The sequence below is a fragment of the Cavia porcellus genome, unplaced genomic scaffold (genome assembly GCF_034190915.1).
Source record: "Cavia porcellus strain 051 isolate PalLab524CR breed Dunkin Hartley unplaced genomic scaffold, mCavPor4.1 scaffold_28, whole genome shotgun sequence".
NCBI classification, from domain to species: domain Eukaryota; kingdom Metazoa; phylum Chordata; class Mammalia; order Rodentia; family Caviidae; genus Cavia; species Cavia porcellus.
In genome coordinates this window covers 11,942,636-12,086,814 of record NW_026947511.1, presented here as the reverse complement: position 1 = coordinate 12,086,814, position 144,179 = coordinate 11,942,636, and the positions used below count along the sequence as shown (strand labels likewise).

The following is a 144,179-nucleotide window of genomic DNA, read 5'->3' as shown; positions in this document are numbered from 1 at the left end:
ATTTTAGATTAAAATCAAGTACTATACTCACCATTGTAAAATGTCATATGACTTTTCTATTATGAAAAACTATTGACCTATCTATACACTACTGCCTTTCTCTAAAAAATGATGTACATTGGGGCTGGAGATTTAGCTCAGCGGCATAAGTACCTGCCCTGAAAGCAGGCAGTCATGAGTTCGATCCCCAGTACCGATAAAAAAAATTAAATAAATAAATAAAAAATAAAAATTGATGTACATCACCCCCACCATGTTGTCTCCACTACTGCCTCAAATTTCCTACTCTTACCTTTTTTATGTTGAAAAAATATGATCCACTTTGTTGTCCAGATGTGTTTGTTCAGAAAGAGGGAAGTGCAAAGTTAAATCTGAAACAAATATTTCCCCTAGATGTTTATGGTCAGAATTGAAGATTTTTATCTCAATATAGGTGCTCTGTAGAATCAAAGAACATAACTCATGAGATGGTTGAGGATCCATATTGTATACAGTGGGCCAAGAACACTATAGGGAGCTGGTCAGTAAGAGAATCTATATAAATCCACAGAGAGACGCAGAGGTTATTGAGGTTGAGAATCCTGAGAGCCTGACTCTTTAGATGTGGTCACGCTACTGTCTTCTGAGTCCCCCCAATATTTGTACCTTTACTTAATTCAGCTAGAGCTAAGTTTTAACTATGTGCACCCTGCAAGGCTGATTGCATTACTCCATTACTTAGTACTCAATCTACCAGAAGCACACACCAAGTCCTCACCATGACACTGATCCCTGGGTTTATCTGCCAGTTACCTGAGAGCAAGTTGCTTATGTTGGAGCACTGCTCTTATGGAAGGTACAATGCTTTGTTCTTATGGATTGGACATTTACTTTGGCTTGGACTTCTTTACACAAAAGTTTTCCTCAAAAACTACCAGCCGTGACCTTACAGAATAACTTATCCATAACCATAGTTTTTTCCACAGCATTGCTTCTGATCAAAGAGACCATTTCACAGCAAATGATATATACCAAAAACCCATGCTCATGGAATTCTCTGGTCTTACCATTTCCCCAACATCCTAAGCAGTTGGTTTGACACAAAAGTGGAGACAATTTTTGAAGATTCAGTTGTGATGTCAATTAGCTGAAGTATTGATTAACTGCTCTAGACCCTCCAAGGTGGAGGCAAGGCTTCCCAAGAGACTGTACTTGCACTTAACCAGCATCTAATACATGGAACTCTTTTTCCTATAGCCAGAACTCATAGACTTAAGAATAAATGGGTAGGAATGGTACCATTCACTATTATCCTCACTGACACACTAACAAAAACTTTGTTTCTTATTTTTGCAACCTTGTATAATAGTCTTAGTTCCAGCACGAAGAATTCTTCTGGATATAATATATAATAATTATAATATATAATATATATAATATATTATAATATATAATAATTTCCTTGAAACATAGGACTTTTATCTTAACTTCAGTAGTAGGGCTTCTTTTGTCTTTCAATCAATAGACAAAAAAGGAGGCTAGTGAGTTTACTGATCCTACTTGTCAAGGGGAAATTGGGCTGTAACTGTACCAAAGGCAGGAAAACCTACATCTGGAATACAGAAGGTCCTTTATGGGGTCTCTTAACACTACCATAAATCGGGCACCAGGCTATGTGACTGGAGTCCCATGGTCTGGAAACCAGTGTGATCTTGCTTTAGGAACAGAAATATGTGGAAGGCTGCCATACTTCCCAGCTGTGCAGAGAAGGCTTGTAACTGCAGCATCCGTAAGGCAAGATAACCTCTGCTGAGAACAATCTAAAGAATTCATGCATGTTGATTTGGAGAAGGACTTGTTCTCCATTCTTTTGTCCCTCTTTTATTACCTTTGCTGTTCTAAAGAAAGTATACTACATCTTCCCGACGCGTGGCTTCTCCCTCTCTGCTTCCCTTGGCCACAGTAGATGGGTGTGCCTGCAGTCCCAGCTATGTGGGAGGCTGAGGCGGGAGGGTCATTTGAGTGCTGGGACCCTTGACACTGAGACTCTTTGGAACCTCTGGGCATGGCTCCACAGGATGTTAAACATCTTGCCCATTCCTGCTGACAGGTCAGTATTTCCATTTCAATATGCAGAGCTTGCAGTAGAACAGGCTGGCAGAAATAGGGCAGCAGAAGACAAGGAATTATGGTGGATGTACTGCTGGGAACAGGACCTTAGGCAGAACATGCACAGCAATTAATTTATTCTAATGAAGCATATGACCAGATAAATTTGATGATTAGACTGGCATGCACTATAATTCCTGAAGTTCAGTTCCTTTTACATTATATCTACTTTATACTACATTACATTACATTAGTTTACATTTTACAGACATCATAAAAGTCTTATGCTCAGTTCTTTGCAAGATTACAGGAGGCAGGATTAGGACAGATCCTTCCTTCACAAGCAGCTGAAAATCTGTTAGCTTTTGAGAATGCAAATAAAGATTGTAAACAGGCATTGGAGTAATCAGGTCCACAAAAAAATCTTGGAAACTATCTGAAAACTTGCAAAGATGTGGGAACTGAGTCTTACAAAAGCTCAATGTTAACCCAAGCTATGTTAAGTCTTACAGAGAAAGATCCCATAAATACTCTTAGAAGAAAAAGCTCATGAGTAGGTAACAGAAGGTATAGAGGTGACTGATCCAGAAGCTAAATGAAAAAAGATGACATAGAGTTGCCAAAATTCTTAAGGCAACATAAAATACACAAGAAAGTATTGATTATGAGTTAAAGGTATTTATTCTTTCTAATTCTTATTATAAGAGAGATCTCTGTTAATTAGCGCATAAAAGTTTTGTCTAGATATATTGAAGATTTATTATTGAAGCCTTAGCCACATACATCTGAGTTCATTATGGTTTTATAAGCAAATTGTTTAATGTGAGCTTTTCTACCTGTCAGATCCATCTGTAACTGGTTATTAATACAGCTGTTTTGTTGGAGCTCAACAATTTTTCCTTCTTTTTTTTCCTTTTTGAATTTTTAAAATACTTGTCTGTAACTTAAGTTGGCTTATAGATGTCATTAGAGTTAAGGACAAGCTTCCACCTAGGTTCCCAGCTGATCAAACTGATGTCAAGATTGGTTTTACAAATGTAGCGCATGTTTTTGTTTGTGTACAATAACTCAGAAATCTTTCATTGGTCAAGAATAACATATTAATTGTTATGATCTCATTCTCATAGGTAATCAAAACATTTGTTAAAATAATTAAATGGGCACTGCTTAGGCTTGAGGAAATTGCTGAATAGGACACCTCTTGGTGAATAAAAAGGAGCTGCCTTGAAGTATTCTCTTCTAGTCTTTGTTCACTAATGGGATACCAATAATTTCTACAGCCTCATAGGAGACACACCATAATGAACAATACCAACTATATTACTGTTTACACTGGTAATTGTCAAAAGGCTGAGTTTTCTATGGGTAAAACATAGGGTTTCACTAAAAGATGCTCTTGGTACAAAACTGAATTAAGAGACAAAGTTTCCATATAGCCGTGAAGTTTGGCAAATGGATGTTACTTCTCAATTTTGGGTGGTTACCACATGTCCGTGTCTCTATTGATACCTATTCTCACATGATTCATGCCACATGCCATGGGTTGAAAAGGTGAAAATGTTCAATAACAATGTTTATCTGCTTTTGTTGCTAGGAGAGTCCCCTGTACAATCAAGATTGACAATGGACCCTCACATATCAACAAGTCATTGTTCTTTTTTTTTTCAATTTTTGCATATTAAGTATCTTAAATGTATTCTATAAAACTCTCAAGGCCAACCACAGTGGAACATGCACACCTTTCCTTAAAAATACAATTACAGAAACAAAAAGGGAGAGTACTGTTACTCCCACAGAAACAATTAGATCTTGTTATCTTTGCCTTAAATTCTTTAAACCCACTTACAGAAAGTAAACATATTCCATCAGAACTAAATTGACAAAAGGACAAATGAACAAGCATGCCTAGGGTACAAGTTCTGTGGAAAGACATCCAAAATGGAAAATGAGATGGCCTAGTGCAGTTAATAACACAGGGGAGACGGTAAGTTTGTGTACTAAGCCAACTGCACACTGCAGTAGGTGCCATCCTGGAATGCGCAACCATGGAGAGAGGAAATCTCCAGTCCTATGGTAGAGCCTGCTCGCACCGAGCTCACCAGTGCAAGCTTTCTCACAGATGACCTTGGAGGAAACACCTCAGCCACTGATGACTACCCAAGTAGCAAATTCCATGATTTAGGGATAAGAAGACAATCCAAAATGCTAGAAAGCTGATGGTAAGACAAAGCCCACCATATATTCCAGAAAATGTGTTCATTGCCATGACGGCCATCAGTGCCTGCACTGTATATAAGCTGTTTCTGGGAAAGAATACTCGGAATATGTACCTAACCCCTCTTATTAATATCCCTTACATGGGCTGATTCCCCCTGCCCCCAGATTTATCATAATCAAGTAGATTGGGTTTCAGGACTCTGTGGCTCCTGAATTTGTAGATTCCAATATTACTCTAAATTATACATCAGACCTTTCGTAAGTGTTGATACTCTTATACATTGAACATAAATTCTGCAGTCTGCTTATGGCCTGCTTGCTTATTTGCAGCATGGTTGGCCCATTATAAACAACAATTAATATTTCTGGGAATGGGATCGGTTAACATCTCAGGGGTATGTACTGATCCTCCACACTTGATGTTCCTACATTGTGTACCATATACATCTTAGGGAGACACAAATTCTGTCACCCCAGCATAGACCTCCTGCATAGGAGATGGGGGCAAAAAATCTACATAAATCAATTTGTGTTCATAGATTGGGGCCTTTGTGGGAGATTCAAAAGAAAAGACAACAGTCACTCAGCCTGGTATATGGTCTGCTGGTATGGATACACATAGGTTATTATGCAAGAAACACCTCTGTTTTCTATACTGATGTTTAAGGGGCAATTAGCATGATTAGGGATCTGGCTTTAGCCCTTCCCCACCACCCATCCATGCCCATTACCACAGCCCATCTTTTCTTTTTGTACCCGGATTGAACTCATAACCTTGTGCTTGCCAGGCAGGCACTTGTGCTGCTAAGCTAAACCCCAGCAACCACTACCCATCATTAATGGAAAGCCTGGAAACCTTCAAAAACTTTTTGGAAATTATTTCTTCCCTATTATACAGGTCAACATGAAAAGGTCATTTAACCAAATTTACTGCAAATACCTGTAGTATTCAACTTTGAAAAGGTAAAACCACAGTTTCTCATGTGTATATATAATCCTCATGTTTCCTAATATAGGATTGCTGAATGGAATCTTACCTCATTTACATGTAAAAACTGTACATTGAGTCAATGTGCATCAGCTAACATTTTAGTAAATGAGGTTTTACTCGTCTTAGGGCAGATGCTTAGTAATATTCAGTAAACTTCATCATGGAGTGCATGAGCTATTAGCACTCTTACCTGAACTGGGTTGTGGTTTTGCATCCACTTTAATCAAAGGACTTGGTTACCAGGAGCTGATCACACCCCTGTACTTCTGGATGGAAAGGCAGGGAATAAAAAAGGACAAAAGACAATATTCAAGGTACAAGGGGACCAGTGAATACTACTGAACCATGGGCCAACACTCCTGCCATTCATTTGTAACAATCTCTAATTAGCCACCTTATACACAGAATAAAAAGAATATTCGGCTTAAGTATTGTTGGAATTATCTCTTTGGTATTGTTTATCTCAAGTGTTACCATGTTCTCTGTGACTCTAACTCTTTCTCTGCAAATTGCTCATTTTGTAAACAATTGAACAAAAAGAAAAGATAAAGCCTGGAATATACAGCACTCTACTGATGCAAAATTGCAGTTACAGATTAGTGTCTTAGAAATGAAATTACTGTTATGTGGATAGGAGATCAAAAGAGAGCCTGCGGCTAACAGCAAGGCCTTCAGCATCATTTTAACCACTCGGCATTATATAACTTCTCTTCCATATAACCAATCCACCCATCCTTGGAAACATAAAAAGAAATTATACAGGTTGTTATATGCAACATAACTTTAGATCTAGAAGTCTTACAAAAGGACGTATTGTTTATGTCTCCACAAACCCATAATTTTGATGAGCAAATTCAAGATTGAGACAAAGCTTGCTGATACTTTTGATCAGCTTAATCTGTAGAATTGCCTCAAGGCCCATTTTGGGTTCTGTAACAGACTGATTACATTAATATCTTTGTTTTTATTTGTGCTCCTAGTCTATTGTAGGGGATGCCAAACTTGACAACGCCTAGACGTTATACAACCTCATCAAGCTGTTTCAACTCTTAAAGTTACAGAAACAAAAAGGGAAACTGTTGGGGACCAAGCTACATGACTGAAGTCCCAAGATCTGGAGACTGGTGTGGCCTGGCTTTAGGAATAGAAAGGTATGCGGAAGGCTGCCTACTTCCTGGCTGTGCAGAAAAGGCTTTTAACTGCAGCATCCCTACGGCAACATAACCTCTGCTGAGAACAATCTGAAGAATGCAGGAATGCTGATTTGGAGAAGGACTTGTTCTCCATTCCTCTGCCCTCATTTTACTACAGGTGTTGTTCTAGTAAAAGTACACTATGCCTTCCCCAGGATCCTTGTTTGCTAATAAAAATGGACTGTCCTCAGAGATTGATGTGCCTTTCTGCTAGAGGCAAGTTCTTCCTGGCCCCTTTGTACCTTGAATATTGTCTTTGTCTTTTTTTATTCCCTGCCTTTTTACCCATAGGTACAAGGTTCTAATCCGCCCCTGCTAACCATGTCCTTTGATTAATGTGGATGCAAAACCACAACCCAGTTCAGGCCAGAGTGCTAATAGCCCATGCACTCAGTGATGAAGCTTTTATTGTTTTGATTTGACCCATCACAGCTGAAAGCAGAGTACAGTGACATAGTAAAAGAGGAGATAAAAATAATAGCTACAACCACAGGACCATTTGCCAAGATGAGGACTATAATTGTTATTTCTTTTTTTATGAATGTTTGTATCTACTTTTTATATATCTGTATATGTATGTAAAAAGCAAATTTTTTCTTTTATTCCTTGTCACCTAATGATATAGGGGAATGAAACGCCCAACCTACTATGTCCATGAGCTCCTGTTCTCTAAAATCGAAGAATGAATTTTAGACACAATAGAGGTGAAGAGTAAAATATATTTATTGAGAGAAAGAAAACTTCTGTCAGAGAGACCGAGTGGGGTCTCCCAAGACTGTCTTTTCCAGGAACTTTCTATAGAGTAAAACCATGGGTTCAAGGTGGGCGGGGCGGAGGGGGAATTGGGAACTCACAGTAAGGTGGGACATAACTATAGTTAGCCAATAAGATCAATAGTTCAGATGAAATTTAGTACATTAGGGACAAATGGGAAAGCAAGTTGCATAGGAAGTGGGCATTCTTGGAGCTGTGACCTTTCCCCTAGGTGGATGGGATAGTGACTCCAGGGTGAGAGGGAACTAATTAGAATAGGTCTTTAGTATGTAGATGCATTTGTTTGATCCTTGGTCTTGAGGCCTGGCCCACAGCAGGAGGTGTCTGTCTCCCTGATAGTTGCAAACTATCTGCACTTCTGCACTGGCTCCTTTGAGGACCTAGCCCTGTCTCACTGCCTCTAATATTTCTGACCAACTTAGCTGCCTGCAATACTAACATAACATGTATTCATGATAGTTCACTTTACATCACTGTGTTTGTTATAGTATAAGACTGAACACCTCCAAATTAAAAAAAAAAGCACTGTGTTATCTGAGGCATGAATCAATTACAACTCATATTAGAGGGGGGAATGCAAAATGGTACAGCCATTTGGAAAGAGTTCAGCAGTTATCTGTGCTCACCATACGGTATAGAGGTCTTATCCCGAAAAGCAAGAATGTAGGGCCAGGGATTTAGCTCAGTGGCATAGTGCCTGCCTGGCAAGCACAAGGTCCTGAGTGATTACTGGTTAAAAAAAAAAAAAAAAAAAAAAACCAAGAATGTTTTCATCAGAATATATAATAATTCATTAAAATAGAAAAATTTTACTTTTTTTATTTTAAAGATAGTAAAATCCAACAAAACAAGACAGAACAAAACCAATGGGATCTATGCAGCGAAACTGGTATAGAACTTCAGAGCAGGATACCTGGGAAACAGTAATAGCTACCATAGTATATCTTGTTATTGTCACAATAGTTGTCCATTCTTCAGCTATAGCAAAATCAAACCAAAAACAAAACAGTATAAAACCAATCAAAACAGAATACTGAATAAAGCAAAATAATCCAAACAATGTACACAATATTGAACTTCAAAGATAAGGTAGAAAGAAATCCCCCATATTTGCTATATTGCACACTGTCATTGTCCCAACAGATATTCAGACCTCTGGGCCCTGGGTCAGCATAATCAACCAAACAACACAAGCATTTAGTTGCTTTATGTACCTTAGTTACTATCAACTTTAGCTGTCCTCTGGTTGCTAAGGGTCAGAGGGCAGGCAGAATATATGGACAGTATTTGATTTTCAGCCCGGGAGTGTAAGCTTTTATTTTAACTAGTCATATTGTGGCCTTTATGCTTCTAAATCAACAGGCAATCCTGCTATTTATTCTAGAGAAATAAGAATGTCCACTCATTTAAAGCCCTATTGTTTATTGCATTCATAATCACTAACACCTGGAAACAAATGTCCTTCCGTGAGTGAACGGCTACATCATAAGTGCATAACATAAACTAGAATACTGCTCAGCAACAAAAAGGGATGTATTATTGATACCCTAAGCAACATGAGTATCATAGTATTATAATTATTTAAAAACACCAAAATAAAAGTTTATATGCAGCATTACTCTGTTGGGTCATAGTTGTAATATAGAAACGCACTCATGAGATGGTAAATTTATAGATATTTCTAGAGGACTCTGACCAAATTGCCATTCTGCCATCTCTGGTAAGTTCAGTTGACCCTGACAATGTCAGAGCATTTGCCTGTACCTTTGGTCTGCCCTGTGCTCATACAGTAAAAGCTTTCTTCCAAACATTCCTATATTATGGCAATGTCCTTAATCACTCTCATTTAGTCACAGCTCTCTCTCCCCCTTTTCTCTCTCTCTCTCTCTCTCTCTCTCTCTCTCAAACAATTCCTATATTATGGTAATTTCCTTAAGTATACTTATTCTTTAAGAGCCTCCTCCTCTGGTTCCTGGATGTTTCTATTGTTTCAAGCCTAGCCTGTTTGTCAATATATGATTCAATGTATGTAACCAATCCAGTAACGTTTGGTCACTTTCTTTGGACCTACCACTTCTAATTCTATATAGACTAAACTCCTTCCTGATTCAATAGTCTGCTGGTTGCTGCCGTCTTATCTCCTCAAGTGCAAAGAGTCTTCCTTTTGGTTTGGTTTGGCTTGGCTTGGCTTAGCTTGGGAAATTTCTCACAACAATTCCATTTATATTGCTGTACAGTAACAAAAAAGAGCTTTGTCATGTTTGCCAAGTTTTATGACCAAGTTACTTGTTAATTCCCTTTGCAAACTCAACTATTTTCTGCAACCAGATACCCTGGGGCACCTACCACATTGTTACAAAATAACTGTAACACCATCATAATGTTCTGTATGCGCCATCTTCCTGGGTGACCTGATTGATATGTTAACCATTGTTCTCCTCTGCAAAGAACAGATGTTATCTAAAAATTAAGTGCTGACATTACCTGACAAAGGACTGTAAATTCCTGGGAATCTTCACTGTCCTCAAGCAAAGGGAAACAAAGGATTTCCTCATTCCTGATCCACACCCATAAATCATTTACTTTGTAACTGTCCTTTCTATAAAAGTCTGTCAAAATTTTAAGCGAGTTACACAGCCTTGCAAACTCCAACTGCACTGTGTCGCTGGTGCCAGGATAAATAGAAAGCATTTCTTTTTCTTTAAAAAAAAAAACACATCTTGCTCCATTTTTTGAACAACATTTTGGGAGCTCATTTTGGGGGTATAACAATATGACTTTATGGAAAAGACAAAACACATAAATGGAGAATAGTTCAGTTATTGCCTGGGGTTATTATTACAGTTTAGATCTAAAATGTCCCTCAAAAGTTATATGCAGTCAGAGGTGGAGCTTTGGGGAGATGACTGGATCCCAGAGGATTAAATAATTCACCGATGAGTTCACAGCTGAGTGTGTTGATGAGATTTAATGTGAACAGATTTTTAAATTGTCTTTTAAAAGAATTTTAAACAAGGATACGAATTTAAGAAAGGGAAATTGTGAAGAGTGAATCAGATGCATAAAACCTCAGAGGCATGACACTTACTTGTAGGGGCTGCTGGCTTATCCAAATACAAAGTGTCTGCAGTCTTAACTAGGGTCATGCCAGTGAGTAGGAGAGAAGTAGGTAGACTTGAGCAAACACTATGTTTTAAAACTGGCAGCATTTGCGGAATAAGAGAAAATGCTTCTTTTTAGATTTTTTGGGGGGAGGGGCAGTTCTTTTTTTAACTTTAGCAAGGATTCAGCAGAACTCATTCACCAGAAAACCAGATACAAGTGGAAGAGCAATAGCTTAGTTTGAGATACAGTAAGTTTGGTGGTATAACTGTAAATCTGTAGGCAAATATTTACATGGTGTAATGGATGAGCTAAAATAATTGTGCTCTATCTAAGTAATGTTTTTTCATAGTGACATTATATGCTACAATTTTATAACAGGTATTTCCAGGAATCCAAAGCAGTTCATTAAAATGCAAAGTGTATCTTTTCAATTCATTGAAATACTCCTCCTGGAGATGTTTCTAGTTTGGTACCTGCAGCCTTTGCACATTAATTTGTTGTTTGTACAAAGGTGCATAGTTGATGACCAGAGTTTGAGTAACAAAGATAATTACTTAGCTCCCCAGTGTTGCTTGAATCTGTCTTTCATGACAGTTATCAGCTCAACTGAGAACAGGCTGTTCAGCCTCTAGGATAAAAATTAAAAAGCTGAATAGGACAGATGCTTTCAGAAGTACTTGAATGCCCATCTTCAGTAATAGGAACTAAGGCCGCCTTTAATTTTACATCTGAAGAATGATGAGGAAAAAATTACATCTGCCTCTTGTCACATAATATTTCTCAGTAGGCCTAATTATGTTTATGGTACTTAATTGTTAAAATGACTGGTTAGGTTTTTGTTCTCATTAGTGCTAGAAGAAAAGATATAATGCCTGACCTGGAGAAAAGAGTCATTTCTTTACCATCCCTCTTACAAAATGAAAATAAGCCAGTGAAGCACAGTGGTTCTCAAAGCCACAGAAGACAATGCTTGCTTCTCTGTTGTTCTGTGTCTCTTTGTTTCATATGGATAAATCTGGTTTTCCAGAACGTCATTTTCTTTAAGCAGTTTGTCTGTTATTTCTATTGACTTCTTCCCTGTCTCTGACACAATTCTTGACACACAGGCAAAATTTATAAGTACTAATCAACACTGATTTACAGTAATGAATCTTAAAATATCCTTGATTGTGCTTTACTTGAACCAATAGTTAGATGCTTCTCATTCTCCATCTTGTCTGCTCCTATCATGTACCTCCTTTCACCCTGACGCTCACACAAGTTTTTCTACTTTTGAGTCTCTTTTCTTACTCCTTCCGAGGTTCCTAAAGGCAGAGAGACTATTATTAATGTTAAGAAATGAGTTAAATTTCTTATGGCAACATATTTCAGGAACCGAGCTTGGCCTAATTGGGATTCTTAAACTGTCTGACTGTAAAGAACTGGTAATTTTACTGACTCCCAAGAAAGTCTTTTGTGAGGAAGTAAGGAAATGGAAGTGATGCCCAGAGGGGAAAAATTTGTGGGTATGTGAATTTATAACACAGCGGGAAGCCATTGACTCCCTACAGCACATTCTGAACTGGGTCTGAGTCCCAGGAACATGGAAAGTTATAATAGTGATGTTGTAAATTCATTGTACCTCAGCAGAGATTTTTTTTTCACCAATATAACCAATTTTGCATTTAATACCTTACCAGTTTCCAAGGTTATCATCTAAAGTTTCAGTATATGACTGCAGGGATTCCACCCTCATGATAAAATGAGACTGAATGAATAGTAGTTAACCAGGTAAAAGTTTGAGAGAGTAAAAAGAACAATTCAGGAAAAGCAGGCAGATTGATCAGCATGTAAGAAAGAGCTCAATGTTTGGAAAAATCTTCAATGTTTTGTGATTTTTGATGCTCAGTGTTATAAAATAGTGTATTAAAACTGAAGAACAGCCAGGTCTTGCTTGTTTTTACTAAATGCTGACTTTCCACAGTGAAAGCCAGGGATTGCCACCTGCAGCCCAATGGGTACGGCTGCCTACACAGATCAGGATAAGGGAGGTGGAGGGTTACATTTACATGCATCAGGAATGTCAAGATCACAGATCAAAGAGGAGAGTGATGGAACATCTGCTAGGTTTTAATATCTGCTGTGGCAGTCAGGAAACAGGAATGATTCTTCGCGCCTGAGAGAAGTGAGCTCAGACACTTATGTTGCACACTATCAAAGTGTGTTCATTAAATCTGACCTATTTTTCTAGATATTGAAAAAAAGCTTATTATATTCACAGCTGTGCTCTCCTGGTTCTCTCAAATCCTCTGGCAAGGCTTGACATATGCACTCATTTAGACATTAACATCAGTCCTTCTCCATTTTTTAACAGTTGAGTAGTACAGTAGCTGAAGCATTAGATCTCTAGTTCTTAATTCTCCATCTCAGAGTGACCTGCGGTTTAATGAGCCTCTGAAAAGTTGCTTTGAAGCTGAGCTGCCAATTAAGAAATCACATTATCGCCTTATAGAATAACCCCTTGTTCATTCTAACTCAAGTCCTATAGACCTAACCTCTCTTTTTTCATATTTCTTGAGTTCTCTTGAGAGCTAAAGTTAGAGGAAGATCACCTCTCAAATACACTCAATAAATTAGCCAAATTTAAACAGGGAAGAAATTTATATTATTTTTAAAATTTCCTTTTATTAGTATTATGTAATGGAGATTTTAGAAGTAGGGCAGACCATCAGTAAGCCTGACTTTAAGTCAGACAATCCAGGAAGCTACTTGAAGACTGGCATATTGAACCATAACAGAATTCCAGGAGAAAAGAAAAAATTGATTTAGGTTAGAAAGATATGACTATATAAATAAGAAGCCTTAATTTATTCTATAATATTACAGCGGTATATAGTTAGATCAATTAATTGACTATCCATAATAAACTCTTTAGCTACATTATAATTAAGCTTCTAAGATTTCATTATTTAATAAATGATTATGAATCTTTCAACATTATTGCAGACTTTCCTTTCCAACCATTTAATTATATTTATGGCTTACCACCAAGTTTCCTGGTTCTCTTAAATTTTTGTGCACAAAGTTGAATAGAGTATAACTCCATAACCGGCAAAATTTGACTTTTTGGTTTTTTAATTTTTTCTCAGCACTTTGGATACTCTTGTGTTGTTTAGCATGCTACAGCCCCTCACCTAGGAATTGCACCTTCATTTCATGCACTGTATTCTTTGATGCCTACTAGCATTCTTCCTAAGACTTGCCTGTATAGTAATAAGATTCCTGTCACAGCCCAAGTAGCATGATCTCACATGACAGTACCCCAACTAGGAGAAAAGGGGTGAGGATAAATTGGGCTTTTCCCCATTTTAAATTTATTTTTAATGTTTATTTTTTGGTGGTACAGGGCATTGAAATTTCATCCTTCCTACTGAGCTATATGCCAGCTCTTTTAAATTTTTATTTTCAGAGAGGATCTCATGAAAGCCACTAAATTTTCAAGAATGCTGGGATGATAGGCAGGAACCACCTGCCTATGTTGGACATCCTTTCAATTTTATCAAACAGAAAAAGCTCTCCAAAAGACCACCTGATGTCATTTCATTTGTTTTCATGGGTCAAATATAAGTCAAATGGCCATTACTAGGAGCAGAAAAGAATGGAGAAATGAATTTTCTGGCAAAAAATATACAGGATTGCCATCACTAAATAATCAACTCAATTATTCCTTTTTAACTAGATGCATAAATAATTTGAACAAAATAAATTTATTTTTATCAAGAAAAAAGCCAAAAATAGCTTTTGAGCGGGCATCAAGAATATCTGATGGGGCTAGGGACTAAGCTCAGTGGCTTAAGTGCCTGCCTAGCTAGCGCAGGGTCGTGAGTTCGATCCCGGGTATCAAAAAAGAATGTCTGACACAATTCAAATTGCAGAATATGTGAGTAAAGGATTTCCTTGATTTAGAAATTTGGAAGATAAGGAAGAATTGGAAGATGAGCCAGCTTGAGTGGAGCAAGAAAGGTGACTCCTATTTTGGATACAGCAACTTAGAAATCCCTATGGCAAATTGACCTGGATATGGCCAAGTAAATGGGAAAAACATGGGGCCAGATCTTAGGAGAAAGTCATATGCTGGAGAGACACTTGTGAGCCATCAGTGCATGTGATGGTGATTGAAGCTACGAGTTTGAATGTGACTAGTTACAGAAAGTATGAAGAGAGAGAAGGTGAAGGAATTTTTGTGAAATGCCAAAATTTAAGCACAGAAACAGAAATTCAGATCCTAGAACGTAGTTTTGAAGACTAAGAGAGCAAAGAGGAAAACCAGTTAAGAGTCAAGTCCTAAAAATCCATAAATAATGTCAAAAAAGTACTGCTAAGGACAATCAATGTTATGAAAAAGTTAAATAAGATATAGTAGAAAATATCAATGATACAACTTGACAGTTAGGATATCGTTGTTTGATAGCAGTATTTCCAGTAGAATGATTAATAAAGGACCAAGTTATAGCAGGCTAAAGAATACATGAAATTCAAAAAAATGAGAAGTACAACACACATAGACATATGGTGCAGTTATATACAGTTACAATTAAGGTTTGCAACATCTTTTGAAAGAATGAAAATGGAAAAATTAAGCACCATAATTTTTTCTATGTGTCCTTTTAAAATACCCTTTAATTTATCTGTGGTCTAATCTGTGTATAGTTAGACACACACACACACACACACACACATATATATACATATAAATATGTTAGGCATGAACTTTTCAATCATATATATATATGTATTTTCAATCATATATATATATATTTTCAATCATATATATATATTTTTTTCAATCATATATATATATATATATATATATATATATATATATATGTTTTAGGCCTGAGCATTTCTATCTAATAAATACTATAACTTGAAGTCTAACACTAATTTCAGCCCTTACTAGTTGTTTAAGTTCACCTTGCATGGTTTGTCAAAGGTTATACAACTAGTATGTAAAGCAATTCAATTTTAAACTCAGATATGACTCCAAAGCCCACATGCTTCACCACTGAGAATTTTGGTAAGCAAGTTGAAGTATGAGTCTTCTCCATCTTTTAACAAGGCCAGCATGACTTTGATTTTTTTGCATGTGTCTAAGTAACCTTCCTTCCATAAAGGCTGCAAGAGAAAATATTAAATACAGGTCCTTTGCTGAAGAATGCTGCCAAGAAATAGAATTAAAGGGGATAATTGCCATACTCTTAAGGACAAGAAGTCCATCCCTTCCTCACATCAAACCATTCTCTTTCTTGGAATTCTCAGCTGCTGATATCTGAGAAACAGATTAGCTCTTAAGTGGAGAAGCTCTCTAGTAAAGGGCTTTGTAAAAGAGGAATGTAATTAAGTGGTACCAATAATATAAATCAGTCATATACACACTTTACAGTTCATGCTACATTTATTATCGAGGGCTTCAAGATAGAAACATTTGTGATAATAAGCAGCATGTTAATTATGCTGCTTATTATCATCATTAGAGTGAAAACTTAGGAAATAAAAAGGTCTAAGCATTCATATAAAGTCAATCACTCATATTTCAAATTGCTTAGAAGCAGAAGGTAAACAAGTTTTTTTTTTTCATTAAATGGGGCAAATAATTTACTACAAAGAGTTTTGAAAGAAAAAGCATTGTTATCTAAAATCATGCGATTTTTAATGGATTTTCCATGGCCAAGGGCTTGTCTTTTTTTGTTTTACTTCCTCTCCTACATCCTAGTGAAGAAACAAATAATGACAGCAGCTAATGCCAGGTCCTTTGAGCTATTTCTCTATGACAAAGTAATTTAGCGAGGAGACAGGATACAGTCAACTTTTTCTAAGAAAATTGCTCATGTTTTCCTCTGATACAACCTTTCCATTCAGACGTTTCTATGACAGCTACTGTCTCTGAGGAATGACTGTACCAAGACTGACATTTTAGAACAAGATTTTCCTTATTACTTAATCACTGCAATTTGAAATAGAACCATCTACCTATTACTGGCTAACTTTAAATATCGCTCAAGTCTGAATGTCTGAAAGGATGTATTGTTTTATCCTGGCATATTAAATTTTACCTTCGTGCAGAAGCTCTGAGTCTGAATTTTTTATGCCACCAGTGAGATAAAATATTTTGTGGTTTTCTTCTCCACTCTGAGCATCTAAAATTTTAAAAATCTAGTTTTGTATTACATGATAAAAGAATAAGCATCTACAGTCTTTTGTAAATTGTTACATTTGGTAACCTGTTGTTCTAAATTCATAAATGCAATGACTCTTGAGGCTTACTGGGATGTTGTGGCAGGCAGTATGCCCAATTCATTTGGTTTTTAAGGACTTAAAGGAATACAAAAGAAAAGCACCCATTTTGTTACCAGTGACAGACTTTCTATCTATGGCATCTGTTTCTTTTTTGGGGGGGGTTTATTACTCCTTAGTTTTTATTACTTTTGGGGGGGGGAGAATAAAGTCAAATATGGCAAAACAAAGCTGTCAGTCAAAACCAAGGATAGACATAGCACATGATGTAAAACAGAGTACAAGGTTATCAACAATGGTTACCATAATGTCTCTTGTTTCCTTAAAAAGAATTGTCTATCTCATTAGGTATTATAAAGTTGAACAAAACAGTAGAGAACAAGACCAATAAAACTTAAGCATTGTAAACATTACAGGACTTCCAAAGGAGACAATAGTCAAACCAGAATGGGCATCTTAGTGAATCTTATTGCCTTCAAAGTAGTTGCCTATACCCTCGAACTTGATACTATCATACAGGATGGAACAGAGTCTAATCAGTCAAAACAAGATAGTGGGAGTGTTACAGGACTTCAAAACAAGTTAATAGGAAATCAAAAAAAGTTACTATTATATATCCTGCTAATTTTTTTTTAATTTTTCCCCTTAATTAAAAAAAACATAAAAAATAACTAAATAATTTTTTTAATGAATAAGGGAGAGATTGAGATAAAAGAGGACATAACAATATAACAATACAGGTCAAAGCATGACTGTTTCAGCAACCTAGTGCTTTACCACCAAATAACTCGACTTAATAGTAGTTACCATAGTGTCTATCTTTTTCCTTGAAATATTTGAATAAAACTTCATATGCTATAGCTTCAAATATTTCCATATCAAGAAGCCCAGAATAAAGCTTTTCCAATTAATAAGTGAAAACTTTATAAGGCTTCAAGGCCATATATGGGGAATCATGATTACCACATATTTTTATATAAAAATATGGAACGCTTCACGACTTTGCGTGTCATCCTTGCGCAGGGGCCATGCTAATCTTCTTTGTATCGTTCCAATTTTAGTATATGTGCTGCCGAAGCGAGCACGGCATCTGTTTCTTGAACTGATGTGTTATAACTAGGTTGCCCACTCCCGAGTCTCATATTGCTACAAAGTGAGCTGCTGATGGACCATAACAGGGTGAAAGCTACAGTCTCTTACAGTGCCCGTACTTCATGGGTTTGATTCTGTGTACATCTAGACGAAGCTTTTCTATCAGTTCTGAGTGGCACGTGTCCTCAGCAGTTCCCTTCTCTTTGAACTAGTGACTAGCAATACTCCGGAACTTTTGCTCATTTTATACATGGCGTGAATTTTACAGCTGCAGTCATAATGAGCTTTCCAGGCTACCTTTTTGATAATATAAAGTTGTCCCTAGAAAAATGTTCTTCAGTCCATTGTATTTCTTCTTCTAGGTCAGATCTTTCTTCTCAAAGGGAAGACATGTCCTTCTTTTTGGAAAGCTGGGTTGTGAAATACCTACAAAACAAAACAACACCCAAAAAACCCCTCTGTATTTGAGATTATTTCACTCAGAGGGAATTACTCCACACTGTCTAGCCTTACCATCATCACTATATATCTTTTACTATATATGTCTTTAAGAATGTCAAGAGACTAACTAGAATTTTAATGAGATACACGAAGAGATCAATGACGTATTTTTTATTTGTATCAAGAGCTCAAACTAGAAAAAAGTAACATGATCTAGTATAAATTTGGCAGACACTAGTTCTTTGCTATTAAAGAGGCAGTGAGACATGATGGTTAAAGTATGAATTCTAGGATCTAAGTTTTAATGCTGGGTCTCCTATTTAGCCACAAGGATTAGTGATAAATGGAGGAGACCATGACCTGCAAACAAAAGTCACAACCTTGCTATGTACACTGAAGCATATTAGTTCTCTTGCCAGTGGGCAAAGATACAAAGAAGCAAAGGTGAAAGGGATCTCAACAGGTATGGAACCATGGAGTAAAGGTGTTTGGACAATGGGGTTCAGGTTCAGAGAAAAGGCAAACATACACCTAAGTCTTCGGAAAGGGCAAACAATCTAGAGGGTGTTAAATAAGACCGTGACAGCAGTGATAATTTAAAAATGGTTTTAAAAGAGGATGAACTTCATGCATGAGAAAAGCATAATAACTAATATAGAGAGCACTTCTAATGTGCTGGAGATTAAATTCTTGTGTATATCATCTTGTTTAAGCTTCATGATCCTATGAGGTACCTACTGTTCTCATCTTTACAATACTAATAGTTGAGAGTGCTCCTGAGAGCCTAATTTTTTTGCTCAGGGGCAGGAAGTTTGTGAATGATGAGATCAGGATTCACACCCTGGAAGTCTGACCTCAGACCCTTCACTTTCATCCATAGCCATATGGGTGGCTCCATTTACCAAATCCTGGGACTGATGAGAAAGTTGTGCTCTAACCCTTGGGAAAGGACTTACTTTATTCAGTAAGGGGAGCCATGAGCTATCCAATATTTCTGCAGAAAGGAAGATACCAGGGTGTAGGATACACAGAATGTGATAAGATAAAGTTATTAATGTGTAGGAGCTCACAGTTTGCTTCCTCTCTAATCTCTGAGGAGAGCAAGAACAAGGATGCACGGATGCATTCTTACGAGATAAGCTATCAGAGTAGAGTACACTCCCTATAGGAAGTTTGTAAGACACAAGGAGAATGTGGGAGCTGCGAGCATTATAAAAGAGAGAACTTAGATTAAAGGTTACTTTGGAAGAGTTTACTGGAAATTATTGGAACCAGAGATGAAACAGTAAGCGCGAGTAACCACAAAGTTACAGTCTACACTGAGGCACTTGTGAGCGGCAGGGGCACTATTAATGATAATGATGAATCAACAAATAAAAAACCAGGGTATTTGTTCACCCTAGCTAAAGACTCTGGTAATCACTACTTGGGACTGCCACAGTTGAAATTAGGAGGGTGACTGTAATATGAGGACTCTAACTCTTTTGGGGAAGATATGAGGTATATTTTGGTCAAATGGAATTTGTAATTATTATGCATCACAAACATATGCTACTATTTTTTTTAAATAATGCAAAATAAATTTATAGAGCAAGACCCATTCTGGAGTTTAGACATGCCAGAGAATCCAAGAGGGTAGAAACTTTGATAAGATAGGATATGTACAAAGTGCTTGAGCTCATTAAAGAGATAAGATTAAAATTCCTGTTTGGGTCATGTTTCTTTAAATGCAAAACTACTCCCACAGCTGAACTAATGGGTAATGGTTTAAGAGTTTTGCTAGAGTTTGGACATGAAAGACTCTGCACAATACATGTGGACGTAATCAGAGTGAAGCTGGTAGAGGCTGAGTGGATGAAGTCCATCTGAAAATAAGCATGAGAAAATAAAAGTGCCTGGGAAGACCAGAACAAGAGAATACCGGCAGTTTAAGTTATAAGGGGCAAATGTAAGTTTCCCCTGTAATACTTGTTTTTGTGGGATATATACTACAATAAGAATGATGACCCTGATCACCAAGTAGCCTGTGTTTACAAGAACTTATAAACAGCCAGGTATTTTGGCTTCACAAAGAAGTTAAAAAATTCAGAGCCTGAAAGCTTGTTTAGAATTCAACATAACTTCAGATACCAGGTTATGTCCTTCTCCTGGATAGCAGGGGCTTGTTTCCCACTCTGCCATGATTGCATCTCAGCTCCACTCTGCATGAAAGTTACTGGCTTCTGCTTTTTCTGCTGAGGACTCCCTTCTCCTGCATTTTTGGCATTTAACATCTCCAAGACAGAGGATCCAAGTTGTTCATTCACGCACGGTGCAGTAGAGAGCTCCTGCTGGGAAGAGTATTTGTGTCAGAAAAACTCATATGCTTCTGACTAGCCTGAAGAATAGCTGTACTTAGATCAAATGTCTTCCCAGTGTTCAACAGCCATGATCAGGTTCGCCGAGTTACAAGCAGAACGTGGCTGCTGATGATGCCTAGCCGCTACACTCACCTAGATGTCCTTTACTGCTTCAGCTGCTCCTCACACACTGTCTCAGGCTCCTGCTCCTCTGCCCACGCACTTGGTATTGAGTTTCCTCATGGCCGAAGCTTAGAACTTATTCCTTTTCCCACTTTTTAATTTCTTCTTTACAATCTCCATCATGTCCACTCATGTTGTTCCTGGACCTGATTCCTCAAGACATGGACTAATAATTTCCAAATGTACATCTGCTACCATGATCTTTCCTTGTATTCCAGTTCTGATATCAGTTGCCAATTTGACATTTCCACTTTTATGTCTTAGAGGGATCTCAAAATGCAACATACTCTAGATGTAACCTACATTCTTCTGCCTGTCTTCCACAACGCACTTCCTTAATGAGTGACAGTACTGCCCATTTAGCAGCAAAAACTAAATTTATGAGCTATCCTTGACACATCCTCTGTCTCGGCCCTATTTTAAATCTATCTCCTTACTATGTTCATCTCACTGCTTCAACACATTTTAAAACTACTTCTTACACCCTGTAGTCATCACTCCAAGTTTATGCTACCATCACAACTCTTCAGGGTTCCGACAGCCCTAGCGCATTCCCATAATCCACTCCGGCCTCGGTTTAATCCATTTTGAACACCAGTTATATTGAGTGGTACAACAGTCAGCATTTATCATGTCAACTGCCACCCCCCTCCAGCCTTTCAGTGATTTCCTATTTTCCTTGGAACTGAGGACAGCATCTTTATGTGTCCAAGTGGGTCTAGTCTAGGTTTAGTCTACTTCACTGCATTGCTTTTACGTAATATTCCTTTGCTTCAGCCACACTGGTCTCTTTTGAATATGCTAGAATCCTTTATGCTACCACTTTTTTTAGTGAACCGATTCCTTGCATGGAAAGTTCATACTGCGTGTTCTTCTGCATAACTTCTAACCACTCTTCAGAACTTAGCTTCTGATCCTTGCCTATGTTTGCATACATTGCTATATACTTCTATAAGTTCATATTTGTGTCTTTAAAAAGAATACAGAATACCATGACTAGGATGGGCTTCATGCTTACCTGAACCTCCCCTCAGACTTTAATATTCACATAGTTATAGCCTTATCTACTTATTTGCCATCATAATCCCAGAGCCTGGAAAACCCTGAAGAATATGTTTTGAATGGATAAATGGATGAGCAAAATCACTAAAGGCCATTCCATCAGCACCAGACTTTAGGAATGATACAATTTCTCTTTGAAGGGCTTCAGGTCACTTGAGCCGGTATAACAAAATGCCATAGACTAAGTGGCTTTTAAACAACACTCATTTATCTTAGTACTGGAGGCAGGGAAATCCCAGATTAAAGTGTCAGCAGATATAATATCTGGCAAGGGCTTTCTTCCTGGAAATAAATGGCTGTCTTCTCATTGTGTCCTCAAGTAGAAAGGGCAAATGACTTTCTTGAGTTCTATTTTGTGTCACTTTTATCCCATTCATAATGAAAACATGCTCATGGACTAATCCTTTCCAAGGAATCCACCTCCAAAGAGCAGATTAAATTTCAGTGTATGAAAGAAGGGGGGGCACACAAATATTTAATCCATTAAAAATGATTTATCAGCATAATTTCAGTCAAGTATACTAAAAATAAGCAAAAAAAAAAAAAAAAAAAAAAAAAACCCTAAAGAAGGAAAACTGAGTTTTATAGATTATCCACTGTAACATTACTGTCATATCAACTAAGTTCAACTCCAGCATTCAAAAAAAAGTTACTAACCTGAAATGCAAGTTTAGAAAAAATCTGGAAGAGTGCAAAGCAAATGAAAAAGAATTTTTTAATGAGATCCTTTGGCCTGAAGGAAAGTGTCAGATTATGCCTTTCAGAGCTTCTGTGTAGAGAAGACAGTGGCAGAGAAGAGATTTCTAACACTCTCAATCTTAGTTGCAAGTTAGAAACGTGATGTTTATATTGTAAATAACTCATTCCAATACCATATACACTAAGTAGATTCTACTGTGAAAAATTAAGTGAATTTATGAAGAATATAGTCACATCATAATGGAAATTAACATGTTATAACTACACAACTTTTAATTTTGTATGTGGGATATGTTGCAACTGTTATAATATTTCTTATAGTTACCTTCTCCGTAAAGGACAAATACATCCCTTACTCAGATACCAAATTCCTTTATGGTCTTGATGTGATATATAAATATAATACCTGAAACATAAAGGAAAAGATTAATAGATTTGGTGGTATAAAAATGTCAAACTTCTACAAATCTCACGCAAGATAAATAAAAGTTGGATTAGCAATTTTTAAAAAGTAAACTGATTAAAAATTTGCAACACTTAGGCATAAAAGTCTAATATCTTGAATACAACAGGACACCTTAAGAATCTATTGAAAAATACAAATATCCCAAAGGAGTAGTCAGCAAAGCATGCTAGCTTATGATTTAAAAAATGAAATATGAATGGTGAAAGAAATGGTGCCACCTAGTGTTAAGAACTTGGATCTCTTAAGAAAGTCATAGTTCAAAGATTATTAAGTATTCCAATTCACAATTCTATAAGCAATTTGAGCAAAACAAATACTCCTTTTAAAAGAGACAAATTTGCTGTGACTATGTATGTAGGTCAAAGCTCGAGTTACAAATTCTAACAGCAACTATATTCAGTGGTGGTACAAAATTGAAGGAATTGAGAAATAATACCCAAGAGTCAAGGTGGGCAAAATAGTATTTTGCACTGGTAAGGGAGAAGGATGAATCTCTGGTTATACCCTCATCATACAGCACACAGAATCTTCTACCATTACTGCCACAGCTACTATCATTTACCAAAGTTCATAGTCAACCAGTCCTTTAAAGGATTACAAAAACAAAAATTCTATTTGAAGTCCTTGGAGACTTATCTTTGGACTAAGGATAAAAAAACCAAAAAATATGAACAGTAGATTTCTTTCTTTCTCTCTTATCTAACCCTATCACTACTCAAGAAAAGTTGATGTTCTGTTGATAGTTTGGTTCCAGGCTCATCTAAGAATAAATCAGTATAACTAAAGCAGACTCACATATCATTCAGGCAAAAATATCTATTGAGTGCCTGAGTACCTTTAAGCCAAGATGTTAAGATGCTTGGAAATTAATAGTCCAAAGAGAGAGTTTCTGTTATCACAGACTTATAAAGACTTGTGAAGTCATACAATTTTCTGAACTAAAGACACTTTTCTAATCTGAAATCTTGTATCAAGTTCCTGGGAAATTTTCCTACACAATGAGTGATAATTTGATTTCTAAGAGCTCATCCTACAGAAATAACACAAGTCAGGCACAGTGGTGCACACCTGTGATGCTAACACCCTGGGCAGCCAAGGGCAGCAGTGACTTAGGGAATCCCTGTTTTAAAATTAAAAAATGAGCTGTGCGTGTAGTTCAGTGTGAAGGTCCTACATGAAATTTTCCATTATCTCTCCTCCCCTTAAAGAAATAATGCAACAATCTAATCTCAGCAATATACAATAGCAGCAAATTAGAAACACTCTAAGTGATCAAAAGTATCAAAAGTAGAGGCTAAGAAATTAAGAAGCATTTATCCAACAGAAGACTGTACAGTCATATAATATGATATATCAAGGAATTTTTAGTAGACTTTGTAAATAGCCATAATCACAAATGAAAAGAGAAGGAAACAATATACAAAAGACCAGAAGCTTTTCTACAAATGAGATGATCATAAATGACTCAACCTGTCAGGGTTTCTGTAATTGTTGATAGCATATCAAACTAAAATCACTCAGAATGAGACTCTAAAATGACATGCATTTGAAGAATACAAATACTCTATATTTAAACCTGTCTTTAAATATTGGGGCAATTGTAGTTGCCAGAACTTCCAAATTCAGTTTTCTGAATATTTTAATTTATTGGGTGACTAGGCAAGGGTTGCTCCCTCTTCTATAAAAATGGACCATTATTTCAGGAGTTTTGTGATGTTTTCAGCCTTATTAGCCCATTGTATTGCTTCTTCTATGTGATGTGGATTAGAGTTATCTGTATACTTGCCAAAAATGAGAGGCAGGGCTTAGGCACATGGGCAAAAGGTGGCTTTATCTCAAGGGTCAGAGACTCCAGTATCCACAAAGAGCTCTGATTCCGGCTTCTCTCTCTTCTTGACAAGCACTTGTATTAACCGTCAGTGAGGGTTCTAATCATCTTTGCAAAGAGGAAAGGTTGAGTTAAATGAACACCAAGGTTCACTCCAGTTGTGAACTTGTATGTTTTACACGGTGTTGTTTACTTGGGCTCACATCGATAAGCTATCACAGAGTTTCTCAAGGATCTATTGTAAACGTGAAGCCACTCAGCCTTATAGAATCTCTCTTTCAAAGAGCTTGGAGTATTTTCCATATCATTCGTCACACAGTAGGTAAAAATTGACAAACATCTTACAAACTGGTAAAGGATAGTATAAATCCACTACTTTAGCTAGTATTGTTTCCTTAGTAAGGGATAAAATATAGTCAAACGCAAAAGAAGTTTCAGCCACACACCAGTAAACTCTAATCCTTCAGACACTAAAGCAGATTTGGAATGATTCTAACATGATTCAAATATTGTCAGTTCCTTTTGTGTAGCTATAGCCTACTAAGCAAAAATGGTTCTAATGAACAAAGAACATTCTTTACAATTCTATGCGACAGTATAATATACCTTGCAATTTAGCTGCTCAATCATACTGAAGTTTTAACTTTGATCTAATGTGGTCATTTTTTATACTTTTTAAGAGCTCAGTTTTTTTCTTTTCCTCTCCAAGTATATTTCTAAGTTTACTTTCTAGTGCTTTATACTTACAAAGGCCAAGAGTGGAAAAACCTAAATAAAAATGAAAGCTCAGAAAAAAAAACAATTAAATATATTTACAAAAGCCAATTCAACATAAATAATACTTATAGGGGATTAACTAATGGTTAACTTGTAACATTCAGCTGAACTGAATTAGCGTGGTGCTGGGCATGGAAGGCCCAGCTGAGGATTATTGCCAACAGCATACAAGGAGAAATGGAGGGGAAGATGGTGCACTGTCGACTCTCCTGGAGAAGCTTATTACTCTGGCTTTCCTGATACAAACTCAGCTGTTCTTATCATCTGAGGATCTTGGGTCCCTTACTGTTATTGAGGATGGCTGTGGTTCTTTTCAGGGGCACTCTGGTCCTTGATGTCGCTTCCTGGCTCCAATGCAGATCCCTCAGCCAGTGGCACAGATCTTTCATCCCACTGGTGCAGACTTTCTAGAATCCACCACTGACCTTTGGGCCTTCCTTCACAGATCCTTGATACAGACTTGCATAAGACAGTGTTGTGGTCTCTAGGCCTCCAACTGGACTTGTGAGGACATTGCCATGAGATCCAGGCTCTAGTGTATATTCCATGCTCTTGCATTTGACTGTTTGAATACTATAAAATAACCCTATAAATTATGTGTTCTGTATTAAGTCTTTTCCTTTGTAAATCCTGACTACAACAATGCTAATCATCACTTTTCTAGTTTTAGATGTTCTTGCGCCAAAGTCAGTTGAATCCATTCAGATTACTATAGGTAAAGGTAACATAGGTGAAAAACAGGCTGAGTCCTAAAAAAGAGCATTTCATTTCTTTCTTCTTGCACAGTGAACTTATTATATCTCAAGCAAGAAGCTGTGATTTGAGACTTGGGTGTAAGGCAAAACAATTTTCTTAGATTTTTTTTCAATTTTGTCTAGGTGGTAGTTCAATTCTTACTGCTTTTGTTAGGTCATGGAGAAGGGCTGTTCTCTCTGTGTAAAGAATCTTGAATTTAATGTTCAGAAAGCAGTGACCTTTACAGACTTCAAAAAGTGAGTATATATTGGATAGAATGAAAATGTCAGTTTTCAAAAAGTTCAAATGATGTTGAAATCTAAGAAATGCTTTAAACCACAAAGAGGGGATGACAGAGCATTCTGAATATTAAAATCTAAACTTCTACATCCTTTCCCTAATTGGGATTTTAATGTTTTCTGTGTGTGCACATGCACACATGAATTGTGTGTGTGTGATTTCACTTTAAAATGTATACATGGGTGCCCTTTCAAGGGGAAGAGCCACAGGCGGCATGGTGGCCAACCAGTAGGTGGTGAGGAGCCCAGGCTGCCTGGGGTTGTCTTGCCCACAGGAAGGAACATGTCCTAGTGTAGTTGAGGGCGTGGGTCTGCAGTTACCCAACCAGCTCCACCAGGTATTCTTCTGAGTTACTCAGGCTGTGGCACCCGTAGCCACAGCTCTCTGTGCCTCCATTGCCTGGGAAACACATCTAGCACTAGTACTTTCTAGAATTGTGAGAGTTGAAATGGAGTAGTGCATATATATTACTAGAAGACTGCGTATTATCTAATACTGTTTTAGGTCATACATGACCCAGCTATTGTCTGCCACGGATGATGAAATTTAAATTTTATTCCCATACCTGCAACATTAAGTCAATCTGTTCATTCCAAAGTTTACCAATAGGTATGTAAAATAATCAGTGTCAAATGGGACGCAAATCAATAAGGAACTTTGGCCAAACCTGAATGCTTCTAGAAAGATACAGTATCGTGCATTTTAATGCAGAATATTGACTATTTAGTCAAAAACTTCGATATTTTATGACAAAATTTCTAATAATCACAAGAAAATTGCTCCTGTATTTATTAACTTATAACTTACTCGGGCTTTTTTGTTTTGTTTTTGTTTTTGAGACTAGGTCTTGCTATGTAATTGCTGGTCTTAAACTCATTATGTAGCCTAGGCTGTCTCAAACTTGTAGATATCCTCCTGCCTCAGCCTCCTGACTGTTTGAATTACAGGCAAGTGTCATCACCCCTGGCTATCATTTACTTGGATATTAGCTTTGCAAACACTTTACATTCATGCCTTATGCATATTTGAGTTAAACATCTTATAAAGTTGGCCTTGTTTCTGTTATATTTATTTTAGATTATTCCACCTTAAGATAAATAGCTAATAGTTAAGAAACTATTTTAAAAATTAGCATTTTGACAATGTGAGCACTCCTGGAAGAGTAAAGTCTGATAGGCATTGTTACTGTTTTGAAAGGAACACTCTGGCTGTTTTAGGGCTCTAACTTGTGGAAACAGAAGAGAAATTGGGGGAAAAATGGGAAGAAATTGCCATAATAGTGAGAGAAGAGAGTGGCACTCCTATAACAAATTGGATATTTGTTGTTGCTTTTATTAATATTGTTGTTAAATTACTGCAAGTCAGTTTCTGTTATCCAGAAAGAACTGTAATTGATATGGTATTCATTACAGCTCTATCTAAACAATTAAAAATTTTTTAAAATCTCATGCCCTACTGATGGTGGGTCAGTAGTATCATATTTAGGCACCAAAAGGAGAATTATTAATAGTTTCTGGAACAGGAGCAAGGTCCATTAATGTTTCAAAAGCAACGTGCTAATGGAAAAGTGCTGCCTCATTTCCAATTTTCTTTGTTAATGAGCACATTTCATTCTCAGGCCTACGATGACTAGTTCAGATTCCCTGGTGCCGGGAAAGTTCTAATGCAGGAGCTATTTTGATCTATTTTGAAATTACAATGCAGATAAAGGCTTACATTTCCAGTTCTCGGCAGAGATTTGGAAACTAAAATCATGAAGGAAAACACATTTTAAAAATTATTTCTAAGGTCTTCAATCAAGGGTGAACAACCCAATTCAGGATTTAAAAAAAAAAAAAGACAATTGACAAAAACATCAGGGCCTGTCGGAGTCCTGAACTGTTTCATCTTCCCAAGGAATAAAGACCTTTTAGCCCCTTTCCCCTACACTGGGCTTGCTTAACCCTCCTGTTCCCTCTCAGGCCTGAGGATGGAGAAGTGGGTCATAAAAAAATAAAAGCAAGGCCACAATAGTTGAAAAAGCAACGCTCTGCTTAGAACAATAAAATAATGAAAGAAGCACAACTCTAAAATAAAAAATCCTCATACCTTTCACCACTTCTTACCATCTTCTCGGTACCAACCCCTCCGTGCAATTCTCATCTCTCACTTTTATGGCAATTTCTTCCTACCTTTTCTCCCTGATTTCTCTTTTGTTTCTTTAATTCAGCTCCCTAAAAATCATCCAGTGTCACCTTTGAAACCTGGAAATCAGAGTTTTCAAATTAATGATGACACAATTGTGTGATCAGATTGTGTAACCCTTGGAGTGAAATACTGACTCCCTGTGACACTCAGAACTGAAATCCAGACCCCTACTGAAAGGTTCTTGCCTTAGTATAAATTACTGTAGGGTTATGGTGATGCTCTAGGGCGGCGTAATGCCAAAATGGAAAGGCTCACCACATCCTGCTTCTTCCTCAGTCTTAATAGCAACCCCTTCCTGTTTGCATGTGAAGAAAATTCCAATCAGCTCCTGGAGCATCATCAGTGCCCCCCTAAGCACCACCCCTGGTCAGAGGTCATATGTATATCCAATACCCCACGTTCTGGGCAGAGGTAGCCAGGCCGTCCATGGTCATGGACTCCTCTCCATGTGTTGGAGTAAAGACTATTTTTACTTTATATTCTCTTTTATCCCACTGAAAACTCTTTCATAGTGGTGCCCTGTGACTCAGATGACAGAGTGCCTTAGCTTCTAAAAAATCCCTCCCAGCTGGAGCTCCCCTGCCCAAGAACCGTGTTTTTCTTCTTCCAGGACTGTTTACTTACAGCCACTAATCTGCATGCAACAGTGACCTTCCTAACTGATTAGAGGTGAGCTACCATCTGGGGTTTTCCGTTTGCATTCCCAAAAGTCACAAGCTTGCATCAGAAAACCTATCCTATGCTCAACTTGGCTAAACAAAATCCCTTGGGGTAAGGAGACATTGGATAGGACTTCAATTAATGAAGAAATTGCCCACCTGGTAACTTTAACCAGCTCTTGTCATTAATCAGAGGCACCAATAATCTCCATAGCCTTATGGGAGACACCTCAACTAAAGCTCGTATGACTAAGACAATTCATTGTTGCAGACCATGCTTCAAGTGCAACAAAGAAGGACATTGGGCAAGAGAGTGTCCTAACCCTGATTTCTTCTGGGACCTTGCCCTTATTTCAATCTCAAGGACCATTGGAAGAGCGACTGTCCTGGCCACCAGAGAGTGGATAAGCCATCCTCTAACTCCTTGCCCTCATAAGAGATCTCATCACCACTGGATTCATCACTGACTGATCTACTCACACTTGCTGCTGAAGACTGGTGGCACTCCATTAAGATATCCTTCTCGGAGCCCCAAGTCCACTGGAGGTCTCAGTTAAGACATTTTCTGTACCTGTGGACATGGAGGCCATGTATAGTGTTCTTCCTGAATTTTCAGGCTGCTATATTAAATCCTCAGTCTCTGTAGTGGGTGTTGACAGCCAACCTACACAGCCTTTGCACACAGGGCCTACTCATGGAGGTTCCAGACTCTCTTCATTACCCCTAGCTTCCTAGCAATTCCAACATGTCCCACACCCCTTTTAGGTAAAGATCTTCTTCAAAAGCTTAATGTCTCCTTTACCTTCTCCCTCCCCGCAGCTCTAGTCCTCCAAACACCCTCACAGTTGCCACAAAGCCATCCCCTCCCCTCCCTTCTTCTCTGATTGATCCATAGTTTGAGATACCTCCAATCCCACCCATGCTACCCATGCCATGCCTAGTTTAATTCACCTCAGGGATCCTTTAATTTTTCCTTGCATTTCCAATAACATATAGCTCCCAAACATTTATGAGTCCTTAAACCTATAATCAAGTGCCTTTTAGACAAGGTTTTTCTTAAACCTGCCCATTCACCCAAGAATACTCCTGTTCTCCCAGTATTCAAGCCTGATGGGTCTTATCATCTAGTGCAGGACCTTGGGGTAATCAATAATGTCATTACCCAAATACACCTAGTGGTTCCAAACCCTTATACGATGCTCTCTCCTATCCCTCCCTCCACCACTCACTTTACAGTCATAAATCTTGAAAATGCCTTTTTTATTCCTTCGTGTTTATTCAGACTGACCCAGACACTCTAAGGTCTCAGCAACTTACCCTCATCATCTCTATAGTAAAACCTCTCCTCAGGCACACCATGCCCTCCCTTCCTTTCCTATTCATCAATTTCATGGACACAATCTTTGTCAGGACTGACAGGTAGATTTTACACACATGCCCTGCCACAAATCTCTCAAATATCTTCTCATTTTTGTTTGTACTTTTTCAGGAAAGATAAAAGCCTTTCCAACAACCAGGGAGACTTCTGATATACTTACTAAAGTCCTGTTACAAGAAATAATCCCAAGGACTACAACTAAAGTGGAGTGGCCCCTAGCCAGTCTTCCTCAGAACTTCAGCGGTAGTCAAGGTTGCTAGACTACCCTCCTGGTTCTACATCACTCAAGCTAAGCAGCGCCCTCCCAACCCTGAATCTAACCATCCTGAGTGGTCATCTCATCTTCTATTGCCCACCTATCTCTGTCTCATTAAGGCCTGACAGCCACAACTCTCAGGCTAAGTCATGTTTTGTTATCCAATTTGGTTTCTAATTCCTTACATTCTATTAATTATTTTTTTACAGCAGGACTCTTGGCAGTCTTTTCTAAAGACTACCATATCATGCGTAAGATCATCTTCATGTTGTTCTATGTAACAACTGTCTTAGTTTTCTCTACCCTCAGCTGTTTAGTCAAATGTGAGATCCTTGTGGGTTTAGGCTCTTAGCTCCCATGGCCCTCCCTTCCTCTACTCTGTAATTTCCCAAATATGATTCAATCAGGCCTTATATTTCTCATGCCTATTATTCTTTTCAGCTCAACTCCTGGACCAGAGATGAGTCCTACCTACCTACACTTTTAACATTTACCCTTTAAGATGGAGAAAATAATTACCTCTCATAACTTCACTCCTCATAAATCCACACTTATTTTTCAGAATTTTACCTTACCATGGTCCTGATGGAACAGCAAATTTAAATTAAAGACACCTTTTCTTCTACCTCACCTGGGTCCTTAAATACAATAGTAGCCTACTTCCTCATAGCACCTTGTCTGTTTTTTCAGTCTAAGATGTGGGCATTCACCAATGATAAAGTTGTCCTAGCAAGGTGTTGCTAAAACACCTTGTACCAGCTTCTACATGGGCATCAACCATCATCCTGTCAAGCTTCTTAAACCCCAATATGGTGCCCCCTTTCAGCAGGAAGTAGTAACAGAGAGAGTTTTCCCTTTTCCTAACAATACAAAGATGGGAATGAAAGTTTCTTGCCCTACTATAAATTACTGTACAGTATGGCGGTGGTCTAACATGGCAGAAGCCCGAAGCAGGACCACCTACCACTTCCTGCTTCTTCCTCAGCCTTAATTGCAACTCCCCTTCCTGTTTGCATGTGAGAAAAACTCCAATCAGCTCCTCATATGTCATCAATGCCCGCCCTAAGTGCTACCCCTGATCAGAGGTTATATGTACATCCCATCCCCCATGTTCAGGTCAGAGGTGGCTAGACCATCTATGGTCATGGACTTCTCTCCATATCCTTGGAGTAAAGGCTATTTTTACTTTATATTCTCTCTTTTATCATGCAGAAAACTCTTTCACCTACAATAGTGTATTTAGAAGCCCTTACATAAATTGGTTGCTACTGCTGGAATTGTCTTTTTCCCCATAAGAATGTAAAGTTCATGAATATAGAATCTTATCTTATACACTGCCATCTCCCCAATTCATAGTACACTGTAAGGAAATGAGATACAAGTGAGTCAGAGAATGAACAGAAATACAGTAATAGCTAGGTTAAAGACCCAGCCCTTCCACTGCCAGGCTATGTTGCTTTAGTAAGTCACTTAACTTCCTTGGCCCACAGCATTTTCAACCCTAATATAAGGATAACTACTTCATCCCTCCAAGAGTTGTCATGAGAAATAAATGAGATAGTTTATGTAAATCTCCTAAAGAGTACCTAGAGCTCAGTAAGTGTTCAATAAATTCTCTTTCCTCCTCAGCCTTTCCTTCACCTTTCCAGAGAAGCTGAAAGCAGTGGAGAGTGAGCTACATAAGTCATCAGCATAGCTGTAGTGTTACATGACTGAGTTTGTAAATTCACCCAGTGCTACCATTTTACCATTTATTCAATAGGTTTATCTGTCCGTGTATATTTTTTAAATATTCAAACATTCCTGGATAAATCATTCAGCTTATCTTAATAACATTTCTGTCTACAATGATTTCTTTTTTGTGTGTATGACTGAAAAGCCCTGTTTTGGATGCCCTAGAGCAGAAGTATTTACTTAGTCTAAAATCACAGCTTGACATCAGAGACTTAGGAGCTAAATTACCAGAGACGAAACAACTTGTTTTTCAGCAGAAAACACATGTCTTACCCACAGGCATCACTCACATGGACAAATTTATTATTACCTGATTCAGTGGTACTCATGTTGGAAAATCGGAAGTGGTTGAACTAGACACAAACTAAATTAATCACTTCACTGGTTCCTGAATAATGGTATTAAAATTAAGCTAATGACAAGATCATTTCAAATAACTTCAAGATGTCCTCCCAGTTGAGCTAAGATGACCAGCAGTTCAAGTTCCACTACTATTCAGCCTTGTGCCTGTGCCTTCCATTTTCCTTTTAATCCTAGAGACAGAAAGGGAGGCATTACACTCAGCTTCTCTCTCTCTCTCTCTTTCTTTTTCTCTCTTTCCATCATGTGTCTACAAAGGATGCACTGAAACAAGTCTCATAAATTAATACAGCCTCTCAAGTAATCTGGGTCTCTGTTGTGTTCATTCACCTCACATCTCTTCAGTTGCCCTGAAATATTTACCAACCCTGCCTCCTGTGGGCCCCTAGAATATAGTCACCAAAAGGTCTGGCATCTCTGCACTTACAAGAATTTAGAATCATAGAAAAGTTCCCCAAAAGACTAATAGAGAGAGGGCATATAATATTGTGAGATCTCAGAGAGCATCCTTTTAGCCATTTAATCTCCTTCAATTTTATAAACTGTATTCTATTTTGGCCACCAAGATACATTTTAATGGTATATCACATCCAAGTGTGTGCAATAATGAGATTTCTAGTAGACAACCTGACTTGGCTAAGGTATTATAACTTTCTTTTATTTCCTTATATATCCACTCTTATAATTCTGAGTCCACATTCGTAAAATGAATGACTCTTTATTCAGTAAACATACATAAGTAATGCTGATCTTTGGACAAATATAAGATTTATTTTTATAGGAATTAGAGTTCATTTTCTTATACACCTTTACTTGAAGCCCATTCAAAACTATCATTTTTTATAAAAATCTGGGATGCTGCTTTTTCTTAGAGAAAGAATTCTAAATCAGGGAGAGAGGAATGACCTAAAAATCTCATCAGTGTCCTAAATTCTGTACTAGTAATTTTAGAATCATAATTTTAGAACACAAGATTGCACTGAGGAGCTAATAATACTACTAAAACTTGTTGCTATCTTTTCTCAGCCTACATTAAAGGTTTTATAACCAAAGAACTCTGCAGTTTTAATGATTCAATTATTATTATTGCTTATACAAGACAACCTAGATTAATCTTCCACCTTGAGGTCCCATTTTGTCTTCTCTATATACTAGGAAAGAGAATGAAAAGCAATCTTATTTGTTATTGGCTTACTTAAATAGGTAGGTAAAAGTTTTTCAAGTGCAAAGTGCTTGGCTTATTGTTTAACATTTTATAATATTCTTCCTTGCTAGTCAAACTTTGCTGATCATTGAGGGAATGAGGAAACAGGAGACAACTTGTGGGGTCATTGTTTATTTACAGGTCATCCAGGGATCTCTTGTGATACATCTATGACAACTATGCCCCATTTGTTGTTTTCTACATTTTTAATTACTCATTTTAAAATGACTGAATGTTTCCTAGAGGTCATTCACTGTGCTGGGATGTGAAGGAAATAAATTGGCTCCATTCCCACTTTCAAGACAGTGTCTCGTTTTAAAGATCATGGGTCTTACCAGCGTCTCTAGTTAGAATGATGAAGTCATTCTTTGTTTGCTTCTGGAATCCACCAACCCTACTTTTCCCTTTTAGTGCTTTTGCTCTCTCCAAAACTCCTTTCTTTTTAGTGGCTAAAACTAATTCGAACATAAATGAGTGGCTGCACTACTGAGCCCTCCTTTCCCTCTCTTTCCATTCACCTACAACTCACCTTTCCCAGTAGACTAAGAATCTATTACTACAGAATGTGCAATGGGGAGGCACATTACCTTTCATGGAATTTCACTTTTCATAAAGAACTATGGGAGAAGATAAAGCTTAGTTCAGGATATGAAGCTTTCACCAACAAACTTTCAGGCTATGGGGCGTCTGGCTATCTAGTATCTTACATCTCTTGTGTTACCAAGAAGCAGAAACAAATTAATATAAATACAAAGTAAGATTTATGACAAGAAAACAAATATTTCCTGGACTAAGGAATGAAAAGATGAGTATTTGGTGATATATTTACTGATCTCTAGAATGGCAAATGCAGTTATTCTTCTCCATCTCTTTCTCTTTCAAGGTTTTAAATCTTTAATTCTCTTTATGTTTGGTCTATCTTTCTTTTTCAACCCGTTGGTTTTTCTAACCAGTACTTGCATGTGATTCAGAGTGAGTGTCAGTCCCTATTCGATATAATAAAGTTTTAGCTCTTCTAGCATCATTAACTACTTTTGGTCTCAGTCTAGTTCAAATATGAGCAAGAGAAAGACATGGGGAGAGTATATGAGTCAGATTCTACTGGTCCAAATCATCTCTTCACGCTAAGCCCTAACATTTGCCTACTAAACAATGCATAAAAAGATATTTAAGAAGGTCCTTCTCTGGCCAAATTATCTGACCCTAGAAAGTACCAAGGTTGAGAACATGTAGGGATATCATATGGGATTTGGGAAGAGCAGACATTTCAAAAAGTCTATTGTTAGAGTCAGTCAGTGAAATATATTTCTCTTCATTGACATACAATGACAATACATATGTCATAGAGAGTAGTGTGATGTTTCAATCCATGTATACTCTGTATACCAATCAAATCTTGGCATTTTTCATATATTTGCCATTGTTTTGTGGTGAAAATAGAGTTCCCTCTTTTAATTATTTTGAAACAATCCAATATTTCTAACTACAAATATGCAATTGCTATAACACCAGAACTTTCTCTTCCTACCTAACCATGTGACATTTTATCTTTGTACTCACTGACCAATTTTTGCACCCCTGTACTTCCTTCCCTACCCTCTGGTAAACTCTCTCTGCTCTTCACTGCTATGAGATCAGCTTCTTTAAATTATATATATGAATAAACCATCTTTACCAGACCTATATCTGTAGGTTATTATAAAATATGATCAGCTCTTAATCCTCTTCAACTATCATACATTTTTCTAACTCAATCCATTTTATATTGTTTGCTTGCCTCCCATACTCTTTTATTTGCTTCCATTTTAGGCCCTCGACCTTCAGAGTCTAACAAGTACTGAAAGAAAACAAAATCCCATAGAATCGCCAGTGATCACAATCGCCTATTTCGATAGCAATCATGATAAGAGGGTGCTCAGACAAACCCTATCAGCCTGACAGTCTGCGGCTGGCACAGTGAGTGTCATAGAGACAAGAGGCCAGATGGGGTACTCACGAAGGCCCTTCACAATGCATCGAATGAGGAGCCCAGGATCTGTAGACTGTTTCCTCTTAAACAGACAAGATTATATGGGCCCTGCTTCATAATACAGTTTGGATTCTTTCCTATATTTACACAGTCCCTTAATTCCCAATCAGTTTTTGTTTTATCCTCCCTTACTTTCCTGCCAGTGTGCTAGACTTAATCTTAGCTGTGGATGAGAAACAAAAAGTTTACACAACACACAGTGGTCCAAGAAATTATGCCATAGACAATATAAAAGAAAATTGGTGCTGTTACAAAATTCCCTTATGAAGTCTCACACTGTTTCATGAATTCAGCCAGCCTCTGGGGCTATGTCACAAACTTCATTTCATAATGATGGATTTGATGTCATGGAAAACTTGGAAAGTAAATGCATTTTATCCTTCAGACACATCTTTTCAATGAATGGGATGAACTGCATGGAAACAAAACAGAAAGAACTCTATGGTAAGTTCCCTGTCTCCCTTATTTGATCTATCATTGACCAGCCTTATGACCTTGGGAAAAATGCCCAATTCTTGTGGGGCTAAGTTCTTTCAAAAGTTAATTACTGGGTTAATCATTAAAGCGAACACTGTTGGTTGCAAGGAATCACTTTCTCTCATCCTTCCGTTGTTAATGTAGCTGAACTCCCCTGACAGAAAATATGACTGATCATTCTTAACTTACCCATAAAACACTTAGCCAGTATTCTATGTAGGTAGGACCTGATCACCTAACAAGTGACCTGAAACCTCCTAAGAAAGGTTTTCTTTGCTAACAAAAATAAATTTTCCTCCTACATGTCTTTAGAATTTTGATGCTTAGAGTTGTGGATACCATCAGACAACCATGATATTGAAGCTCAGAGTATTACAGAACATCTGAGACAGACTCCTGATATTTTCAGCTGCTGAATTATTAGTGTATAAATCGTTAAGCAATTTATATTTAAAAATGTTTTTATTGATGCATTACATTCCCTGTAGCCAAAATACCCACCTTATTGAATAAACTTCATTATATTGGAGGTCCATTCTACCTTTAATGACCTACAATTCTAACAGAGAAAAAAAAAGAGCAATTAAAATTGTTCCTTTGAAGAGCAAATTATTTTAAGGATCAACAAATCTTTATGCCTTGGTTGCGGGAAGGAACATCTACAATTATATATGTAGTTTTTTTAATATCACTTGACATCCTTTTGTTTTGGGAATTTGCCTCTTCCTATGGAAGTCAAAAGAGATACATTCATTTCTTAGAAGCTGGCTATGAACTGAAGAGTTGAATGCTCGTATTCAGGCTTTTGAATCTTAAGGGTTGGGAAAAAGGGCACCCAATCAGTTTTAAAATTACTGATGCAGATGTAATGGTTGATTCATCATGTCAACTTGAGAAGTCTAGAAGTTGAGCTAAGAAACTCAGCAGCTCTCCATCCTGAGGTATGGAAGACATGCCTTTACTGCTCTAGGATCTTATTCATGGTGTCAATTTGATAAGTCTAGAGGTTTAACAAGTGATTTAGCAGGAGGCCAGGTTCCTCACTTTGGATACATTCTAAGCCTGTACAAGGCTTAGAAGGGCACAGATGGTGTGGGTATAAAGGACAGCCCCCTTCCAGGGCAGGTAGCCTGCATACAACAAAAGGGAAATGAGGTAGGACCAATTGCTGGTTCTTTAGAGGAGCTCTAGTCTTTGCCTTCAGCTTGAACGTCATCTCCTGGCCTCTGATGCAGACAGTTCAGCTTTTGCCGGGTACTATTCAGACTTCTGGTATAGATTTTTCAGCATTCTGTTACAGACCTATGGGTCTCAGTTGCACAGGACACTGTGGTAAACTCCAGACCTCAAGATGGACCCTTCAACCTCCAGCATACAGGCAGCCTCTGCACACTTCCTTATCCGACTCTGTGGCTGACCACTGTAAGCTAATCTTATCATTTCTTATACATTTGTATATCTTGTGTTACACCTGTTTCTCTAGTAAAACTTGACTGATAAAACAGTCTTTGGTATTCACAGGGTAGTCAAGGTACCGCCAACCCTGGCTTCCTAACGAGACTTTTTCTGTGATATAAACTTGGGTAAGAATTCTTGATACCCATTTTCATTGGTACAACTTGTGTTTTGAGCCTAGTGCTCTAACTTCCCAGAAGCTTTAGGGATGCTGTCCTTAAACATATTTCAAATGAATTGCTTTCTAATGTTTCGTGACCAGAGTCTGTTTCTCACATATAAGAAACCAGACTGCTATCTCAAGGATAAATGTGTAAAGAGTACAGATTTTATACAGACTTACAGAAAGAAAATCCAGAACAGCTGGAGTTCTCAAAGAACATCTAGAATTTTTTAAAATCTGACCTTATCTAAGAGAGGAATGTCAGTCTTAGAGGCCCTGAGGGAGCCAAGGCGGTCAGTCCTCCATAGCTCCTCTGCCTGGGCACCATTTCCCAAGGATTCTGGAATAAGCAGTCATTCCTGACTTCAGAGAATTCTCTCACTTCTCATTGTCATCTTCATAGAGCAACAATTGTCCTTCAAAGTGTTTCTGATATATATTTAATGAGGCACATAGGATATGTCCATATTGAGAGTGACACCTACAGAGCTGACTAGAGAGAGAGACTCACATCTTTCCCTTTGGTGGAGTTGTTTCCATATCCTCCACAGACCAGACTTCCTGATACATTTACAGAAACAAGTTACAAGTAAAACAAAATGATAGCCAGGTGTGGTGGTGATACATGCCTGTAATTCTAGCACTGGGGAGGCTGAAGCAGGAGAGTTGCTGTGAGTTCAAGGCCAGCTTAGACTTTGAAGTTCAAGGCTATTCTGAACTGCATAGTGAAACTCTGTCTCAAAAAGTATATATACACACACTATATATAGTCTTCTGTCTCAAAAAGACTATATATATATGAAAGTTATAGTAAAACAAAGTAATAATTTAATTGTAAGCTCAATTTGTTGGTGTAAAGACAATAAACAAAATATAAGCAAAAAAGATAATCATCAAAAAGAAAACAGGAATCAGAACAGTACCATGGTAACATAGAATAAGAAAAAATATCCTAATATAGTAAAGATAATGAGAAATGTGAAGATTAATTTAAAATGAGAAGTGCAAGGAAAATAGAGATGTAATTAGAGGTAAGAAAGATAGTATAAAGCCAGGCATCGTAGGGCGTGGTTGTAAGCCCAGCAGTCAGAAAGAAGGCTACCACAAGAGCACAAGTTCAAGGCCAACTGCGCTATACAGTAAGCACAGTCCCTGAAACTTAGCAACATTCTATCTTAAAATAAAAAGGACTGAAGATATAACTCAGTGAGAGGACCCTAGTTCAATCCCCAGTGCTACCCCTCCAAATTTTTCACTTAATTCTGATATTTCACAGTTATACTTTATGTTAACATTATTAAAAGTCCTTCCTATAATGAAACTGTATTACTCCACTTGGCTAAGTCATTTAGAATGAAATGACATTCATTCACTAAAGATGAATGAAGTAACTTTTTACTAGGAAGGGACTTGAGGAAATGAGACCCAGAAAGTTAGTCTGAGGGTCAAGACAAAAATCTGGTCTCACAGTCCACAAATATACTGTGTCCAATCACATATTTCAAAATTTCAGTCCAGTGAGCCTTCCTTTAACTCACTCATTCTACTGTCTCTGTAGATATACTTCTCAGCTACTAACTGTCAAAGAATGAGATTTATGATTATCTTCCACACGCAGGGATAGCCAAGGAGGCAGGTCCACACTTGGCTGAAAGGAAAAGCACTTCCCTGTTTCTAAGTACCCAGATTCTGAGACTGAGAGAGCAAGAAGGGGTACTTGGTAATGCAATTCAAGCAAAGACAGACAGGATGCAAAGCAGCACTCTAACAGTGCGATCATTACAGCAGAGAATGAGTCCTGAGTATCATGCCGATGCCACACCGAGGGTCTGGACACTTTCCTTAGTTTGACCTTCCTCCATGGTCCAATGGGGTGAAAGAGACGGAACTGAATGATTGACACTGCACAAGAGACAAGGCCCAGAAGGACAGAGCAAAGGAGGTAGACCCTTAGGTGTATCCAAAAGAAGAAAGCATGCTCACCTCCTGGTATTGATAAGACACTTTAAATGAGACTTACCACCTATGGGATGGAACTTGTGAGTGGTCTCTTAGTAAAGAGGTGGGTAAAAGCAGCAGAGCCACTTGCACCTTCTAGCACACTTGTGGATTCACATGGGTTGTAAGATACAAATAAAACCATCGTGACTCTGGTTAATTTGTATGAACTTGGGCATGCTTATTCAGTTTGTTATAAGAATGCTTAATAAAGTATCTAATCTCCACCCTCTGCACAGACAATAATGATCTCTAAGTCTGAAATGGGCCTGAAGCCCTGGCAGAGGGGAGGTGGGAGATGGAAATGAACTTCATCGGAACCTCAGGAACTCAGTGAGTGGTCCAGTCCATCATGTTGGCCGCAGCACCAGGGCATTCTCTGTCTCTGGAGTCCAGAACTTGGCTGGATATGTTGTGTGGGAAGGTGACCTACCTCCTGCTAAGAGCACTTTCAAGTATAAAGGGCACTTCAAATGTTTGTTTATTTTCTGTCCTCATTTTTTAAACCCGTAAAGCTCCTGGTTATGGAGAAACCCAGTTGCTTTTTGAAAGGACAATGAGAAAGAAAATAAATCCTAGGAATGACTCTGGATCCTGTGTGGAACTGGTTCAGCATTAGCACTTACAGCCCAGCTAGCGTGAACTTTAAGCTGCTGTGTGCCCTACTCAGTGCTTAGCAGTTAAAAGCCTACGAACAGAGTGAAAAGTGAATGAAACATGCCCTACACTCCCCTCTCTGCACTATCCTGACATGCTGGCCTCCTTCCAGACTACCTGATTAAATTAGGACCTAAATTTGTCCCTGACCTGCTTTCGCATCCTGGTACAATCAGTTAATGTAAGCCCAGTGTTCTGTGAGCCATTTTCTGTGAAACTTGGGTTTAGCTTATGCTTTAGCTTATGAATTTTGCAAATATTTGCTTATGATTCTAATTATTCTTAGAAGGGAGTAATGACCTAATAGTGTGAGAGCAAAAGAAGGCTGTGAAAGAGCCAAGCAAAGAAAACTAGATCCACGTCTATGAATGAGTGTGTAACTATGCTACTGCAGATTCTTATAGAGGAGGCAGCTGGCTATGGAGGAATCAGAACACCATTGAAATGATCACACAGATAACAAGAACAATTTTTGTTTCAGCGCCACGTCACGGTCCTGTGCTTGGGAACCTCTGGTAAGGTGGTGCAATGCCTAGAATTCTAGAACAGGGTATATGAAAATAACACACATAGTACCTGGCTTTAAAGCATGGATAACCTAATGGGGAAAAGGCAGAGAAATACGTTTAAAAAAACAGTGTGATGAGTGCTCGCATACAGATAAGTCTGTATGTTGTGGAGGACAGAGATGGGAAGGCAACCCAGAATGGCTTGGCTCAAGGATCAGGAAAAAAGAGAGTGAACAGGGAGAACAAAGGAAATGCCCAGGTTTATTATTATTTGTTTCAGTGAGTTCTCTGACTCTCTCTATATTTTCAGAAGAGCCTAGAATAACCTTTCAATGGTGCCTCTGGATTCTCATCAAAGCCTGAGGAGCCCTATCTGTACTTGAAGCATTGAAAAGAAACTTTAAAGGCCAATGAAAAACATGGGTTGAATGTGAATGACATAAGTCAGGCAAAAAAAGACAAGCACGGCATGTTCTCAATGTATGTGGGAGCTAAAGTTAATCTCAAAGAAGTACAAGAATATAGGGGAAGGAGGAATGGAAAGGGTGGCTAATGCATACAGGTGCAACTGGATGGAAGGCATGACTTCTGTTATTCTATAGCATGGTAGGATAATCATGGTTGGCAACAATGCATTGAGTACTTCAAAATAGCAAACAGAGCAATTTGAATGTTTTATAACAAAGAAATAATACATATCTGAGGAGACAGATGTGTAAATTACCCTGATCTGATTATTACACTTTATATACACATGTTGAAATGCAACGTACCTCATAGGTACGTAAACTTACAATGGCAATTTAAAATTTTTAATAAAGTAAATACAATGAAATGGAAAAGATTTAAAAATAAAATATATCTTGTAATTCATTCAAAAAAGCTTTGAAAAAAGTCGTGTTATAAGAATTTTATTAGTGTGATCGAGCAGTTTAAAAATGAGATGGCTCTGGAGAGCTAATGTTTACCATGACGTCAGCTAACGATACTGTATTACACTTGAAATTTACCAAGAGGATAGATCTGAAATGTTTTTACCACAAAAATAAAAAAGTAAAAGGAAAGAAAGTAGTAATTGAGAGAACTGATTCATTAATTAACTTGATTATGGTAATTATTTCATACTATTTATGAATATAAAGCATCAAGGTATATACCTTCAAAATGTATGTTTCATTATACTTCAGTAAAGCTATAAAAATCAATAAAATCCTCTTCCTGTACGTGTCCTGAGGTGACCTGTGAAAATGTTTCACTGCTCTCTTGACCCAGAAAACTCCACAAGATCATGCAAATTTAGAGGCTCAAATCTTTGTGTGCAGTGTAAGAACAGCTGTGAAACTGCCCAGGCCATCAAGGTTATGCATATTCAAAAGGCCACCAAGTATCTGAAGGATGTCACATTAAAGGGACAGTGGCCCAAAAAGAGTGCTGAATTTTTGCTTAAAAATGCAGAGAATAATGCTGAACTTAAGGGTTTAGATGTGGATTTTCTGGTCACTGAACATAATATCCAGGTGACCAAGCACCCAAGATGCACCGTACTTACAGATCTCATGGCCGGATTAACCCATACATGAGCTCCCCCCCGCCACAGTGAGATGATCCTTACTGAAAAAGAATAAATTCTCCCTAAATTAGAGGAGAAAATTAAATGGAATAAAAACATATCCGAGAAGAAACTGAAGAAACAAAAACTTATGGCATGGGAGTAAATGAAGCATAAAGTAAATGCAAATAAAAAATTTTAAAAGATTAACAAAATGATAATGACAAGAAGGAATTTCCCCAAATAAGAATTATACAGGACAGTTGATATATATCACCAATTATCAAATGGCACTTGGGGCACTTTTTCTGTAACTAAATATATCTTCTTTTTTCAGTGCCCTCCTGTGGCTCTCTCTACCTAGCTTCCCTCCATATCTAGTGAGAGCCCTGCCTCGGAGAAAGCCATGTGTCTTCCCAGTGATTCTCCTACACCCCTTTTATGCCTCAGTTCTTGTTCGCCTAGCACTATTCAACCCTAGCTGTGTCTTTCCTTATGGTCTGCAGTCATAGGAACAGAACAACTCACTGCCTTCAGGGTTGCCAGATGCCTAATGGCAAAATATTGCCACCAACAGGTGAGTCCTCTGTTCAGCGGCTCTCCAAAGCCTTCATGAAAGCCATTTTACTCGATTTTACCCTGTGCATCAGTCAAACATCTCTGGCTATGTTCTTGGAAGTCTTGACTTTTGCAATTTGGTAGATATTTCTGGTTTTTTTAAACTTCTTTTTAATGTTGTAAGTACACAGCATAAATATTTAAATAGCACAAATGGATATAAGATTTAAAAATATGTTTCCTTTTACCATTAATGTCCTGCCTCACTTCCCCAGAAGCAACAGCACCACTAGTTCTAGAGCAAGTCACTGAATCTACGAGCCTGTCTCTGTGTTTATGCCTCCCTTCATTTTAACACGCTAGGCTTTGTTTACTTCATACCTTAGATTATTATATGTGAATATGTATGGATAGATCTTTCTCATCCTTCTCAGCAGCTACATAATTATTCAATATAAAATGTATCATAATCACCACTTGACTAGAAAATAATTTCATTTGTCCATTCGTTTTATGTGAAAGTATACATTTTGGCAGTACTCAGAGAAAGATTATGACAAAGCCAAAGAATCTCAAACTTTGGTGTCCCTCACATGCAATGGCCCACTCTCCCATAAAAAGGACATTTAAGTTTATACTTCAATGTCTACAAAACTTGAATACAACCTGAATACAGTGTATTTTCTGTGACAAGAATCCAAGCATGTAGTATTTCACATTTTTGGATAAGGTCATTGCACTCCAAAAGCAAGTCACCAGTCCAAGTTGATGGAAAATCTGTGTACCTCCTTAGAATTTGTGTTCTTCTAATGCTTCTGGTAGAATATATGCCTTTATGTCTTGCATTAGTTATCCAGGTATCTGTCATACCTTTCTCATGGAAATATAAGCACCTTGAAGCTAGCACTCAGGCCTTCTGTCTCCAGAGTCTACTTAGTGCCTAGCATGGAGCCTTTCATTAGCATTTAAATAATTATCTGAATCTCCTGGAATTTTGATGTGATGCATATTTAATCATAAACCAGTTAATAAATAAATTGTTGAGAGGATGTGTAAACCCTTCAATATCCTGTTAAGTACAATTTGAATTTGGGCTCTATCTATAACTTACTATCACGGACAATTTTGCAGGTCAATAGCTGTTCCTTCCATCATATGACTAAGGTCATATGATGATTGGGGTAAAGCAGTGGCCTAAAGGCCAAAATTAGAAAAATATCGTCTAATTTGCGATATCTTTACCAGTTAATATTAATGTTAATACTACAATTTAATCCCAGCCTTGCAAAGAAATCAAATTCACAAATATGAAAAAGAATCCAAATCTTATTGAAACGTAAACACATACTGGTTATAGCTTTCTCATTATCTTTAATAGGGGGCCTCTTACTTTGCTGGCAGCAAATTTCATTTGTCATATATAATTAGTTCTTTACCAAAGGAGCACCAGGTACTAGAAAACTTCAATTTTCATCCACTGCTTTCCATAGGCATTCAAGTTAAGGTGAACAGAATAAGTTCATAGGCATTCAAGTTAAGGTGAACAGAATATGTAGTATTAAATCTAATCAGAGACGTAATTTCTCATTTAAACAATATGAAGTTTAACAGTGTTAGAATCAATGCTAAAGGCACTGCTTTCCCTCGATCTAAATGTATTAACCTTGGCCTCTCCCCTCAACTCTTACTCACTTGATGTCAATTCTACTGATCCTCTCCTGCTTTCTAAATTCTGTATTTTTTCCTTCTCATTTTCAGTGGTTCTCTAACTTTGATATGCACCATATTCATCCGCTAAATTTGCTAAAACACCACTCTCTGGTCATATCTTTACAATGTCTGATTCAGCAATTTCACTAGATCATCCAATTAAAAATATGTTCCTGACTACATAGTGTTGACACTAACTGGGGCCTTGTTAAAATATTGCAAGCCCAGACCCCTTTCCACTCTACTGAATTGGAATCTGCACCTGTAGCAGCCCTATGTGATTCATATGCACCTTAAAGTTGCAGAACACTGAACTACACCCCTCTTCATTCCATCCTATTTCAATTTGTCTTAATTCTATCCTTTTTTGTCTATTCAGAGACATTTTTATTTAAATCTCCTCCATTTTTCAAGTGCATTCGACATTTAAGAGTAAATGAACCAAAGTTCATACCACCATGGCGTTTATGTTATCTTCAGGAAGATAGACAATAAATCAAATCAACAAATGAGAAACAATGTTAATAACTGGAATAGAAATAAACACAGAATGAGAATGGGGTAGTGTCTTGGTTACTTTTCTCTTGTTTCTGAGATACCTGATGAAGGAAAGAAATGTTTATTTGGCTTACAGATTGTATTTGTCTCAGTCTATATTTAGCGGCTCCAAGACAGGGTGGCTAAGGGACAACAGTTCATGGTGGCTTCAATGGATAAGAACAAAAAAGGATAAAAACGTAAGGGAGAAAAAGCCTTTTACCTCCCTTATATTATATGGTGGTTGCCCACCCGTGGGGGAGTGCAGCGCTCACTCCGCCAAACCCAGCACTAAGCAATAAACCAATTACAACTGCTAGATTTAGCCACCTTCAAAAAGCCTGCCCCCATGACCACATGAGGCTTTGGGGAGACACTCAGACACAAACCATAACAGATAATACTGGTTTATTTTTATTTCTAAGCACTTCACATAAAGGGATGGACAGTCCATACCTGAGTCATTCACTGAGGCAGGGTATCCATGGTCATCAACATAGGAGAAGTAATAAGATCCCTAAATATGTGTTTTCTTTAAGATGCTACCTGATCCATTATCCTATAAAGGAAAATAGCATGTATGAAATGTTTCTGTGCTTCTTTACTAATAAGCAATGAACATTACAGCGAGTATTCTTCTAACCTGTTCTTCATAGTACTCCCAAAGATAGACGGTAGCTATGAACACTTTCATTTTACAAATCAGAAAACTAAGATTCAGAAATTACATGCCCAGATTGTCAACCCTCAGGCTTAAGCTAAAATCTCTCCATTACTTGCTTTCTCTGTACAACCCATAATAATCTCTTATTTTTCCTAACACAGAAAGCATCCTTAATGAGACAAAACCAATCTTAAAGACTTGTCTTGACTATGGCTATATAAGAACATATAACAATCACAGAAGGGTGAAAATGTCAATTCACTTCCCTGCAAAAATTCAATAAATAAACAAAATGAACTTCTTTGGCATAAAATTAGTCATCAGATGTTTCAACTCAGAGGAACTTAGCAAAGTAGGTCTTGCTGAACTAAGTGTGTCTTTAATTGGTATTTTGGTTGAATGTCCCTTTTGCAACAAACAAATCCAATAATAGCTGCCATTAATATGGGGCTCATTTTCCAAATGAGTGAACAAAACTGGGTGAGGTTGGAAAGTTTGATTGTTCCATTTTCCATGTTGCTGCATTGTATGAAGTTAATGGGTCAGAAGCAATTTTTGTGGGTAAGCCAAAGTACTTCCAGCATCAAAATACAGAAATATTTTGGTTAGCCAAAGCAAACACAACACAGAATGCATTTTAAACCCCCCAATTGGCTTCCTGTCCAGTTCTCTCAACCCAGCATACAGGCACAATAGTGCTACCCTAAGCACAAAGCATACATTTTCAGTGGTGTTTTGACACAAACTGAATGCACTGTGAGCCCTTGCACCTTCTCATAAATTCCCTTCTCCTTACTCTTAAATTTTTCTGGATAATGCACTAATCATACCACTGGAAGTCATCTTTTGCTTCAAAACACAATAGCTAACATCCATTATTTGTTCTATGCAGACAATGGGCTACTTTCCTTATGTAATTAATCCTCAAATACTCTATTTTAGATAGGAGAAAATTAGCATCAAGAATTTGAATAATTTCATCAAAATTCACCTGTGAGTGAGCAAGCTGGAATTTGAATAAGCAAGAAATCTAACTGGAGATCCAAATGCAGAGCCATCTCAGCTTCCTACCAGAAGCATAGAATTGCCCCAAGGCTAAGTATGACCCCAGTGTGGTCAGTACCGTTGTAGTCAGGTTTGCAAGGAGAACAAGACAATATAGGATACAAAATTTAAAGTATTAGCTTATAATAGTCACCCACATAGTCAAATACATAAAATGCAGAAAATATGTCTACACACTAAATAATGTAGCAGAGAGCCTAAATCCCATGGTAACATCCTGTGTGAGTCTGGCTGAAGACCTGAAGCCCAGGGCAATGCCCCATGAGTATGAGTGGAGGCCTGGAGCTCATAACAATGACTCATGCAAGTTTGTTTCAAGGATTCACACTGAGAAGGCTCATGGTTCAGCAGTGGAAGCTAGAAAGTCTGTGCCAGCAAAAGGTAGAATCTGTGTCAGCAGGCTGAGGGTTCTGTACTGAAGCCAAGAAACAACATTCAAAGTAAGGACCAGGACTCCCCCAAAAGTATCATAGTCATCCTCAGCAACATTGAAGTCCCAAGCTCTTCCAATAATGAGAAGAGCTGAGTTTACATCAGGAAACTAGTGTAACAAGCTTCTGGAGATTGAACAGGACACCATCTTACCCTCCAGAGCTAGGAAACAATGCTTAAAGTAAGGCCCAGAGTTCCCCCAACGTGAGCTGCAGCCATTCTCAATGACAACAAGGTTCTGAGCGCCTCTGACAGTGAGAACAGCCACGTTTATGTCAGGAAGGAAGCTCAAGAAGCTTCTCCAGGAGAACCAGTGGCAACAGGAGACACAATAACAACACTTTATTCATCTCCAGTTCTTCTTTTTATCTTGGCAACAGTCCTCAGGTGGGTCATCCAGGTTCGGTACCAAGCCGATGCAGTTCAGATTACAAATTGACCACCAGTTATCAATCACCGCAAGTACTGACTGCCTACTTCACACCAGAACCCACCAAGTTCTAAGGCTGAAATCCAAGTTTCAGTGTTGCTTAGCTCAATTCTTCACACTCTTCTTTGTACTGAATCTTTTTTAACCCCTGCATAGTCTTCCTTCTCAAACTCCATTTCCTCCATTTAAAAAAGCAGGTCAGTTCAAAGACTTTTCAGATCTCATTCATTTGGTGATCCATGCGAAACTACAAAAAGAGGAAAAAAAGACATAAATCTCACCAGCATTTTTCCATCAGTAGGTGAAGGGAAAGAAAAAGCACTAACCTGTACTTTTCACTCTGCCTTATGATGTTATTTCATTATCTTTAAATCAGAGAAAACCACACACACACACACACACACACACACACCCTGAACACACACACAAGCACTTTAATCACGTCCCAGAATGACTGTAAGGATAAAACTGTGTACATATACCAAAATCTTACTTCCCAGAGTAATTTGTGATTCTCAGAGGACATTCACACTGATGACCCCACAACATAAATATGTAGTATTGTCAACCAAAGCATGCAGGTGAGCTCAGACCTCATGATTGGGAAAACCACATAGCATTATTCTGGTAAACTGGGATAATGGAAGAAATACAGCTAACATTCCGATTCCTTTTAAAACTCATCAATATCAAATTAGCATAGGTAATTATTCAGTATGAATATGTCATTGGACTATTCTCTCTCTATGCTTTTCCTTTTTAGAGCATCATGGAAACTTCACAATGTGAAGTATTCCCATTACTAGATGTGCAAAACAGATGCTAGAGAGACATATGATATCTAAAGTTAGATAACTAGTAAATGGTTGAGTTGAGATTTTTATCCAAGTTACTAGACTACAAAATCCCTGATTTTAAACATTATACTTTACCAACTCTTAAGATCTGGAAAGTACTCAAAAGGAAAGAACAACTTGGATAGAGGAAAGGAGAGAAGAAAGAAGGGAAAAGATTATACATATATATGTATATGCGTATAGGTATTGGTAAATATATATATATAGGTACAGGTATTGATATATATTGGTATCATCCAAATATATATATATTGGATGAACTAACTACTAATCTCTGTTAGTTCATCCAAAAGAACAGTTTGTGTTTCTGTTGTTTGATCATTTGTTCATGCCTAAATCTTGTAGTCTGAACAACTATTTCTAAGATAACAACATGCAATATAAAAATTAGTGTTAATTTCCTATTTTTTGAAATTCAGTATCATTTCTATCCTTATTTCTGTTTTGCTAGTTTTTTAAATAAAAAAAGATTTGTATACAAATCAAAAAGTCCAATAAAATATTATGGAATTGCAAGGCATATTTGAAAGGTAAAATTCATACATCGTAATGAGCAAGAATTTAAAATTAGGCTCATCAAGCAGCTGCTTCAGTTTACTTTGAAAGTTTAATAGGTTCTTCACAAAATCTTATCATTAATTTCAGCTTTCTTTCTTTAACTCAAAAATGTTCAAATACATATAATTAGTATTTTATTATTCTACCCTTGTTATTTTTGAACAAAGTTACCATAGCATTTATTTTTCAAAAAAAGAAAATTTCCTCTTTTATTTCATTGGCAAGCATTTTCTTACTTGATTATAGAAAGCCTGAATGCAATAAATTGTTGCTGTTTGAATTCAGGCAGTTACAGAGGTCAGTTCTAGTTTTTATTGGAAAAATATTAGATACTATTAAATTGCCACATTTTACTTCTAAAATTTTTTTTCAAGTTGAATAACTCAAAGTATCAATGAAGAGTGATACCCTCTGTGAAAGGTGAAAATAGTTATATTTTTTCACAATCTTTTTATGTGGTTTGTACAAAAATGCACATGTATACCATCATGCACCAGTTAATGACCAGTAAGAAATGCCTCATTAAGTGATTTCATCATTTTGTGAGCATCGTAGGGTATATTTATGCAAACTCAATGGAATAGCCTACTATACACCCAGGTTATAAAGCGTAGCTTATTGTCTTTTTCCCTATACAGACTTGTATAGTGTGTTATTGTGCTGAATTATATAGGCAATTGTAATACAATGGTAAGTGTTTTTGTAGGTACAGATGAGCTGTGAACCTATACAAGGCACATACCCTGAATAGAGTTCATAATAGAGCTCAATAGGTGAGTCAGTGAATGATGGGGAGGAATGAGGTGACAGGGATATTACCACCATTACTAAAGACTATATATACTGTATGCACAGGCTGCATGGAATTTGTAAAACTATGTTTTGTTCAAGAATAAGTTCATTTAAGCCTGCTGTAACATTTTTAGTTCATGAACTTTTTAAAAGTCCCTTTTATTCTAATAATACTTAGTTTAAATACAAACATGTTATACAGCTGTACGAAAGGTTTTTTTTTTTACTTTATATTCCTATTCTATAAATTTTTTACTATTTAATTTTTTTTACTTTTTAAGAACTTCTTGTTGAAAACTAAGACAAAAACTTACCCCTTAAGCTTACACAAGATCAGGGTCATCAGTATCACCCCGCCATTTCCACATTTTGTCCTCCTGGAAGATTTCCAGGAGTAGTAGGATTATAAACTAGTATTTTGTAACTAACTCAAGAGGCAATACCATGTATGGAGCTATCATCTTCCTATGATAACAATGCCTCCATCTCCTGAAGTACCTGTATGAAGCTGTTTTATAGTTAACTTTTTTTAATATGTAGAAGCAGTACACTCTAAGATAATAAAAATATGCCATAAACAAATAACACAGTCATTTATAATTAAGTATTATGTACTATATAATTGGATGTGCTATACTTTATTTGAGTTATGGTGTATGTTTATTTATAGCAGCATCACCTCAAATACTTGATACATTACATCACAGGTTTGACATCACTTAGGCAACATCACCTTCATTATAATCCTACAGGCCCACCATACACATGGTTTAGCTTTCCAAAACATACTTACCTGTCACGTGACTGTATTTTTTCTTGCTTTTTTCCTTACCACTTGAACAGAGTATTTTCTTTTTGTCAATACATAGCAAATAAATGAAAAACGGTATGATTATGTACAGGAAGATTATGTGATACTCCTCAGAAAGTTATCTACAAGTTATAGGAGATTTTCCTGTTGGAATTATTTTCTTTACAGTAAACAAAATAAAGCATAGCTAACATTAAAGTTTCAATGATCCATATTTCCTAATATTATTAAAGGAAAACATCAGGTTTGGTAACTAGATTTCCTTTTCTAAAATTGCTTTACAAAATAACCAGTATTTGCTTTTGGGTTTATTGAGCTAAATACTGATTTACAAAAGAAATAGGATAACACTAAAAAGTAATTTGAAGAACGTTTGTTAAACACAAGAGTACCTATAAAAGGGAGTCAAGATTGAGAGGCAGGAAGAGAATAAGAAATCACCAAGAAGCAAGCCCTCCCTATGAATCAGTGCCATGCACAGGCCTCTGTGGGGGAACCAGATGCCAGCTTCTGGTGTGGGGGCTGGGAAACAAGAAGAGCCAATACTCCCCCACCCCACCCCACCCCACCCTGCTGTGAGTGACCGGCTGATCCAGAGAAACACAGGATGCGATGATAGCTATTGAGGTAAAATACAATTTAATGCTTGCAGTGTTTAGGGTTTCACTGACACTGCAGGTCTAAAGCCAGTAGTCTGATCACCTATTCAGAGTATAACAATATGAAATGTAGCATCTATGGGAGATCTCCTTCTGAAGGTGGTAGCCATTGTTAATTCCATATAATCTTGTTTTGAAGTCCTGAGTCACTTTCATTGCTTTGTTTTGATTGGCTTTAATCTGTTTTATTTTGCTTGGTTTTATTCTCTTTAAAATTAAAAAAAAAAGATTGAGAGGCAGGAAAATTCAGGTATAAAGGGCAGGGCCAATAATGCACCCCACTTGATGCCATAGTTTATAGTCTGGGCTTACATAAATTCTCAAGTTCTCATTAAATCTTACAGTTCTATGATATTAAAATGCCATTCAAATGTTCTAGGAAAACTCAATGTAATTTAGTGTGTGTATGTGGAGGAAGGGTATGTGTATGTTAAACCAACTCAACACTAGATGGCCCTAGTTACAAAATCAATGAATTTTCCAAAGCCTAAAATCCACAGGTACATCATTCTGAGAATGTATAGATTCTAACCCACTAAATTAAATTCCACTGTCTTCTAAAATCACACATATCTAACAAGCACAAGGTCATGAGTTTGATCCCTGGTACCAAAAAACAAACAAACAAAAGTATACATTAAAAATAGCACTGAGAATTATGTTTAAAATGCTCTGACTCTCCAAATGATGAAGCATAAATCCTAGAAGTCTTTATTTCACAGATAAAAACAAGTTGCACTGACATCGTCTTGAAAGATGTAGATTTAATTTGCTCTGAAATTATTTCACTTTGTATTCACATAGTAATCTATTATTTTAATGTTACTTTATTTTAATGTATACCAATTGATTTGACCCTGTCAGTAATCAGTGAGATAGGTAAAGGAGGTACGTATTTTCCTCTTTAACGGTAATGACACTGGGATTTAGATGGGGCATAAATTTGTTCAAGGGTATATGTCTTATAAATTACAGTATTGGACTGGATTCACAAGGTCCTGACTCCTGGATCAATGTCATTTCTAAACAGTAATCAGGAAAAGGCCTTAGGCCTTCCACTGTATTGTGTTTCTGACATGGTACTGCCATTCTTTAGAATACTCCCTGCAGTGAATTAAACATCAAACTATCAAAAATTCAGGAACTGAATATCAAATCCCTAGAGAGGCAATTTCATTGCATGGCAATTTACTCATCACCCACATCCAGAGAATACACAAATGGATCCTGTGGCTCTCCTTCAAATCCTGCAGTGTCTTCCCATTGTCCCAGGACAATGGAACACTGCAATGCTTATGCATGATCCTTCAGGAGCTACCACCTACTCTAGTCACTTTCCTTCTTTTTTGTCCTCTTACTACTTACAACTAGTATTTCAATAGTTACTTCAGTTTGTGAAACTCATTCCAGCTCAAGGTATCCATGTGTGCTATTCCTACCAACTAGAACGAACTCGTCCCATAACCATACCCCTCAGGTCTCAGTGCAGGGATCTCACATTCTGAAAATGTTTCCTCGGCTATCAATTGGTCTACCAAACACAGTTAGACTCTGTGTTTTCTGTTAGGTTAGCCTGTTATGCTTTTATGTTAGGGTAGGCAATATTACTTCTTCGGAATATTATTACAACTCCAATGAATTCACCATAGGGATATTTGTACCCTTAATCTATTAACTGCTAAATCCCTGAAGACCACCATATATTTTGCCAACTTTCAAAATCATGATCCATGATAAAAAAATAAATTTTACATCATAATTAGTGCACACAGGTACTTGAAAAAAAGGCTCATAAACAGTTCTTATCGTTTCTAAGTCTCTTGATATTTTTTCTTCTATTTTTAATATATTGGATACAACCTACTTTATTGAATCTATAGCCTACTAATAGCCCCAACTTCCATTTTAAATAATCATCCACTTACCAAAACTCTTAGCAGAGAGTAGATGTCTGGTAGTTGTTTGTAGAATAAGCTAACAGAAAATTAATATTTACCAAGCATTATTTAAACTTGATTTATTTTTACAAAGTAGAGTGAGTCTTACTATGTTAATTGTAGTGGGGTCCCAGCTTCTCTGTTCCAAGATCACAGATGTTTCTCCCTAAGCAGCCTTCAGAAAAGAGGCTGACCCATTAACTTAGCTTTATGTCTGGTCAATATATTTGTATCACCATAACAAATTAGTTTAGAAAAGAAAAAGCAGTAACTTAATAACGTTACAAAATTCATTACTCCCACTGGCTCTTAAGAGCAATATGTGAATTATAAAGGGAGGAGTCAGACTGGCACCCCAAGTTTGTATGGCCAGCCTCCAGAACTGTGAAAAAGAAATGTGTGTTACTGAAGCCACTCAGTCTATGATATTTTATCATTTTAATGAAGTAATGCATTTATTTTCTCATTCTTAAATTAATGACAGACAAAACCAATTCTGGGTCATCTAAATCAGGATACAAGCAGAACCAATTTGACTTGGACTTCTTATATGACTATTTCTTAATTAATACAGTGATTGGCGTCTGGGTTTGGGGCCTAGAAATCTGGGTTCTGATATCAATTTTACAATGCTAAATGCAATATGAACTCCAGCAAATTTTTTAGTTTGTCTCATGTTTGTTTCCTCGTCTTTAAAATTAGGATAATATGGCACTTACATCACAGGATTATTTTGAGGATTATATGTAAGTGCTTAAAACAATGACTGAGATGCAGAAGTATTCAGTAGGTGTTACTCAACACCATTGCCCTACATTTCTCCACAGAAATAAGCGTTTGGAACTATTACAGGAACCATTCATATCAATTAAGATAGGTGCTGTCAGCTGGTCTTTGAAGACTCAGTACTCCTCCAGAATCCCTTTAGTTTTTTGTTTTGACCTCTAAAACATGGATGTCTGCCTTCATGGACCAGTGACGCTGTTCCAGACCCAGGCATTACATCTGCACTGACCACAAGGAGAAAGCATATTTTCTTAGAGCCATGTGAAATTTTTCTCTTTCTGTTCATTCTTTTCCTTTCTCTGTGAGTTCTTTTTCCCCCTCCAGAATCTTCTCTAAACATGGGAGTTGTTAATGGAGAATTCAGATGCAGAGTTTCAGTCTTTGAATACATCATCTCTCTATTCTTCACGCACAGTTACCACTGAGATTTCAGGCAATTAACAATAGCCTTGGCTTTCAGTACATAGCTGATGTGCTTTCACAGAGATGGCTCCCTCTTAACATCTGAATGAGTAGTTTGAATAAAAGAAAGTATGTTTTCCCCAACCTGAGCTGGCCCTAATCCACTCATTTGGTTATATAAATGCTTTGTGTATTTTTTATAAGCTAGCATTTATCTTCATACTTGACCTAAAACTCCACACTTGATGTAACACAATTACAAAAAGTATGAAGTAAAGAGTTATTTTCCTCAATTATTTTAGCCTTGATATCACTTTGGTTTAGCAAATAAACCAAGGAACTAACATAAACAGAAGCTTAGTGACTCAAATTATAGTAAGTTATACATTTTAAATATATAAATCAATAAAATAGCTTCAAAACAGTATTCACCCCAGTGGTTTTTAATGCAACATGTATTTTAATTCCTTAACCCAAAAAGAAAGATAATTTTGTAAATTTTGTTTTGGTTATAGGCACCCATTACCTGGTCAAAGGGCTGTAGGGACAGAAGCGACAGGGTGAGTTAAAGTTTAACTTCCAGGAATTGTAAACCAAACCTGAAGCCACTGAACCTTTGGAGTTTGATATGATGATTAGAACATAACCACCGTGACACGTTGAATTCTCCATAATCAAGGAACATTTTCTGGGTGGGGATCTCTGCAATTGCTCAGGTACGGTTCATGTGTTTTGTTTTTTCTATTTCAGGTCTGTGGAGCTGTGTGATGTGGTGTTTGTGACAGTGCGTGAAAACAGCTTTGACTCAGTACTGGGTCTAAATCCAGGGAATCATCTAGTTCGTTTATATGTCAAGAAAATAAAAGAACATATTGGGATAATCATAAATCTCAAAATGAAAAGAATGCTACACATTTCTCTTTGACTTAATAAATTTCTAAGAGTTAAAAAGCAGATGCGACCCTATGGGTTTGAAAATGGAGCTAATGTTCTGAGCACTTTATTTAGCTCTAATCGGATAGCAAGGAGAGGTGTGCTTTACTGTCTGTTATGATCCTAGGGCCCTGAAAACAGAAAAGTGTCAACATCTCTGACAGATTTGGAATTCTCTGGATGGGTCATAATTTCTATTGTGCTTTAAACTTCATATATTTAGTGATGCTCTCCGCTATCACCACCATTTAAAAAACATAGTGATTTCTTACTATTTCCTCTGTTATTATCCTGCTAACCAGAAGAATGTCATAAGCTATTGCTTTGTAATTCTTGCAAAAAAAGATAATAAAACCATATTTGAGTATCTTAAATTTCAACTTTGGGAGAGCTAATAATTATATTATTTCCACAGTTGGGCAATTGTGCAGTTGATACATTTTCATATTATTATTCTGTTCACTTCATAAAGATGGTTTGCAACTAAAATAGGATGTTTCTAAAGAGAGAGATTATTCTGGGCATTTAGTAGGAATATCCCATTCCTGTCAGAAATCTCCTAAATTCTGTCTTTTGCTTTATGATTATAAAAGGTCCAAGAAGAAATTTTCCATGATAAATTTCTGTACTGCAGAAATTTGCAAACGTGCACTGTGTGGCCCCAAGATGAAGAATGTAAAATTATTTGTGCAGTGTGTTAGATTAATGTTGGATAGAACATATAGTGATATAAATTAATTCTAGTTATAATTTATGAGCGTCAAAAATGTGTTGTCTGACATCTAACATTCTTTATAATGTGCCGGGAACATGGAATCAGAGCACTGAGACTTTCTCACTAAATTCAAAGAAATAGACAAATAACTTTCAGGCTTCATCCGTAAGAAGTATATTTTCTGAAATAACGTTGATACTACCCATTTTAGACAAATGTTGCATTTTTACTGGTCCTATTTATTGCTTACCAAGTATAAGGGAAGAAAAGGTAGTTGGCAAGATAAAGAAACTGTAGTGAACAAATATACAGTGGCATCATGGATGTAAAAACCAATGAATACTTGCATCTCCAACTGGGCTAATACTAAACAGTATTCTGATAATTTCAACATTTTATGTAGTATATTTAGTGAACATTAATAAGTGTGGTACAAAAAATGACCACAGGCAAGTAAATAGAGGTAAGTGCTGTTACACAGCTAGTGTGTAACAGCATCTAGTATATTATACATTTCAATCATATCTCTTCTCTTTTTACTGTCACATGCTTATTCTTCTCCTTTTGTCTAATTAGAGCCTCCCATCTTCCTTCATGCCATCTTTTTCTTTTTTAAAAACCATTTCATCTATAAAGGAAAACATGGGATACTTGTCTTTTTAAGTCTAGATTATTTCACTTGACATCATGATCTCTGGATCCATTCATTTTCCTACCAAAAACATGACCTTTTTCTTCTTTATGGATAAATAATACTTTATTATGTGCATGTATGATATTTTCTGTCTCCACTCATGTGTGAGGACACCTAGACTGGTTCCACATCTCCTGTATTGTGAATCGTGCCCCAGTGAACATGGATATATAAGAATCTCTATAGCCTGCTGATCTTAACTCCTTCGGGTATATACCAAGGAGTAGCAGAGCTGGGTCATTTGGTAGTTCTATTTGTAGTTTTTTGTGGAATCTCCCTGCTGGTTTTACTAATTTTCATTTCTACTAGCAGTGTAGAAGAATGCCTTTTTCACCTCATCCTCACCAACCTTCCTTTATTTTCTTTCTTTCGTTCTCTCTCTCTCTCTCTCTTTCTGGGCTTTTTGTTTTGATGATAACTACTCTGACTAGGGTGAGATGGATTTCAGTGTAGTTTTGATTTGTGTAAGTTTCTTCATTTGTCTATTTATGGGTGGAGCTATTTTTCTATGTATGTGCTAAGTTGTTTTATAGTTCTTTGTATATTCTCTACATGTATTAATCCTCTGTCAGCAGAGTAGCTGGAAAAGACTTTCTCTTGTTCTCTAGGTCATCTCTTCACTCTGTTGGTTGTTCCCCTTGCTGTGCAAAAAATTTAATTTGATATAGTCCCATTTATTGCTTCTTGAGATTATTTCCTGTGCTACTGTGCTTCTTGTTCAGGAAGTCTTTGCGTGTGCTGTGATTCTAAGTGCTACTCCTATGCTTTATTCCAGCAGGTTCAAAGCTTCAGGTCTTTATCTAGGATTTGATCCAGTTTGTACTGATTTTTATACAATATGAGAGATAAAGATCTATTTCAGTCTTATTCTATGGATATCAAGTTTTTCTAGCATCCTTTGTTAAAGAGGCTGTCTTTGTTCCAATGTATGTTTTGGGCCCCTTTGTCAAAAATCAGATGGCTGTAGTTGTGTGAGTTTGTTTCTGCATCTTTTTTTTTATTCTGTTGGTCTATGTGCCTATTTTGTGCCATGCTGTTTTGTTACAGCTTTATTCTTGGCTTTGTAATATAATTTGAAATTCAGTATCATGATGGCTCCAGTGTGATTTTTTTTCTTTAGAATTACTTTGGGTATCCTGGACCTTTTGTGTTTCCATATGAATTTTAGGATTTTTTTTCTAGTTTTGCGAAGAATATCCATGAAATTTTAGAGGGAATTACATGAAGCCAATAGACTTTTAGTAATATGATCATTTTAACAATATTAACTCCGCCAATCTATGAATATGAGAGATCTTTCCATCTTCTAGTGTCTCCTTCAATTTCTCTTTTCTGTGTTGTTTAATTTTCCTTGAAGAGGCCTTTCACCTCCTTGGCTAAACTGATTCCTAGGTATTTTTAAGCTTTAGTGAATACAATTGTTTTCCTGATTTCTGGGTTCATTATTGCCGTACAGAAGATCAATGAATTTTTACCCTGGGTATTAAAAAATTTAAATCAGACCCTTTTACTGTATGATTGCTTGAGTAGTAACATATTAAGCACTATATTGTGAGGGGTACTTATAAGTGCTTGCTATAGACATTTTTCTTAGAGCAACCATATGAGGCAAGTACTGGGTTTCAAACAAGTCACCAAACAGGCTCAATGTCACCCAGATAACAAATGGGAGAACCAAGTTTCCAGCTGGGTAGTCTGATTCAAAAATATAACCATGTGACCATTATAATATAGAAACTGACTATGTGTGTAAACATGTTCATTAATTTGTGAATACAGAACAAGAACAATAGGCTATGTTTCTTTCTGATGCTTACTTTACAAAAGAATATGTTCCTCCAGGAATAGCTATTAATGTCTCTCAGAATTGGTACTCCTCAGAAGACAGATTTGAAAATAATCATGTTTATAGCCTATGTCCAGTATTCATTACAACCAGAATCATTAAAACATCATCACTTTTGAAATCATCACATTTGAACACATCTAGGGACCACACCCCTCATCATCTCCATCAAACAGAACTGTGCCTCCCTTGGTAGCTTTTAAAATTAGTTACAGTAAGAATACTGGACTTTTCTCCAGGCAGAACTAGGTTGAAATGCCTGTTCCAAAACTCCCTGGGTTTATGAATTGTATACATTATTTGATTTTCTTGAATCTCATATTACTCACTTGTGACACAGACATAAAATCTACTCCAAAGAATTTGCAAAGATTAAATAAAATCTTTAACAAAGTGAATCAAAGTCCTCAGTGCTTAGAAATTCCGTAAAATTCTCCATTTCTCTTTGTCACAATCCCTTAAAAACTCCAGAAAAATCTCTGAAGACTTTCCAAATGTATCCATTAGTTCTTGTTTGTCAAAACAATATCATTAAAACAGAAAACTGCGTAAATGAAGTTTTGACCCATCACAAATTCTATTCTATATTTTTAGAGAGAATCTAAAATTCTTTTTTAATATTAAAGCACTCATATCATATACTTTACTTTAGACAATAATTACTCAAAACTCCTAGTTAAAAGTCCAACATCCTTTTTTGTCAAATCCATCTGATATACTCTGATATGTGTTCATTTCATCACATAGTCAGTGGTAAAAATCTGTTTCAGTAATTGTCTCTTAAAATGTTGCCATCCCTTAGAAAGCAGGGCAGTACTCTGAGCACTGTTGCACAATGGCTTTCATTGCCTGATGTGTCTCTAAATGACTCAATAAGTTCAAACAAGACAGTATTGATCCACAGAGGATAAACACCATTTTATCTTATTCATGGACACAGTAACCAGGCTCTTCTAAAGTGCAGTTCTAACAGTCCAAACTCCCTGAGGAGAAGCAACTGGAAAAGGCGCCCCACTCCCGCCGTGGCAGGCTCTATTAGATATCTAAATCCCATCTGCTCCTTGGCCTGACACTGCAAATCCAGCCAGTTATTATTAACAAATATTTACTGCCAATTGGATCAGGAAAGGAAGTTTATCGCTTCATGTCATCAGACATAATCCAACTAGGTTACCAGTTTTAAACATTATTTCGAATTTTTAATTTAACAAACTAAAATTTTGCATTACATACATTTTGGTTGATGCAAATCAAAAATTAAACTGGGCACGCTGGTGCACTCCTGTAATCTCTGAATTCTAGAAATCTGAAGTGGAAGGACTGCAAGTCTGAGACAGACTCCACAGATTGATGACTTTGCAAGACCTTGTCTCAAAAGTACAAAGGGCCAAGGGTGTAGCTCAGCGTGGAGGCCCTTGGTTCAACTCCCCAGTACCAAAAATACATATGTATATATATATAATATGTATTATATATTGTATTATTATATATGAATATATATGCATATATGTATATCTATGCATATATATGTGCATATATATATATGGTAACCACTGAGGCTTAGTTCCTGAACTCTTATGGGTACTAAAATCATCAGATGTTCAAGTCCCTTATATAAAATGGTGCACTATTTACATGTAACCTACTCACATCCTCTTACATACTTTAAATCATCTCTTGGCTATTTATGATATCAAAGACAATGTAAAAGCTATTAAATAGGTGCTTTTAAATGACTATTTTTAAAGGAATTTGTAAAGCAAAAAATTCAGTACAGATGCATTTTTTTCAAACATTTTAAATCTGCAGTTGATTGACTATATGAACGGAGAAACCACAGATTTGGAGAACTATATTTTCTTTCATAAAAGTGGTTGTCTTCATTAAAGTATGTTGGTATCCGGGCACTCAGATTTATTTTTTATAAAAATACATAGGTGGAATTATATGAATATTGCTATGTGATAACAATCATGTGGAAAATTTTCCAGAGCTTTTTTTTGTTTCAATGGGAATAGAGCTCTTGTAGTATTAAGAAGGAAATAGTAAAGAGAATGTAAGAACTTCCTCTGGTTTGCACAATTATATATAGCTCCAGTAAATAATATCACTAAAGAGAATCAGCACATGACAATTTGGCTAGACAGAATGTCTAAGTGAATAGATTGGTTTGTAATTCTATAAAACCTCATTTTCAGTTATGTAATGATGCCATCTTTCTTTCAGCAGTTAGAAACTAACATTGTTTTTGGGTGCCCAGTTGATTTAAGGAAAGCTAGATTTAAGTCTCAGAATTAACCGCCTTGCTACTCCATTCTCATTGAATATTCTGGCCTATAAAAATATTTCATACAAAAGAAATTATATGGATTTTTAAACACCAAAGCTCTTTGTACTCAGTTGAGTATTTTTAGTTTTTTAAGTAATTGAGTTATTGTACTAGTTAATTTAAAGATATTCTCACCCCTTCTTTTACGTGCCATAGTGCTGATTATGTAATGGGAATTCAGCTATTCTACTAGAAATTAACTGATTTATTGAGCAGTTAAGAGCTAGATGAAACACTGAAGCGGCAACATGAGTCTACATGGATTTGAGGAAAAATATCCAGTATCATGCTGGTCCCAGAAGAAAACAACCTAAAACCATTTAGTCCAGTACACATACTATAGTGATGTAGCAGAAGACACGAGAATTAAAAGTCTCCTAACACACAGTTAAGAGACTGGGAAAACATTATACACAAATGCAATTGTTTTTCAGTTCTAGTATTTTGGTATTTTGAATTTAGTCCTTTCACTGGGATCCTGTTTTTCATATATGGCTTCTGGGTGAAATGGATTGGCTTAGTAGATGTATTTAAACCTAGTGCCTCCAAATATTTGCAGAGTCAGAAATCAGAAAGTGGTTTCATGGAGAAAAGAACTGTGGGGTCACATAATACATGTCCACCCCAGGAATCCTTCTCGAAGATGTTTTAGAGTTCCTCACAATTCAGGAATTTCCCCACAATCAATTAAAGCTATCACTTTATAGTTGCAATAAAGCTATCACTTTATAGTTGTGATAATGCTGATATAACAACAGCAGCTCAACTTCAATTTTCTCACATAACTCATGCTATATGCCAAATACACTGTTAAATTTTTAAAGTTTTGGGGGCTGGGGATTTAGCACAGTGGCATAAGCACCTGCCTTGCAAGCACGCAGTCGTGAGTTCGATCCCTGGTACCGATAAAAAAAGGAAAAAGACCAAAAAAAATTTTTTTTTTAAGTTTCCCATAAAATAGATATTCTTGTTATGTTATTTTTCCAGTAGAAAACTTAAAGCTTAGGAACATGGACAAGGAATCTTAAATTTACAAGCTAATCAGTGGTGGAAGCAGGGCTGAATCACAATACTCTCAATCTCACCGCATCCCTGCAAACTGAAGAGAAATGGAAGAAAGCATTGACACCTGGCAGGAAATGATAAGATCTTTTGAGAGAAAAGCTAAAGGAATTGCTCGAGGATAGAAGATACTGAAGTCAAGAACCAGGTGGGCCCTTGCCTCTATACCGCCTTTCACCATACACGTCTATCTCAGGCTGATTCTCTAAGCAGATTTTAAGAAAAAAATTAATAGGATCTCTTTGGCTGAGAATTCTCCCTTCTTTATATACCTGAACCAAAGACTCACACAGCTAGGGAATCAGTTAAAGAGACTCTTTTTGTGACTTAAGAGACTGCGAGGTTCACATCACAGAAGTATGCATTAAGCAAAAGGATAGGCGCCCTGAACACTGTGACAGGTGAGCCCTGTAGACATTACTGAAAATGCAGAGTAATTGTGCCGAAGGACTTAGATGTCTAACAATTAAATTCTGTTAGTGTCTGAAGAGGACACAGCTCCTCCCATCTGGAGGACACACCTTTCTCCCCATGGGAAGAATAACTGGGCTGCTAGGTCCACGTTTGCTAAGGGATTCTCATATTAGACTGACCTAATTTGGAAGTTTAAATTGAGGCTCCCAAATAGCTGCTCACCAGCCAGAACAGAGTGATTCATTTAGAATAATAATGAGTTAGTTTCCTTCTGGAAATTGTTAAAACAGGTCCTTGTTAAAATTCAAATTAACTAGAAGGCCAAGAATGAATGATAGGAACATTTAGCCTGAAATCACTTAACAGACTAAAAAACCTTGTAAAACCAGGTGGGTGGCACACACTTGGAATCTCAGCACTCAGAAGGCTGAGGCGGGGCGGGGGATCGGCATGGGTTCAAGGCCAGCCTGGGCTCCACAGTGAGACCCCATCTAAAAACAAATAAAAAACCCAGGAAAATATTGTGGGAATGATGCTTAGAGAATTAAGTTCTGATGAGGAAGAGAATTTATAGAGGGTAGGCGGCCACAGGTAACCAGAGAGTGATATGAGGGACTTGGATGACAGGTATTTGTCAGACTTTTAAGAAAAAACTTACTTACTATTAAATAATTTTGCTTTGCTATTATATTCTTTCAAGCACCATATTTACCATATAATTCTTTCATGCCATTCCCTTATTATATCAGATACTTAGTACAGGTGTACTGACTTGAACTGGTACCAGGGAATATCATTTGAAGAGAAAAATCTATTATCTAGAAACTCATTTTCATTTGCATTTATGAAACAAGTTATGAAGTCAAATATTTTCTGTAATAATAAACAAGGACCCACAATTGCAAAGACTTCTCTAATGCTGCATGATGCACAGTGTTATCTTGACAAAAAATAGACTATTACAGTAGAGGATTCCAGACCAAGAATTAGGGGCTCAAATCTTGGCCCTACCTTGAGCTAATAACTAATGTGCTACCTTAAGCTAATTCTTAGCTTCTCTATGCCTGTTTCCTCTTCTGTTAGACTCAAAATCGTTTTAAGAATTACATAAGAAATTACACGTGAAGGGCTTCGAATAGTATCAATCAAATATGTAAAAACCTTTAACTATTATACCCATAATTCTAATCACCTTTCTGTGTTGAAAACAAAATTTTTAAATAAAAGCAAATGGTTAGGAGAAAGAGTGTCCACAAGGTAAAAATGCGTGGAATGGTTTTTAGATTGGAATGAGGAGGCTGAGAAATTAATTCAGTTTTTACCACTATTTGAAACCCCATTTCCCTGATGCTGTCATAGTTTGTTCGAGGCAGAAATGCTCTTTGGCTAAGTTCGTACAGAACTATTTGAAGAAACCTGGATAATTTTTGAAGGAAACAGTAGAGAAACATAGCACCTCATGCCAGAGTGAAAATCTCTTTTGCATCATTATTTTCATAGTTACAATGACAAAAAAAGATTAGTGCTCAAAGGCACTTATAAAAATTCAGTTAAGAATAGAATGGTTATTAATATATAGTACAATAAAATGCAAGCATGAAACAAATTATCTTTTCCCTAAGTTAGTCCCCTAGGCATAGAGACATCCTGAAAAGCCAATTCCCAAGGGAAAATTGAATAAGAAGCTCAGCGGGACATCAGGACTTTTCTGGAAAGTGTTAGAGGTCAGTGCCAATTTTAAGAGAAGGGGCTGGATGAAAAGACAATAAAGAGACCCTTCCTTCTGTTACACTGTAAGGGAATGTGTGCTCATTCTATTACAGGGGTCAGTCCTTGGAGCCACTTGGAAGCTAAGGAATCCTACCACATATTATTATGTTCCAAGTCGTCTCTGTGGCTTGAGGGAGTCTGCACTCCATCCCCAGCTGAACATTATTTAACAACTGCTCCTTCTTCTAGACAAGAGTAAGAGCACATCCTCCCATTCCCCACTAAATTGTGATACGGAGTTTATCCCGGAAGAGATTAGATTTTATTAACTTGTGCATTGAGAATTTATTTAGTGGCACCCTCTACCCCACCACTGGAGTTCAACATTATTCTCGGTGCTATGCCAGACCCAAGCATGGATCGTGCTTTTATCCCTAACTTGAGGAAACTGCAGAGGCTTCTCCAGAGCCCCCACTGCAATGTTAGGATAACTGATCAGATCACACCCTTCTCCAAAGGCTTATTTTGCTAGAATATTTATTTATAATGGTTAGAACTTTCCCAAAGGCTAGAAAAGTATTTTACTTGTTTTTTTTAAATTTCTAGATCTAGCACAGTGCTAAGAGATCTAATTCATATACAATGTTGCTTGTTGAATTAGTCACTTTGCTGGAAAGGAATGAAGTGAAGCAAAACACCAGAGTGCTCTGTATCTGGCCCATGCTTTGCCTTTATTCTTCCTCTCTGAATCACTGCTATAAATCTAGGTGGCAGGCATCATTTTTTCAAATTTGTTTGCAGAAACCAAATGTAGCAACTAAGATCAAAAGACAGAGACACATAGAGAGGGAGAAGGAAAGGGAGAGGGAGAGGGAGAGACACAGAGGCAGACGCAGACGCAGAAGCAGAAGCAGACACAGAGAAAGACAGAGAGGTTTATAAAGAGACTTACTATCTATAGAGTGATGTATTATAAGGAACTTGCTTATGTGATTATGGAAGAGGAAATCCCAAAATTTGCAGGCAGAAAACCTGTGTCCAAGCCTCACAGTCCAAGTCCAAAGACCCGAGATCCAGGACAACCAGTGGCATATGTGCTTGTCTATAAGCTGGCAAGCTATAGACCCCAGAAAAGTAAATATTTCACTTTTAGTCAAAAAGACTAATGTTCCAGTTCGACACAGTTGGGCAGGAGGAGTTTCCTCCAACTAATCTTTCCTTGTCTGTGGAGGCCTTCAGCTGATCAAATGACACCCAGCCCCATTGGGGAGGACAAATTACTCAACTGAATCTGCTGCTTCAAATGTTAGTTTCACCCAGAAACATCCTCACAGACACAGCTCGTACTATATTTGGCCAGATGTCTGGGCACCCAATAGTCTGGTCCGTCACACTGAATTAACCTTCACTGTATAAACTTGAGGGAAGCAGATATGGGCTCATGTTATCTTATTTAAAAGCTCTTCACTTTTCCCCCCTTATGTCCCCCTCCTTTCAACATTTGTGCAGTTTCCCCCTACTGTTAAATTTTTGCAGCATCTCTTTTTTGGATTACTCATCACTTGATTTGAGCACTGAGAAGACAAGTCACACATGAGTGTCCTCTACAGTTTTGCAATACACTGTTAGTGAAAGAGCTACTCATGAAAAGAGAGGTATAAAGAGACCCCTTATGTGGTGTTGGGCTACCAACTTTGGAAGCCAAGAGTTTATTCATCAGGAGTTTATGCCCAGTTCTATGCACATCTGCTAATGCACTCACACATACGTACACACAACCGCACGTACACTTCTTCTGGCTTCTAAAAGTCCTTACTCTCTGTGGTTCAGTTTTACTCCACAGATTTAGCATTTTTTCTACACATAAAGTAATTGCAAACAGTAGTCTTATGTATACAGTATTAAGCATCTTTTTAGTAGATACACACTGAGATTATAGAAAATATGGAGTCATTCTTCCTTTGCCCTTATTATGTAGACTTGAGCCTTTCTATTCTTCTTAGTAAAAATGTTTATGTATCTGTCCTATTTATTTGGCAAGTGGGACAAATTCATTACCCTTAATTTTTTGGTTTTGACATTTAACGTGTAGAGATTAGCACTGAAGTCAGCCATTCTAAATTCTGCTGTGTGTTACAATTAACAAGAGACCTTTACACGTATCGTTGCCAGCACCCCACTCTGGATCAATTGTTTCCCAATCCCTTCATGTGGGGAGGACAATGCCCTCAGCCTAAATACAGGTGATTCTGATTCCCAAGACCAAACAGGACATCTGTTCTTTCTGCCTAGATCCTGCAGCTCACGTCTCTTGTCAGCTGCTCTGCTGAGTGGCAATTATTTTTGTTCCAGGGAGAAGTGTGTTAAATAGAGGTACAAAGTTACAGCCTTACAGTAGTTTACTGAAGTTACAGTTAAGAAATTTACTCAAACTGGACACAAATTCTCCTTGAGCAGAAGATTCCAGAAAAGCTGTTTTTGAGAGCAAAATTAAAATGGAGAAGGTGAGATCTAATGGAATTTTAACTACAATACTTGCTAAAACTTAAAAACACTAGCTCTTAAACATCAAATTCTTGTTTTGACAAGATGCACATAAGTTAATGCTTCTTGTTGATCTTCTTCCTCTTCTCCTTCTCCTCCTTCTTTTTGTCTTTCCTTATATAATTCACATTTCCAAGCTAAATCTAGGAATTTAAAGGGCTTCTCGATATTTAAAGGGCATTTTAAGCAAATAAATGGTGAAACATTTTTTCAAATAGATAAGGTACACCTCCATAATTCTCATTTAATGAGAAATAAGCTAAAAAGCACAAATGCTTCCACTGGACCATAAATTACAGAATTTTAAGTAGATCTTCAAATACAAATAAATTGTTCTGGTTCTTTGAAATTACTTTTTCCTCAAGTAAAACAGAAAGGATTTCTAGATGTCAGGAATATTTTTCAAAAATGATGATCTGTGAGCCAGGTAAGCATGTTTAAGTTTTCCAATAATTCTGATAACCTTTCATGAAATGAGAGTGTGTCTAATTCTTGAATTTAATATAGTTTTATTTAAAATGAAGAAACATTTCTTTTCCCTCTGGCATGTTTTAAAGCCCTGATTTAGTTCAGATATATAATATACAAAAATTATGAGAATAATTTTTGTATTATGAGTCTGCTTATTGTTTTTCTCTGATAAGCCCTGTTAATAGGAACAAAGGCATTTTCCGCAAAAAGGTTTTTTTTTTTAAATTTTTACAGTTTTATAGTTTCTTCAATATCTTAAGTTTTATTATTTTATGTTACTTTGCAAGGACTCAAAATAATTCCAGACTGAATAACATACAGATTTTAAACGTCAACAAACAGTAATCAAAACATGCTCTACACATCTCTGTAAAAAAAAAATCCCAATTCTTTCTTTTGAAAGTTATGCATTATTACTGCTTCTTGACAACATTACTCTTTTTTGTTAAAAGTGCTATATATTTCAAATACAATCAGCCATGTCTTAGTCATAAGAGCTAACACAGGATCAGGAAAAAGAATAATGAATTAAAGCGTGGACAAGACTAAGAGGAAGAAAAGGAATAAGAAATTCTATTGGATATTTGATGGTGGAGGATAGGAAGACTACTTTCAAAGCACTTTGGGTTTGGTTATCAACCATATCATTACCCCATCAGATATTCAATCCATAGTTGATTTTTACTCTCTGAATATCCACTATCTAGAAGATCAGTGGAAGGAAACATTTAGTTTACATATGATGGAGACATTCAGATGCTGCCAACTGATGCTTTAGATGATAAACCATGGGCGGGTTACACCTGCAGGGAGTAATGTTTGGGTGACATAAGACTCAGCATGTAACACAGAGCCTGCAGTGACCATATATCTATTTCTTAAAGGATCCAGTAACACATCAGACAATTCACACACAAAGGATCTTTTATAACAACTCATCTTCATTCCACCCAAGAGGCTAAGTTACATAGTGCTTTAGGTGACTGAGACCATGTGTCCTCATGGAACAGGATGCAGACTCAGGTGTCACCATCAGCAACTTCAGGGCACCTTAGGTTTTTCATAGCAACACTCTAAGCAGAGTAGGTATTATAAATTCTCCATCCTCTAGGGTGGAGTCCCCTAGGTACTTTCATTTAAGGCGCGAAAACTAGGAAGAAATAAAATTTAGTAATTAAAACCACAGTTAGCCTGTTATTTATTATCTCATAACCTTGGGTATATTAATTTACCTTTTTCTACCTTGGGTTATTAACTTTACCACAGGAATGATAATATTTATACCACTGAGGTTTTATGAGAATTAAGTGATAAGTTTAAAGTTTTAAGAACATGTCATAAAATATGTATTCAGTAAATATTAACCATGTCTATTATTCTTTTTTAAACTCTTTAAATTTTGCCACAGAATAAGAAAAATGTTATATTAGATTTCCATTAACTTTTTGCTTAACTTACATTTTCCTGATCACAAAAGATGACTATATTTAAACGACAAATTTGTAAGATTCTCCTTTTTCCATGAATTGACATGCATAGTGATTTGTGAGTCTATATTTCACTTAAACTTATTCTTTGTATATTAAAAAAAATTATTCCTCTTTTACTTAAATAATACTTTCTTTTAATCATTGTCCTCTTTTTATTTTACCTTTCTAAAAGTTTGACATTGGTATGTAGTTAAATCTGTTAGTATTTTCATTATGGCTATTTACAGATTTAGTCTGAAGATCTTCTCTGTACCATAAGATTATAAAAATGTTTTATTTTTCTTCTTGTAGTTACACAATGTTTTTAGAAATTACTTCTTTAATCTGCTTAGAATTTTATCATAGGCTGTTAAGCAACCTGCCAACTTTATCTCTTTCTCAAATTGTCTATGATTTCCCTATTACTTGAAGTAGCATTTACTGGCAAATTCCAATATAAACAGAACTGTGGATCAGGATTTTTACTCCATATCATTAATCCATTATTGTCTGTTTCTATATTTGTTTTATTGTTAACTCTATTAGGCTGGTTCCAAATCATTACACACTTTTAATACATTTGTGGCATTTATTGCACATTTTTAATGCCAGATGGCTTGTGAAATCAATTTGTCAAACTTCAAAAGGATTTCATTAGCATACAAGTTGGAATTTCATTAAATTAATAATTTGGGGTAAAGTTGTATCTTTACAACAATAAGATTTTCATTTATCCAGGACTTTGGATCTTTTGATAGAAATTCAATATTTTTATCATATAAGTTTTAAACAATTCTCATCTCACTGTTTATCCTTTTATAAGTTTTTCAATTCATATTTTCTCATTTTTTTCACTATTTCAGTTAGGGAACATTTATATCGCCTTGTTGTTTTATTAATTATAATAGTTTTATGTAGTTTATTTCCTTGTTCTTAATGAGAATGAATGCACCATTTCAACAGTCAGTATAATGTATGTTGCGTGTTACTAATAAATGGTATTTATCAACACAAGAACATTTGTGTTCTATTGCTAATTTATGGAGAATTTTGTTATTTTTTAAAAAAAATTGTTAAGTGTCACTTCTACATTTGTTGTAGTAATTATGCATTATCCTTTTATTAGTGAAGAGAATTAAACTAATGGAATCTCTGACATTGAATACACTGTCATTCTCAAAATGATCTTATTTTATTGTATATTATTTTTATAATTTGCTGAATACAAATCATACTTTTTTATTCTGTAGTATTTGTCTAGGCTGCCTCTTGTATTTGCCTAGTTTTGTACTAGAAATGTATAAGTCTGCAGCTATTTCACATTTTCTATTATTTTTTATTCTTCATATAGTTGTATATAATAAAAGAATTGTTACTTAAATGATTTGCAAAACTTGCTTAATAAAACCATTGTCATGGTTTATGTTGGTGGCCCCAAGCCTGATGTATTTGCACTGTGCATTTGTGATTGGCTCATTGTCTAGAGCTTGGATTGATGGTGTCAGTGCTGCACCCACCTAGGGGTGGCACCAACATACAATGTAATGGCTGGAAGAAGGCGTGTCTCACCCCGCCTTGCTGTTTGCAGCCACCATGAATTGTGGCCCCACCATGCCACCCTGCCTTGGAGCCAATTGAGTATGGACTGAAACCTCACCTCCAAAAACTGTAAGAATAAACCTTTCCTTTCCCAGCTTTGGGCATCAGGTATTTTGTCTCAGTGATGAGTAAAAAGTAACTATGACAACCATTAAGAAGTAATTTTTTGTACTTCAAATTCAAGACCTTGAGTTTGCCAGGGAGGCACTTGTGCTGCTGAGCTATATTCCCAGGCCAAGAAGTAGTTATCTGGAAGAAAAACATTGACTATTTTTCAGTGAAATTAATGGTTATTAGTTTGTCTATATTGTTAACATATCCTGGAGGCAATTTTGAAAACTTACACTTTTTAACTTAATTATCCACTGCATCTGTATTTTTCAAATTATTGGTAAAGTGTTCTCACTTTTGAGAAGTCTCTGGATATGTGGTTGTATCTATTTTTCCATCTCAGTTTTAAAATTTATTTACTAATTTTTAGTTTAAAGAGAATAAAACCAAGCAAAATAAAACAGAATAAACCAATCAAAACAAAGCAGTGTAAGTGACTCAGGACTTCAAAACTAGATAATAGGAAATCAACAATGGTTACCATCATGCTTCTTGTTGTCTTCAAAATAGCTGTCTATAACTTGAGACATAGTAAAAATCAAACAAAACAGAACAGAACTAATAAAAATAAAACAAAGAATGCAATAAAGGTCTTCAAAACAAGATAATAGTAAATACAAAATGGTTACCATAATATATCTTATCTTTGAAATAGCTTCCCATGCCATTGGATATAATAAAATCAAACAAGATAAAACTCAACTGAATACAATGAAAATGATACAGGACTTCAAAATAAGATGATAGGGAATTAATAATGACTACCATCTTCAGAAAGCGATCCCTCCTAGATGCTACACTGCATATTGTTATCCTCTGAAAAGATGATCAGACTACCAGCTTTACACTTACAAAGTCAGTAAAACACTAAACACTAAGCATTACAAGCATTAAGTTGTATTTTACCTCAAGAGCTATTGTGGCAGCCTGTGTATCTCCAGATCAGCCTGTTGCTTATGTGAGTGTGAGGGACGTTGGCTTTTCTTATCTCCCAGCCCGTGCACCCCAAGGGGCTGGCATCTGGTTCTCCTACTAGTGACACCCCCATGGCACGACTCACAGGGGGGGGGGCTTGGCTTCTTGTCGGCTTCTTGTTCTCCTCCCTCACAATCCATGCATGGCACTGACTCATGGAAAAAGGCTGGCTTCTGGTTCTCCCTACAGTGGCCTGAGCATGGTGCCAGCTCACAGGGAGGGCCTGGCTTCTTGTTGGCTTATTGTTCTCTTTCCCTTCAGTCCTTCATCTTATTTTTAAAATATATATTTTCTCTTTTTACTTTGTCAGGATTGCCAGCAGTACAGTAGTTTATTGATCTTTTCAATCATCTTTTACATTTATTTATTAAGTCTGCAGATCTTTGTTTAATTCTACTTTTATCTGTGATGTCTTTTCATTTATTTTATTTTCCTTGCTTCATTCATTGAATGATAGTTATTTTCAGTATTGTTATTTTCTAAAAAATGACAATGTTTCGTTAGAATAGAATCCTGACCAGCTCTTGTAATGTTATGTGACTTTTTATGAACATGCAAGTTTTTAACATAATTTTTATATTGTTATATGACCTTTATATCATAAAGACTAAAAGTAATCAAGTAAGCAAGAATGAAGAAAATTGGAATAGTGCATTAATCCACTACTCAGTGATAACTAGTTAACCCCTTGACATCAAAGTCTTTGAGAATATAAAAACTAATATTTATGAAATCAGACTATGCATTGTGTTTTTTTTTTTTTTTTTTTTTTAATTTAAGAGGAAAAAGAGAAAAACACAAAACAAACCAAAGCGGCGTAAGGGTACACGCAATACAGAACTACAAAACAAAACAAAACAAAACAAAACAAAACAAAACAAAAAACCATAACAGTAAGAAATTACCTGCTAGTAGATTACACACTATTTTCTTGAAAATAGTTCCTCAAATCACAGTATCAAAGAACACAAGGTGGACATTCAAACAGGGAGACTGCAAACAGCTGTGTTCAATGTTCCAAAAACATTGATAAAGTCAGCTATTTAACACCCCCAAACACACTTGCTGTTATATCCGTTAGAGCTCCTTTTCTTTTTTTTTTTTTTCCCTCTCTTTTTTACAACAAAATTTACACATCTTGGATTTTATTACTCCTTAGTGCTTATTACTTTCTTTGGGGGGGGGAAGAATACAGTCAAATATGGCAAAACAAAGCTGTCAGTCAATACCAAGGATAGACGTAGCACATGGTGTAGAACAGAGTACAAGTTTATCAACAATGGTTATCAACGTTGTCCCTTGTTTCCTTAAAAAGAATTGTCTATCTTATTAGATATTATAAAGTTGGACAAAACAGTAGAGAACAAGACCAATAAAACTTAGGCGTTGTAAACATTACAGGACTTCCAAAGAAGACAATAGTCAAACCAGAATGGGTATCTTAGTGAATCTTATTGTCTTCAAAGTAGTTGCCTATGTCTTCAAACTTGATACTATCATATAGAATGGAACAGAGTCTAATCAGTCAAAACAAGATCGTGGGAGTACTGCAGGACTTCAAAACAAGTTAATAGGAAATCGAAAAGAGTTACTATTTATATATCCTAATTTTTTTGAATTTTTTCTTTAATTAAGACAAACATAAGAAATGACTAAATAATTTTTTTTTGAAACAATAAGGGGGAGATTGAGATAAAACAGGACATAACAATATAACAATAGAGGTCACAGCATGACTGTTTCAATAACCTAGTACTTCACCACCTTATAACCTGACTTAATAGTAGTTACCATAGTGTCTTTTTCCTTGAAATATTTGGGTAAAACTTCATATACTCTAGCTTCAAATATTTTCATATCAAGAAGCCCAGAATAAAGCCTTTCTAATTAATGAGTGAAAACTTTATAAGGCTTCAAGGCCACCTAATGGGGAATCATGATTACCACATATTTTTATATATTTGAATCATTACTTACATTAGGGAAACTATTCGGTATTCACACATGCGAGATTGATTTATTTCACTTATGAGTATGGTCTCAAGCTGTGCCCATTTATTGATAAATATCTCAATGTGATCCTTCTTTATAGCTGAATAATACTCCATTGTATAGAAATACCACAACTTTTTTATCCATTCCTCAGTTGATGGGCACTTGGGTTGTTTGCAAGATCTGGCGATTACAAATTGTGCTGCTATAAACATAGGTGCACATATATCACTGTGGTATGATGCTTTCAGTTCTTCTGGGAATATGCCTAGAAGTGGAATAGCTGGAATAAATGGGATTTCCAGTCCCAACTTTTTGAGAAATCTCCAGACAGATCTCCACAAAGGCTGTACCAGTCTACACTCCCACCAGCAGTGCAGGAGAGTTCCTTTTTCCCCACAGCCTCTCCAGCATTTGTTGTCGGTTTTCTTGATCCTGGCCATTCTTTCAGGAGTGAGATGGTATCTCAGTGTGGTTTTAATTTGCATTTCTCTAATGACCAATGATGATGAGCATTTTTTCATGTATTTATTTGCCATTTGCATTTCTTCATCTGAGAATTGCATATTCATCTCAGATGCCCATTTTTGGATTGGATCTTTGAATTTCGGAGGTCTGAGTTTCTTTAATTCTTTATATGTTTTAGACAAGAGGCCCTTGTCTGAGAGAGAGTTCACTAAAATCTTTTCCCAGTTTGTGGGTTTTCTTTTCACTATGCTGGAGATTTCTTTTGACATGCAGAAACTTTTTAATAAGAAGTGGTCCCAGTTATTGATTCTGGGAAGTATTTCCCGTGCGGTTTGAGTCCTGTTCATGAATTCTTTACCTACTCCTATGTCTCCAAGGTTTCTACCTATTTTGTCTTCCAATAGATTTAGTGTTTCTGTTTTATTATTCAGATCTTTGACCCATTTACATTTTAATTTAGTACATGGTGATAGACATGGGTCTAGCTTTAGTTTTCGGCAAATGGAGAGCCAGTTTTTCCAGCACCATTTATTAAAGAGACTGTCGTTCTTCCAGTGAACCTGCTTGGCTCCTTTATCAAAAATAAGGTGGTTGAGTGTGTTCGTAGTTGTGGTTGTATCTTCTAATCTATTCCACTGATCTTCAGCTCTGTTTTGATTCCAATACCATGTTGATTTTACTACTGTTGCTTTGTAGTATAACTTCAAGTCAGGGATTGTGATGCCTCCTGCTTTGTCTTTGCTGCTTAGAATTGCCTTTGCGATTCTAGGTCTCTTCTGGTTCCAGATGAAATTTAGGAGTGATTTCTCTAGATCTATAAGGTATGTTGATGGTATTTCTATTGGGATTGCATTGAATCTGTATAACAGTTTTGGGAGAATGGCCATTTTCACAATGTTTGTTCTTCCTATCCATGAGCAAGGGATGTCTTTCCATTTTCTGAGATCATCTTCAATTTCCTTTTTCAGTGTATTATAATTTTCACTGTATAAGTCTTTCACTTCTTTCGTAAGAGTAATTCCTAAATATTTCATTTTTTTGCTTGCTAATGTGAATAGTCCAGTTTCTCTTATTTCCCTCTCTGTAATTTTGTTGTTCGTGTATAGGGATGCTATTGATTTCTGAGTATTGATTTTGTATCCAGCCACATTACTGAATTTATTTATTGTATCTAAGAGTATTTCAATGGAGTTTAGGGGGTCTTCTATGTAGAGTATCATGTCATCTGCAAACAATGATAATTTAACTTCTTCTTTTCCTATCTTTACCCCTTTTATTTCTCTTTCTTGCCTAATTGCTCTGGCTAGTACTTCCAGTACTATATTAAATAGGAGTGGTGATAAAGGACATCCTTGTCTTGTACCCGATTTTAAAGTAAAGGCTTTCAATTTTTGGCCATTTAGTATGATGCTGGCTGTTGGTTTGTCATAAATGGCCTTTATTATATTGAGGTAAAGACCATTTATTCCAATTTTCTGTAAAGTTCTTATCATGAATAAGTGTTGGACCTTATCGAAGGCTTTTTCTGCATCTATAGAGATGATCATGTGATTCTTATTTTTGGCTTTATTGATATGGTGGATTACATTTATTGATTTGCGTATGTTGAACCATCCTTGCATTCCTGGGATGAATCCCACCTGGTCATGGTGTATAATCTTCTTGATGATTTGCTGGATCCTATTTGCCAATATTTTATTGAGGATTTTTGCATCTGTGTTCATTAGGGAGATCAGTCTATAGTTCTCTTTTATAGTTGGGTCTTTCTCAGGTTTTGGTACTAGAGTAATATTTGCTTCCAGGAATGACTTAGGAAGGATTGCTTCCCTTTCAATTTCATTGAATAGTTTGAGGAGTGTCGGCATTAGGTCTTCTTTATATTTCTTGTAGAATTCTGCAGTGAATCCATCTGGGCCTGGGCTCTTCTTGGTGGGCAAGGACCCAATTACATTCTCAATTTCATTAGCAGAGATTGGGTTATTCAACAGTTTTATATCCTCTTGATCTAGCTTTGGTACTTCATATGCTTCTAAGAATCTGTCTATTTCTTCTGTGTTATCAAACTTTTGAGAGTAGAGGTTTTCGAAATAGGTGTTGATGATCCTCTGTATTTCTATTGGGTCTGTAGTGATTTCTCCTTTTTCATTTCTTATTGCATGAATTTGAGCTTTTTCTTTCCTTTTTTTAATAAGGTTGGCTAGGGGCTTATCGATTTTATTTATTCTTTCAAAGAACCAACTCTTTGATTCGTTGATTCTTTGGATTGTTTTCTTAGTCTCTATTGCATTGATTTCTGCTCTGATTCTTATAATTTCCTCTCTTCTTTTGGCTTTGGGCTTGACTTGCTCTTCTTTTTCTAGCTGTTTGAGGTGTAGCATCAAGTTATTTACTTGTATTCGTTCTGTTTTCCTGATGTGGGAACTCAGTGCAATAAATTTTCCTCTCAGAACGGCTTTCATTGCATCCCACAGATTCCGGTAAGTTGTATCTGCATTTTCATTTTCTTTTAGGTATTGTTTAATTTCTTCTTTAATTTCTTCTGTGACCCACTGATTACTCAAGAGTGTGTTATTTAGTTTCCATGTGTTTGCGGAATTTTTGCAGTATCCTTTGTCATTAATTTCTAATTTCAGAGCGCTATGATCCGATAATATGCAAGGGATGATTTCAACTCTTTTGCATTTGCTTAAATATGTTCTGTGAGCTAATATATGGTCTATTTTAGAAAATGATCCATGTACTGCTGAGAAGAATGTGTATTCTGATGTTGTTGGGTGGAACATTCTGTATATGTCTATCAAACCCATTTGTTCACAGGTGTGATTCAGTTCTGTTATTTCTTTGCTCATTTTCTGTCTGGTTGATCTGTCCCTTGGTGTCAGTGGTGTATTAAGGTCTCCTGTTACAATTGTGTTACTGATAATTTGAGTTTTCATTTCTGTTAATAATTGTTTTATATAACTGGGTGCTCTGGAGTTTGGTGCGTATATGTTTAAGATAGTTATCTCTTCCTCTTGGAGTTTTCCCCTTACGAGTATGTAGTGACCTTCTTTGTCCTTTATGGTCATTGTTGGTTTAAAGTTCACATTGTCTGCAAACAGAATGGCTACTCCTGCCTTTTTTTGGATTCCTGCTGCATGAAGAATTGTTTTCCATCCTTTGACTTTCAGTCTGTGAGTATCTTTCTGGGTTAGATGGGTTTCCTGTAAACAGCATATGGTTGGATTTTGTTTCTTGATCCATTCTGCTAGTCTGTTTCTTTTGATTGGTGCATTGAGACCATTTACATTAATGGTTATTACTGTTAAATGCTGGTTAATTGTAGGAATGTTATCTCTCTGCTGTTGCATCTTTATCTTTCGGTTCTGTTTAATTATTTGCTTTGCTTAGTGGTTTTTTCCTTTGTGTATCTAAACTGTCTTTCAATATTTTTTGCAGGGTTGGTTTGGTGTTCATGAAGTTCTTCAGCTGTTCTTTGTCATGGAAGTATCGTATTGCACCATCTATTTTGAATGATAGTTTTGCAGGATATATCAGTCTTGGTTGGAAATCATTTTGCTTTAGGATCTGGAATACTTCACTCCATGCTCTTCTTGACTTTATCGTTTGTGCTGAGAAGTCTGCTGTGATTCTGATAGGTTTTCCTTTATAAGTGATTTGTCTTTTCTCTCTGACAGCTTTTAATAATCTATTCTTGTGTTGGATTTCTGGGATGGTGACTATTATATGTCTGGGTGTAGTTTTATTTTGGTTATGACTGTTTGGAGTTCTATATGCTTCACTGATCCTGATGTCAGTTTCTGATCTCATGCTTGGGAAATTTTCAGCTATTACTTCTCTAAATATCCTCCTGACATCCTTCATGTTGTCTCCCTCTCTTTCATTAATCCCTATCATTCTTATGTTATTCTTCTTTGCATCGTCTTGCAGTTGTTGAATTGTTGTTTCCTGGTTCCTTGTTATTTTCAAAAGATCTTTCCTTTCCTGTTCACTAGCTGCAATCCTGTCTTCAAGGTCTGAAATTCTATCTTCACTTTCATTAAGGCGGTTTTTACAACTTTCAGTGGAGTTTTTTATTTCCTGTATATCTCTGTGCATCTGCATTATGTATTCTGTTTGTTTCTTATATTGCTCATCTAGGGATTCTATCTTTTTGTTTAGTTCCTCCAATTTTTTATCTGTGTTTTCTTTAGATATATTTAGAATCTCTTTCATTTCTTTTATCATTTCTTCTTTTATCTGGGAGATTATTTCGAGTTTGAATTTCTTTAAAGCTTCCTGGAGTTGCTTGTCAATTTCAGTGGCTATTGTGTCCGATATATGAGGTGGATGGGATATATTTTCTTCTATATACATCGCTCCTAGGGTTTCTTGAGATGGGCTGGAGGTTTGAGGTTGTAATTTGGTCTTTCGTTTTGTCATTTTCCTATATTTCTGTGTTTCAAGTGTTACTTGAAAGCTTCCTCAGGATCTGTTGAAAATCCCCTTCTATGTTTGGAGCTATTGGGACTCTGGCGCCGCGCTACTCCAAGCCATTAGGCCTACAGAACCAGTGGCCCTCCTCTGCCTGCTCAGAACTCCGCAGTTCCAGACAAGCTGGGCCTCAGGGACACTGTGCGCCCACCTGCCCCTTGGAAGCTCCACAGTTCTTCAATCGCAGCTGGGTTAGGGTACTCACCACAGGCCGCAGTGCTTCAGGAACCTGTGGACCCTCCCTGGTTGCAGAGATATCCACAGTCCTCCAGACACGCAGAGAGGCCAGTGAGGGCACCCCAGATCTGCCCAGCTCCTCCTCTGCAGACCTGTGGCCAGGCGCGGCAGCTAAACAGGCTGGGCTAGGCTGGTTGTGTGGGCCAGCCCACCTATCGGGAGCTCAGCAGGTCTCCAAATGAAGCCTGGAATGGGGAGGCTAATGTGGAAGCCTCAAACCCACCTCTGGCCTTCACTGCACCTGGAAGCCTGAGGGAACTCCAGGGACACCTACTTCTGACGAAAGATGCTGTTGGCCTCTAGCTCGGCCTCCTCCCTGGTCTTCTCCAGGCCCCGGCCTTGCAGCCGCTTCACCCTCTCCTCAGGACTCACGGTGAGCAGCACCACTAGGTCGGGCCTGAGAAGGTCCTGAGGCCACTGGTACACGGGGTCGTGGGCTGGGGGTAGATGCTGCAGACCCCCACTCACCTCGGTGGCAATGGCATAGGTGGCCGTACTGTGCCAGTACCTGTCTACAATCACAGGAGATCTGGTGGATGCTTCAGCTATTTCAGAAGCCACAATGTAATTGCCCAGAGAGTAAAAAGCTCTTCTAATGATATTTGGTTCATCATCGAAGATTTTCCTCCAGTGGCCAATGCAAGAGGGGGGTGACTGCAAGAGCACCGCCCCAAGCGCCTCTGAAATGGACCGCGTCACTGTGGTCTTACCAGTGGCATCCAGTCCCTCGATAACGATGACCGGGAACTGTCCTTTCCGCAGCTGCTTTGGACACTGATCAACCAGGTTGAGCACCGCCTGGGCTTCCGGAATAAAAGGTGTGCACTCCTCCAGGACAGCCCGGGCTGCATCCCGGTCAGGGAAGACCGCGGAACTCGGCAGGTCCAGTACCACGGGGTGCACTGGAGGCGCTGGGACCGGCACCACGCGTGCGCAGCTCACCTGCCGCTGCGCGTCCCCGTTCAGCTCCCAGAGCCGTAGCCACAGCTCGCCGCTCGCGTCCGCCTCGAACTCGCCGAGGTTCGGGCGCGCGGGCTCCGGGCAGGCTCCGAGCACCTGGAGGAGCGCGCCCCGCGTGTCGGGACCCGCGCGGGGGTCGTGCAGCAAGAAGCCGTGCCGGGCACCGGCGGCTGGTTCTCCTGGGCTTATGCATTGTGTTTTGCAACCTTCCTTTATATTTTATGGTATTCTAAAAATCTATATCTCAGACTTTGCATATTCTTCTAGAACAACAATTTGATCAGCTACACTGTAATACCATATAAATATTTCTTTATCACTCAGTATTAAGGTTGTTTCTCATTTTCATTACAACACTATATATTCTATGAGAGATGAAAAACAGTTTACAAGCTCTTAAGAACTTTTCCCAGGATGAAGTGAAAACAAATATTGATGAAAAAACTAGATTAATTATTAAGGCAATAGGAAGGATTTCAAGATAGTGCATCCAAAACTGCATTTCTTCCAGTGCAAACAATTACTAGAAGGGAAAAGCATCACTGAGAAAACATAACTGATGGCAGAGAAAAGTCAACCAGAGTTGCACATGAAGCACCAAGAAAGGGACATTTATTAAGGGCCTCCTTTGGTAATGCCCACCACTGTCTTAGGTCATCTCATGTCCAATATTGTATTCATTCAATCTTATTTAAAAACCAAATCATGTATTTGGATTCCTATTCTTTTTTAAAAATAGGAAATTAGGTCTTCTAAAATATAAAATCATACTGGCAGAACTTAAGTTGAAATGGAAGCTTGTACTTCTTTGGAAATGTAGAACTCTTACAGAGGAGGATTTTATCAATAATTACAAATTAAAAGTAATATATTCACTATGAAAAAATGTATTTCTTTCCTTTTTCTATTTTTAAGTCCAGTCTTTGCCCAAATTGATAAAATTAATTTGCTCAAATTAATGCATAATTCAATACTAAGCATTAATAATATAGAGGAGATTCTGAGTGTTTTTCTGATAGATTTTGTTTTTAAAATATAAAATGCTACACACTGAGACTTTGTGTGATGCCATTTTAGCTACATTTTAGAATTTTATATGGGTATATTCTGTATTATTTTTGTTATGCTTCATCATGTGCATCCAAATGAAGATTTCTTGCACTAATTCACTTCCAAAATAAACCTAAGACCAAATGTAAACATTTTCCAAGCAGAATATTAGAGCTAGTTTTTTGGTTTTTTTTTTTTTTTTTTTCTTTTTCTTTTTGAGACAGCGTTTCATTATGCAGTTCAGGCTGTCCTTGAGCTCACTTTGTAGCCAAGGCTGGTTTCAATCTCATAACAGTCCTCCTATGTCAGCCTCCTAAGTACTGGGATTACAGGTGTGTGCTACCAAGCCTGGCTTAGTTTATATTTCTTTTATCAAGCAACGCAAAGGAATATTTATTTAGCATCATCAGGAAAATGCAGGACCTCTAGTCACAAACCACTTCAGTACAATCTGCACCTCCCTGTAAAATGTCCAGGCAATACCAGAAGCCTGAAATTTCTTCTAAAACCATTTGTAGAACTTGCCTGTTACATAAACGTTGTTTCCCCTCTATATCAAGCAATGTCAAGACACAACAAAACATTAGGGAAAGACTAGATTTGGTTTAGAGAGATCCCAGTACCAAGTAGAACTACTAAAATCTTTAAACTTTCATGGGGCACATGGCTACTACAGGCCCAAGAAGTTCCCACTCAGTTACAAAGAGCACCCCTCCTCTGTTTACCAAGTCAAAAAATATCTTTCTCCCCACTCAGTTACCCTGTTCAACCTCTTCCCAAAAAAATCAAGCCAGAAAGTACAATAATAACAAACTATAGTAACAACAGAACTCCTCCATTTCCTAATTTAAATCATCTACCGAAGTAGACAGCAGATATTAAATTTACATTTAATGACCTTTTTGTTACATTTGAAGATAACTCCATTGTTTATTTTTTAACCAAGAAATTTAACTTTAATTCTGTCTTTATCTCCTTTTTGTTCTCTTGCAATTTCTGTTTTTGCCCTTTCAAGCTAGTCTTTCTTAACTTTTTAATTTATTTTATGTTTATTTATTTATTTTGGTACCAGGGATTAAACTCATGACCTCACACTTGCTAGGCAGGCGCTTATGCCGCTGAGCTATGCCCCTGGCCCTTTCTTGACTTTCTAAACATTTTTTCCTATCATGTGCTTTTCTTACTTTTGCTCATGTCTTGTCCAATGTACCTGAGATTTAAAAAAAAAACAAACAAAATTTGTCCCTTCCCTTTTGTTGTTTCCCTAGTTGTGAATGTATATTATACTTAGGCAATAAACTTTTCTATATTTCTAACAAATTTAGATAAAAAATATTACTTAAAATTCTCTCTTGATTGTCTTTCACCAATTGGCTGTCCTTGTGGGACTTTTATGCACAAAATAAAAGTATGTCTCTTTGTACTTCAGATCACAATTACAGAGCAGCATATACTATACACCCGATAGACATGAATTTGGAAAATTCTAAATACTCTTCCCCGTGCCAGCTCCTCTTCCATCTTCTTTCCCATTTGTTTTTCTGCTATTTTCTTTGAAACACTTCCCACTGGTGGAATCCAGAATTACAAATCTGACCTTGCCCAACAGTGAACTCTGGCAATTTTTTTGATCAGGTCAGACAAGATCAACTGTTCCCTCCAATGTTCCAAAAAACAGAAATTTTGAACCTCAAATCTGGCTTCTTCTTTCTTGATCAAATGGATACTAACACTGCAAATATAAAACCAAAGATGTACAAAAAAGGAAAGAGTGTGTCCAAATTCTGACTCTATTTTTAATCACTTTGCACTTGAAAATTTTTATTTTCTTGTCTTTCCTAAACATGTATAAATTCAGAAAAACCATGAAAATCAGTTTATCATGTCATTCAATTGTATTCCAAGATGGAATTTTCAGAAATAGGTTGGCAAAAAAAGAGAAATAATATGTATTAAGTATTGGAAAATTAGGTTCAGGTTAAATTTACTTCTGATTAATTGTGTGCCATTATAATTTACAAAATTGCCATTTCAAAGTCTTTCATATATTTTACAAGTATCTATTGGGTAGTTAGCATACCATTAGGCTAAAACGTTTTGGGCCAAACATCAATGAGTGCAAGATAGTCCCTACACTTAGCAAGCTCACAATTCAATGAGAAAGACAGACAAAAGAAAGCAAATAGTTACTGCACTGGTGCAACAGCACGGAGCAATAACAGCCTTTCTTGGGAGGATGCAGGTGGCACTAATGTTATCCACGTAGGTGGTTAAAGAAAATTTGGCAGAGCAGACATTTCAGTCAAAGCTAGTGTGTTCAGGATGGCTAACACAATAAAGTTAGGAAACATGAGAATGGAAAATATCCCAAGCAGAAGAGCTGAAGGGATAAGAAAGCATGGCAATGCCAAGTGACTGAGCATATGAATAACCCCTGAAGGGAAGTCAAAGATATAGCCCAGAAGGGACTGTGCCATGCTGAGGACTTAAAAACCTCATCCTTTCCACAAGGAGTTGTGAAATTCTAGACCTTAGAATTAGAGGTTAATAAATATGATAAAGTTATATCATTACTAATACTATTAAGTGTTTAGTATTTTAAACGAACATTAGTATTTGATCCTCAGAAGACTATGAAGGAGGAATTATTATTATCCTGATTTTATATGTAAGAAAATTGAGGCTCACAGATCTACAGGGGCAGGAACAGAAAAATAAAATAGGAGACCATTCTTAAATTCAGGTTTTGAGAATACACTTGAACTAAGAGTTAGTTGCATTGCCAAGGGAATTTTTTTTTTGTACCAGGAATCAAACTCACAACCTTGTGCTTGCCAGACACGTACTGTTCCACTGAGCTATATCCCTGGCCCAGGGGAAATATTCCATCAGAGAGAGTGGGGGAGACATTGATTACTGAAAGATGGCCACACTAAAGGAGACTGACTTTTCACACTGCTGGTCCATGCACTTTTCTGCTTGTGCCTCCAATGGACGTTATTAGCAGGAGCACTATGTCATGATGTAGGGCTTGCTACATGCGAGGTTTAAACACTTCCCGGCTGCTTTCTCATTCAACTTCACAGCACTGGCTACAACCGCTTGTTGCCCAGTGCACGAAGGAAGATGTGTTGCTTTGGGAGAGTATGTGAGTATATGAGTCTTTCTTATGATATTGGCTGTAACTCTATCCCACTTTCTGCTCTTGGCCTCTTTTTTCTCCCATCCATCCTCATCCAGACAACAGTGCTGTTCCACAAACCTACAGGTTTTCTTATTCTGGAACCTCTCAATTCAGAGTCAAGGTGCTCTCAGTATAACTGGTAATTATACTGCCACTTCTTTTCTCTCTTTAGAAATTATCTATCTATACCTAATACTAGTTTAGCATTTCATATATATCAGGAGTTCTTCCAAAGCCCGCTAAGTGCAACGTTCATGTATATTCACAATGACTCTATCTGATAGAGATATCATTACTGCTTCAGCTGAGTATACTGAGACACAGAGCAGTTAAATAACTTGCCTGGAAAATACAGCATGACACAGGGTAAAGGTTTAAACCCAGTCAGATTCTTAGGTCTGCATTCCAAAAAATTTGGTGTTGTCCTTGACTTACAGTTTTCTTCTCTCAAAATGCAAGCACTCAGTAACATAAAATATTTCCGAAATTTGACCACTTTTTATCACCACCGCTTCCATCACCTCTCTAATGCAAGCCACTGTCATCTTCTAGCTGGATGCTATAATGTCTTGTATTGGATCTCCCACTTCTCTTCTATCCTCTCTGACAACTAGAGAGAGTTAAGTACTATAAGTAAGGTGATTGTCTCCAATATAAAACTTATAAAATGGTATCCCAAAACTCAGCTTCAATACATCTTCTAAAACCAAAACCAATGCAAAAACTCATTATGCACAAAACAGAAAAATTTGAAATAAAAACAGGACTAGACCTTGCGTTTACATTCCTTGTTTTCCTCATCCTAATTCAAGCTCTACCTCTTCTCTTTGATATATCCCCAACAATCAGAAGGATCCTGTTGACATGAGTAAAATATTTCTAATCTTCTGGATTTGCGTCCCAGCACAAAAGACATGTGGATAACAAAGTCCTTCATACTCTGGCTATCCATATCACTCTGACCCTGACTACATCTCTCCAAACTCGCTTAGGCCCTCCTGTAGCACACTGGCCTCTTCACTATTCAAGATGCTCCCAGCTCAGTCTTTACATTTTGGAGCTGCTTCCCAGAAAGCGCTACCCAAATCCTTACTTTACCCAGATCTCTTCCCACATGATCAAGACCACACTTTATAAATGCCCACCAACCCATGAGCACATTCCTCACATTCCTCTACCACAGTGTGTTTTTATCTCTTCAGAAATCATCATGAATGCTTTATATTTACTGATCTTATTTATTGACTCTTTCACTCACTATAAAACTCTATGAAATGATTTTAGGGGACAGCATCAGTTGTGTTCTGTTACATCCTCAGTGTATTGAAAATTCTTAAAAAGATAGTTGATCCATACTTTTCAATTATTAAGTGGTAAATATTAGTGCATGCATTCATCTAATTCCAAGGTGCCCATGCTAGCTGTGTATAGTTTTGAATACCATGTCTCAGTAAATTGCAATGGGAACTACTCTTTAAAAATGCTATTGCCTCATATCTGAAGAATTTATAACATGCTAAGTTAGAAAACATATTACAAAACATTATTTCAAATTGATCAAGCTTTTCAGTAGAAGTTCAGTTTACTTAAAAATACTTATCTGGGATTCAAGTTAACCTCTTAGATTAGGTCAACATTGGGAGAGGGGGTTGTTTAAGATCAAGTGTGTATGTTATGGTTTGGGTTTTTGTGGTTGCCTTTGCAGTGCTGGGTATTGAGCACAGGTACCTTTTTTTTTTTTTTTTGTCTTTTTTTTTGTTTGTTTGTTTTTATCGGTACCAGGGATCGAACTCACGACTGCCTGCTTGCAAGGCAGGCGCTTATGCCGCTGAGCTAAATCCCCAGCCCCCAGGTACCTTTTTTTGCTAGGCAAGTGCTCTACTACTGAGCTACACACCAGCCCCCTTAAGTCTCTGTTGCAGCAAATTCTGAATTTCCTGTCTTGATTTCCAAAGACTTGAGACTAAATTCAGAAGCTATAGAATCTTATCGATAACTTTAGATTGAATTCCTGTGGGGTCAAAAGACCTTTCTAATGTCAAAATATCCTTAATCACTTTTACTTAATTATTAACCAAAACTAAAGATAGGTTTTGCAAATAGAAACTCATCAGGTCACCATGAACTTTTATCTTTTGGATAGAAAAGAAGAAGTTCAGCAAATCTACCACACTTGGCCAAAAGACTATAGATTTTTCCTTTAAATAAATAGCTGTTAAGACATACGTTAGTAACCTCATTAGGCCTTCCATGGCATGCCTGCTCTTGCAGGTTCAAATCAACTCAGTGGGAAAGTTTGAGAAAGTCCTGATGAAAAAACAATTTTAGTAACTTGAGAAAAGTACAAGAGTTAGCCAGGGATATAGCTCAGTGGCACAGTGCCTGCCTGGCAAAGCAGAGGCTGTGAATTCAATTCCTAGTAGCAACAATAACAAAAAAAGTGCAAGAATTAGATTTTGTCTTAAAGCTAGTGCTTTTTTTTTTTGTAAATCCTCAAAAATGACTTTTGCAGTTTTATTTATCTGTTTTAAGACTTATATTGTCTCATAGATACTTCTTCAACTATATTTGCTAGCAGTTTGAGATCATAAACGGAGAACAGATTTCAAAGGACTCTGTGTATGGTATCCATAGAAACAATATTTACACTCAAAATGTGTCAGTTGAGCTACTTGTCCCAGCCTAAATTTCTATATGTATATCAGATCACCTCTGTCAGAAAGAAATTACAATTGTTCCTGACAAAATACAAAATCAGTATTTCTTTAAAAACTGCTTTTGCAAAGTATAGACACTAAAACTAATATGTTAATTTTCTGAGTTAATAGACTGCCCATAAAACATAATGCCCTACAGCTGGGGGTAGTTGGGGCTGGCATACAGAGAATAGTAAGTAAATTCTTCTTAATGAATGAAGCTGGTCATGGCAGTTCATGCCTGTAATTCCAGCACTTGGGAAGTTAAGGCAGGAGGGACTGCTGTGAGTTCAAGGCCAGCCTAAATTACAGAGCAAGAGCTTGTCTCAATAAAAAAAAAAATATAAAGAATGAAAACTGAATAAATTTGGGTCGAAAGTAAGCAAGAATCATCAGAAATGTTGTAGACAAAAATGGTCATGGTTATCTGCCCAGCCTAACTTATCCCTATAAATCTAATGAATATTCTCCTTCTACAAACTATTTTTTCCTTTGGTTTTCTAAATTACATTGAAGTATTACATTCTAAATAATAGTTGTTAATTAGGTTGGAGGTCTTTTCTCCTATCACTTTGTAATAGAATACTTATTGCTATTGCTACTAATAACAGTATGATTCCTACTATTAATGATATTAATATTATTAGAATTAACATGTTATTGCTATTATATTACTTATTTTATTTTATTTTATTTTATTTTAGTACCAGGGATCAAACCCATGACCTCACATTTGCTGGGCAGGCACTTATGCCACTGAGCTAAATCCCTAGCCCTAAATAATGGTAATTTTAGAATTTTAGTAATGCAATACCTTGAAAGTGAATTTTCCTGAAACCATCACTTCAGCTTCACTTTTTTTCTGTCATTTGATTTTTAAAATTTTTTTTATTTTAAAGATAGTAAAATATAACAACACAATACAGAACAAAGCCCATAAAAACAATGCAGTGAAATTGGAAAAGAACTTCAGAGCAAGATACTGGGATAACAATAATAGGTACCATAGTATATCTTGTTACCTTCACAATAGTTGCCCATTACATTAGGAATAGCAAAATCAAACCAAAAACAGAAACAATAAAACCAATCAAAATAGAATATTGAATAGGGCAAAACAATTAGAACAAAGTAAAACAGTGAAAACAGTATTGGCCTTCAAAGACAAGACAGAAGGGAGTCCCCCATATTTGCAATATTGCATGCTGTCATCCTCCCAAGAGATGCTCAGACCTCTGGTCCCAAGTCAGCATAATCAACGAAACAATACAAGCGTTTAGTTGCTTTACGTACCTTATTTGCTATCAACTCCGGCTGATCTTGAAACCACAGGGTTACTAAGAGGTGGAGGGAGCAGACAGGGGCTGTCTCTCCCTGGCGTGCCTGCAGCTCTCCCCACTTACCAGAAAGGCTAGCTCCTTGCTTTCTTGGTTGGTCCCCCAAGTTCCAGCATGGCTGATTCTTGGGAGACGCTGACTTGTTCTGTCCCTGGAGTGCGCCATTTACCAGGAAGGATTGTCACTTACTCTTTAAACCAGTTTCCAGTATTGCTAATGGCTAATTCACTATTTCTTAAAATAACAACAGAAATCAGTATAGAAAATCTGATGCATTAATCAGAAATTTTTCATAATAATTTATACTCAAGTACACTAGAATTATATTTGACTTGAATCATTGCAAAACACATTTTCTCTTCTCAGGCAGCAGAGCATACTAGGTAGAATGAAAACTTGGCTAGAACCTCACCAGTCACATCTCACCCAGCAGGACCACATGCGCTTGCCCCTGTGGATAAGGGAGCTTCAGGGCCACAAGCCGCCACCACTTGTTACCTTCAGAACAGCTGCATTCCTGTTCTGTGAACTTGTGCATCTGAGCCATCATCACATCTGAAAAGGGGTTCAAATCATGTTGCATGTTTCTGTTTTTAAACAGAAAGTATAGACAACAAAATGCTATTCATTACTACATACTTGACATGGACCTATATGAATTTCCACACTTTCGTAGATTTCACAAAGTGTTTCAGGGACTCAACTGGGTGAAATGTGGTGCATGCTTCGAAGGATCATGTTTTGTAAAAATCCACGTCATGTTATTGCATCATGTTTGCATGATGACTTCTGAATAGCTGTCATCAGCACACTCTGTTCTAGAAACTTGTGTTTGGAGAGTAAGTAACTCTCTTAGGCAACACACAGACTAGATAAATGAAGCTCAGTCTCAGAATTTTGGTGCCGTCACGTAGTTTCATTTGGTGACAATGTCTTTTCCCCACATTTGTAAGAACTTCATATCATTTTAACTGATGTGAATTAATTTGTTTTTGAGCACTTGGTGACATCTTGAAGTAACTGGATTGAGAATCTGCATTTTAATTGGAGAATGGGTTACTATTTAGTTTTGACTTTTAAATTTCATCAAAGCTGAACATTTAAATAAACAACAATTTTACTGACTACATTCAACTAGTCTTGTTTGTGTGTGGCTATTTGTTGCCCTAAATTTAATGACGCATTTATAGAGAATGTTTCCTATGAATGTCCTTTGTGAAAAGGATAGTTTGGACTAGGCAACAATAATTTATTTAATTTATCTTAAACTTGGTTTCAGTGAGCAACCCTAATTACCCTGATTTTTTGCTGATAATCATTCTCAATGGAATCAAATCACAAATCCGGGGATGGATTGAGCGGCACCCAGAAGGAAGCAGCCCTCCGCGCACTGGTCCAGCGCACGGGATATAGCTTGGTCCAGGTACGAATGTCTTATGGTATCTGGTGAGAATCACCACCAAATTCATGGTGGTGGGATACTAGTGGCCTCAGGTGTAAAACTTGAATGATTTGGCTGTCCTTTTCCAAAAGAGAAGTATATCATTTCTGTTTCATAGGCGACCCTGAAGGTCATTCTTACTTCTCCTCTGGGCTATCCAATTAAACTTAGCTTGTCAATTGAAAATATAAGCCATATCCATAGTCACAGTGTTGAAAGTATATTTTAGAATATGCAATGGTAGCTGGAATTTTCAGTCCTTAGTGGAATTGACAAGAGCAAACTACTCAGAAACTAGCTTTGGTTTCTAAAGAAATTTGTGAGGTATAGGAGGACTTATCTGTGTGAGTGCCCAAAGCTGAATATTCTGTCATTCTATCTTTTTCTGATTTGTTTGTTTGCTTGTTTGTTTAGAATACCTGCCCACCAGCTTAGGATATGTAACTCTATCCTCTGTCCATGTTTAGCACTTATGAAAAGGAAAAAAGAAAAGAAAGCAACTTTTAAGTTGTCTATATACAGACTTTGTTTGTTAAAAATTACTTGTGAATTATTATTGTCATATGATAACTTCATAAGAAAACTTATGCTGCATTAAAAATCAAATTAGTGTTCCGATTAAAGTCACTCTACCAACAGTAAGACAAAATATTGTAATTCCTCGGTATCTTCTTTCACCCACATACTTTTCCAGCTTAACCAAATCTAGGTACTATCAGGAATACGAATAGTACCTATTGTTAACAATAAAAAAATATAGTTTTGTCTTTTCATTAGTTGTTTCTTTGTCAGATTGCTGCAGAAGACACTAAATTCTAGTTCCATGAATCATGAAATATTTTGTTATACATAATATGATGTTTGAAGTTATTCATAGTTTAGTCCTAATGAGCATTATTAGACTATTTTAAGATTTCAGAAAGTTTCATTTTCATGACTAACTTCATTTAAATCAAGGATGAAACTGATGTATTTATGTCATTTCTTAATAAAAGTCAACATGCTTTAGAACCATCAATAAACTTTAAGTGCTTTAAGCTCTAAAATTAATATTTCAACATAAATTATTAAAATGTTTATACACTTTTCCACTGCACTAAAGGAATTTATATATGCAAAAAATTCTATAGAGTTCATAATCTATAAAACCAAGGTACTTTATATAATTTTTAACGCATGAATGTACTGTTAGTTGAAAAAAGTTTCCATTCCTTTTGTAATTAACATTTCTGTAAATATAATAAGATCAAATTGTTTTCCAAATTCTTGGCTTTTTATTTTATTCTGTTTTTATTTTTAGTTTCCTGGTATCTGAAACATTTATGGAAAGACAATAATAGTATAAAGCACTTCTTTAAAATCCAGAGGTCAATCTTTATATATAAAGATGGTCCCCTTCTCTGACAATACAAAATATGATGGAAATATGTATAAACCTGCCCAAAGCAGCATTTATATTACTCTGCTATCACAAACCTAAGTGTGTAAAGTGAAAAAATTATTAACTAAAATAATATAAATTGACCATTTAATTTGACAGTGGGAACTGATTTTTTTTTACCCAGATGAAATTCATGACTGTTTTGCTAGCTTTCAAGTAATGATAAAAACTTTCTTCACTTAAATACGAATGTTTAGTCTAAAGACTTAATAACATTATTTTTTTTTCTCACTATGTCAGGGCAACAAGTGATTTCTATTCTCCCTGTTTATGATAGTTCATACTTCCAATACCAGTTTGCTAACTATAACATCTGACTCAGAGTTGAAGCAAAAGTAGGAATAAGAAAGAAGCAAAGGAGAGGGAAGGAAATTGTTTTATTTGGCTCATTTTGGCATTGGGGTGCCTGGGCCCAACAGACAAGAGCTTTTTAGAGTCTTTGTAGGACTATCAGCGATATCCTCAACCCCACTGTCAGAGCTCTCACCTGGCTGTATTTCTTGGCTCAGCTTCTTCCGTCAGGCTCTCGTTTGACATTAGGCAGCCCTCTTGGAGAGGATGGAATATAACAAGGGATTCCTACCTGTAACCAAATTCTGGTTTGCTGTACACACATATTTTTTTGACTCAGTGAAACTCTGGAAGTACAGGTGATGCAAAGCAAGCAGGTCCCCTCACCAGCATTAAAGCAGCAGGCTGTCCCCTCAGTCACCTGTAAGTTGTTTGATGTAAAAGAAGAGATCCACCAGGCTATTGTTTTCTCCAAACACGAAGCAGAGAAAAGTACGCGTCCATCTCCCTAAGTACTGCACTCACCACTCTTTTCCTCTGCCTTGGGGGGGGGGGGAGTCACTTCTTTTCCCACAGGGAGAGAGAATTAACACTCAATGAAATGGCAGATACCCTCAAATATCTTTGTGTGAGTTCCAAAATCTAACTCTCCAATTTTAGCTTTCCTAAGCTGGGATGCTGTGGGAGAGGTAAGAATGCAAAAGCAGTTTCCTGCTACCTCTTTGTCCAGCTAAAGAGTCAAATTTCATCTCAAAGTCATTTTACAAGTAAAATTATATTCAGTTAGTAAAGTGGTCATTTAAAAAACTTAGGCAGAAAATTGTGACACATTATTTTTATAGCAATATAAAGAGTGTGCAAATAATTTTTTAAAAGAAGACTCAGAGGCGAGGACGGAGCTCAACAGAATAAGCTACTTCCTGGCAAGTGCAAGGCCCTGAGCTTGATTCGCAATAGCAGGAAAAAAACCCAAACAACAAAAAAAGAGAGACCCTAAAACAGCACTGGAGAGTTTACTCCACCATAACGTCTTATTCCATTACCCTAGTGCTATGATTTAAGAACATTTCATAAGAGAAGAAAAGTAACGTTATGATTTTAAGTGACTTATATGAAATACTCATATAAAGTCAATCTGTATACTATTTTGATCTTACATAGTCAGAAGACAGTTAACAATGAAGATTTGTATCACAACAAAATAATAGAAAAAATTTATTCAGTACCATTATTGTAGTAGCTTGGCATATATTAATTCATTTAATCCTACTGAAACAGTATGAAGTAGCTTCTCCAGTCATCTCCAGGTTCCTGGTAAGAGAAACAAGCCTTTTAAAGAGGTTGAATAACTTTCAGAATTTATGAACTACAATGCCTTTGCTATTGACCAAAATTTCCATTCAGATCTAGAGAACTAAAAGTAGCTATAATATAATCTTTAAGACTGTCATGATAGAGGTTAACATATGAAGGAATACAGAAAAAAATTCTTTGTTGAAAACTAATCATTGTAGAAAGACTCACTTGAAACAATATTTGTTAAAATTATTATTGGTTCAAAACTCTCCAGTAACACAGAATCCTAAACATTTCAAAAGTAGCTTTTTAGGCCTAAAACCTCCAATCAAAATGTAAATACATAGGAGATGTATTTACATACATAGCTGGAGATTTAGCTCAGTGGCATAAGTGCCTGCCTGGCAAGCACTAGGGTTGTAAGTTCAATCCCCAGTACCAAAAAAAAAAAAAAAAAAGTGAATACATAGATGATTAAATATTTGGGAATGACCTGGAAGATGCACTTTGAGTTTGCCTGATTTTAAAGCACAAGACCTATAACCCTATAATCTAACCTGCTCCCTACTACATACAAGTTCTGTGCCCTTGAATAAATGCTTTAACTGCTTTATGCCTTCACTTGTCAAACTATCGGGTAGGTCTTGCCCCACTCTATTAGGGATAATTTTATGATTCTAGTATCTTTTGAATCTACTCATTTTCACCAAACTGAACATTTTGGTTGAAAGAGTAGACCAAGCTTGTCAAGATACAACTTTGAACTCAGTAATTTATAGAAAATCCTTTATGCTTTTAGTCCTCCTACTTTGGATTATACAAAAGATTAATATAATTATCAAATAGCTGAACAATTTATAATAGCCAGATCTTGGAAACAATCTAAGTGCCCATCAACTGAGGAATGGATAAAAGAGCTGTGATAGTTTTATACAATGGAGTACTACTCAGCTATAAAGAATGATCACAATGAGATATTTATAAATAAATGGATGCAACTTGAGATCGTATTCATAAGTGAAATAAATCAAACTCACATGTATAAATACCGTATGGTTTTCCTAGTGTAAGAAATGGTAAAAGTACATAAGATTTTATGGTAATCATGATTCCCCATTACATTGCTTTGAAGCCTTATTCATTATTTGGAATGGTTTTATTCTGCTTTGTTTGATTTTATTATGTGTGATGGTATGAACAGCTACTTTGAAGAAAACAAGACATTATGGCAGCCATTGCTGATTTAATATCACTTGCTTTGAAGTCCTACCATGCTTTTGTTTTTCTATTTCCATTGGTTCTATCATGTTGTGTCTTATTGGATTTTATTAAGTGTGACAGTACAAACAAAGTTTTTATGGAAAATGAGATACTATAGTAGCCATTGTTCATTGTCTGTTATTTAGTTCTGAATGCCTTCTAATACTTTCATTCTCATGAATCGTTTTGTAATATTTTGTTATGTTTGATATTGTATGTGAAGGTATGCTCAACTATTTCAAAGAAAGAGACATTATGGTAGCTACTGTTAATATCTAGTTGTCTTGTAAAGTGCTGTGTTGCTTACATTGTTCTGTTCTGATCTACTTTGTTCTGTTCTCCTTTGTTTTATTCTCTTTAAAATAAAATTTTAAAAAATATAATTATTTAAAAAATCAATATTAGGTTTTCTTTTTTAAAAATGCTACAAAAATGATGATAAATATCTTAATACAAAGACTTATCCATAGATATCAGTTTAGAACTTTATGGTATTTGCTAAGATACAGATGAAGGATTTAGGTTTTCTGTATCTCGTAGTCTCAAATATTAAATACGGAATCTTGCAAAACATGCAAAAAGCAGAGAATGATGATTTTGTGGTCTCATCACTAGTAGGACAAATACAGCTATCAAGAACAGAATAGAATTTTGTAAGTTACTTAATATCGTGAGTTGTTCTTTCAATACAGCAGCTGATGCAGCAGCTTCTGCTTGGGAGGGTTTAAAAACATGCTATGTACTATCTTTTTATAATTAGCTATCTTCAGATATTGATGGCTGACAATTTCATCAAAGTACTTTAGAAAATTAAAGGGGCTCAATGAAGTTCCCTGAATGTAGCAGACATTCAATAAATATTACTAATAAAACTTGTATAAAGTTGATGAGTTAAACTTCAAGCTTCGTAGTCACAGTAAGCCCTGAAGGAATATTTGGGAATTACACTACAATGTTAACAAGTAAGCAGTCTTTGTCTCTGGGTAATGATATTATTCGTGTGAGTTTTTCCCTGACTTTTCACTTCTAACTATGTTTCCCAGACTTTCTAAGCTAACAAATGTTTCTTTGTAAATTAAGGAAAAAATTATATGAGGATTTTTTTTCTCAAAAATGAATTAATGATGTTCATCATAAACTGTGTAACATGGGATGCTTCCTCCATTGGGAGTTTTCCTCAGAAAATTCCTTAGAACTAGGAAAATGGATTCTTATAGATGAACATATTCAGAAAACTTTCTACTCAATGTGGGGTCGATCTATATAAATTTTAATTGAACTACAATTAAAACTAAAAATATATTTAATAAAAGCCAACCCTCAGGTAATCCAAATATAGACAGAGGACAGCTGCCACATGATATTTTTAAATTACTGAAAGTAAAGTATATATTAGAATTACTTATCCAGTATTCCCACTGATAATCTATTTTCCAGAAATCATTATATTTTCAGTCTTTATGAAGTATCCTGGTCCTATTGCACTTATAAATCAATAGTTGTTTTGGATAAACATCAAAGGTTTTTATTTTTCTGTTGTGATTCCTTAGTCTCTATTATTGAAAACCATATGTTATAAAATGTATCACCTAACATAAAGTTGATATAAAGTAGATGAGTTTAAAGTGAATTTATTAAAAATAAAAGATGACAAACTAAAGTCACAAAATAGTAACAGTACCACAGAATATGAAGGTACTTTTCTGTGGAAGATCTCAAATGAGAGCAGAAATTTATACACTGGGTGTTCATCATATTGTAATTTAGAATTCTTTAAAATTAAGTGTCCTAAATGTCTAAGAAAATATTAATAGCCAATAAAATATATATTTGTATTTCCAAATTAGTCACATGAAACTATTACTTCAAAGAATTTTTAAACATATAAAATGCTTACACATCAATATTTAATTAAAAATCTTAATGCCACAAATGAATTTAAAAAATAATGTTTTAAGAAATTATTCATCTACAATTTTAAAAGTTGAGAAATTTTAAAATGCGATTTTTGATTAGGTATATTTTTTGTTTGATACCCTTCTTTATTTTCTAAAAGTTCTCCAATGAGTACAAAATATGTTGGTTGCAAAGAAAAAATGTTCTTTATATGGGGAGAATTTCCAAGAATCATTTGGCTAGGAGTTTAAAAAAACTAAGAAAATTTTCGTTACTGTATCTGGATTATAGTTACCTCCATTCTCATTAGGCCTGTCTTTCTAAGTCTATTTTTGAAATTTGTTTAATATTGATATAGCCAAATTTTTCTGCTTTTAGTTAAGCAACAAGTCCCAGTACTATGTAATTATAAACCAGAAGTCAGCATAGCATGATCCAAATGACAGAGTATTTCTCTAGTCATTACAGGCTGTGAATGTTTTTTTACATTTTAAAGGATTATTTTTTAATAAAGTCTAAAATATCAGCTGATATATAGCAAAAATGTTTGCTGACCTAAACTCTAATCCTCAATATAGTACCTTATGTTAGAAACTAATCCACAGTTTTTAAGAGAAATTCCCTATACTTTTAAGTTTATGTATCCCTCCTGGTCTTCATTCAACTCAAGTTCTGAGACCTCATGCAAGAATTTGCTAACTCATTTATTGGTGTCGAAAAGAAAATCCTTTTCATGAGGATTATTCTTCAGGAAGAGAAAAATAAACAAGCAAGGAAATAAAATAATTGCAAATATGTGCTTTAAATATAATAAACCAAGTTGTGTGGCAGAGAGTGGAAGGTGACCTTCTTCAGACAAGATGACACTACAGCTGACAATGAATGAGAGGAAACAACTCTCGAGATTGGCAAAAAGACCACTCCTTAACCAAAATATTTGTAAAATGCAAAAGCCCTTTGAGAAATAAACACATTTATGTGTCTTCATTTAAAAGATCTAGAAATATTACAGTGGGTTAAATAGAAAAGTAAATGGGCTTCACTTTCATTTCTTTATCAATCAACCATGAACCTGTTTTCCTGAGAACAATCTCCTCAAATTAAGAAACAAATTACAATCTTGAATTCCCACCTCTCAAACTGTCCATGTATGTTCTCTTTTATGGATTTCCAATGTAATCACACATTTCATCCTAATGTGGCAAGTTCTTCAAGAATATAAATCAAGCCATAAGCTACAGAGGATGGCCTTAGATCAATATTAGTCTGATTAGGATATCAATCTCTTTCTAAAGACAATCCAAATTAACTACCCTCTAAAATACTTTAGTAATTTTAAGTAGGTCTATCAGATTGTCAAAAGTCAAAAACAAAGTCATTGTGAAATTAGCAATGAAAAGAAGCAAATAAAACATCGGACAGGGTCTCGTGCCAGGAACAGACTGCTCAGCAGAGTCCTTCAGACCCAGAAGAGTGAGAGAACACAGTCAAAGCTCTGAAGGAAAAGCAAATACTGCCAGCCGAGAGTGCTGCATCCAGCAAAGCTATGCTGCAGAAACGAGAGGTACAGAGGTGTTCTCGTATGAAGAGGTAGAGGAAATTCATCACCACCACACTTACAAGAAATGCTCAGGGACGTTTTCAAGACAAAAGGAAAGAACACTAATGAGTAGCATGAAAATATGTGATGGCATAAAACTCACTAGGAAAAGTAAGAATCCAGTCAAATTTAGAATTCTCTGGTACTGTAATCATGACTTTAATCCACCATATCTTTAGTGCTAAGGAATATGTAATATAAAAACATGTAAAGTCTGGCATCAAAATTTCAAAATGCGAGAGTTAAGCAATACAAAGTGTATTTTTTATGTAATCAAAGTTAAGTCACCAGTTAAAAATATAGCCCATTATACTGTAAGGTTTTTTCTGTAAGTCTCCTCTTGATAAGCAAAATGCAAAAACCTCCTAAATAGACACAGTAAAAAAAAACCTAAGGAATCACAACATACTACTAAAGAAAAATCTCTTAACTATGAAAAAGGCAATAAGAGAGGACACTAAAAAACAAAGAGATGTACAAAACAACAAAATGGCAGTAGGAGGTCTTCATTCATCAATATTCAGAGTATAAATGGCTTAAATCCTCCAGTTAAATGACATAGAATAGAGGAGTGAATTTAAAAAATGATCCAACTATATTATGCCTATAGGAGACTCACTTCACCAGCAAAGATACACAGAAACTAAAAATTAAAGGATGGAAAATACATTTCATGCAAATGGAAAAAAGAGAGAATGGGAATAGCTATAGATAGATAAATAGGTAGAAGGTCATTAAATAATAATGTGGTCAGTTCAGTAAGATACTATAAATAATATAATTAAAAACAATAAGCAACTTTAGCATCCCATAGTTACTGACTGGCTTCATCTAGACTGGCTCAGAGAAAAGCAGATGGAAAACACTGTGACATTGACACTCTTTTCCAACCACTGCACAAAATCCTAGGGACTGAAATAGGAATTTGGCTTCATGGCAAAATATAGCTTCTGAACCCTTTTTCATCTGTTGCTTATTTTCACCACCTGTTCACATCCCCGCTATCCAAGGACTTAGGTCATTCATCAAGTGCATGGATGTTAGTCTTTAAATAGGTAGCAATAAGCAGGAGAGTAAGGCGGGAGCAGGAGATCATTATCACCCCGGCCACCTATGAGCCAGTTTTATGTTAAAACTAAGGAGTCTTGCTTCTACTAGCAGAGATGACATGGTAGGTGGAAGACTCCTAATGAAGGACCAGTTCTGTGGATCACTTTATGGAGAGTGCATGTGCTCAACATTTGTGGGAACTTTATTCCAAGAAATGGAGATGTGTTCCAGAAGCTATTTTCCAATAGCAATGGATTTCTTCTGAAATAGCCCAATACAAAAGTTGGCATATAAGATCTACAGTAAGAGATTCAAAATCTTTACCAACTATACATCATGTTGCATTTCTTTAAACTAGAAGTACAACTTTCTATTTTATCAGTTTAAAACTTAGTGTAGGTTTTATGAATCAAATGGCTAGAAACATGAACGGACTTTTTGGTCTTTGGATTCTTTTCAGGGAACTTTAGGATTTTTTTAAATGTCATTTGTTAATACTTATCAACAGTATAAGTAAGTGACTTCATTTTTAGAACTTAAGACTTAAGATGGGCAGAAAGCTATTAAACATAGCTAGACAATGAAGAAACCAGTACAATCATGAGCTATAATCACCAGTGTGTCTAGAATTTTATCATCTGTGAGACTTTATGACTGAAGACTTTATAATAGAAGTACTGAGCAGGAAAGTGACAAGGTGTTAAGTCATAGCTGCAGTGGCATTAAATAGCAGTACATCTCACAGGGAGAGAATCATTCTGTTTTTAACTCTCTTTCAGGCTTTACGATGAGAAATGTTAGCTACCAGAGGTTTATCTAATCCACAGTTCAGCTCCTTTAATCCTTTTAAAGAGCAAGACAGAGTTTATATTTGACAATGCCAACCTAAAAATTGATCATGAGTTTCCTGTTTCACATCTGTTTTAATAAATACCTTCCACTGTGAGAAATGTCCACTCATATATATATATAGATACACTTTTACTAAAAATTCCCATTCTAAAAACATATTGTTCCAACATGAAGTCACTGATACAAAAGTGTATGTATTTCGTTATGTATATATTAAAATCTTGAAGTGAATCAATGAGAAGAAATTCAGTAAGTAATTAATAGAATAGGTGTCAAGTAGGTATGAAACTGGGCATACACTAATTTTTTAAAATTTGGCATTGTCTGAAAAGCTCTTATACATGAACTCACAAAACTCCCTGAGAACAGTTTTCCTTATTTAAGTACAGTGTCTCATTCAGTATTTCTTTCATAAGCATCTTAATGCCACTCCTACCATCACCCTCAAGATTATTACAATCACTTAATAAACTTCACTATTTTAATAGATAAAAAAATTGAAGTCAGGAAATGTTGAATGCCTTGCCATGTCTCTCAGCTTGTGAAAAATTATACTTTCAAAAATTGAAACTTTTTCAAAATTTAAACTCCAACACTCAAATATATGGGATGAGATTACCTTTAGCATGCATTGAAACTAGGAAAAGATATTAGATCAATCATCTGAGCCAAATATTTATTATATTTTATAGCATATGTAGAGTTTTATAAAACAAGATCTTCAGATGCTATAATATTTGTTATTTTTTAAAGGCAAACTATGTATAAGGAAAAGGCTGGATGGATCTATTGAATGAATGACATATTCTGACAGCCCAAAATGAGTGAATATGTAACAAAAGCTTTCATAAAGTGATTTCTTAAATGCACTGAGAAACTCTGTAGATTGCAGCAGTGCATCTGGGCACATGTCAGAACCACAGGTGTGCAAAAACATAGCAGCACCTGTCCTCAGAAATATATTCTTTGTAGTCTTCACTGTGCAAACTTTGCTGAAAAATATAAACAATGTTTTAGAAATGATAAAACATTATGCTTATTCTCATGTTGAAAAAAAATACACATACTCAGAAATTTTCCTGATTTCAAATTTTGTCTATTCTTGAATTTAATATTCCTATGATTGGCCAAAAAGTTATAACATTATAAGCTTCATAAAACACATTTCTTGAGAAGATTCTATACATGTATAGTACTTATCACAGTGCCTAACTTGATTAGAGTTGCTTTTGTTCCTTTTAACTTTCTGTGCAAATAAAGAAGATAATTCTGGATGAAAAATAGAAAAAGAGTTCAAGTAAAGGTACCAGATAACTGAAATTTTGGATGTGAACAAGATTGAAGGACAAGACTTTAGGGAAGAAACACAAAACCACATTGCAAATTCATAATGAAAATGTGTCTGCCGTCAAAGAGTATTCAACACTAAAGCTTAAAGTATTTCAGTTCTCCATCAGAACTCAGTTTTATTTTACTGTAAAGCCATTACTAATTTCTATTCCAGTGGCAAGCTAAGCAGAAAAGGCAATATCTGGGATGAAAAAGTGGTTTGCCCAGATTGCCCCAAATGTATAAAAAATTCACATGCCTGGTGGCCAAAGTGAATTCAGTCTTTTTAATTTTCATGTTAAGACTCATTGACAAGAATGATCTACTGAGAAAGATTATCTGATTCTTTTTCCAGGGTCAAAAATACAGTAGCTAGAATGTCTTGAAAATTATGGCTCCATTGTGAAGGACTTGAAATGTCTGCAATGGGAGGAGTTTCCAAATACTTTTGACATGTAAACTGAGTCACTGGGTAGGCTAAGTATGTGATATTTCAAGCCACTGCATTTACAGTTAGAGTTGAATCCTCAATTTTTAATTGGCCCAATTTGAAAGCTTTTTCTTCTTTATATCTGACCTGGGAGAGAGAAGTTTCCAAGTCTTTGACTGGAAAGTAAAAGTTCCCAGCATTTAATAAACAGCCTTTTATTTAACCCTTCCCCCCAATGCTATATTCTTTTTCTCTGAACTATTAATACATTTGAGCTGCTGGAGAGAATACATCCCATGAGAATGACATCAACCAAAAAGGAAAAGAGCAGTTATAATTGGGCAGTTATAACTTATCTATTTTAAACTACTCAACTACAGAAATAGTGCTTGAAACACCAAAATACAGAGTCCAACTGTCCTTTCCAAGTAACAGACAGCTATTCTAATTTCATGACTAATGCCCAGTGCCTGCCTTAAATTGGTTTAGACTTCATCTACTGGTACATTCCAAGTACAGTGTGTGTTTCGGAGAGCAAATCTGTCCCACTGTATCAAAGTCAGCGCATCTCTGTGAACTTGTCAGCCTTTGAAATTGCCTAATTCTTGGAGCACTTTTTCAACATGTTCATACACCACAGAAAACACAATAAGTTTACTAATCAATCATTTTAACTCATAAGCAAATGAATCCCCTAATACTCAGGATACATACAAAACAGTTTGGTACAATTCATAGCAATTACAGCAATCAATAAAGTTAAAAGGAAATAAAAAGGTCGATTTGTCAATTGTGCATATACTTTACAACTTTCAAACAAAGCTTGGCAAATCAGAAATTCTGTAATAACCACTTTGGTTTTATGAGATGAGAGTTCGATTTTCTCAAGCTGAAAGGTAAAAATAATGCCAAATTTTTACTAAATTAATTCTATAAAATACACAGAAAAGAATGCAAAAAAGATCATCATGACATCAAGGGAGAGCTGTCCAGAGAGCAATATGGTAGTGCACAACTGTAACAGGCATACAGATGCATGATATGTTCTCTTCAAAGTCGAGTACAATAAAATGAGTGGAATAGAAGAGGACTTTATATGTAGCATCAATATTGTCAACTTTTTCATAAATAAAGAGTAATTTAATGGAATGTCTGTTATAAGTTCTCAGGCTTCTCCTGGTCAAGGCAGCAACATTAAGGATCAAGTTGATAAACTAAAGCGGAATTTCTGGGTTCAGGCCCTCTTGCCTTCACCCTATAACCATGTGGCTTCAGCAAGTTATGCTCTAAACCTCAGAGTCTTCTGTAAATTGAATAACAATAATTTCTAACCCATGGTATTGTTGTGAGGATTAGACCACCACCCAGCACATAGTAAGTGCTGTATAGCCATTTGTTAGAAAATAAATAATAAATAAAATCTTTAATATCTCTACACATGTCAAATTGATAGTTTTAGAAAATTTTTGATGAAATGTAGACCACTGAGTCCTAAAGGTTTTGTTTAGTCTTATTTTCTAAAGCATAAACTACTTCATTTGTCAGTGATACTAAAGTTTTGCTACTGAATAAGTACGCAGGCTAAGAAAAAAATTACATGAATTTGATAGTCAAATTTTAAAATATTCAGTAAGATGAAAAACCCAGTTGCCACAAGCAAGTAATCAAGAAAAGATAAAACATTTATCACATTATTTAAACCAACATGATATATATATTTTTTTTTATTTTAAAGAGGGTGAAACAAAGCAGATCAGAAGAAAACAATGTACAGTATTTCAAAGCAAGACAACAGGAGATAAACAGTGGCTACCATCCTGTTTCTAGTTTTCTTCTAAATAGTTGTCTATATATTCACATACAACGAATTCATACAAAACAAAATAGTATAAAACTGATCAAAACAGAATAATGAAGGCATTACAGACCTTTAACCAGACAATAGGAAAATCAGCAATGGTTACCATAATGTCTCTTGTTCTCATCAAAATAGCTGTCCATACCTTCATGTATGCTGAAATTAAATAATACAAAACAGACTAAAACCACTCTGAACAAAAAATAAAAGCATTATTGTATTTCATAGTATAATGATAGAAATTAGTAATGGGTGCCATAATGTCTCTTTTTCTTCAAAGTATTGTTCATATCATCACACATAATATAATCGATTTTCATAAACTGTTTAGGAAAAGTTCTAGGCATGTATAAGTCTCTACATGTACAGCTATCCTTTCTGCATGAGAGGGAAAAACATAGCAAAACAAAACAAATTACTAGAAAAACAAGAAAAGACAAATAACATAGCAAAGAGCTCAAAATAATGACATTAGGCCTTCAAAACAAGGTGGTAGGAATGTAACTAAGGTTGTAATTTTACATAGTGATCTTCAAGAGAGTTCCTCCGATCAACAGACACGAACATGCAAATTGATCCAGTCCTATGAATGTTAACTGTCTTGTTCCAAGAACTAATAGAATTTGTAGCCCAATCATCTTAGTTATCTTAAGTGTGTTTATACAAATTTATATATTTTTTCTTTTAACATGATATAAATTTTGGGGAATGCAAAGGTGATCCTGACTATAGACATCATTTAAATACAGTGATCCAAAGATCATTAGGCAAGCTTATTTGAAAAAACTGTAAGACTCAACTTGGTACAGAGCATTAACAGTGATATTAAAACCAGTTTATTTTGATTTTAAACAACAAGTATTTATCACAAAAAATGCCCTTAAACAACTAACACCAATCCTTTATACAGAGAAAATTTTTGAAATGCAGACAGAAGCTTTGAATAGTAACTTCTCATGATGAGTAATGACACACTGGAGCATTTGTCTTTTGACCCTATTACTGTTTGTTTCTCAGCAACATGTATTATAGGATAAAACTTCTTAAAATGCTAATGTGTAGAGTTAATACTTAATGCTGATATTTTGTCTCTTACATGTTCCTTTCTCCAAAAATCACAATAAAGTGTAACGACTAGCTCTTTAACTGTGCCAAAGTGCAAAGTAATTTATCTTTGCCCAAAAAATGAATGAATACAGATCAATTAGGCTCATTCTTCACTTTGGTCTTTCTCCCTGTAAAACAATGATAACCCTGCAGAAAACACTGGTGTTAGTCCTCTCCCAAAGGAAAAAAATGTACATTCGTTAGATCAAAGGGGAAAAAGTACATCTGTTCAGACAGAGAGGAAAAATAGAAGTTAACTCTACTTGAACTATGAACATGACTGAAAATCCAACACCTACTAATCCAACATTTAGGAAACAGCTCTTACCATTATGTCAGTTTTGGAAACAGACTTAAAACCCTCACCAGATATCTCCCAAATTAGATTGCTCATTTCTCCCCATATTAACCTTCACATGGTTCACTTTAGGAGCCCAAGGAGCTAAATAGTCCAGTTCCAGCCCCGTTGCCACCACCCCATCCAACTTTTAACATTAAATCAGAGTTCCTGATTAAAATGATCAGGCTTTGCAGAATTTATGTGACATTGGATGAAATAACTCCTTAATTTGTTAAGAGGGTAGATATATGTTAGGCACTCTAGCACAATAAAATAAGATCTTAAATAATCATCTCTACTATTTGTACTTTTAAGATCTAAAAATGCTTTCTTTGAGCAAGTCTCTGAAGTGTAGAGTGTGGTATTACAATTCCCATGAAAGACTTCACTTTCATCCAACCAGTCAATGATTAGTACTTGTCAATGAAAACGTGCTTGAAAAATAATCAAGGAAATCAAACTGAAGATTTTATCTCTGCTTTTCTTCTTCTGCCACTCTGGACCTGCAGGAAAACGGGCAGAGAAAATATGGTGGCCCTCCACCTGGTTGGGAGGCTGCACCACCAGAGAGAGGCTGTGAAATTTTTATTGGAAAACTTCCCCGGGACCTTTTTGAAGATGAACTTATACCATTATGTGAAAAAGTGAGTCTAAACTTCATATTTAACTTTTCTTACCTTTCAAAAGAAAACTATTGTACTGTTCACTTTGCTTTCACTCTTGTTCATCTCAGTCTGGGTTGGCTTCTCTTCCCAGTTGCCAAAGTTAAAATGTTCCCAGCCCTGAGTGACTGACTGCCTTTTGATTGCCTTAACTCAGCTCTTTGTCCTGTTCACCAATGAATTAACATCGCTAATGACTCTCAGATTATCTTGTTCTCCAATCATTTTTCCTTGAGTGGCCATCTCATTGTAAATTCATTGTGTCTGTCAATCTACAGTCATGCTACAACAGTTTGTCTAAATAAGATACTGCCCCAACTTGACACTTTAGTGTGGTTTTTTAAGTGCAGCATTTCCATATAAAAAGAATGTGTGTGCTCATCATGGTTCAAACGCATTCCTACACATAGTGACTCACAATAAAATTTCTCTCACAAATTCAAATTTCTTTTCTGCCCTAATGTAACAATAAGATTAAAAATATGGCTTCTTAATATCATATATAGTTATCAAAAATACATTTCCTTAGTTTTAATTCCAAAAGATATTTTACTACTAAGTTCAAAAATATGTATTATTATATGATTTACCAAGTGGTTATTAGCAGCATGCATGTAGCAGAAAATTTAATAAATATGAGAACTTAGCTCTTCTCCTAAATTCCAAAATCAGTTTTTAGTATGCATATGTACGTATGTATAACTCAGTCCCAGATTCAGAACTGTATTTAATTTTATATCTATAATCCCATTTAGCATGTAGCAAAACTATAATCCTTTAAGAATTTTGTATTCTTAACCTTAAGTATCAAGAGACCCTGGAAGCATGTTCAAACTCTTTCCCAATAAGTCCAGAAGAAATAGGTATCCATCACTGAAAACTTCAGAGTACGTGGTAGAGAGGCAGTCAACCACCAAGGTACTTAATGACATTTCTGCCCACGCATACCTACTGTTTCTGTTTACCCTACCTTTTTATAACAGCCCATGATAATGAACTGGTGAATCTGGATTGCTAGAGGACAGCCGAGGTACAGGAGGGAACGCACAGAGGAGCTATAGCCAGGGGGTAGAGTGGATTTTCTTCTGTTATGAAAGTCCTGGCTGTGCACCAGTTGAATTGGGATATTCAGGTATTAACCTTCATCCTGTAAATTGAGAAAGTAAGTGTTCCTCAGACCATTCTCTGAAACAGTTGTTCAGTTTGACAAGACGTTAGTTTAGCAGGCTTCCTAATGAGTCTTCATGGCTTTTATTTTAAGCATCAGTGATAGAGTATGACCAAGTAAAGGTCAAATTGTGAGGACCTGAAAAGCCAGCTTGGAAGGCATGGTTGACAATTCTATCAAGAAATCATACTTCTGATGACAAATGTGTTTTCAGGGCCCCAAGCAATTCCATAAATCTCCAGATAATTGTGTGACAAAAGGTCATTTGCTCTGTCAACAACATTCTATTAACTCATATTGAAATGGCACTTTTATATATTTTCTTTATTTAACTTGACTTTTCTATCAGTTAGATAATTGATCTGAATCCACCATTAAAAAAATATGGAGGCTGTTCCACATAAAATGCAAATGTCAAACACTGGCAGGAGGCATAATTCAGAAAACGTGTGTGTGTGTGTGTGTACATTCATTTGGAAAGACATATAAATATGAACTTTCTGTTGGTATTTCTTACAGATTGGTAAAATTTATGAAATGAGGATGATGATGGATTTTAATGGCAACAACAGAGGATATGCATTTGTAACTTTCTCAAATAAACTGGAAGCCAAGAATGCAATCAAGCAACTTAATAATTATGAAATCAGGTAAAGGCTTCATCTTCTACATTAAAATTGAATCAAAAGATGTACTTGTTATCTTTTTGTCAAGCTTATCATATATGATTTATATTGAAGATAGCCAAACGGAAATGTTAAATATTTTCCTTAATGGAAATAAGTCTAGTAGAATATTTGTCTAATACCAGTACTACATGAGATGCCAGACTAAGTTTTAAGAAATGTTCAAAGAAACAAATTTCATTAATTTCTCCATTTCGCAAATACATGCTGGACACTGTTTAAAATGCTAAAAAAAATACACCAAGGTACATATCTTCATAGTAAACAAACAAATATATAAGATACTTAAAATAGTACGAAAAAATAAAACCAGAGAAGGCATAAAATTGTGTGAGGTGGCTTTAATTTGATGTACTTAAGAAAATACTCATCTGGAAAAGTGAAATTTGATCTGAGACATAAATGAAGAGTTGATAGAAAACAGGGACTTAGATCTTTTGCCAATGGGAAGGGAGCCAAATTAGAAGGAATGCAGAGAGAGCAGAAGGAGATAGTAAAAGAATACAGATGTGCTATGTACACGCACCAACTGCCCATGATGAATGTAAGCTTTCTGTACCACAAACATGTGCTAATAAAAAGTTCTTTCCTAAAACAAAGAAGTCAGCTATGACAGGCCTACAGTAAGATTATTTAAAAAAAAAAAAAAAGAACAAGTAAGGGCAGAAAGAAAGTCCTTGCAGGAAGAACAGAGCGGAGCAAGGAAGACAAATAGCTGAACGGCCTCGCACTCCATGATAAAGAACTTGAGTTTTCTTCTAATGAAAACAGAGGTCATAACAGGGTTCTAATTAGGAGGAGGGTTTTAAAAATGTTACCCTCCATATTGGATGGAGAACAGAGTACAGTTGGGCAGGGACTCTAAGAGGGAAGTCATGTAGAAAGTTGTTGCATAGTCTAGATAGAGACAAGAGTTGACGTACAAAGACAAATGTTCATTGGTGGAGGTGACACCAGGGTGTGACCTGGGACACACTGTGCAGACTGGGGACACAAGACTGCTAAATAATGAATTTAAAGTGCAAAAGAGAACCAGGCATGGTAGCCCATGCCTACAATCCCAGCACTCAGGAGGCTGAGGCAGAAGGATCACTATGAATCTGAGGTCAGGCTGGGCTATATAGTGAGCTCAAAGCCAGTCCAAACTGTATAGTGTGACCCTGTCTCTAAGTAAATAAATACAATAAAAAATAAATAAAACGCAGTGTGAGAGAATTCAGAATCTAAGGAGGAAACCTAGGACATGGGTTCAAGTGTCTGTGTGGTAGTGCCATTAAGATGGACTGAGTAACAGTAATAAACACAGGAAGAGCTCTGTTTGGGCATTTCACCCAACAGACCTCCCAGGAGACATGTGAGCTGTGACAGTGCAGTCAGGAGAGAGGCCGTGGTTGGAACAGGAAAACAGTCAACGCTGTAGAGCATGGGCCTCCAAGAGGTTTCCAGGACATACAGCAACCCATAACCTGTTTTCATGAAATGGGAAAAAAAGGCTAAGTTCATAAAACTGAGTTCTAGAATTTCACTTAGGAAAACTGCTATAAAGCTTTCCTTAAAGGGAGCCTAGGGGCCTGCAGGAGGAAGATTAGTGCAACCGTAAAGAGCAAAGCAAAGCAATTGATAATGCAGTTGGGGTCAACCACGCTTCACTTGGGTGCCTGGAAGTAACAACCTCTTTGTGCCTCAATTTCCTCATCTGTATAATGGGGATTGTAAGCCAGTTCACAGGTTTATTGTGCAGATAACTGTACAATTTTTTTAAATGCTTAACCTAGTATTTGGGATACAGTAACAAATCTATAGATGATAAAAATAGCATAGTTCTAAGGTAAAGTTTTTCTCATCTATTCCTTTCATACATACAAATAAACTCTAAACTTGATGAATGCAAGAGCAGATTTCTCACCAATAATTTTCTCCCACACCTATAGGCATATGTTGTCTTCATAGTTCTATAAATGAATCAAATACTGTATCATTTCTTAAAATTCTATAGTCACAGGAAGATGAATCAGATTTGGCACCTGGCCTAATGACTACAGTACTGACCTGGCCAGGCAGTCTCCAAGCTGACTCTGGATCAGAATCTTAAAATAAACTCAGGACCCACTCCCACACGTGCCTCCATGACCCTATGTGTGGTGTGTGGAAGACTGTTTGGAGTATGAATAAGAAACCTAAACCCTGCCTCGGGTTCCCTCGGATAAATCCTTTGGCTTCTGTGAATATTACTTTTACCAACAGCACCTGATCACACAGAGATGTTCTAGGCATCCACCCAATGAAATGGTATACACTAAAGTGCTTTAGAAAAAGCTACACGCAATTGTATTTTAATACAGTTTTTTAAATATTATAGACACATGATTTCAGAATTGGAAAATTCACTATAAAACCCAGACATTCTAAGAGGAAAAATTATTCCTAAAATAACTTTTGAATTGAGATGAATGTGTAATTCATTATAGGCACCCAACAGAGTCTGTTCTATCTCTTCACTATATTATTACCACTGGGGCTTGTCAACACTTTTGAAAAAATGAGTATGATCAATCTGCCAGGGTCACTGATAATTAACAGCACCCTCTGTAAAATTCACTGTATTGCCTGTGAAATAGGTCTAAAGATATGCCTTCCTCATGGAATGTTCTGAAAATAAATGAGATGATACACATAAATCTCAGCACCTCACATATATTACACTGACACACCTGTTACAACACTGCCAAGAACTGTGAGCTTAGACAAGGAAGAAGAAGACAGGGAATATGACAAAGAATTTGGAAAAAGAAAGTCAGTGGCCAAGACTACAGTCAAAGATCTGATTGGATGAGAGAAGCAAGGTAAAGTCACAGAGATTCTTTACAAATTAGTGGGAGGATAAATGGAATATGAATAGCACAAGACAGTCACCAGAGGCAGCTTTGTAACTTCCTCCCTGCCTTGGGGCATCCTGCCAGAAAGGAACGCTCTCTTGCTATGAGGACAATAACCTTCCATTTGCTTTAAGCCACCATCTCTCAGGGGATAGATATGGTTCTTATCCAGACACAAGCCACAACTGTCATATCATCCTCCTCATCAAATATTCACCAAGCAACATTTAAGTGCCTGGCTTGTAGAGACATTAAAGCCAAGCCCTCAGTTTTGAGAGATGACTTTTTGTCTCTGAGTAATTCTGGGAAAGCATCCCAGCAAACCACATAAATTTAAAAATAGGAAGCAGAAATTCTGGGTTCCTCCTGGTAACTGATATGAGGCCAGTCTCTCAACAGAAAATTAATTATGATGATGATGATAATTTCTAAGTAAACGTCTTACAGGATAAGTTTTTTTTTTTCTTTTAAAGTTTAAATCTGGAAGACTACTTTATTAACCATTCCACCCCCAAACAGCCACTTTCCTTGAGCAATGCTTGCCAGACTGAGCTGGATTTGTCGTGGTTCTGACACATGGTCTTCATTTTCAGAAAAGTATAAAAGATAACAGAATAGTGGCTCAACCAAGGCCAGAGTGCCTGTCACGCACCCTAGAGCCACTAGTGCCTAAAAGTCAGACAAGTCTCCCACGTACATAGCTGAGAGATTTCATCCATGACACATGAGTATTTTCTAGTGAGAAAACCTTTCCTATTTTTAATAACTTTATTACAAAATCCATATGGCCTACTATGCAGCACATGAAAACTTCAAGAAGCACAAAGTAATAAAACTTAAAATTATTTTCTCATAACCCTAATCTCCAAATGGCTATGTTGATATTTCATTATCTTTCTAAATTTTCTACAGACTTTTAAAATCAAAATGGTCTCATATCTTTTCACATTTTTTAAAAAAGAATCTGCTCATTATGAACTGGATTTTTAAAACCAGTATATATCTTTATACATTATTTTTAATGACTTCTGAACATTCTGTGATATAAGTGTTCATTTGTGTTGCCCACGATTGTCAGACAGGAGCAGTACTGTCCATGCTAAGGAACACTTAGAAACTTGAGGCATTTTTGGATGACCTGAGAGATGGTTATTAGCATTTGGTGGGCAAGAACCAGGGGTAATAAACATTCTGTGGAACACACCATAAGGAAATAGTCCAGTCACACCGTCAGCAACATCTCACTGGTGACACCTTAAACAAATTCCTTATTGTAAGGTATTGCTTGTTTTCAATTTGCTGGCTACTTTAATAGCAATGAATATTTTTATCCATAAAACTCTGTACTCTTATCTATTTACTGGGCCTATCCCAGAAGAGGCACTATTTGGTCAAAGGTTATGAATATTTAACATTTTTGAGACATTTTGCCAAATGTAATCTAGAGTAGTTTAGCGTATCTGTCCTCTGCCAACGAAGGCAAGCATGATTCGCCTCTCTAACAAGCAGTTTTGCGCTATGGTAGAAACAGGGACTGATGTCCCAGAGGTTAGTTTCATCCTTTAGAATCTATAAAACCATAAGTAAACCACTGAATTTCTTGGAATCTCAAGTTCTGTATCTGTAAAATTACACTTATTCTGCCCACTCACAGGCTCCTGTAAGGGCCATATAATATGTGAAAATCTGTGACAGTGTGAGGGGCCGTTTTTAACAGCATCCGTGTCAAAACGGCTTCTTAATTCAGCTGGAAAGCTATGAAGCACGACAGCTTGCAGGCTCAGGTATCCGCCAGGAGGATGGTGGCCAGCCATAGCGCTGTAGGCGTTGGGGTGATGGGGTGCAGTAAGGCTCGCAAGGATGGGCGGATCCACACCTAGTCTAATGAAAGTGATGCTACCCAGATTCGCATGATTTTTTTTCCTTTAAAACTGTAGAGTCCACTTTGACACATCTTCTGACCTCTCAAGAGAAGCAAACTCTCCACAAATAGTTTAAATAATGCAATGAGCAAACACCTTCCACCTGCAGGCCATCCCTGGCCCAACACCACACATGCTCAATCTCTACCTTAACCTTTAAACATAGGATGGTCACTAATCCAAATGCATGCTCTCTTTGAAGAAATGGGCGTCTCTTAGGGGTCTGTGCTAGTGTGGACAACTGCCGATTGTTTGTTGGGGGAATCCCGAAAACTAAAAAGAGAGAAGAAATCTTATCAGAGATGAAAAAGGTCACAGAAGGAGTTGTGGATGTCATCGTCTACCCAAGTGCTGCGGACAAAACCAAAAACCGGGGCTTTGCCTTCGTGGAGTATGAGAGTCACCGCGCAGCTGCCATGGCCAGGAGGAAACTGCTACCAGGTGAGCAGCCCCAGCGAAGGGCAGGCCTCTGCCCAGCTGCTGCACCCTCGAGAAGAAAGCAAGCGCGGGCTGTGCTGATTTGTGCCTTTGCATGTATGTCTAGACACATATGTGATGTCGTATGCGCTGTTATACTATATATACTATGTAGTAATCTATTATTTTATATAATAGTATCTTAAACTCGTCATATTTCTTATTTATCTCACAGCTGATTCAGTTTCACAGACTGATTTTTCACAGACTGAGGTTAGAAACATTCTTTCTGTGCTTGGGATCTAATTTACATGCACTGAAGAAATCTAGAACTTTAAGCTATAACAATACTATAATGAATCCGTAAAGCAAAGAATCTTCCAAAAATTAAACATAGTAACCACAGTTATCTTTGCAGTAGATTGTGTTATCAGGCTTATGAGAAATAGGGTATGTTATCCATGAGAGTGGAGACATAGTAAAATGCCAAGTGACATATCATTCCAATGACAGTTAAGTGATATACTTTTATTGTGACCCTCTGGTGTCCAATACATTCTGTCTAATATGAAGGCAGAAAAATAAAAGCTCTTCCAGGAAAGGCACCTTTGCCAGGTGCTTCAGTGACAGTCAGTCCCATTCAGTTGATAACTATCAATTTCTGGGTTTAAAGTGTCCACAAAGACACTGCCTCAGTCAGTTCAACTTGGGAAAAACTGTTTTAAAGTCCCGAGCTCCTTTGGGACTATATTCACTAGACCTTATACAAAATCAAGTACTAAAGTGAACTAATAAGTAAGATAATTTCAAGAAGGACAGATGAGAAAAGGCATACAGTATTGTAATCCACTTCTAGATTTATATAGTCCTTGTACACACTCTTAAAAACAAAACAAACAGGATGAACCCTCTGGAAATTTTCAAAATTGGAGGATAATTTGAGCTTAGAAAGGATAGTTAATATTTTTAAGCAGGAAATTTAAAATAAACAACATATTTACATGTATAAACTAATTCAAAGAATTCCTGTATCTACTAGGAAGATGGATATTTTCAATGTTGAAGACTTTCTTTACTATTTCTTTAATTTTCACTACCCAGTGGTCAAGTCATTGGAAGCAAATGCCCATAGGTATAGGACATCCCTAGTCTTTTGGTGACCTGGACTTCATATTTTGTTATCATCCTTAATTCTTCTATTTTTCAGCACCAACCTGGCTGCCATTAGAAAATCTTTGTGTCCATCAGTATTTCAGGTCTTCTTTGTGATCTGAACACTTGTGTTCTCCACCTTCAACTGATTTTTCAGGGTCTTTGTTGTAACCCATAACAAGGACCCAAGATGAAAAAAATGGGGCAAGACATCTTTTTTTTTTAAAAGGAAAAAAGTGCTTTTATTTAAGCTGTTACCCAGTAGCACAGTGCAGATGGAGTTTGCAAAGCTGTGCAACTGGGTTAGAATTTTGACAGATTTTTGTAGCACATTGATTGATTAGTTCATTGACCACTAAGTACATAGCAATGAGAAACAGGAACAAGGTGGGCCTTTGTTTCCCTTTGCTTGAGGTCCGAGGCGTTTCACAGTGGGTTGTTAGCCAATTCATCGCCTTGGTCTGCCAATTCCAGGAACATTTGTCTCTCACAAAGGGAACAAAGGTTGACACAGCAAACAGGTTACTTGGGGGACAAACATACAGAACAGCATACATTCATACATATATACATACAGAACAGCCTACATACATACAGAACATACAGGACATACATACAGAACAGCATACAAAACAGCATGATGATTCAGTCAGTTAATCTATATGTGGTTGGTGCTTCAATTATGTGGTTACTCGGGTAATAAGCATAGCAAAGAATGACGAAGTTCTTTTTGCTAATAACAATCTTTTTAACTTTTCATTTTGGTTTTTTAGCATTATACTACAACATTCTTCTCATTATCTTCCCAGCTCTGCTCTCTTTCACGTAGTCTCTCCCTGCCCACTCCATCCTGAATATTACCACCAAATAAATATTTTCAAAACCATCCTATCATCCTTTCAACTAGTTCTTACAAAAATAGAAATTCAGTATTTATTAATAGACTAAATCGTGTCACTAATCTGCCTGTTCAAAATATATCCACCAGCTACTTGTTCTATATAAGAAATAAATTTCCAAACCTGTTACTAAGGTTTCTTCATTTATGGCCCCTAAGATTTTCACTGCCATATTTTTTTTAATTTCTCCATAAAATCTCTCCTTTTTTCAGGACCAACCCCCCTCATCCGAGACTATACTCATTTCTCTCTCCTTTATTCCTAATGCTTTATCTTCTATTAGTCAGTCAACATCTTGAGAAGCCAGTGGGACACTAGGCCCCATCAGTAACTTTCCTCCTCCAATTCAGGTAGACAGGTATAGACAGGTATTTGTTTTGTATGAAAGAAATATGTAGTCAGGCATGTAGGCACTTATGTCTAAATCCAGTACTGGGAGGCCGAGGCAGGAGAATAACCAGTTCAAATCCTTCTTAGACTACATAATGAGACTGTGTCTTAAAAAAAAAAAAAAAAAAAAAAAAAGCAGGTATATAAAATGATTTTGTGAGGAGGCGGGGTTAAAGAGAATGATAATGCTCCTGGGTAAGTGAAAAACAGCTTTCAGGGACCAGAACTCAATGCTCTTAAACTATGGACCTTCTGAAAAATTTTTTCAAAGAAAGTCACAATTGATCCACTCAACGAGCATCTGTCTTTTCGTGTGTCTAGCTTGCTAAGGCCTGAGCAGCTGGGATTCAGAAATTCTCATCCACTTCATTATGCTTCTACCCAAAGTCCTGACCTTTCTTTATGAATTCTGTGTGCACCTCCCCCGGTCCATATTCATCACAAAGCCCCCTTATACCAGGAGCCCTGTGAGCCATCCTCACCTGGGTTTCACCATTCTGGGTGTTTGTCAAGCTGTCTCATCAGCAAACTTAACAAGATGAGGTGGGCTGGAGAATAAGTCACCCAGCGCCAACTGTTTCTTTTGTGATAAAACTTCAGAACCAAACATTACCCACTTGGGGTACTTTACCTATTCCTCCAATGTAGACTCAATAACAAAAGGATTTCAGTGATTGGCAGCCTTCTGAAAGGCTGAGTTTTAAAGAATGAGGAGATACTTAAGAAACAATGGTAAGCAAGGCCTGTAAGGTTTTTCTTCTTAAATTGATCCAGAGTTGAAGACAGAAAATTGTCACCTGAAGTGGTACAACTGCCCCCAGTCCCTTCCTCTATTAACAGTAGCAGCTCCTTCTGCGCAACTCTTGTCTTCATCAAGCTGAGTATGAGACAGGGTTGTGTCCAGCTCCAGTCTGTTAAAGCATCCTAAGGACAGTAACACTCAGCCACCAGCTGCATCACACTGACTCGGTGCGCTTGTTAAACACAGATTGCTGAGCTCCACCGCCAGGGTTCCGGCTTCAGTATTTTTGGAGTAGGGCTCAATAATTTGCTTTTATAAGTTCTCAGAATGCTACTGTTCCTACTACCACGTATTTGGACAATTCATCTAAATCAACAATTGTCCCTCCAGTGCTGCACATAAGAGTCACCTCAGAATACTTTCAAATAGTACGAGTTCCTATATCAACCCTTAATGAACCTGCTTCCCTGCAGTGTCAGCTTGGAGCAATTGTGTTTTAAATTTTCCACATGATACCATTGTGCACCCAAATTTTATAAGCCGCCGCTAAGTGTGTCAGCTAATAATGCTGGGTGTTCACCCACAGGGCCATATGTTGCAGCACCTGAGGAATCATTAAACTCAGACATTTATTAACTATACACAACATAATGCTTTCTTCTAAATGGCATGGGAGACTCTAAAATAAAACCAGACCTAACCTTTGCAGCCAGAATGCAACTGAGAAAAGTATACAAATAAGAAAATAGACAGAGATATTAAAAGAAATGTGTAACATTGAATCATCATTTAAAAGTGATAAACTGAGTCTTCTTTTGCATCTTCTGTTGCCTTTACCACAATATTGGATGAAGACATCTTTCATTTGATAATTTTATTATCAAATTTTACAAATGAAACAACTGATGCTTAGAAAGGATGTGCCTAGCCAAGATTATTGCTCCAATCATTAAACTTATCTGACTTCAAAGCTATGTCCTTAAATCACTCTTCCCCACTGACTTCCCCCGTAACCCTCCAGAGGGACATCTGCGGGAATCAACTGCTTCCTGTGCCTTCTTTCATTTCTGTTCCTTCCAGATTTATGCAGCTTTTCAGGCTTACGTGTGGCTTACAATGGTCCCAGGCTGAGAATGCAAAAGCAGAACAGTGCCATTCAATCTTAGCTGCATGGTAGAATGACAACTCGTGAGACCCAGACCATTTGAAGAGACACTGGAAAGGACAATCCAAATGTCAGTACTGAGCTGGTGAGCCTTTAAAAACTGGCCCCCAGGGGAAAAGCAAAAGCATGAATTTGTAGCATTTCCCTATGTTCGTGGCTTCCTTCATCTTACCAATGTGAGGCCCACTGGCTGAGAAGATTCTGAAATATTTTTATTCTTTTATCTGTTGATAGACACATTAATCCCATATGTTGGCTGCTGTGAATAATGCTACAATAAGCGTAGGAGTGCAGATGTCTCTGTGACATACTAATTTCATTTCCTCAGGCTGTATACCCAGGAGCAAGATTGCTGAGTCAAATGGTAGCTCTATTTTCAATGGCTGTAACAATCTACATTCCTAACAGTATACAAAGATTCTCTTTTCTCCATTCTCTTGCTGCACCTATCTACATTCTGTCTTTCTGATAATAGGCATTCTACCCAATGTGGAGAAACATCTTGTTGTAGTTTTGTTTACATTTCCTTGAAGACTAGTGAGGGATATTTTTTCATTCTGCTTTTGGTACATCTTTTGAGAAATATCTCTTTAAGCCTTTTGACCATTTTAAATGTGGTTATTTATTTTGTCACAACTCAGTTGAGTTCCTTAAGTATTTTGGATATTAGTTGCTTATTAAGTACGTGGCTTCCAATTAATTTCCCTTTCCTTCACTCCATTGTTTCCTTTGCTATGAAGATGCAATTTCATTGGCTTCTTTTTCTTTTGTTGCTTGTGCTTTTTGGATTATAGCTAACTAATTATTGTCCAGGACAATATCAAGAAACTTTCTTCCATTTTTCTTCTCGCAGTTTGACAGTTGTGAGTATACACATTTAGGTGTTTAATTCATTTGAGTAAACTTTTATGTAGCAAGAGAAAAGGGTCCAGTTTATATACAGGTACACATGCAGTTTGCTCTTTACTGTTTGTTGAAGACATTCTCTTTTCTGAATTTGTGATCTTGGCACCTTTGTCACACAGATCATGACTGCTTTTTAAGGAATAAATGCATACATTTATTGAAAATACTTGCCTTCCACATGTAATAATTAAACAAACAAATATTTTTTTTTCTCAAGTTTTATGTTTTTATAGGATTTAGCTTGTTCCAAAATAATGAAAAACAAACTTAGCACCTATCAGGCAGAGGAGGGAAGGTCCTTGAGGACCTTAGGAGACAGAGAAAAATATTGGGGCCACTTAGCAACTTAGTCACCATCTCAAAATAAAGTATTAGAAAGGACTGGGAATGCAGCTCAATTCTCAGTACCTTCCTGCCCCCACTAGAACTTGAGTTGACTCTCCTCCCTTTCTCTTCAGTTGAACACAGGCCTGAACCTCGCAGATGTTCAGGAGCTGGGTTACAAACAAAGCAGAGAGGAAGGGAAATAGGTCTGGACTGTTATCCTCTCCAAAGCTCATTTTCTCTTCTATAAAATTGAGGGCATTGCCCTCCCCATAGAGTTACTAGGAGAAACGCCTGAGGTGGACAAAGGAAACATGACACAAAACACACCGATTATTATTTTAAGAATGTTAAAATACATAGTGCTAGATAAAAACTACCCTTTGAAGAAGAGGTAAATTTCTCATCTTAGACTTTTCTCTCTTGGTCTTCAACGGCCTTCTGAATTAGGATATACTTTTTTCTTTAAACTCTCACATTACCCATGTTTAGGTAGAGGTTTAGGAAAGACACAGTTGTTCTGAGCCTTGACCAAGTGTGAAGAACAGAGAATGAACTAGATATTTAATTCATTTGAGTACCTGTACTCATGTATGCATGACTTTATCCGTGACTAAGTAAGAAGGTGGTTAATTCCTGGAAGCTCATTTGGCTGAAGAGGAAGAAGAAGGAATAGAGAGGGGAGATGAAAGGAAAAAATTCTTTGTGGACATCTTAGCGGTGGTGCCTGGCAAACAGAACAGCACAGATTCCAAAGCAGCAGACATTTACCCTCGTGAGATTTTGAATATTTCATGAAGTCAGACTGTATGTCTGAACCCAAATGCACTCTTTATTTTTCCCTTAAACTACCACCTTCACCAGTAAAAACTGTCTTAAGTGCCAAACTACTCTCATTTCTGTTCCATTTTAAACCACATACTCTCTCTTTCTTTACTCAAACAAGCCACTAGTCACCTGCTAGCCAACTCCGATATTTATTTGAATGTCTTAAGATCAATAACAACCTCTTTTAATGGTCTTACTCATCCAAGACCTCAAGGGTCCGTTCAACTTAAAAGGCCATCGGTCTGAACTGAGATACTATTGCCCTGATTTCTAAATAATTAATTGTACCCGTGATCATTTTCAACAGGAAGAATTCAGTTATGGGGACATCCAATTGCAGTGGACTGGGCAGAGCCAGAAGTAGAAGTTGATGAAGACACAATGTCTTCAGTGAAAATCTTATATGTAAGAAACCTTATGCTGTCTACCTCTGAAGAGATAATTGAAAAAGAATTCAACAATATTAAACCAGGTAAAACATAACGTGTTAAATTACTTCTTCAAAATATACTTTAGAAGAACTTAAACTTCAGGCGATTTCCAATAAATTTAAAGAGAAAGCATTTTATTTAGCTCAACCTTACAATCGAATGTAATCTACTCAAATTATATCTTGCTTTTGAGTTAGGAAATAAGGACATTTGTTTTCTCACCACTTAACAATGTTATTATTTTATATTTATCTCTGTGATTATTTAATAAATACATATTTCCTTAACTAGGCTATAGATGCCCTGAGTTCTTTTTTGTCAACTTCTCAGTCGTGAGTCAGTTTGAGGGCTTGAGATATAATAAATGCTCCACAGATACTTAGTGTTTTAACAAATGCACGGCTATACCCACAGGGTTTCTCAACCTCAGCACTAATGACATTTTGGAATACATGATTCTTAGTAGTGGGGATCTCCCCAGTCGATTGTAGGATATTCAGCAGCACCTTGGGCTCCTTCACAGCAGACCAGTAGGAAGTTCCAACCAGTAGTGATCCACGCACTGTAACAACCAAAGTATCTACAGACATTGCCAAGTGTACCCTAAGGGTAGGCAGAACTGGATCCAATGGGGAACCACTGAGCTCATGTAATACATTTGTCACTTCAAGTACATGAGTGGGGAGATATCAGTTCATTTGGATAATGAGAAAGGGGAAGGGATAGAGTTGCTGCTCATATCAAGATGTCTTAATATTAATTCTAAGTCATAAGATTGATTCTCCACTTCTTTCTTTTCAATGTGGGAGCTACAATACTGAGATAGGTGAAGTATTTTATGAAACAATATCCAAATGAGCATTTCCCAAAACCACTTCTGAACATCAGTTTTATGAACTCTTAATGTTATTGGAAAAAGGGTCATGTGATCAAGCAAGTTTAATGCCTTATTCTGCAGAAGGGAGCATTTCTTTATTACAAGACTTGGAGTCACTGCCCTCCTAGCATGGTTTGAACTCTCTGAGAGATGAAGAATGCCTCATATTCCAAAATTTGGATCATAGTTCCTCCTTTGTGGTTGACCACCCTGTGAAATTACTGTATTGGAATACACTGTGGGCAATGCCAGCCTATGGCTATCATAGTACTACCATCTTTCCATGACAGAATGCGTCAGATTCCAGGTAACCTCTGCAGGATGCTGACAAGCATGGACCATGGTGCTACACATTAAACCACCTGAGAATATTCACTTCACACACTCATGTTGTGTTTTCCCCACTCGGTATTATTTCAGGTATAACAGAATGACAAGCAAATCAGTCTCCCTGAAGACAGTAAGGATGTCACTTTCTCCAGATCTCCAAAGATCTGTCTTCTTTAACCTAAAGAACTCAAGCTTCCCTTCCATTTAGTACAATAGTTTGCTTCCACTTCAATAGCCCCCCTGCGGACTAGGCATGACACTGTGCATGTTCACAGCATGTCACTGATTCATCACAATGTCCCTATTACCTATTACTTATTAATTCTGTTATTTTCTAGATAATAAAACCAAAGCCCAGAATAGTTAAGTGGCTTTGCCAGAGTCTCACAGCCAGAAAGTACAGACACCAAGGAGAAGCTCTGTGGGCCCCACTCCCATCCTCATTCCACGCACTCATTCACACAACTGTTGCTCCTTCAGTAGCTCCTACGTGCCAGGCACTGTGGGCACTGCTGCCTGTGTGTGGAAGGAGTTGAAGACGATCCAAGAGAACATCAGGACAGCCCATTCCTGCCATGCAGAGGAGAAGTTCCATGTAAGCTGAGATCAGAAAATCGATGTAGTCACAAGAACAGATACATATGTGTGTTTGAATTACTGCTCTATTGTCATATCTTTATATCTTGTGTTGTTTTCTACCTTCCCAAGAGAAATGATATGTGTATATTATATAACTAAAAAGTACTTTTTATGGAAAAGGGTTAGAATAAGAAACTACTTAGAGCATGCTTCTTTTTTGTGGTTACTGATTATCCACTTTCCTGGTCTGTGTATTAGTATATGGAAGATAGATGTTTCTTCAGTACCAACTTTATTTAAACAATAAATACTAGCTCTCTCTCTCTCTCTCCCTCTCTCTCACTCTCTCCCCTTCTTTTCTCCCTCTTTCTGTTCTCCTCAGTCTCCCTTCCCATCAAGCCTGAAGTGTGCCCCAAAATTTTAGAATTCTGGAGCATATCCTGAGACTAATGCATCAACTTTCAGGGTTCTATACTAATGCATAGATTATTCTTTTTTGAATCCTGCAAATGAATATGAATTGCCAAGGCTGAGTGTTAAGCAAATATCTGCTCCGTGTAGACAGTAAAGTCACAGTTAACTAATTCCTTTTCCAGGGAACAATGTAGTGTATTTAGGCTATACTTATCTAGCAAAATCCATGAAGAGAAACAAGAAAATATTGTTTAAAGATTCTATTTAAAATTTGACTCCTATGGAGGAACCTGACTAATCCCTGCAAATATCTGACCATGTATCATTTTAACACTAATTAATCTGGAATATATTATATTGTCACTGAGAAACACAAATGACAATTGGAACTGAAACTGCAGCTAGAAAATAGCTGCTCGTTCTCAGAGCAACCCAAGGGTATCTACTGTAATTCTAATTGTAGCATAAAATCTGATCTCCCTCACACTTTATACCACCAGAATCACTAGAGGGGCTATTAAAACACAACTTGATCATCAACTTGGGCCCATGAAATTGCGTTTCTCTGAAGTTTCCAGATAAAGCTGGTGCTGCCAAGGGTTGTCTTTGAGTCCTTGATGTTTTCCCAATTCCTCAAAGTTCGGCGTTCTCTTCTTTTCTAATGAATGGACCACAAATAATGACATGGTTATTCTGTGGCCTCACCCTCTGCCAAGCGATGATCAATAAATCAACTCCTGTGCACTAGAAAGAAATACATTTAAAAAATAATAAACCTACAGTGAATACTACTGCAAAGAAAGCCAGCTTTTATGTTACAAACTCTAACATTCTGATTTTTCTGGTTTGTTTGTAATTTTTTTATTAGTTGGGTAATGTTTTGTTTCTTTTGCTGTTGTTTGGGATTGTTTAAGTTTTTATCTGGGAGAATTGATGTCTTTGTTCTGTTTCATTTTGTTGTTGTTGTTGTTGTTTGGTGGTTCTGAGGACTGAACCCAGGCAATACAGAGTTAAAGCACCAGCCTTCTGTTTTTATGTTTTTGAGACTGTCTCACTAAGTTGCCCAAACTAACCTGGAACTTGTCTTTCTTCTTCAGTCTCCTAAGTAGTGGCCTTAGAGATATATACCAACATGCCAATCTAATTTGTATGTTTTATATAGTTAAATTTTCATACATCAAGTTTTCCAAAAGAGGTACCTCTGGACACTGTCACCCAAAATGCAAAATGACTGTTGATATTTGCAAGCAGAATTTTTGAACATCTGAATCTATTATCATATCTGAATGCCAAGTAACTAATGTGGCTAATAGAAGCTGAAGTGTGCATTGACTGATAACGTTCCTTCATTTCGTGGGTATTTATTGAGTAGTCCCTATGTCCAAGGTGCTACCTGGGGGTTAGATGCAGATGACCCTAAGGTACTTCTGAAGCATACCCTTACTCTCAGAGATCTAACAGATGAGGCAGGGGAGCATCACAGAAGATGACCCTGGACAAGTAGAGGTCATCCTGGCTGACTTCTTCTCACTGCTAAGACAAGTCATGGAGCAGAGCACAATAATCATCCCCTCTTACATTGCAAGGAATAAAGGGACCATATCAAAACTTCAGTGAATTAAATGATGCATGCCTCATGAACTCAGATACCTTTAGTATAACCAGATAATGTTGCTCTGTATAATCATTGTCTTATGAAGTCAACAGTTTAATGCTAAGAAGGAAAAGAAGCATCATAATATTTTAAAATTATTCTCAGATTCCAAGTCTGCTGTATTCCAGAAAAAAAGATAATTCAGTCTTTGAACCATGTGGTAGAGTGAAAACTATAACTGTCTTTGTGACCATAAATTTGAAAAGGTAATTGAGCATTGATGGAAAAGGCAGAAAGAATACTTTCTCTCTTCTTACTTTGCAATATCATAATGTCTTATCTCACATTGTGTCTGGAGACCATGGGTAAAAGAAGAAAGCCTCTCAAAACACGTGCAAATTAGTGTAAACTAAAGAGGGTAATTGGCACACTGGTAACTAAACAAGTTTCCATCTTGCCTTCACTCTGAACAAAAGTTTTGTTTTTAGAATTGAATATGAAACAATACTTTAAAATGTAACATTAAAGCAAGTTAGTGCAATTATTATTTTTATATATTACCATCAATATGCACAACAGTTACTCTACTAACAATAGGCTAGTTTGGTTTGTGTTTTATTTTAAATAATAATGTAGATAAACTTAGCAAATATTTGTAAAATATCAAAGTATGCCAATTAAAATATTAAGGCCTCCTTTATTCATTCCAATTTTTCTTACCATTCCTGAAAGTAATCCCTATTACTAATGGTTTGGTCTCTATCTCTCTAGATCTCTCTTTCCATAGTTGTATTTCTATATATTTTTACATATACATTTTGATTGGTCTTTTTAAAACATAATTGTATAACCTCATTTTCTAACTTTAAAAATAAACAATAGGTCTTTGTTCTTTAATCTAAATAGATAAAGATCTACTCTGTTTTCTTTAAAGATACCGTGTATTAACATAAATGTAGGTCGGTTATTTAGCTCAGTGGCATAAGCGCCTGACTTGCAAGTGTGTAGTCATGAGTTTGATCCCCGGTACAATATATATATATATATATAAAATATACCAGACTTAAGTGCTTCTATGAAAATGGACATTAAATTGCTTTATTTTTACCATTCTAATAGTGGGCATAACATATCCTTATGCATAATAGTTGTGCATATGTAAGTATTTGTTTTGTATAAAACATTCCTCCAAGTAAAAATAGTAGATATTTACAATGTTTCCAACCTTTAGATATTACGATAGCATGGGAGAAACTTTTGGACCTCAGATATTCTTCCAGAAACAACTTAATATTTTATATAATTTTTTATTTGAATTTTATTGGATAGGACAGAGGAAATCTGGTTTTGGATCCTAGCTATGTGGACTATGAATTTCATTTACTTTTTCAGAATTATAGTTTCCTAATATTTAAGTAAAAATAAGTAAAGAAAAATTAAATTATTGCTAACCTCTATTTTAATTCTAAAATTATATAACATGAAACAGGTAAGATATACTTCTGGTGAGGACATTCAGAGGTAATCAGCTAAATATAAGCTTATGAAAAGACCAATTTATTTTTTACTTCTTTTATTGGTACATTTTAAACATACATAATGATCACATTCATTAGAGGGAGTTTGTACCCACACTTAATGTATCTTGACTCTTTTTTCCCTAATCCTCTCTTCCTCCTTCAGCCTCTCTTCTGCTCCTTATTTACAAAAGCTTTGTTTCCATTTTCCTCCGTCTATTCTCTTTTTCCCCTTCCTTCCTTTCTGCCTTCTCTATCGCTTCTTTCCCTTGAATATCTGGCCAACGCTGAGCTACCGAATTCAATAATAGTTTCCCAGGCATCAAGTATTATCCTTTACTTTACATAATATGCAAAAAGTAAGGTATTACTAAACTTAAAGCTCATGTACATGTATGAACTATGTGGTATATTCATCATGTGCCACAAATATACACAAATAAAATAAATAAAAATTGTTTAAAACTATGTAATTTATAAAGTATAAAACACAAATTTATAACTAATTATAACAAATCAGACTGCTATTTTAAAATTATAAGCAAAATCTTTCATGCAATATGTAGAATTTTAAATCCATACACATGAAAGTCTGGATAGGATCCTACTCACATTCATGGGAGGTAACTACATCATTTTCAGTGCTGTCTCAAGTTTGCTAACAGCTCTCACTCTGTTTACAGGTGCTGTGGAAAGAGTGAAAAAAATACGGGACTATGCCTTTGTGCATTTCAGTAATCGAGAAGATGCAGTTGAGGCTATGAAAGCATTAAACGGGAAGGTAATATAGAAAGAAGAAAAAATGTGTAGATTTTTTTCCAAGTGTGGACATCCTATTCAAAGGAGCTCTGCTATGAGTCGATCACACTCTAGCTTTCCCCATTTCTGACACGGCTACTGCAGTCACCTAAAATGATGGGAAACACAATGGAGAACGGAGATGAGCTACTATGTCCAACTCTACCTCTAATGTTTTTCAGATTTGGACAAGTCATTGGTTCCCCATTTTCTTAGAAGGAAGATTTAAAGTAGAATGTTTCAAGGGGATCTTCCTCAACTCCAATTTTCTCTTGTTTCTGTCCTGTGTAGTGCAGTACTTTAAAGAGTCTATGGTCAGAAAAAACGTCAAAATAGTTGTCATTGTCGTCAGAATTTGATCTTTCTCCTGTCGAAAGCTTGGGATCACTTTGCTTACAAGAAGAATGTCTGGAGTGTTCTAGAAAAACTGATATACTATGTACAGCAATCTAATAAACACTAAAAGCCTTACATAGACCACTTTTCTTCTCATAATGTGCAGGATCAAAAAAAAAGATGCTAAAAGTCTCCTGAATAAATAAGAACACAAACAAGTATGTAATGTACAGTCAGGTAATATCATAAAAAAGATATTTAAAAGTAGTAAGAAAAGTTCACAGGAAGAAGTAAAAAATTCTCAGTCTCACTCCCACGCCTTCTTTCCCAATCTCTTTCCACCTCTGTTTAGTAGCTCCCAAATGCTCATCAAATCAAATGATTTCTTCATTAATTTCCTTCCCCTCTGTGTTATTGTGCTAGGTAGTGAAAATTATATTCCTCCCATAATAAGCCTAAGGTTTCTTGTAATTATATAATTGTATAAATTTGTAACAAAACATATATCACATAATAGAGACTATTGGATAATCTTTTGCTTCCGTGACTGTATCTAGATTATAAATTCATACCCAATATATCAATGAACAATAGGTCACTGTCAGACCTATTGTGGTCATCTTGTGTACCTTGCCAACAAGAATTACTCAAAGAAAATCCATCTGGCAAACACACATGAACCTATACAAAGACAAGATAGGAATAATTGAAACATTCACTAAACATACAACAGATGGTCAAACACCCAAAAGAAGACCTGTTGTTAGGAGTCAACCCACACTTACCTGTTCTGATATCTTTTTTCTTTTTTACCACAACAGGTGTTGGATGGTTCCCCCATTGAAGTGACCCTGGCCAAACCAGTGGACAAGGACAGTTACGTTAGGTACACCCGAGGCACAGGTGGAAGAGGAACTATGCTGCCAGGAGAATATACGTACTCTTTGGGTCACATTTATGATCCCACCACAACCTACCTTGGAGCTCCTGTCTTCTATGCTCCCCAAGCCTATGCAGCGATTCCTAGTCTACATTTCCCAGCCACTAAAGGTCACCTGAGCAACAGGGCCATTATCAGAGCCCCTTCTGTCAGAGGTAATACCAGTCAGCTCTTGCCTTAGCACACCCCCACGATTTCAAATGATTTGTAGGACAATAGTCTTAGAAATATTGGATGGACTTAAGGACCAGGGGAAAAGGGACTAGAAAATCATTTATTAAAAACTGAATGTTATATCAATAGTTCTTATTCCATGGGAATCCTTTTTCACATTACAACTGGTTATAGAAAAAAACTTGGTCAGAATTTAAGTGTAATGGAACCCATTGAACAAATCTGATGTTTTTAGAGAAGTATAAAATTTGCCCAGACTAATATCTAGTTCCATAATTGTTAGCTATTTCTTTATTGTTAGAACACCATCTTACGATCACATGTGACTTGTTATGAAACTTCCAAAAGGGAAAGTAGTGTAATGTAATGGAAACAAATTATGTCAGATAACAAAAACATCTTCAGGCACACGTATACTTGAGGTGACTCAGTGACATCTTTACACATAAGTCACAAATTATTGTAAATACATTCTTAGAAATATATGAGATGCTATAATCTGACTGCACCAAAGAAATATGTGTTATATCTTTTAAACAGCCAAACTATTAAGCAAATTGATGCATTTCTTTAATATGTAGGAAACTAAACGTCTATAAGATCATAAGTATTTCATGTATAAAAATTCCAAATTTTCAAGCAGATTCTGAGTTCAGTTAGTTCAAGAAATATAGAAGACAAGGAAAATGTTTTGTTTTATTTTGTTTTGTTTTTATTTTCAAGAAACTAGTTTATCTCTGCCTATGGGATCTTTCAGTGTGATTGTTCCAAGATGTGGTTAATTCCCCAAGAATTCTAGTCCTCTTGTCCAAACATGATACCAACATAGGCAAATATCACATAATCACAAACACATAAATCAGATATTCAGGTCTATTCTTGGTTTGATATAGAAGCAAAGCATCACAGCCAGGTTAAGCTGAAAACAGTCATCTTACTGTGTTTTGCTATTTTGTTGGAAATCTGAATTGCCATTTTTAGGACCTCTATACTTTAACAGCCTTTAAAGTTCCAATTACTAAAATATAACATTACTGAAAAAATCTGTAATACAAAAATAATCATCAAGATTTCCTTCACAATAGCTTGTTTATATGACAAAAATTAGCATTGAAATATTAGGCATAAATAATCTAAAATATATCAGTAACCAGTCAGTAACCAGTAAAATATATCAGTAACCAGTAAATGAAATGATCAACCAGTTGTGATGTAGAAAAAGAAAAAGGAAAAACTTTAAGGGAAAAATATGTAACTTACAACAAGAAAAGAATCAATTGATAATGCTCATGGATGAAGGGCAATCAATTTAATTCTTTATCATTTTATACCATCAATAGGAAATCAAAATAGCAACTTGACAAACAAAAATCAAAAGGGATCTAAACATGAAACTCAATGAAAATTTAAGCCTCACTTTGACGGATCATAAAAACAAGTATAGTAAACTTAAAAACATGTTTTTTTTAAATGTTGGTTTCCCAACAAGCCATTGCGAGTAAGATAACGGATGATCTAGAATTAACTTTTAATTTACTTACAGTCTCTGTAAGGACCAATTGTACTACAAGTGGTCACATTATGTAGGGATGTGTTAATAAGAATATTCCCAACCTTGCTTTATCTTCAGAAAAATTTTAACAAAAGGTTACCGGAAAATAGAAATTTTAAAATTTTTCTCTGTTGCAAGGTTGTTAAATTACTTAAGAGCTTGAATAGTATTGCTTTCAAGTGGTTTATGAAAAAGAGAGAGATACATATAATGAGCCTTACTTTCTATTGAGTTTCATTACATTAGAATCCTAGGATTTTCAATCCCTCTTTAGGGTAGTAATCAATGTGACTTGGGCTAACTTTTCCATTACAGTAAGATTCAGGGTGATTTTCTGGTGGTTTGATTCAGTTTAATGCCTTCTTACATTCCTAGAAATTTACATGAATGTACCTGTAGGGGCTGCGGGGGTGAGAGGACTGGGCGGCCGTGGTTATTTGGCATACACAGGCCTGGGTCGTGGATACCAGGTCAAAGGAGACAAGAGAGAAGACAAACTCTATGACATTTTACCTGGGATGGAGCTCACTCCAATGAATCCTGTCACTTTAAAACCCCAAGGAATTAAACTTGCTCCACAGGTACGTAATGTCATCCAGATATAGTTTCTGAAAACTGGGAAAATGATCATAATTCACTTAATATTAAATGACTTGATTGATCCTAATTTGAGCTATTTTTTCTTGTCTTTTAATAGAATTAAGTGACCAATCAGCATAATATCCTTTAGGGGAATGATGGGTATTAAGTGCCTTTTTTTTTCCATTGCAGGATTCTTTTTTTAAAAAATCATAACGTTTAAAACTTTAATCTTACACTAAATCTTTCACTAAAATACAAAGAATCTAACAGTTACTATAAATCAGTAACCAATATCTCAAGAACTATGAGACAAAGACCTCAGATGAAAGTTCCAAAATCTACCATAATACATATTGCATCATGAAAATCAGCTCAGAATAGATGCCTACTATGTGCAAGGCAAGCTAATTGGCAAATAGATGGGATTTATGATAGGGAACCCTGAATAGACTATTTAGAACACTTTTCTTAGGAAAACGTGTTTAACAGAACATTCTACTGTGCTATCTAGGTGAATCATTAACTAGAAAGTGCCATCAGTCACATCTTTAAAGTGGTCATAATTTGGGCAGTGGCATTACAGTGAATTTTTATTGTTTGCATTTAACAGTTCTATGTTTCCATGTCTCTGCATGAAGCTATGTCTTTTATTACAGGAAAATTAAAAGTTATAAAGGTTGTCCCAGTATGAAAACTGAATACCACTATTAAAAATAAAACAAAGCATGATTCATGCTAACCCTTAGTGTATGATGAGCTCTCTGAGATACATTTTGGCTAACAGAGTTATAGTTTGTGTGCTCTATAAGAAATCTGCTTATCTCAGAGCAAACATGTAGGCAGGTCAAATTTATAGTACTTATAAGTGCAACTAAGAAGAAAATTTGGTTTTCTAAGAGCTCATCTTGGCTACTGATATGTTTGGGGGTGGGAGAAATTAATACCTTTCTTTTATACACAAATTAACTGAAGTTTCTGCTAATTCTAGGTAATTAAAAAACAGTGCTTATCAGAGTGGTAAATAGCACTCCTTAATTACAAGTGCATTTATTGGGCCTTGCTTATGCAGCATGTGTTTGTGCTAGGTTCTGGAACTTTAAGGGTGAATATAACAAAGTATTTTCCATCCGAAGCAATGCAGTGGGATAACACTAACACATTAATAGATAATTATAATGAAATCAGATCAGTGACATGATGGAACTTGCCGAGAAAATACAAAACTTACTCCCCTATTTCTCTTAAGACCTAAAATAAAAAACTTAGTTTTCCTAATACCTTTACTGGGATAACTAGAAATCCTCTAAGAAAAAAAATCTTTAAAACAGTAACCATTAATTCTGCGTATATCTGAGAGCTCTGCTTTTTACATTAAACTCAGTAGAAATTGATCATGTTTTGTATTAATCTGTGAGTAACCATCTGTGCCACCCAGTGAAAGTTCTTTAATTAATTTGTCTCTGCATTTGTACAACCATGGTCAATATATCAAAAACAATGCCACCCCCATCACCGTAGACGGAGAAACAGCCCTGTAGCAGCAACTAGAGTTTGCTCTGTGAGCAGATTTGCTCGCCTGGAATGAGCAGGCAGGCAAACTATTTACCAGCAATAGCTAACTTATTCCTGCTCAGGAACCTTGGCTTTGCAGTGGACAAGAAAGCAATCAGAATATTGAGAAAAAGAGTTAAAGAAAATAAGAATGATCTACAAATTAACAAACTGGAAAACGTCATGCAGCTGGATTAGTGTTAGAACAAATGAGGTGGGATACTCCAGAGACACACTCGGGGGCATTTTTCGCGCTCCCAGAGTTGTATTTTCAGACTTAGCCCTATTTTGCACAGTATATTAATTCTCCTGAGTAAAAGGAACATCAAATGTCTGGGCCAACAAAATTGGCTTCCTAATGAAGAAAATGTGAGCCTTTATGAAACATTCAATTTGGAGTCATTATGTAAAAAATTGTAAAATGATACTTAAAAAATAGATCATCATAAAAATAGCCAGAAGTGGTATGTTGCCAAACAAAAATATTGCAGCAATCAACATTCATCTATTAATGTTCATCCACAAATACCGAACCATAAAATTTTTCAGTGTCTTTGAAAATGTTTAAACCCTATGACAAGTGACTTGAAATGAAAATATATTCCTGCCTTGTCTCTTCTACACCATTATAAACAGAGGGCTTTGCTAATAATAAATAAATCTATGCAAACATTCTATATGACTGATTTTAATGGAATAAAAATATCAAACAAATCATGAAATGAAGCTCCTAGTAAAAAGTTACTGCTAATTGACTAAACTAAAAACATATTAGACTAAATGGTGTGAAAATGATTTTCTGAACTAATAGATATAACATTTTAAATGGAGTTCAAATTCAGTGCAACTTAAATTTTGAGTCACTAAACTATGTGGCATTTTATATCACTTCAAGTTAGTTTAAACTCTACAGATCAGCATTTGAACCTAAAAACTAGAAAAATAATGGAAATGTGACACTTTAGGAAGAAATTTTTTTTAACTCTTGTAGATATTAGAAGAAGTTTGTCAGAAAAATAACTGGGGACAGCCAGTGTACCAGCTACATTCTGCTATTGGACAAGACCAAAGACAATTATTCTTATACAAAATAACTATTCCTGCTCTGGCCAGCCAGAATCCTGCAATGTGAGTAACTTCTCCAAATTCCTAATCGTTCAGATTTTAAAATAATATTCACCTGTGAATTAAGTGTATTTCATCATTATCTAAACAATCAAAATATTCAGATTTCTTAGCTACTCGTTTGTCATTAAACACAATATTGAGGTGTGTAGGCGAGATGTATGTGTTACCAATGGGACAAACTTCTAAGCCCCCAAATTGCAGATAGACAATGAAGACTAGTATAATCAACCAATAGAAAACAGTAGGCAATATAAAATGTAATAGCTATGAGAAACTACAGCTAATCCTTTTTCTGCATAACATTTAGGTTGAGCTATGTGAAATTGTCATTTTTTATACATAAAATCATGTCCCTCATCTAAAATGTAGGGTCAAAGATATGACCTCTCTGTTAGTAGATATTACTTTATGACTTTTGCCTCAAGCCTAGATTAATATATGTCTTAGGAACCATTGCACTTCACACATACCTTTTGAAAGCCATGTGGTGGGCTTGAAGCATGGCCCAGGAATGTAATCAACCACGTATGTTCCCAATCAGTGATGATGATCCTATTAGAGAACAAGTGCCCAAACTATAACCCAAACCCCATTTATTCATCGCAGTCCCAGCACTGCAATTAAACCTCAATAGAAGGTCTTAGTTTAGAAAAATGGGTTCTTATCCAATGCTTGACTCCTGTGCCGACCCAGAGGACTCTGGGTGCCTGCTATGACATGTATGCCATAGGCTCATCATCACTGTTGGAGGATAATAAATGAACATTCTTTGTCCACATATATTTTGTTTAGAAGCCTTTAACAACATAAACAATGGATAATACTATACAAAATTCCACCATCTAGTAATCTCAGCAGTGTTTCAGATTTTCATTTAATTCAGTACACAAGTTTTAAAATGCTTAACCTGGCTGATTGTGCTTTCCAGCCACCCTTTTACACCTCCAAAACTGAGTGCCTATGTGGATGAAGCAAAGACATACGCAGCTGAATACACCCTGCAGACTCTGGGTATCCCCATAGATGGAGGGGATCCTGGGGCTGCGGCCACTGCTGCCACCTCAGCTATATTCCCAGGTATGGAAAATTTACGTTAGATGTTTGGGAAAATTTTCTTTGTTCCAAGTACTCATAGAACTGCTTGTGAACTATACTTACCTAAATCCACTTGCACCATCTGGGGGCCAAAATTTGCCACTTGAGTGGTCCATGCAAGCATTTGGCAGGAAATTGAGCAGGACAGCAGTAACTGGTTTCAGGGTCACCTCACCAAAAGCAGCTGCAAGATCTTCAATTAGTCGACTTCTCTGATTCTCGGCTGGTTTGGTTTTTACTATTAGTAAGAGACTATGGGGCTATCTATTAATAGGTGGCATTTATTTGAGCTCTAATAGTGAGTGAGGCAATTATCCAAATGTTTGACAAGATTTATCTTTTCTCAGAAATGCTCAGGACATCGCTAATAGATAAGATCATAAGCCCAGTATACAGATGAAGAAACCAAGTTCTGGAATGATTAAGTGATTTTACCAATGTCATCAGCTTTTGTGTAACCCTTGAATTCCCTGCCTGTTTCTAGTTTTCAATCTACTTTCATTAGTTTGCTTACTGACACAAATGTGACGAACATTTGAAAATTATTTTACGTGAAAACTTGTATTGTGCAAGTGACAGATTTATTTCAACATGCATATACTCTGGCCTCAATTTATCTGTTTGGCCTGGGGCTATGCTGATTGCTTAATGTAAATTCTATTTAAAAGATTTCCTCATTTATTATGCACCCACCACAAATTCTAATCATTGAAAAGATTCTCTAGAGATTAAGGAAGTTAGAGTGGTTCTATTCCATTTTGCAATAAAATCTTATTTCTTTTAAAGAAATTTGTCATTCTGGCTTGTCATTATGTCAGCATGCCCTCCATATGCCCAAATTAGAGTTTTCACTAGTCGTAGAATTATGGCATTCCTATTAATTTATATATCATGCCACATGTAGGTGTGTGAATTCCATATTCTTCACATGTATTCCTCACAACCAAAAATACCTGGGACTCATTCTCATTTTCTTTTATCTCTCCAAACTTATGAATATGCTGTTCCTTCTAGAAAATGAAGATAAAACCAGTCATGCTTCAAACACAAATGTGACCTCAGTTTTAGTTTGGTTTCTCTGTGAGAATATGGAGGTGCTCTGTGGTGAGTCCTTGTGTGATTACCAAGGAAACCACGGACCCTACAGAGAAGGAGACCCTTGCTGAATGCTGTGAGCATCAATCTCTGTGCACTGAAGGTGTTTCCACATCCATCAACTCCAGACTTATGCCAAAGCTACTCAGGTTGTGGAGAAAATTGAATTCCCTCCTTTCAGAAAGCTGCATCCTAAAGACATCTATTTAATGAACCATGCAAATAAATAAGACTCTGTTTAGAGATTTTAAACTTTAATATTCAAAAGGGTATGCTTTTACCCAAGATGTTTTAAAACTTTATCTTCCTTTCAATTTGTTCCTACAAAGAAGTTGAAAATAGTTAAGGCATGAGAGTTGCCTTAGGAATGAATGTTTAAGGATGTGAGAATCTCTCCTAACTTTCTGTAGACTCAAAGAACAATACAAACCAGCCAGGCATGTTGGCATACACCCGTAATCCTCACACTCAAAAGGCTGAGGCAGAAGGATTGCTGCAAGTTCAAGGCCAGCCTGGGCTATAAAGTGAGTTCAAGGATAGCCTGAACTCAGGGAAACCCTGTCTCAAAAAAGAAAAAAAAAGTACAAACTAAAGGAAGACTCTGAGTCTGTACTTGTACTTAAGAAGTTAACCAAACTGAAAAAGAACCCCCCAAAACTCTATAAAGATAAAATCTGTGCTACACACAGTCATACATTTATATTACTTATTTTAGAAACACTATTTCCAAAATCATTAAAGTAACTGTTACCACATTTCTCATATCCTTAGGAAATAAAACAAACTACTTGTATGTTAGTCAGCACTGTTGACCAAAGTGAATAACAAAAATGTGGATTTGGTTTTTAAAACACAGTCCAGCTAGCTTCCTGTTGCCACTTCCTGAGAAGCCACCAGAAAATAAATCAGTGTTCTGGGGTCAGGTACTCTTCAACCACCAACCGACAATGGGATATTTTTAAAGAAATCAGATCTTCTCCTCTCTCTTTTACATATTATCTCTCACGATCTTTTTTTTTTTTTTTTCATCTCAGAAATAGCTAAGTTTTGATCTAAAACATAAGAAGGATACATCATTTTTGGTAGTAACTATTATGGTTTCTTCTTCACAAGTGAATGACCAGCAGCTAGACATAATACTAAGATTGAAAGCACATGGATGATTTCATTACTCTTAAAACATTTTGGTTCTCTGACAGCCAAGACCGGCATCAAAGCTTCTGAATATATATTATAGGTAGGCTTGATGACTGGGGAAAAGGAACTTTTGACACTTATGATTAATCTAAATCTGAACAGGGAAGACATTTGTTTTTATGGTCTCTGTATATCTTCTTGGGTGAAGGCAATGCTTAATTTAGGCAGGTGAGGGGTTTTAGCAGAACCAAACCCACAGCCCCTCCATTGCCATGTCCTGCTAAAACTTCACTGGCCTTCTCTCTTTTATAAATTCTGAGACTTTCTAGAAATTCTCTCAATTCAGCATCCAATTACATTTCTGTTTCTTGAAACTTGTCTCTAATCTTCTAAGTGTGACATGATTCTGACATGAATTACACAGGTGGTTGGTTCACTTTCTGGATCAGTGTCCTAAGACTTTTCAGGTGCCATTTAAAAACCACTGAGTCCACTTCTTGTGTTCCCTAAGACAATGCATGTTAGTACTTCATATTTATTAATTAATATTAGTAATGAATATATTAGCTTAAAGTAATATATTAAAGTTCCATTTCCCTAAAAGAAGTCAATATGCCAAAAGGAAGCAAATTGAATTCCTTTCATGAAGTTTTCTCTGCCTCCTCCTCCAGGATATGCTGTTCCCAGTGCAACTGCACCTGTCTCAGCAGCTCAGCTCAAGCAAGCAGTGACCCTTGGACAAGATTTGGCAGCGTACGCAGCCTATGAGGTCTACCCCACTTTTGCAGTGACTGCCCGAGGGGATGGATATGGACCATTCTGAAGATGCCTCTCTTTTAATTTAGGGATAAGATACACAAAACTCTATTATAGAAGAAATAAACCTCTCAGTCCCCTAATGACACAAACTATATCTTCTCTAAAGCAGTGCCTTTCCTGAGACTATATAGCTTACACCATGTAGAGTCATGAAATGTGAGTGTTATTTCTCAGTGAAATCAAATGTTAAAGGATTCTTTCATTTAACAGAAAGCTGAAGAGCCATTGGCCCCAAAACTTGTTCTTCCAAGATTCCTGAGTGTCCTGAGAGTATGTTTACAGTCCCTGACAGCAGGGAGAGAGCTCTCAGCAGGCAATAGCTGGAGCTCTGCAAACGTGGGCCAGAGCCAGTTAAACTCCAGAGTCTCAGCCTTTGCTCATGGCTGTTATGTGGTACACAAAGCCCAGAAGAGGCAAAAGCAAAGTGGGAAGATGCTTTGCAAAATCCTTCACTGTGTGAGGTATTTTCTCATGCTTACTCATGACAACTGTTCAAGATTATATGGATTCAAGGTCACTTCAGCCTAAAAATTTCACCAAATTTGTTATAGGTCAGGGTCTTCCTAGCCAACCCACTCCCTGAAGTTTCCTAGGAATTGATATCTATTGCAGATACGACTGAAACAATTCCAGAATCCTTGTTTATCCAACTGAGTCACCCATATCTATTTTTACCCAGAACTCCTATGTGCCCTACAATACCCACAACACAAAAACAATGCCAATATGAAATAACTTTTTGTCATTTTCAAGATTTTGAATTGTCCATACTAATTTCCTTTCATCTCAGATTCATTTTGTTTGTCTCTAATGTCATAAAGTAAATCAGACCTACAGAATAACATATATGGGTACTTTTTCCTATTCAGCAATTTGGCTGAAAATTCATTTCAAAGATGCAAGTGAAGTTGGGTTTTCATTTCTTGTTTTGTTTTGTTTTTCCTGACATGCTGAAACATAAACCAGGGTCTTCACATACTACATAGGCACCCTACCACTGAATTGTATCTATAAGCCTGTATTCATTACTTTGATTTCTTTGTAGTACCCAGATTACCATCTAGCATTCAAAGGTAGTTATACTAACTTGAGGTTGGTCTTGAACAGTCTCACCCATTTATATAATTAAATTTGCCAAGAAGTCCTTTACCTTGCCTTACTTTAATTTTTAATAGGTATAGGCAGCTTTATTATACCTAACAAATTTGTCTGGAAAACATCACAGGAATATCTTGCATCCATCACTTGTGATTAAAAACCATTCCTCTATGTAAGGTGTTGTTTGCCAAAGTCCTCTAAAGTTTAGGAACTCTTCCCCAAGAAAAGAGATAGAACAGAGAAAAATGCCACAGTTTAAGAATGGGGTTAGAAGGGGCTGGGGATTTAGCTCAGCGTCTTAAGCACCTGCCTTGCAAGCAGGCAGTTGTGAGTTCGATCCCTGATACCGATAAAAAGGAAAAAGACAAAAAAAAAAAAAAAAAGAATGGGTTTAAAAAGGAGGGACTACTTTCCTGCCATGCTTAAAAGCAATCGCTTTGTTCAAGATAAAAGAAACCAAAGTTCAATACCAACATCCATTGCTACCATTCCAGACCCAGTGGTTTCAGACATAAAACACCATAATTTCAATTTTTTAAAATCCTGGCTTTTGTGAAATTCTACAGAATTCAAGAGAAAATATAAACATACAAACAGCAGAAAATTTTGTCACCTCCTTAATAGAATTCTGTGATCCAAAATCAAGCCAGATTACAGTCAAAGTCAGGTAAACTTCAATCACAGTGAGAAGTCCGTGTTTCATTTCTCTTAAATCCAATCCGACATACCACCTTCAAAGTTGAAATTCTAAAAGACTCTGTGCTTTCTGGTTCACATTTACCTCTTCATCGTCCCAAAGTCCAGAGTTTCCAAACTTGGCTGCCTATTTGAAACACCCAGAGAGCTTATGAATACACTAATGCCAAGATTACAGAGTACCAGTTACGTCAGATTCTAGAATGGGAGCTTGTCACTAGCATTTTTATGAAATTCTTCAGTGATTTCAGTGTGCATCTATGTCTGGGAACTTCTTTAATTTTCCTCTCTATCTTCCTTACATTTTCTTTCAATTTTACTTTCATTAAATAGACAACTGCAAGAAAAACACACCTAAGTTAAAACAAACAACTTATAACCTATCATGAGCCAGATCATTCACCTACTAAATATTGTGAATGTGAATATAATTTATTTTGATTTCAAACTCCTAAGTCCAATTCTAAAAATCAGAGAATAAAGTCCTTCTAAACCAATTCTTATATTCAAATTTATACCACCCAGAGACAGAGTTTTATTCTCAAAGAGAATAATTACATTGCCACTGAAAGTGGCCTTTGGGGAAGGCAAAGTTCTACTTAATCTAAAGAACGTTTCAAATTCCAAGAATGGAAGGTTTATTGGCCCCTTTCTATTTTTGTTTTCTGAGGCAGGGTCTTATTACACAGCCCTGGCTGGGCTCAGACTTACTATGTACCCCAGGCTGGTCTTAAAGTGGAGCTCTTCCTGCCTCAGTCTCAAGAGTGTAGGGATTAGAGATGTACATCATGACACCCAATAAGAGCAGAGGTTTTGATTTCCCTTAGAGTTTTTAAAACAAATAACAAAGGGTAGTATTCATGTTTAGTCAGTATGAAACAGAAGGACTAATCCAGAGAATTTTTAAATTTTTCAAAATAAAATAGATTAGTCAATCCAGAAATAGCATGAGAAAAAGTATTCTGGCTAAGATCATCATTATTTTTTTTAAAAATTAAGAGTTGAGATCTGAATATAAAAATGCTAAAAATATCAAGATAATTACCCCTAGATAAACAAAAGAAAGAAACAAAGGAAGGAAGGAAGGAAGGAAGGAAGGAAGGAAGGAAGAAAATCATCTTCAGAACTCCATATCATTACTTTAGGGAAAACATAATTCATGACATTGACCTCCTTAGGATTGATTTTTGTACAAATGAGTAGATGTGGCTTTGTTTTTTGCTGACATTTTACTTAGTTTTTGGTGATATCTAGAGATTTTAGATTCTATTGGAATATATTAATGAAAAGTACCAATGTGTCTACTATGTAAATGTGTTTGTTTACTTTCCCTAAGTATAGAAATATAGACCAAGTCCTGCTATCATGTGTTTGAAGTTATGAAACTTTTAAAAATGAAGTACAGAAGCAAAAATTAATTTTGCAAAATGTTTATATTTTTAGAATTAAGAAATTAGTACCTATTCAATACCTTCATACTTTCTTCTCTTTTCTTACTTGACTACTTTGTATTTCTTCATTTAAAAAATTAATTGGGCAACCAAGTGAAAACAACAAAATACCCAAACCAGTAATTTAGAAACAGCTATTAAAACAGAATTAGGTTAGTAAGTTTTGGCTGTTAGCAGTTTATTGATGACTAAAAATAGCCCAGTGCTATTTAAACAGGAGCAGATGAAACAGCAGTGACATTTTGTGTTTCTTTCTTGCCTATAAAAGTTGCTGGTTCTTTTCAAATCACTGTACTTCTGTCTTACCTCCTTAATATATCAAAGAGACCAACAAAAATAAAACTCCACTGTAACAAATTAAATTCTCCTAGGTGCCAAACCTCACTGTATTTGGTTAACAGCATCTAAAATGCTACTAGAAAACTACTTCATATTTAGAAAATATCTCCCAAAAGAAGAGATATTTCCAAATCATGGTCCCTAAATTTTTAAAGGTTAGATAAAAATCAAACTATAGAAATGTATTGAGAATAGCTATGTACAATACTAGGCTTTGTTTCACATAAATTTTTTTAAAATTCTACCAATTACACAAATTAGCAAAATACCCTATAAATATAATTTTGAACTTACATTAATCTTCAGTATATTTTATGACTCTACAATTATGTCTCAGACAACTGGGTCAGGATTACAATCCACATAGACAGGAAGACTGTTCAGGGTACCGTTTGTAGAATAAAAGCCAAAAAAATTTAATATCTGGGGTAAATTTTCTTTGTATTTAAAGTTATAAAGTTTGACAAAATTTACTGTGATTGAGCAGCAGTAGCCCTATAAGATTTCTTAAAGATAATTTATTCACAAGAAGTAAATAATGTATCAGTATTCATATAAGGTCAGATCATTTATACTCTCCTAGAATTCATATACAAGTACTTAAGGTAGGTGAAAACATATCTACAATGTAGGGACTTGGCATTTTTATATTTTATAAACACTCTTTTACTTACTGTAAACACAACTGTTAAAGATAAAATGAAGTTTAAGTTATAACAGAATAAAAACCTTGTTGTAAAGGCTTTAAAAATATTAATATTATAACAAAAATTTTATAGTGGAGACAGAAACTAGGCATTAAATATTCCTACCTGACATACATTCATTATCAGCTGAGTTATGGTAAACTAATTCTTAAATCTGATGTTAAAATTTTACTTCATTTTAGTAACATCTTGAAAATGAACTGAGTTTTACTAGCTCATAGTCATAGCAAGTATCATGTATCCAGCAGGCTGTGTGTTTGCATTTGAGAACAGCATGAGAACAAAGCAACGCAAATCATGATCAAGGAGAGAAAAATTAGAAAAATAAAAATCCTTTCTCAGCCCCAGGCCCTATAGGTTTACTCAAGGAGTAAATCCTTAATTTTTATTATATGAAAAATATGTACAGAATATTCTATTGCCCCCAAATGGCCAATGTGTTAAAAACTAGTCCTTTTTTCTTTCCGTGGTATACCAAAATTAAGAAGCACAGGTCTAGGATAGAGAGCAACGTGTATGCTGAACATAAACTCGTTTGGGGAAATTGCAAACTTTATGCAAACAGTTCTCATTTTATAGGGAAGAGTTTTCTAAGACCTTATGTCCCACTTGAAAATGAAAAGAAATTAATAACCAGTCTAGATTGTAAAAAAGGAAAAAATTGGCCTCTCTTCATGTATGCTACTAGATCTAATGAAAGGAAAGAGACCAAAAAACAGTAGTTGAAAAAAACTAATCTGCACACAAGAACTTTTTTGTTCTTGACTAAAAAATGTCAGCCCCACCAAGGGTTTAGCAACAGCTTTCTGAGTTGACAGTACATTCTGCTTTGCCAATGCAGTCCTGGATTATGGCTATTGTCCTGCTATAGATATTAACAATGCCCCTCGCGCTCCCCAATGCCTCAAAGGTTAGACAACATATTTTAGAGTGACCTCTCTCGTTTTTATTTTTGTTTACTTTTGTTTAGGGTTATAGAATTGCAGCATTCTTTTCTTCAGAACCAACACATGTTTAAGGGTCGTAGTGAACGGAAAGGAATGCATTGTCTTCCCCACCAAGTCACCCTCAATCAATTCCTGAGCTTTCTCCAGTCTGTTTCTGGTCCTAATTTTCTTCTCATTCACTCTGGACTGGAAGGCCTGAGTTCCACCTTCATGTGGCAAATCTTATAGCCGTTAGGCCAGTTTAAGCGAGGGATGGAAAGCAGGATGGCTCCTGGGGACATCTACATGACCTATGCAGATCAAGCCTTAGTAGATGTTAGCATTAGCTGGTTCCACCTTTCCTTGAACCAAGCTACTTACACCCAAAATCTGAAAGAGCTTCCTATGTCAATTCCTACTTTAAAAAACATTTTCTTTTTCATTTGTTTCACTCTTGTGCGCAGCAATAATTTCCTTGTGTTTAATTTCAGTTAATGTTGCTCACGAACTGTTCTTCACAAAAACTCTTCATATCGTCTTATTCACAGCATTCATGATTTTTAATGGGAAAAATTTGAGGGGAGATTTTTACTCTTCCTTTATTTGCTTTCCCAATATTGAGAATTAAGCAAAACTTAAAAGCTCTGTTGTTATTAACCCATCAACCTATTTTTTATATAATGTGTGATCAGTCTGAGTTTACTATATATCTCCTCTTACGCTAGAAACCGTGAAAACAAATATATTTCTTACTTCTGTCTTCAGTGAGCACAGTTCAGCGATCCATTCTCAATTTTTCAAAGCTGAACATAATTGCTTCAGCTAGCAGTTTTGCCGCTTGGTCGCAGTTCCAAAATAAATCAAACATTACATTTCTTCTATTGGCTGAGGATTTAGTTCAGCAGCGTAAGTGCCTACCTGGCAAGCGTGAGGTCATGAGTTCAATCCCCGGTACCAAAAAAAAAAAAAAAAGAATAAATAAAATAAGTTTCCTCCATACTGCCAATGAGTTGGTACAGTCCTTTTTAAAGATAAATTTAATACATGTTCCATTATTACTACTTAAGTAAAACAAATTTTCAAGTATTTTCCCCCAGAGATATATAGAAACAGAAAACAAAGGTTTAGAAAGTCAGAAAAAGGTTTACAATATGGAACTGACAAATTCACATATTGATTCATGATGTAATGAGTTAGAACCATGCTTCCTATTTACTTGAAGAGAAGTTGGCCATTAGTTATACTGTTTGCTAAATATGCTTTTGTTTATAAAATTTGAAAATCTGTTTAACAAGTGTTAACTGTGTTTGTACATTTTGATTTACCTTGGAGTAAACATACATTTTTTTAACAAATGTATAATTTCACTTTGAAATATGTTGTTTTCTGTTATAACTTGTAAAAGGTCTCTGAGCTCCCAAATTGTAGGTGTATCACTTATATCAATCATAATTATTGTTGGTTTAAATATTCAATGTAATTATTGGTATTTCTATTTCTATTTCTTCATAGAACTCTCTTTTGTTTTCTATTTTTTTAACTATAAAATAGCCAGATATTGTTATCCCTTATCTCATAATGAAAGCTGTCAGTGAAATTCATTTCCAATTTCCAGGTGTTAACAACCTCTTGTTGTTTTTCCACTTGTTATTTTTATTTATGTGATATTTGCTAAGGTACTAAAAGAAAGGAAGAAAAACAGTATTAAATAGTGCACACGAAGCACTTATTTTTGTACTTTAAGTACAGTATTTTATAAAACACTAACTGTAGCTATTTTAAGTAAAATTATACCGTCCATTTATTGGGAAAATACTAGTTTGAATTATAAATATGTTGGGCACCTCAGAATCATAAATCACATGAAATAAGAAACAATGCAATCTTGTGTAATTCCAGGATGGGGAAATGATTTTAATAGAATTTTCTAGTACCATTAAACAGTTTTTAAAATTATTGATATGAGTTACTGTTTACTTTTTTCTTTTTGGTACCAGGGATCAAACTCACGACTTTGTGCTTGTCAGGCAAGCGCTTACACCGCTGAGCTACATCCCCAGCCCTCTGTTTGCTTTTTTCTTTCCTCAAAAGTAAAGTTTTACAGCACCTACCTAGCAAATGTGAGGTCCTGAGTTCAATTCCTGGTACTCCCCCACCCAAAAAGAGAAAAACTGAAGTTTGATTTTTGAGTAAATACTTGAATATTGATAATTTGTCATTGCAATGTGGTTTTGATGACTTCTTTGCATTCTCGGTTGTATGTACGTTTCCTGTGGTACACCTTCTGAGAGTAAATGTAACTTTCATTGATTAAGTACATTATTTCCCAATCAATAAAGAAAATAAGAGAAATCCTGAGAAACCAGTAATACACAGAAAACAGGAAGAGAAGTGTGCCTTGTTAACATTTGCCTGAAGCCAACTGCTGAGCCCTCACCAACAGGAACAGGAAGATGCAAACTGTTGCTTCAGGACCATTCTTGTTGCTTGTTGGGCCTTGAGTTAAAAATGCAAATTGTGTTTGTAGAGAGTTTAGCTAAGAATGTTTTTTAAATTTTAAAAAGGTTTCTTTAAAAAAAAAAAGAAAGAAAAATTTACGACTGCATGACCATATATAACATGCAAAGACTGACATGTTTACTGTATGGCTCCATACAGCAGAAGTTTGCCAGCCTCAGGTGAACCCAACATCACTTACTTGGTTTCTGTTAGATATAGCACCCTGCTTCTAGGTACCAAATTCTGAACTATCTGGGATTAGATTTGGCTGGCAATGACAGTATTCCCAAATAGAAGTAGTTTTAATATGATAGCAATTTATTGTTCCAAAAGACAGTTCAGTGCTGTTATCCAGCTTTGTTGTGTCTTGTTCCTTAATTTGCATGGTTTCAACTCAGGGTCTAAGATTTACACACCAAGTAGAAGGACAGAGGAAAGATAAAGAAGAGGAGAAGACATCTGCTAACTTTGCCTTCAACAGTTACTGAAGACACCACACAACACGATGGCTTACATCACATTGACCTATGACCACACCTAA

At 36.3% G+C, this 144,179-nt stretch overlaps 2 protein-coding genes, 1 long non-coding RNA gene and 1 other non-coding gene across 6 annotated transcripts; 1 reads left to right on the top strand and 3 right to left on the bottom strand.

Moving 5' to 3' along the window:
- Positions 1–17,619: 17,619 nt before the first annotated feature.
- LOC111758011 (U6 spliceosomal RNA) lies at positions 17,620–17,726 on the bottom strand. The gene has a single exon (XR_002792255.1). It is a non-coding gene; the product is annotated as a U6 spliceosomal RNA (small nuclear RNA).
- Positions 17,727–18,347: 621 nt separating this feature from the next.
- LOC134473800 (uncharacterized) lies at positions 18,348–28,753 on the bottom strand. Its single transcript, XR_010044226.1, has 3 exons — positions 28,652–28,753; positions 22,783–22,863; positions 18,348–20,504 (listed from the first exon to the last, which is right to left on the bottom strand). It is a non-coding gene; the product is annotated as an uncharacterized LOC134473800 (long non-coding RNA).
- A 27,221-nt stretch (positions 28,754–55,974) lies between these two features.
- Positions 55,975–143,095, top strand: A1cf (APOBEC1 complementation factor). 3 transcript variants are annotated; one of them, XM_013156973.3, is made up of 12 exons: positions 55,975–56,092; positions 89,925–90,068; positions 105,346–105,480; positions 107,186–107,316; positions 112,353–112,591; positions 119,281–119,445; positions 125,399–125,496; positions 126,671–126,944; positions 128,915–129,096; positions 131,640–131,776; positions 132,705–132,853; positions 135,775–143,095. In XM_013156973.3, exons 2-12 carry the CDS (start codon positions 89,970–89,972, stop codon positions 135,924–135,926), a joined length of 1,761 nt encoding a protein of 586 aa, XP_013012427.1. In that variant the 5' UTR covers positions 55,975–56,092; positions 89,925–89,969; the 3' UTR covers positions 135,927–143,095. The 3 variants fall into 3 exon arrangements, with proteins under 3 accessions (XP_013012427.1, XP_003473608.1, XP_063095581.1); XM_003473560.4 differs by having other exon boundaries at positions 128,891–129,096; XM_063239511.1 differs by lacking the exon at positions 89,925–90,068 and having other exon boundaries at positions 55,995–56,092; positions 128,891–129,096.
- On the bottom strand, positions 79,551–89,228 carry LOC100731214 (UMP-CMP kinase 2, mitochondrial-like). Its single transcript, XM_063239581.1, has 2 exons — positions 89,072–89,228; positions 79,551–80,557 (listed from the first exon to the last, which is right to left on the bottom strand). The coding sequence occupies exons 1-2, from the start codon at positions 89,226–89,228 to the stop codon at positions 79,689–79,691; spliced, it is 1,026 nt and encodes a 341-aa protein (XP_063095651.1). The 3' UTR covers positions 79,551–79,688.
- Positions 143,096–144,179: the final 1,084 nt, after the last annotated feature.

Excerpts from the sequence above, each read along its gene's own strand:
- LOC100731214 (XM_063239581.1), bottom strand. The coding sequence starts at position 89,228 with ATGCAACATGATTTGAACCCCTTTTCAGATGTGATGATGGCTCAGATG. Across the intron at positions 80,558-89,071 it reads AGCGCATGTGGTCCTGCTGG|GAGAACCAGCCGCCGGTGCC; the intron begins GTGAGATGTGAC and ends GCATAAGCCCAG.
- A1cf (XM_003473560.4), top strand. The coding sequence starts at position 89,970 with ATGGAATCAAATCACAAATCCGGGGATGGATTGAGCGGCACCCAGAAG. Across the intron at positions 105,481-107,185 it reads TTATACCATTATGTGAAAAA|ATTGGTAAAATTTATGAAAT; the intron begins GTGAGTCTAAAC and ends TATTTCTTACAG. Across the intron at positions 131,777-132,704 it reads GCCAGCCAGAATCCTGCAAT|CCACCCTTTTACACCTCCAA; the intron begins GTGAGTAACTTC and ends TGTGCTTTCCAG.